The sequence below is a fragment of the Bombus flavifrons genome, chromosome 16 (genome assembly GCF_040668555.2).
Source record: "Bombus flavifrons isolate JBK064 chromosome 16, iyBomFlav1_principal, whole genome shotgun sequence".
Classification (NCBI taxonomy): domain Eukaryota; kingdom Metazoa; phylum Arthropoda; class Insecta; order Hymenoptera; family Apidae; genus Bombus; species Bombus flavifrons.
Genome location: NC_138457.1, coordinates 953,402 through 1,097,580, shown reverse-complemented (window position 1 = coordinate 1,097,580; position 144,179 = coordinate 953,402). Strand labels below are relative to the sequence as shown.

Here is a 144,179-nt window from a genome sequence, read left to right as displayed (position 1 = left end):
TCCTTCCCGTCTGAGATATTTCGACGTTTAAGCGCTCTTTTTACTCCATTTAACGTGCAGAATGTAATACACGCCAGTTTCAGCTTCGAAACAAGCGGAACAGCTCGCAAATCTCAATGATTTCGGCGATTTTGACGAAAACTAACCGTCATATCCATCCCGTTTGAGATATTTCGTCGTTTACGAGCTCTTTTTACTCCATCTAACGTGCACGATGTAATGCATGTCAGTATCAACGTCTGAACAAGCGGAACAGCTCGCAAATCTCGATGATTTCGTCGATTTTGACCAAAACTAAGTGTCATTTCCTACCCGTTTGAGATATTTCGACGTTTAAGCGCTCTTTTTACTCCATTTAACGTACAGAATGTAATACACGCCAGTTTCAGCTTCGAAACAAGCGGAACAGCTCGCAAATCTCGATGACTTCGTCGATTTTGACGAAAACTAACCGTCATTTCCTTCCCGTTTGAGATATATCGACGTTTAAGCGCTCTTTTTACTCCATTTATCGTGCAGAATGTAATACACGCCAGTTTCAGCTTCGAAACAAGCGGAACAGCTCGCAAATCTCAATGATTTCGGCGATTTTGACGAAAACTAACCGTCATTTCCTTCCCGTTTGAGATATTTCGACGTTTAAGCGCTCTTTTCACTCCATTTAACGTGGAGAATGTAATACACGCCAGTTTCAGCTTCGAAACAAGCGGAACAGCTCGCAAATCTCGATGATTTCGTCTATTTTGACGAAAACTAACCGTCATTTCCTTCCCGTTTGAGATATTTCGACGTTTAAGCGCTCTTTTCACTCCATTTAACGTGCAGAATGTAATGCACGCCAGTTTCAGCTTCGAAACAAGCGGAACAGCTCGCAAATCTCAATGATATCGGCGATTTTGACGAAAACTAACCGTCATATCCATCCCGTTTGAGATATTTCGACGTTTACGAGCTCTTTTTACTCCATCTAACGTGCACGATGTAATGCATGTCAGTATCAACGTCTGAACAAGCGGAACAGCTCGCAAATCTCGATGATTTCGTCGATTTTGACCAAAACTAAGTGTCATTTCCTACCCGTTTGAGATATTTCGACGTTTAAGCGCTCTTTTTACTCCATTTAACGTACAGAATGTAATACACGCCAGTTTCAGCTTCGAAACAAGCGGAACAGCTCGCAAATCTCAATGATTTCGGCGATTTTGACGAAAACTAACCGTCATTTCCTTCCCGTTTGAGATATTTCGACGTTTAAGCGCTCTTTTCACTCCATTTAACGTGGAGAATGTAATACACGCCAGTTTCAGCTTCGAAACAAGCGGAACAGCTCTCATATCTCGATGATTTCGTCGATTTTATGAAAACTAACCGTCATTTCCTTCCCGTTTGAGATATTTCGACGTTTAAGCGCTCTTTTTACACCATTTAACTTGCAGAATGTAATACACGCCAGTTTCAGCTTCGAAACAAGCGGAACAGCTCGCAAATCTCAATGATTTCGGCGATTTTGACGAAAACTAACCGTCATATCCATCCCGTTTGAGATATTTCGACGTTTACGAGCTCTTTTTACTCCATCTAACGTGCACGATGTAATGCATGTCAGTATCAACGTCTGAACAAGCGGAACAGCTCGCAAATCTCGATGATTTCGTCGATTTTGACCAAAACTAAGTGTCATTTCCTACCCGTTTGAGATATTTCGACGTTTAAGCGCTCTTATCACTCCATTTAACGTGCAGTATGTAATACACACCAGTTTCAGCTTCGAAACAAGCGGAACAGCTCGCAAATCTCGATGATTTCGTCGATTTTATGAAAACTAACCGTCATTTCCTTCCCGTTTGAGATATTTCGACGTTTAAGCGCTCTTTTTACTCCATTTAACTTGCAGAATGTAATACACGCCAGCTTCAGCTTCGAAACAAGCGGAACAGCTCGCAAACCTCGATGATTTCGTCGATTTTGACGAAAACTAACCGTCATTTCCTTCCCGTTTGAGATATTTCGACGTTTAAGCGCTCTTTTCACTCCATTTAACGTGCAGAATGTAATACACGCCAGTTTCAGCTTCGAAACAAGCGGAGCAGCTCGCAAATCTCAATGATTTCGTCGATTTTGACGAAAACGAACCGTCATTTCCTTCCCGTCTGAGATATTTCGACGTTTAAGCGCTCTTTTTACTCCATTTAACGTGCAGAATGTAATACACGCCAGTTTCAGCTTCGAAACAAGCGGAACAGCTCGCAAATCTCGATGATTTCGTCGATTTTGACGAAAACTAACCGTCATTTCCTTCCCGTTTGAGATATTTCGACGTTTAAGCGCTCTTTTCACTCCATTTAACGTGCAGAATGTAATACACGCCAGTTTCAGCTTCGAAACAAGCGGAGCAGCTCGCAAATCTCAATGATTTCGTCGATTTTGACGAAAACGAACCGTCATTTCCTTCCCGTCTGAGATATTTCGACGTTTAAGCGCTCTTTTTACTCCATTTAACGTGCAGAATGTAATACACGCCAGTTTCAGCTTCGAAACAAGCGGAACAGCTCGCAAATCTCAATGATTTCGGCGATTTTGACGAAAACTAACCGTCATATCCATCCCGTTTGAGATATTTCGTCGTTTACGAGCTCTTTTTACTCCATCTAACGTGCACGATGTAATGCATGTCAGTATCAACGTCTGAACAAGCGGAACAGCTCGCAAATCTCGATGATTTCGTCGATTTTGACCAAAACTAAGTGTCATTTCCTACCCGTTTGAGATATTTCGACGTTTAAGCGCTCTTTTTACTCCATTTAACGTACAGAATGTAATACACGCCAGTTTCAGCTTCGAAACAAGCGGAACAGCTCGCAAATCTCGATGACTTCGTCGATTTTGACGAAAACTAACCGTCATTTCCTTCCCGTTTGAGATATATCGACGTTTAAGCGCTCTTTTTACTCCATTTATCGTGCAGAATGTAATACACGCCAGTTTCAGCTTCGAAACAAGCGGAACAGCTCGCAAATCTCAATGATTTCGGCGATTTTGACGAAAACTAACCGTCATTTCCTTCCCGTTTGAGATATTTCGACGTTTAAGCGCTCTTTTCACTCCATTTAACGTGGAGAATGTAATACACGCCAGTTTCAGCTTCGAAACAAGCGGAACAGCTCGCAAATCTCGATGATTTCGTCTATTTTGACGAAAACTAACCGTCATTTCCTTCCCGTTTGAGATATTTCGACGTTTAAGCGCTCTTTTCACTCCATTTAACGTGCAGAATGTAATGCACGCCAGTTTCAGCTTCGAAACAAGCGGAACAGCTCGCAAATCTCAATGATATCGGCGATTTTGACGAAAACTAACCGTCATATCCATCCCGTTTGAGATATTTCGACGTTTACGAGCTCTTTTTACTCCATCTAACGTGCACGATGTAATGCATGTCAGTATCAACGTCTGAACAAGCGGAACAGCTCGCAAATCTCGATGACTTCGTCGATTTTGACGAAAACTAACCGTCATTTCCTTCCCGTTTGAGATATATCGACGTTTAAGCGCTCTTTTTACTCCATTTATCGTGCAGAATGTAATACACGCCAGTTTCAGCTTCGAAACAAGCGGAACAGCTCGCAAATCTCAATGATTTCGGCGATTTTGACGAAAACTAACCGTCATTTCCTTCCCGTTTGAGATATTTCGACGTTTAAGCGCTCTTTTCACTCCATTTAACGTGGAGAATGTAATACACGCCAGTTTCAGCTTCGAAACAAGCGGAACAGCTCTCATATCTCGATGATTTCGTCGATTTTATGAAAACTAACCGTCATTTCCTTCCCGTTTGAGATATTTCGACGTTTAAGCGCTCTTTTTACACCATTTAACTTGCAGAATGTAATACACGCCAGTTTCAGCTTCGAAACAAGCGGAACAGCTCGCAAATCTCAATGATTTCGGCGATTTTGACGAAAACTAACCGTCATATCCATCCCGTTTGAGATATTTCGACGTTTACGAGCTCTTTTTACTCCATCTAACGTGCACGATGTAATGCATGTCAGTATCAACGTCTGAACAAGCGGAACAGCTCGCAAATCTCGATGATTTCGTCGATTTTGACGAAAACTAACCGTCATTTCCTTCCCGTTTGAGATATTTCGACGTTTAAGCGCTCTTATCACTCCATTTAACGTGCAGTATGTAATACACACCAGTTTCAGCTTCGAAACAAGCGGAACAGCTCGCAAATCTCGATGATTTCGTCGATTTTATGAAAACTAACCGTCATTTCCTTCCCGTTTGAGATATTTCGACGTTTAAGCGCTCTTTTTACTCCATTTAACTTGCAGAATGTAATACACGCCAGCTTCAGCTTCGAAACAAGCGGAACAGCTCGCAAACCTCGATGATTTCGTCGATTTTGACGAAAACTAACCGTCATTTCCTTCCCGTTTGAGATATTTCGACGTTTAAGCGCTCTTTTCACTCCATTTAACGTGCAGAATGTAATACACGCCAGTTTCAGCTTCGAAACAAGCGGAGCAGCTCGCAAATCTCAATGATTTCGTCGATTTTGACGAAAACGAACCGTCATTTCCTTCCCGTCTGAGATATTTCGACGTTTAAGCGCTCTTTTTACTCCATTTAACGTGCAGAATGTAATACACGCCAGTTTCAGCTTCGAAACAAGCGGAACAGCTCGCAAATCTCAATGATTTCGGCGATTTTGACGAAAACTAACCGTCATATCCATCCCGTTTGAGATATTTCGTCGTTTACGAGCTCTTTTTACTCCATCTAACGTGCACGATGTAATGCATGTCAGTATCAACGTCTGAACAAGCGGAACAGCTCGCAAATCTCGATGATTTCGTCGATTTTGACCAAAACTAAGTGTCATTTCCTACCCGTTTGAGATATTTCGACGTTTAAGCGCTCTTTTTACTCCATTTAACGTACAGAATGTAATACACGCCAGTTTCAGCTTCGAAACAAGCGGAACAGCTCGCAAATCTCGATGACTTCGTCGATTTTGACGAAAACTAACCGTCATTTCCTTCCCGTTTGAGATATATCGACGTTTAAGCGCTCTTTTTACTCCATTTATCGTGCAGAATGTAATACACGCCAGTTTCAGCTTCGAAACAAGCGGAACAGCTCGCAAATCTCAATGATTTCGGCGATTTTGACGAAAACTAACCGTCATTTCCTTCCGTTTGAGATATTTCGACGTTTAAGCGCTCTTTTCACTCCATTTAACGTGGAGAATGTAATACACGCCAGTTTCAGCTTCGAAACAAGCGGAACAGCTCGCAAATCTCGATGATTTCGTCTATTTTGACGAAAACTAACCGTCATTTCCTTCCCGTTTGAGATATTTCGACGTTTAAGCGCTCTTTTCACTCCATTTAACGTGCAGAATGTAATGCACGCCAGTTTCAGCTTCGAAACAAGCGGAACAGCTCGCAAATCTCAATGATATCGGCGATTTTGACGAAAACTAACCGTCATATCCATCCCGTTTGAGATATTTCGACGTTTACGAGCTCTTTTTACTCCATCTAACGTGCACGATGTAATGCATGTCAGTATCAACGTCTGAACAAGCGGAACAGCTCGCAAATCTCGATGATTTCGTCGATTTTGACCAAAACTAAGTGTCATTTCCTACCCGTTTGAGATATTTCGACGTTTAAGCGCTCTTTTTACTCCATTTAACGTACAGAATGTAATACACGCCAGTTTCAGCTTCGAAACAAGCGGAACAGCTCGCAAATCTCGATGACTTCGTCGATTTTGACGAAAACTAACCGTCATTTCCTTCCCGTTTGAGATATATCGACGTTTAAGCGCTCTTTTTACTCCATTTATCGTGCAGAATGTAATACACGCCAGTTTCAGCTTCGAAACAAGCGGAACAGCTCGCAAATCTCAATGATTTCGGCGATTTTGACGAAAACTAACCGTCATTTCCTTCCCGTTTGAGATATTTCGACGTTTAAGCGCTCTTTTCACTCCATTTAACGTGGAGAATGTAATACACGCCAGTTTCAGCTTCGAAACAAGCGGAACAGCTCTCATATCTCGATGATTTCGTCGATTTTATGAAAACTAACCGTCATTTCCTTCCCGTTTGAGATATTTCGACGTTTAAGCGCTCTTTTTACACCATTTAACTTGCAGAATGTAATACACGCCAGTTTCAGCTTCGAAACAAGCGGAACAGCTCGCAAATCTCAATGATTTCGGCGATTTTGACGAAAACTAACCGTCATATCCATCCCGTTTGAGATATTTCGACGTTTACGAGCTCTTTTTACTCCATCTAACGTGCACGATGTAATGCATGTCAGTATCAACGTCTGAACAAGCGGAACAGCTCGCAAATCTCGATGATTTCGTCGATTTTGACCAAAACTAAGTGTCATTTCCTACCCGTTTGAGATATTTCGACGTTTAAGCGCTCTTTTTACTCCATTTAACGTACAGAATGTAATACACGCCAGTTTCAGCTTCGAAACAAGCGGAACAGCTCGCAAATCTCGATGACTTCGTCGATTTTGACGAAAACTAACCGTCATTTCCTTCCCGTTTGAGATATATCGACGTTTAAGCGCTCTTTTTACTCCATTTATCGTGCAGAATGTAATACACGCCAGTTTCAGCTTCGAAACAAGCGGAACAGCTCGCAAATCTCAATGATTTCGGCGATTTTGACGAAAACTAACCGTCATTTCCTTCCCGTTTGAGATATTTCGACGTTTAAGCGCTCTTTTCACTCCATTTAACGTGGAGAATGTAATACACGCCAGTTTCAGCTTCGAAACAAGCGGAACAGCTCTCATATCTCGATGATTTCGTCGATTTTATGAAAACTAACCGTCATTTCCTTCCCGTTTGAGATATTTCGACGTTTAAGCGCTCTTTTTACTCCATTTATCGTGCAGAATGTAATGCACGCCAGTTTCAGCTTCGAAACAAGCGGAACAGCTCGCAAATCTCGATGATTTCGTCGATTTTGACGAAAACTAACGGTCATTTCCTTCCCGTTTGAGATATTTCGACGTTTAAGCGCTCTTTTCACTCCATTTAACGTGCAGAATGTAATACACACAAGTTTCAGCTTCGAAACAAGCGGAACAGCTCGCAAATCTCGATGATTTCGTCGATTTTGACGAAAACTAACGGTCATTTCCTTCCCGTTTGAGATATTTCGACGTTTAAGCGCTCTTTTCACTCCATTTAACGTGCAGAATGTAATACACACAAGTTTCAGCTTCGAAACAAGCGGAACAGCTCGCAAATCTCGATGATTTCGTCGATTTTGACGAAAACTAACCGTCATTTCCTTCCCGTTTGAGATATTTCGACGTTTAAGCGCTCTTTTCACTCCATTTAACGTGCAGTATGTAATACACACCAGTTTCAGCTTCGAAACAAGCGGAACAGCTCGCAAATCTCGATGATTTCGTCGATTTTATGAAAACTAACCGTCATTTCCTTCCCGTTTGAGATATTTCGACGTTTAAGCGCTCTTTTTACTCCATTTAACTTGCAGAATGTAATACACGCCAGCTTCAGCTTCGAAACAAGCGGAACAGCTCGCAAATCTCGATGATTTCGTCTATTTTGACGAAAACTAACCGTCATTTCCTTCCCGTTTGAGATATTTCGACGTTTAAGCGCTCTTTTCACTCCATTTAACGTGCAGAATGTAATGCACGCCAGTTTCAGCTTCGAAACAAGCGGAACAGCTCGCAAATCTCAATGATATCGGCGATTTTGACGAAAACTAACCGTCATATCCATCCCGTTTGAGATATTTCGACGTTTACGAGCTCTTTTTACTCCATCTAACGTGCACGATGTAATGCATGTCAGTATCAACGTCTGAACAAGCGGAACAGCTCGCAAATCTCGATGATTTCGTCGATTTTGACCAAAACTAAGTGTCATTTCCTACCCGTTTGAGATATTTCGACGTTTAAGCGCTCTTTTTACTCCATTTAACGTACAGAATGTAATACACGCCAGTTTCAGCTTCGAAACAAGCGGAACAGCTCGCAAATCTCGATGACTTCGTCGATTTTGACGAAAACTAACCGTCATTTCCTTCCCGTTTGAGATATATCGACGTTTAAGCGCTCTTTTTACTCCATTTATCGTGCAGAATGTAATACACGCCAGTTTCAGCTTCGAAACAAGCGGAACAGCTCGCAAATCTCAATGATTTCGGCGATTTTGACGAAAACTAACCGTCATTTCCTTCCCGTTTGAGATATTTCGACGTTTAAGCGCTCTTTTCACTCCATTTAACGTGGAGAATGTAATACACGCCAGTTTCAGCTTCGAAACAAGCGGAACAGCTCTCATATCTCGATGATTTCGTCGATTTTATGAAAACTAACCGTCATTTCCTTCCCGTTTGAGATATTTCGACGTTTAAGCGCTCTTTTTACACCATTTAACTTGCAGAATGTAATACACGCCAGTTTCAGCTTCGAAACAAGCGGAACAGCTCGCAAATCTCAATGATTTCGGCGATTTTGACGAAAACTAACCGTCATATCCATCCCGTTTGAGATATTTCGTCGTTTACGAGCTCTTTTTACTCCATCTAACGTGCACGATGTAATGCATGTCAGTATCAACGTCTGAACAAGCGGAACAGCTCGCAAATCTCGATGATTTCGTCGATTTTGACCAAAACTAAGTGTCATTTCCTACCCGTTTGAGATATTTCGACGTTTAAGCGCTCTTTTTACTCCATTTAACGTACAGAATGTAATACACGCCAGTTTCAGCTTCGAAACAAGCGGAACAGCTCGCAAATCTCGATGACTTCGTCGATTTTGACGAAAACTAACCGTCATTTCCTTCCCGTTTGAGATATATCGACGTTTAAGCGCTCTTTTTACTCCATTTATCGTGCAGAATGTAATACACGCCAGTTTCAGCTTCGAAACAAGCGGAACAGCTCGCAAATCTCAATGATTTCGGCGATTTTGACGAAAACTAACCGTCATTTCCTTCCCGTTTGAGATATTTCGACGTTTAAGCGCTCTTTTCACTCCATTTAACGTGGAGAATGTAATACACGCCAGTTTCAGCTTCGAAACAAGCGGAACAGCTCGCAAATCTCGATGATTTCGTCTATTTTGACGAAAACTAACCGTCATTTCCTTCCCGTTTGAGATATTTCGACGTTTAAGCGCTCTTTTCACTCCATTTAACGTGCAGAATGTAATGCACGCCAGTTTCAGCTTCGAAACAAGCGGAACAGCTCGCAAATCTCAATGATATCGGCGATTTTGACGAAAACTAACCGTCATATCCATCCCGTTTGAGATATTTCGACGTTTACGAGCTCTTTTTACTCCATCTAACGTGCACGATGTAATGCATGTCAGTATCAACGTCTGAACAAGCGGAACAGCTCGCAAATCTCGATGATTTCGTCGATTTTGACCAAAACTAAGTGTCATTTCCTACCCGTTTGAGATATTTCGACGTTTAAGCGCTCTTTTTACTCCATTTAACGTACAGAATGTAATACACGCCAGTTTCAGCTTCGAAACAAGCGGAACAGCTCGCAAATCTCGATGACTTCGTCGATTTTGACGAAAACTAACCGTCATTTCCTTCCCGTTTGAGATATATCGACGTTTAAGCGCTCTTTTTACTCCATTTATCGTGCAGAATGTAATACACGCCAGTTTCAGCTTCGAAACAAGCGGAACAGCTCGCAAATCTCAATGATTTCGGCGATTTTGACGAAAACTAACCGTCATTTCCTTCCCGTTTGAGATATTTCGACGTTTAAGCGCTCTTTTCACTCCATTTAACGTGGAGAATGTAATACACGCCAGTTTCAGCTTCGAAACAAGCGGAACAGCTCTCATATCTCGATGATTTCGTCGATTTTATGAAAACTAACCGTCATTTCCTTCCCGTTTGAGATATTTCGACGTTTAAGCGCTCTTTTTACACCATTTAACTTGCAGAATGTAATACACGCCAGTTTCAGCTTCGAAACAAGCGGAACAGCTCGCAAATCTCAATGATTTCGGCGATTTTGACGAAAACTAACCGTCATATCCATCCCGTTTGAGATATTTCGACGTTTACGAGCTCTTTTTACTCCATCTAACGTGCACGATGTAATGCATGTCAGTATCAACGTCTGAACAAGCGGAACAGCTCGCAAATCTCGATGATTTCGTCGATTTTGACCAAAACTAAGTGTCATTTCCTACCCGTTTGAGATATTTCGACGTTTAAGCGCTCTTTTTACTCCATTTAACGTACAGAATGTAATACACGCCAGTTTCAGCTTCGAAACAAGCGGAACAGCTCGCAAATCTCGATGACTTCGTCGATTTTGACGAAAACTAACCGTCATTTCCTTCCCGTTTGAGATATATCGACGTTTAAGCGCTCTTTTTACTCCATTTATCGTGCAGAATGTAATACACGCCAGTTTCAGCTTCGAAACAAGCGGAACAGCTCGCAAATCTCAATGATTTCGGCGATTTTGACGAAAACTAACCGTCATTTCCTTCCCGTTTGAGATATTTCGACGTTTAAGCGCTCTTTTCACTCCATTTAACGTGGAGAATGTAATACACGCCAGTTTCAGCTTCGAAACAAGCGGAACAGCTCTCATATCTCGATGATTTCGTCGATTTTATGAAAACTAACCGTCATTTCCTTCCCGTTTGAGATATTTCGACGTTTAAGCGCTCTTTTTACACCATTTAACTTGCAGAATGTAATACACGCCAGTTTCAGCTTCGAAACAAGCGGAACAGCTCGCAAATCTCGATGATTTCGTCGATTTTGACGAAAACTAACCGTCATTTCCTTCCCGTTTGAGATATTTCGACGTTTAAGCGCTCTTTTCACTCCATTTAACGTGGAGAATGTAATACACGCCAGTTTCAGCTTCGAAACAAGCGGAACAGCTCGCATATCTCGATGATGTCGTCGATTTTGACGAAAACTAACCGTCATTTCCTTCCCGTATGAGATATTTCGACGTTCAAGCGCACTTTTTACTCCATTTAACGTGCAGAATGTAATACACGCCAGTTTCAGCTTCGAAACAAGCGGAACAGCTCGCAAATCTCGATGATTTCGACGATTTTGACGAAAACTAACCGTCATATCCATCCCGTTTGAGATATTTCGACGTTCAAGCGCTCTTTTTACTCCATTGAACGTGCAGAATGTAATGCATGTCAGTATCAACGTCTGAACAAGCGGAACAGCTCGCAAATCTCGATGATTTCGTCGATTTTGACCAAAACTAAGTGCCATTTCCTTCCCGTTTGAGATATTTCGACGTTTACGCGCTCTTTTTACTACATTTAGCGTGCAGAATGTAATACACACCAGTTTCAGCTTCGAAACAAGCGGAACAGCTCGCAAATCTCGATGATTTCGACGATTTTCACGAAAACGAACCGTCATTTCCTTCCCGTTTGAGATATTTCGACGTTTAAGCGCACTTTTTACTCCATTTAACGTGCCGAATGTAATACACGCCAGTTTCAGCTTCGAAACAAGCGGAACAGCCTGCAAATCTCGATGATATCGACGATTTTGACGAAAACTAACCGTCATTTCCTTCCCGTTTGAGATATTTCGACGTTTAAGCGCTCTTTTCACTCCATTTAACGTGCAGAATGTAATACACACCAGTTTCAGCTTCGAAACAAGCGGAACAGCTCGCAAATCTCGATGACTTCGTCGATTTTGACGAAAACTAACCGTCATTTCCTTCCCGTTTGAGATATATCGACGTTTAAGCGCTCTTTTTACTCCATTTATCGTGCAGAATGTAATACACGCCAGTTTCAGCTTCGAAACAAGCGGAACAGCTCGCAGATCTCGACGATTTCGTCGATTTTGACGAAAACTAACGGTCATTTCCTTCCCGTTTGAGATATTTCGACGTTTAAGCGCTCTTTTCACTCCATTTAACGTGCAGAATGTAATACACACAAGTTTCAGCTTCGAAACAAGCGGAACAGCTCGCAAATCTCGATGATTTCGTCGATTTTATGAAAACTAACCGTCATTTCCTTCCCGTTTGAGATATTTCGACGTTTACGGGCTCTTTTTACTCCATCTAACGTGCACGATGTAATGCATGTCAGTATCAAAGTCTGAACAAGTGGAACAGCTCGCAAATCTCGATGATTTCGTCGATTTTGACCAAAACTAAGTGTCATTTCCTACCCGTTTGAGATATTTCGACGTTTAAGCGCTCTTTTTACACCATTTAACGTACAGAATGTAATACACGCCAGTTTCAGCTTCGAAACAAGCGGAACAGCTCGCAAATCTCAATGATTTCGGCGATTTTGACGAAAACTAACCGTCATTTCCTTCCCGTTTGAGACATTTCGACGTTTAAGCGCTCTTTTCACTCCATTTAACGTGGAGAATGTAATACACGCCAGTTTCAGCTTCGAAACAAGCGGAACAGCTCTCATATCTCGATGATTTCGTCGATTTTATGAAAACTAACCGTCATTTCCTTCCCGTTTGAGATATTTCGACGTTTAAGCGCTCTTTTTACACCATTTAACTTGCAGAATGTAATACACGCCAGTTTCAGCTTCGAAACAAGCGGAACAGCTCGCAAATCTCGATGATTTCGTCGATTTTGACGAAAACTAACCGTCATTTCCTTCCCGTTTGAGATATTTCGACGTTTAAGCGCTCTTTTCACTCCATTTAACGTGCAGAATGTAATACACGCCAGTTTCAGCTTCGAAACAAGCGGAACAGCTCGCAAATCTCAATGATTTCGGCGATTTTGACGAAAACTAACCGTCATTTCCTTCCCGTTTGAGATATTTCTACGTTTAAGCGCTCTTTTCACTCCATTTAACGTGCAGAATGTAATACACACCAGTTTCAGCTTCGAAACAAGCGGAACAGCTCGCAAATCTCGATGATTTCGTCGATTTTGACGAAAACTAACCGTCATTTCCTTCCCGTTTGAGATATTTCGACGTTTAAGCGCTCTTTTCACTCCATTTAACGTGCAGAATGTAATACACGCCAGTTTCAGCTTCGAAACAAGCGGAACAGCTCGCAAATCTCAATGATTTCGGCGATTTTGACGAAAACTAACCGTCATTTCCTTCCCGTTTGAGATATTTCTACGTTTAAGCGCTCTTTTCACTCCATTTAACGTGCAGAATGTAATACACACCAGTTTCAGCTTCGAAACAAGCGGAACAGCTCGCAAATCTCGATGATTTCGTCGATTTTGACGAAAACTAACCGTCATTTCCTTCCCGTTTGAGATATTTCGACGTTTATGCGCTCTTTTCACTCCATTTAACGTGGAGAATGTAATACACGCCAGTTTCAGCTTCGAAACGAGCGGAACAGCTCGCATATCTCGATGATGTCGTCGATTTTGACGAAAACTAACCGTCATTTCCTTCCCGTATGAGATATATCGACGTTCAAGCGCTCTTTTTACTCCATTTAACGTGCAGAATGTAATACACGCCAGTTTCAGCTTCGAAACAAGCGGAACAGCTCGCAAATCTCGATGATTTCGTCGATTTTGACGAAATCTAACCGCCATTTCTTTCCCGTTTGAAATATTTCGACGTTTAAGCGCACTTTTTACTCCATTTAACGTGCAGAATGTAATACACGCCAGTTTCAGCTTCGAAACAAGCGGAACAGCTCGCAAATCTCGATGATTTCGTCGATTTTGACCAAAACTAAGTGTCATTTCCTTCCCGCTTGAGATATTTCGACGTTTAAGCGCTCTTTTCACTCCATTTAACGTACAGAATGTAATACACGCCAGTTTCAGCTTCGAAACAAGCGGAACAGCCTTCAAATCTCAATGATTTCGGCGACTTTGACGAAAACTAACCGTCATATCCATCCCGTTTGAGATATTTCGACGTTCAAGCACTCTTTTTACTCCATTGAACGTGCAGAATGTAATGCATGTCAGTATCAACGTCTGAACAAGCGGAACAGCTCGCAAATCTCGATGATTTCGTCGATTTTGACGAAAACTAACCGTCATTTCTTTCCCGTTTGAAATATTTCGACGTTTAAGCGCACTTTTTACTCCATTTAACGTGCAGAATGTAACACACGCCGGTTTCAGCTTCGCAACAAGCGGAACAGCTCGCAAATCTCGATGATTTCGTCGATTTTATGAAAACTAACCGTCATTTCCTTCCCGTTTGAGATATTTCGACGTTTAAGAGCTCTTTTCACTCCATTTAACGTGGAGAATGTAATACACGCCAGTTTCAGCTTCGAAACAAGCGGAACAGCTCGCATATCTCGATGATTTCGTCGATTTTGACGAAAACTAACCGTCATTTCCTTCCCGTATGAGATATTTCGACGTTCAAGCGCTCTTTTTACTCCATTTAACGTGCCGAATGTAATACACGCCAGTTTCAGCTTCGAAACAAGCGGAACAGCTCGCAAATCTCAATGATTTCGGCGATTTTGACGAAAACTAACCGTCATTTCCTTCCCGTTTGAGATATTTCGACGTTTAAGCGCTCTTTTCACTCCATTTAACGTGGAGAATGTAATACACGCCAGTTTCAGCTTCGAAACAAGCAGAACAGCTCGCATATCTCGATGATTTCGTCGATTTTGACGAAAACTAACCGTCATTTCCTTCCCGTATGAGATATTTCGACGTTCAAGCGCTCTTTTTACTCCATTTAACGTGCAGAATGTAATACACGCCAGTTTCAGCTTCGAAACAAGCGGAACAGCTCGCAAATCTCGATGATTTCGTCGATTTTGACGAAAACTAACCGTCATTTCTTTCCCGTTTGAAATATTTCGACGTTTAAGGGCACTTTTTACTCCATTTAACGTGCAGAATGTAATACACGCCGGTTTCAGCTTCGCAACAAGCGGAACAGCTCGCAAATCTCGATGATTTCGTCGATTTTATGAAAACTAACCGTCATTTCCTTCCCGTTTGAGATATTTCGACGTTTAAGCGCTCTTTTCACTCCATTTAACGTGGAGAATGTAATACACGCCAGTTTTAGCTTCGAAACAAGCGGAACAGCTGGCAAATCTCGATGATTTCGTCGTTTTTGACGAAAACTAACCGTCATTTCCTTCCCGTTTGAGATATTTCGTCGTTTAAGCGCTCTTTTCACTCCATTTAACGTGGAGAATGTAATACACGCCAGTTTCAGCTTCGAAACAAGCGGAACAGCTGCAAATCTCGATGATTTCGTCGTTTTTGACGAAAACTAACCGTCATTTCCTTCCCGTTTGAGATATTTCGACGTTTAAGCGCTCTTTTCACTCCATTTAACGTGCAGAATGTAATACACGCCAGTTTCAGCTTCGAAACAAGCGGAACAGCTGGCAAATCTCGATGATTTCGTCGTTTTTGACGAAAACTAACTGTCATTTCCTTCCCGTTAGAGATATTTCGACGTTTAAGCGCTCTTTTCACTCCATTTAATGTGCAGAATGTAATACACGCCAGTTTCAGCTTCGAAACAAGCGGAACAGCTCGCATATCTCGATGATTTCGTCGATTTTGACGAAAACTAACCGTCATTTCCTTCCCGTATGAGATATTTCGACGTTCAAGCGCCCTTTTTACTCCATTTAACGTACTGAATGTAATACACGCCAGTTTCAGCTTCGAAACAAGCGGAATAGCTCGCAAATCTCAATGATTTCGGCGATTTTGACGAAAACTAACCGTCATTTCCATCCCGTTTGAGATATTTCGACGTTTATGCGCTCTTTTCACTCCATTTAACGTGGAGAATGTAATACACGCCAGTTTCAGCTTCGAAACAAGCGGAACAGCTCGCAAATCTCGATGATTTCGTCGTTTTTGATGAAAACTAACCGTCATTTCCTTCCCGTTTGAGATATTTCGACGTTTAAGCGCTCTTTTCACTCCATTTAACGTGCGGAATGTAATACACGCCAGTTTCAGCTTCGAAACAAACGGAACAGCTCGCAAATCTGGATGATTTCGTCGATTTTGACGAAAACTAACCGTCATTTCCTTCCCGTTTGAGATATTTCGACGTTTAAGCGCTCTTTTCACTCCATTTAACGTGCAGAATGTAATACACGCCATTTTCAGCTTCGAAACAAGCGGAACAACTCGCAAATCTCGATGATTTCGTCGTTTTTGACGAAAACTAACCGTCATTTCCTTCCCGTTTGAGATAATTCGACGTTTAATCGCTCTTTTCACACCATTTAACGTGCAGAATGTAATACACGCCAGTTTCAGCTTCGAAACAAGCGGAACAGCTCGCAAATCTCGATGATTTCGTCGATTTTGACGAAAACTAACCGTCATTTCCTTCCCGTTTGAGATATTTCGACGTTTAAGCGCTCTTTTCACTCCATTTAACGTGCAGAATGTAGTACACGCCAGTTTCAGCTTCGAAAAAAGCGGAACAGCTCGCAAATCTCAATGATTTCGGCGATTTTGAAGAAAACTAACCGTCATTTCCTTCCCGTTTGAGATATTTCGACGTTTGAGCGCTCTTTTCACTCCATTTAACGTGCAGAATGTAATACACGCCAGTTTCAGCTTCGAAACAAGCGGAACAGCTCGCAAATCTCGATGATTTCGTCGATTTTGACGAAAACTAACCGTCATTTCCTTCCCGTTTGAGATATTTCGACGTTTAAGCGCTCTTTTCACTCCATTTAACGTGGAGAATGTAATACACGCCAGTTTCAGCTTCGAAACAAGCGGAACAGCTCGCAAATCTCGATGATTTCGGCGTTTTTGACGAAAACTAACCGTCATTTCCTTCCCGTTTGAGATATTTCGACGTTTAAGCGCTCTTTTCACTCCATTTAACGTGCAGAATGTAATACACGCCAGTTTCAGCTTCGAAACAAGCGGAACAGCTGGCAAATCTCGATGATTTCGTCGTTTTTGACGAAAACTAACTGTCATTTCCTTCCCGTTTGAGATATTTCGACGTTTAAGCGCTCTATTCACTCCATTTAACGTGGAGAATGTAATACACGCCAGTTTCAGCTTCGAAACAAGCGGAACAGCTCGCAAATCTCGATGATTTCGTCGATTTTGACGAAAACTAACCGTCATTTCCTTCCCGTTTGAGATATTTCGACGTTTAAGCGCTCTTTTCACTCCATTTAACGTGGAGAATGTAATACACGCCAGTTTCAGCTTCGAAACAAGCGGAACAGCTCGCAAATCTCGATGATTTCGGCGTTTTTGACGAAAACTAACCGTCATTTCCTTCCCGTTTGAGATATTTCGACGTTTAAGCGCTCTTTTCACTCCATTTAACGTGGAGAATGTAATACACGCCAGTTTCAGCTTCGAAACAAGCGGAACAGCTGGCAAATCTCGATGATTTCGTCGTTTTTGACGAAAACTAACTGTCATTTCCTTCCCGTTTGAGATATTACGACGTTTAATCGCTCTTTTCACACCATTTAACGTGCAGAATGTAATACACGCCAGTTTCAGCTTCGAAACAAGCGGAACAGCTGGCAAATCTCGATGATTTCGTCGTTTTTGACGAAAACTAACTGTCATTTCCTTCCCGTTTGAGATATTTCGACGTTTAAGCGCTCTATTCACTCCATTTAACGTGGAGAATGTAATACACGCCAGTTTCAGCTTCGAAACAAGCGGAACAGCTCGCAAATCTCGATGATTTCGTCGATTTTGACGAAAACTAACCGTCATTTCCTTCCCGTTTGAGATATTTCGACGTTTAAGCGCTCTTTTCACTCCATTTAACGTGGAGAATGTAATACACGCCAGTTTCAGCTTCGAAACAAGCGGAACAGCTCGCAAATCTCGATGATTTCGGCGTTTTTGACGAAAACTAACCGTCATTTCCTTCCCGTTTGAGATATTTCGACGTTTAAGCGCTCTTTTCACTCCATTTAACGTGCAGAATGTAATACACGCCAGTTTCAGCTTCGAAACAAGCGGAACAGCTGGCAAATCTCTATGATTTCGTCGTTTTTGACGAAAACTAACTGTCATTTCCTTCCCGTTTGAGATATTTCGACGTTTAAGCGCTCTTTTCACTCCATTTAATGTGCAGAATGTAATACACGCCAGTTTCAGCTTCGAAACAAGCGGAACAGCTCGCATATCTCGATGATTTCGTCGATTTTGACGAAAACTAACCGTCATTTCCTTCCCGTATGAGATATTTCGACGTTCAAGCGCTCTTTTTACTCCATTTAACGTGCAGAATGTAATACACGCCAGTTTCAGCTTCGAAACAAGCGGAATAGCTCGCAAATCTCAATGATTTCGGCGATTTTGACGAAAACTAACCGTCATTTCCTTCCCGTTTGAGATATTTCGACGTTTATGCGCTCTTTTCACTCCATTTAACGTGGAGAATGTAATACACGCCAGTTTCAGCTTCGAAACAAGCGGAACAGCTCGCAAATCTCGATGATTTCGTCGTTTTTGACGAAAATTAACCGTCATTTCCTTCCCGTTTGAGATATTTCGACGTTTAAGCGCTCTTTTCACTCCATTTAACGTGCAGAATGTAATACACGCCAGTTTCAGCTTCGAAACAAGCGGAACAGCTCGCAAATCTCAATGATTTCGGCGATTTTGACGAAAACTAACCGTCATTTCCTTCCCGTTTGAGATATTTCGACGTTTAAGCGCTCTTTTCACTCCATTTAACGTGCAGAATGTAATACACGCCAGTTTCAGCTTCGAAACAAGCGGAACAGCTCGCAAATCTCGATGATTTCGTCGATTTTGACGAAAACTAACCGTCATTTCCTTCCCGTTTGAGATATTTCGACGTTTAAGCGCTCTTTTCACTCCATTTAACGTGGAGAATGTAATACACGCCAGTTTCAGCTTCGAAACAAGCGGAACAGCTCGCAAATCTCGATGATTTCGGCGTTTTTGACGAAAACTAACCGTCATTTCCTTCCCGTTTGAGATATTTCGACGTTTAAGCGCTCTTTTCACTCCATTTAACGTGCAGAATGTAATACACGCCAGTTTCAGCTTCGAAACAAGCGGAACAGCTGGCAAATCTCGATGATTTCGTCGTTTTTGACGAAAACTAACTGTCATTTCCTTCCCGTTAGAGATATTTCGACGTTTAAGCGCTCTATTCACTCCATTTAACGTGGAGAATGTAATACACGCCAGTTTCAGCTTCGAAACAAGCGGAGCAGCTCGCAAATCTCGATGATTTCGTCGATTATGACGAAAACTAACCGCCATTTCTTTCCCGTTTGAAATATTTCGACGTTTAAGCGCACTTTTTACTCCATTTAACGTGCAGAATGTAATACACGCCAGTTTCAGCTTCGAAACAAGCGGAACAGCTCGCAAATCTCGATGATTTCGGCGTTTTTGACGAAAACTAACCGTCATTTCCTTCCCGTTTGAGATATTTCGACGTTTAAGCGCTCTTTTCACTCCATTTAACGTGGAGAATGTAATACACGCCAGTTTCAGCTTCGAAACAAGCGGAACAGCTGGCAAATCTCGATGATTTCGTCGTTTTTGACGAAAACTAACTGTCATTTCCTTCCCGTTTGAGATATTTCGACGTTTAAGCGCTCTTTTCACTCCATTTAACGTGGAGAATGTAATACACGCCAGTTTCAGCTTCGAAACAAGCGGAACAGCTGGCAAATCTCGATGATTTCGTCGTTTTTGACGAAAACTAACTGTCATTTCCTTCCCGTTTGAGATATTTCGACGTTTAAGCGCTCTATTCACTCCATTTAACGTGGAGAATGTAATACACGCCAGTTTCAGCTTCGAAACAAGCGGAACAGCTCGCAAATCTCGATGATTTCGGCGTTTTTGACGAAAACTAACCGTCATTTCCTTCCCGTTTGAGATATTTCGACGTTTAAGCGCTCTTTTCACTCCATTTAACGTGCAGAATGTAATACACGCCAGTTTCAGCTTCGAAACAAGCGGAACAGCTGGCAAATCTCGATGATTTCGTCGTTTTTGACGAAAACTAACTGTCATTTCCTTCCCGTTTGAGATATTTCGACGTTTAAGCGCTCTATTCACTCCATTTAACGTGCAGAATGTAATACACGCCAGTTTCAGCTTCGAAACAAGCGGAACAGCTCGCAAATCTCAATGATTTCGGCGATTTTGACGAAAACTAACCGTCATTTCCTTCCCGTTTGAGATATTTCGACGTTTAAGCGCTCTTTTCACTCCATTTAACGTGCAGAATGTAATACACGCCAGTTTCAGCTTCGAAACAAGCGGAACAGCTCGCAAATCTCGATGATTTCGTCGATTTTGACGAAAACTAACCGTCATTTCCTTCCCGTTTGAGATATTTCGACGTTTAAGCGCTCTTTTCACTCCATTTAACGTGGAGAATGTAATACACGCCAGTTTCAGCTTCGAAACAAGCGGAACAGCTCGCAAATCTCGATGATTTCGGCGTTTTTGACGAAAACTAACCGTCATTTCCTTCCCGTTTGAGATATTTCGACGTTTAAGCGCTCTTTTCACTCCATTTAACGTGCAGAATGTAATACACGCCAGTTTCAGCTTCGAAACAAGCGGAACAGCTGGCAAATCTCGATGATTTCGTCGTTTTTGACGAAAACTAACTGTCATTTCCTTCCCGTTAGAGATATTTCGACGTTTAAGCGCTCTTTTCACTCCATTTAACGTGCAGAATGTAATACACGCCAGTTTCAGCTTCGAAACAAGCGGAACAGCTGGCAAATCTCGATGATTTCGTCGTTTTTGACGAAAACTAACTGTCATTTCCTTCCCGTTAGAGATATTTCGACGTTTAAGCGCTCTATTCACTCCATTTAACGTGGAGAATGTAATACACGCCAGTTTCAGCTTCGAAACAAGCGGAGCAGCTCGCAAATCTCGATGATTTCGTCGATTATGACGAAAACTAACCGCCATTTCTTTCCCGTTTGAAATATTTCGACGTTTAAGCGCACTTTTTACTCCATTTAACGTGCAGAATGTAATACACGCCAGTTTCAGCTTCGAAACAAGCGGAACAGCTCGCAAATCTCGATGATTTCGGCGTTTTTGACGAAAACTAACCGTCATTTCCTTCCCGTTTGAGATATTTCGACGTTTAAGCGCTCTTTTCACTCCATTTAACGTGCAGAATGTAATACACGCCAGTTTCAGCTTCGAAACAAGCGGAACAGCTGGCAAATCTCGATGATTTCGTCGTTTTTGACGAAAACTAACTGTCATTTCCTTCCCGTTAGAGATATTTCGACGTTTAAGCGCTCTATTCACTCCATTTAACGTGGAGAATGTAATACACGCCAGTTTCAGCTTCGAAACAAGCGGAGCAGCTCGCAAATCTCGATGATTTCGTCGATTATGACGAAAACTAACCGCCATTTCTTTCCCGTTTGAAATATTTCGACGTTTAAGCGCACTTTTTACTCCATTTAACGTGCAGAATGTAATACACGCCAGTTTCAGCTTCGAAACAAGCGGAACAGCTCGCAAATCTCGATGATTTCGGCGTTTTTGACGAAAACTAACCGTCATTTCCTTCCCGTTTGAGATATTTCGACGTTTAAGCGCTCTTTTCACTCCATTTAACGTGGAGAATGTAATACACGCCAGTTTCAGCTTCGAAACAAGCGGAACAGCTGGCAAATCTCGATGATTTCGTCGTTTTTGACGAAAACTAACTGTCATTTCCTTCCCGTTTGAGATATTTCGACGTTTAAGCGCTCTTTTCACTCCATTTAACGTGGAGAATGTAATACACGCCAGTTTCAGCTTCGAAACAAGCGGAACAGCTGGCAAATCTCGATGATTTCGTCGTTTTTGACGAAAACTAACTGTCATTTCCTTCCCGTTTGAGATATTTCGACGTTTAAGCGCTCTATTCACTCCATTTAACGTGGAGAATGTAATACACGCCAGTTTCAGCTTCGAAACAAGCGGAACAGCTCGCAAATCTCGATGATTTCGGCGTTTTTGACGAAAACTAACCGTCATTTCCTTCCCGTTTGAGATATTTCGACGTTTAAGCGCTCTTTTCACTCCATTTAACGTGCAGAATGTAATACACGCCAGTTTCAGCTTCGAAACAAGCGGAACAGCTGGCAAATCTCGATGATTTCGTCGTTTTTGACGAAAACTAACTGTCATTTCCTTCCCGTTTGAGATATTTCGACGTTTAAGCGCTCTATTCACTCCATTTAACGTGCAGAATGTAATACACGCCAGTTTCAGCTTCGAAACAAGCGGAACAGCTCGCAAATCTCGATGATTTCGGCGTTTTTGACGAAAACTAACCGTCATTTCCTTCCCGTTTGAGATATTTCGACGTTTAAGCGCTCTTTTCACTCCATTTAACGTGGAGAATGTAATACACGCCGGTTTCAGCTTCGCAACAAGCGGAACAGCTGGCAAATCTCGATGATTTCGTCGTTTTTGACGAAAACTAACTGTCATTTCCTTCCCGTTTGAGATATTTCGACGTTTAAGCGCTCTATTCACTCCATTTAACGTGGAGAATGTAACACACGCCAGTTTCAGCTTCGAAACAAGCGGAACAGCTCGCAAATCTCGATGATTTCGGCGTTTTTGACGAAAACTAACCGTCATTTCCTTCCCGTTTGAGATATTTCGACGTTTAAGCGCTCTTTTCACTCCATTTAACGTGCAGAATGTAATACACGCCAGTTTCAGCTTCGAAACAAGCGGAACAGCTGGCAAATCTCGATGATTTCGTCGTTTTTGACGAAAACTAACTGTCATTTCCTTCCCGTTTGAGATATTTCGACGTTTAAGCGCTCTATTCACTCCATTTAACGTGGAGAATGTAATACACGCCAGTTTCAGCTTCGAAACAAGCGGAGCAGCTCGCAAATCTCGATGATTTCGTCGATTATGACGAAAACTAACCGCCATTTCTTTCCCGTTTGAAATATTTCGACGTTTAAGCGCACTTTTTACTCCATTTAACGTGCAGAATGTAATACACGCCAGTTTCAGCTTCGAAACAAGCGGAACAGCTCGCAAATCTCGATGATTTCGGCGTTTTTGACGAAAACTAACCGTCATTTCCTTCCCGTTTGAGATATTTCGACGTTTAAGCGCTCTTTTCACTCCATTTAACGTGGAGAATGTAATACACGCCAGTTTCAGCTTCGAAACAAGCGGAACAGCTGGCAAATCTCGATGATTTCGTCGTTTTTGACGAAAACTAACTGTCATTTCCTTCCCGTTTGAGATATTTCGACGTTTAAGCGCTCTTTTCACTCCATTTAAAGTGGAGAATGTAATACACGCCAGTTTCAGCTTCGAAACAAGCGGAACAGCTGGCAAATCTCGATGATTTCGTCGTTTTTGACGAAAACTAACTGTCATTTCCTTCCCGTTTGAGATATTTCGACGTTTAAGCGCTCTATTCACTCCATTTAACGTGGAGAATGTAATACACGCCAGTTTCAGCTTCGAAACAAGCGGAACAGCTCGCAAATCTCAATGATTTCGTCGATTTTGACGAAAACTAACCGTCATTTCCTTCCCGTTTGAGATATTTCGACGTTTAAGCGCTCTTTTCACTCCATTTAATGTGCAGAATGTAATACACGCCAGTTTCAGCTTCGAAACAAGCGGAACAGCTCGCATATCTCGATGATTTCGTCGATTTTGACGAAAACTAACCGTCATTTCCTTCCCGTATGAGATATTTCGACGTTCAAGCGCTCTTTTTACTCCATTTAACGTGCAGAATGTAATACACGCCAGTTTCAGCTTCGAAACAAGCGGAATAGCTCGCAAATCTCAATGATTTCGGCGATTTTGACGAAAACTAACCGTCATTTCCTTCCCGTTTGAGATATTTCGACGTTTATGCGCTCTTTTCACTCCATTTAACGTGGAGAATGTAATACACGCCAGTTTCAGCTTCGAAACAAGCGGAACAGCTCGCAAATCTCGATGATTTCGTCGTTTTTGACGAAAATTAACCGTCATTTCCTTCCCGTTTGAGATATTTCGACGTTTAAGCGCTCTTTTCACTCCATTTAACGTGCAGAATGTAATACACGCCAGTTTCAGCTTCGAAACAAGCGGAACAGCTCGCAAATCTCAATGATTTCGGCGATTTTGACGAAAACTAACCGTCATTTCCTTCCCGTTTGAGATATTTCGACGTTTAAGCGCTCTTTTCACTCCATTTAACGTGCAGAATGTAATACACGCCAGTTTCAGCTTCGAAACAATCGGAACAGCTCGCAAATCTGGATGATTTCGTCGATTTTGACGAAAACTAACCGTCATTTCCTTCCCGTTTGAGATATTTCGACGTTTAAGCGCTCTTTTCACTCCATTTAACGTGCAGAATGTAATACACGCCAGTTTCAGCTTCGAAACAAGCGGAACAGCTCGCAAATCTCGATGATTTCGTCGATTTTGTCGAAAACTAACCGTCATTTCCTTCCCGTTTGAGATATTTCGACGTTTAAGCGCTCTTTTCACTCCATTTAACGTGGAGAATGTAATACACGCCAGTTTCAGCTTCGAAACAAGCGGAACAGCTCGCAAATCTCGATGATTTCGGCGTTTTTGACGAAAACTAACCGTCATTTCCTTCCCGTTTGAGATATTTCGACGTTTAAGCGCTCTTTTCACTCCATTTAACGTGCAGAATGTAATACACGCCAGTTTCAGCTTCGAAACAAGCGGAACAGCTGGCAAATCTCGATGATTTCGTCGTTTTTGACGAAAACTAACTGTCATTTCCTTCCCGTTTGAGATATTTCGACGTTTAAGCGCTCTATTCACTCCATTTAACGTGGAGAATGTAATACACGCCAGTTTCAGCTTCGAAACAAGCGGAGCAGCTCGCAAATCTCGATGATTTCGTCGATTATGACGAAAACTAACCGCCATTTCTTTCCCGTTTGAAATATTTCGACGTTTAAGCGCACTTTTTACTCCATTTAACGTGCAGAATGTAATACACGCCAGTTTCAGCTTCGAAACAAGCGGAACAGCTCGCAAATCTCGATGATTTCGGCGTTTTTGACGAAAACTAACCGTCATTTCCTTCCCGTTTGAGATATTTCGACGTTTAAGCGCTCTTTTCACTCCATTTAACGTGGAGAATGTAATACACGCCAGTTTCAGCTTCGAAACAAGCGGAACAGCTGGCAAATCTCGATGATTTCGTCGTTTTTGACGAAAACTAACTGTCATTTCCTTCCCGTTTGAGATATTTCGACGTTTAAGCGCTCTTTTCACTCCATTTAACGTGGAGAATGTAATACACGCCAGTTTCAGCTTCGAAACAAGCGGAACAGCTGGCAAATCTCGATGATTTCGTCGTTTTTGACGAAAACTAACTATCATTTCCTTCCCGTTTGAGATATTTCGACGTTTAAGCGCTCTATTCACTCCATTTAACGTGGAGAATGTAATACACGCCAGTTTCAGCTTCGAAACAAGCGGAACAGCTCGCAAATCTCGATGATTTCGTCGATTTTGACGAAAACTAACCGTCATTTCCTTCCCGTTTGAGATATTTCGACGTTTAAGCGCTCTTTTCACTCCATTTAACGTGGAGAATGTAATACACGCCAGTTTCAGCTTCGAAACAAGCGGAACAGCTCGCAAATCTCGATGATTTCGGCGTTTTTGACGAAAACTAACCGTCATTTCCTTCCCGTTTGAGATATTTCGACGTTTAAGCGCTCTTTTCACTCCATTTAACGTGGAGAATGTAATACACGCCAGTTTCAGCTTCGAAACAAGCGGAACAGCTGGCAAATCTCGATGATTTCGTCGTTTTTGACGAAAACTAACTGTCATTTCCTTCCCGTTTGAGATATTTCGACGTTTAAGCGCTCTTTTCACTCCATTTAATGTGCAGAATGTAATACACGCCAGTTTCAGCTTCGAAACAAGCGGAACAGCTCGCATATCTCGATGATTTCGTCGATTTTGACGAAAACTAACCGTCATTTCCTTCCCGTATGAGATATTTCGACGTTCAAGCGCTCTTTTTACTCCATTTAACGTGCAGAATGTAATACACGCCAGTTTCAGCTTCGAAACAAGCGGAACAGCTCGCAAATCTCAATGATTTCGGCGATTTTGACGAAAACTAACCGTCATTTCCTTCCCGTATGAGATATTTCGACGTTCAAGCGCTCTTTTTACTCCATTTAACGTGCAGAATGTAATACACGCCAGTTTCAGCTTCGAAACAAGCGGAACAGCTCGCAAATCTCGATGATTTCGTCGATTTTGACGAAAACTAACCGTCATTTCCTTCCCGTTTGAGATATTTCGACGTTTAAGCGCTCTTTTCACTCCATTTAATGTGCAGAATGTAATACACGCCAGTTTCAGCGTCGAAACAAGCGGAACAGCTCGCAAATCTCGATGATTTCGTCGATTTTGACGAAAACTAACCGTCATTTCTTTCCCGTTTGAAATATTTCGACGTTTAAGCGCACTTTTTACTCCATTTAACGTGCAGAATGTAATACACGCCGGTTTCAGCTTCGCAACAAGCGGAACAGCTCGCAAATCTCGATGATTTCGTCGATTTTGACGAAAACTAACCGTCATTTCCTTCCCGTTTGAGATATTTCGACGTTTAAGCGCTCTTTTCACTCCATTTAACGTGGACAATGTAATACACGCCAGTTTCAGCTTCGAAACAAGCGGAACAGCTCGCAAATCTCAATGATTTCGTCGATTTTGACGAAAACTAACCGTCATTTCCTTCCCGTTTGAGATATTTCGACGTTTATGCGCTCTTTTTACTCCATTTAACGTGCAGAATGTAATACACGCCAGTTTCAGCTTCGAAACAAGCGGAATAGCTCGCAAATCTCAATGATTTCGGCGATTTTGACGAAAACTAACCGTCATTTCCTTCCCGTTTGAGATATTTCGACGTTTAAGCGCTCTTTTCACTCCATTTAACGTGCAGAATGTAATACACGCCAGTTTCAGCTTCGAAACAAGCGGAACAGCTCGCAAATCTCGATGATTTCGTCGATTTTGACGAAAACTAACCGTCATTTCCTTCCCGTTTGAGATATTTCGACGTTTAAGCGCTCTTTTCACTCCATTTAACGTGGAGAATGTAATACACGCCAGTTTCAGCTTCGAAACAAGCGGAACAGCTCGCAAATCTCAATGATTTCGGCGATTTTGACGAAAACTAACCGTCATTTCCTTCCCGTTTGAGATATTTCGACGTTTAAGCGCTCTTTTCACTCCATTTAACGTGCAGAATGTAATACACGCCAGTTTCAGCTTCGAAACAAGCGGAACAGCTCGCGAATCTCGATGATTTCGTCGTTTTTGACGAAAACTAACCGTCATTTCCTTCCCGTTTGAGATATTTCGACGTTTAATCGCTCATTTCACACCATTTAACGTGCAGAATGTAATACACGCCAGTTTCAGCTTCGAAACAAGCGGAACAGCTCGCAAATCTCGATGATTTCGTCGATTTTGACGAAAACTAACCGTCATTTCCTTCCCGTTTGAGATATTTCGACGTTTAAGCGCTCTTTTCACTCCATTTAACGTGCAGAATGTAGTACACGCCAGTTTCAGCTTCGAAAAAAGCGGAACAGCTCGCAAATCTCAATGATTTCGGCGATTTTGTAGAAAACTAACCGTCATTTCCTTCCCGTTTGAGATATTTCGACGTTTACGCGCTCTTTTCACTCCATTTAACGTGCAGAATGTAATACACGCCAGTTTCAGCTTCGAAACAAGCGGAACAGCTCGCAAATCTCGATGATTTCGTCGATTTTGACGAAAACTAACCGTCATTTCTTTCCCGTTTGAGATATTTCGACGTTTAAGCGCTCTTTTCACTCCATTTAACGTGGAGAATGTAATACACGCCAGTTTCAGCTTCGATACAAGCGGAGTAGCTCGCAAATCTCAATGATTTCGGCGATTTTGACGAAAACTAACCGTCATTTCCTTCCCGTTTGAGATATTTCGACGTTTATGCGCTCTTTTCACTCCATTTAACGTGGAGAATGTAATACACGCCAGTTTCAGCTTCGAAACAAGCGGAACAGCTCGCAAATCTCGATGATTTCGTCGTTTTTGATGAAAATTAACCGTCATTTCCTTCCCGTTTGAGATATTTCGACGTTTAAGCGCTCTTTTCACTCCATTTAACGTTCGGAATGTAATACACGCCAGTTTCAGCTTCGAAACAAGCGGAACAGCTCGCAAATCTCAATGATTTCGGCGATTTTGACGAAAACTAACCGTCATTTCCTTCCCGTTTGAGATATTTCGACGTTTAAGTGCTCTTTTCACTCCATTTAACGTGCAGAATGTAATACACGCCAGTTTCAGCTTCGAAACAAGCGGAACAGCTCGCAAATCTCGATGATTTCGTCGATTTTGACGAAAACTAACCGTCATTTCCTTCCCGTTTGAGATATTTCGACGTTTAAGCGCTCTATTCACTCCATTTAACGTGGAGAATGTAATACACGCCAGTTTCAGCTTCGAAACAAGCGGAGCAGCTCGCAAATCTCGATGATTTCGTCGATTATGACGAAAACTAACCGCCATTTCTTTCCCGTTTGAAATATTTCGACGTTTAAGCGCACTTTTTACTCCATTTAACGTGCAGAATGTAATACACGCCAGTTTCAGCTTCGAAACAAGCGGAACAGCTCGCAAATCTCGATGATTTCGGCGTTTTTGACGAAAACTAACCGTCATTTCCTTCCCGTTTGAGATATTTCGACGTTTAAGCGCTCTTTTCACTCCATTTAACGTGGAGAATGTAATACACGCCAGTTTCAGCTTCGAAACAAGCGGAACAGCTGGCAAATCTCGATGATTTCGTCGTTTTTGACGAAAACTAACTGTCATTTCCTTCCCGTTTGAGATATTTCGACGTTTAAGCGCTCTTTTCACTCCATTTAACGTGGAGAATGTAATACACGCCAGTTTCAGCTTCGAAACAAGCGGAACAGCTGGCAAATCTCGATGATTTCATCGTTTTTGACGAAAACTAACTATCATTTCCTTCCCGTTTGAGATATTTCGACGTTTAAGCGCTCTATTCACTCCATTTAACGTGGAGAATGTAATACACGCCAGTTTCAGCTTCGAAACAAGCGGAACAGCTCGCAAATCTCGATGATTTCGTCGATTTTGACGAAAACTAACCGTCATTTCCTTCCCGTTTGAGATATTTCGACGTTTAAGCGCTCTTTTCACTCCATTTAACGTGGAGAATGTAATACACGCCAGTTTCAGCTTCGAAACAAGCGGAACAGCTCGCAAATCTCGATGATTTCGGCGTTTTTGACGAAAACTAACCGTCATTTCCTTCCCGTTTGAGATATTTCGACGTTTAAGCGCTCTTTTCACTCCATTTAACGTGGAGAATGTAATACACGCCAGTTTCAGCTTCGAAACAAGCGGAACAGCTGGCAAATCTCGATGATTTCGTCGTTTTTGACGAAAACTAACTGTCATTTCCTTCCCGTTTGAGATATTTCGACGTTTAAGCGCTCTTTTCACTCCATTTAATGTGCAGAATGTAATACACGCCAGTTTCAGCTTCGAAACAAGCGGAACAGCTCGCATATCTCGATGATTTCGTCGATTTTGACGAAAACTAACCGTCATTTCCTTCCCGTATGAGATATTTCGACGTTCAAGCGCTCTTTTTACTCCATTTAACGTGCAGAATGTAATACACGCCAGTTTCAGCTTCGAAACAAGCGGAACAGCTCGCAAATCTCAATGATTTCGGCGATTTTGACGAAAACTAACCGTCATTTCCTTCCCGTTTGAGATATTTCGACGTTTAAGCGCTCTTTTCACTCCATTTAACGTGCAGAATGTAATACACGCCAGTTTCAGCTTCGAAACAATCGGAACAGCTCGCAAATCTGGATGATTTCGTCGATTTTGACGAAAACTAACCGTCATTTCCTTCCCGTTTGAGATATTTCGACGTTTAAGCGCTCTTTTCACTCCATTTAACGTGCAGAATGTAATACACGCCAGTTTCAGCTTCGAAACAAGCGGAACAGCTCGCGAATCTCGATGATTTCGTCGTTTTTGACGAAAACTAACCGTCATTTCCTTCCCGTTTGAGATATTTCGACGTTTAATCGCTCTTTTCACACCATTTAACGTGCAGAATGTAATACACGCCAGTTTCAGCTTCGAAACAAGCGGAACAGCTCGCATATCTCGATGATTTCGTCGATTTTGACGAAAACTAACCGTCATTTCCTTCCCGTATGAGATATTTCGACGTTCAAGCGCTCTTTTTACTCCATTTAACGTGCAGAATGTAATACACGCCAGTTTCAGCTTCGAAACAAGCGGAACAGCTCGCAAATCTCAATGATTTCGGCGATTTTGACGAAAACTAACCGTCATTTCCTTCCCGTTTGAGATATTTCGACGTTTAAGCGCTCTTTTCACTCCATTTAACGTGCAGAATGTAATACACGCCAGTTTCAGCTTCGAAACAATCGGAACAGCTCGCAAATCTGGATGATTTCGTCGATTTTGACGAAAACTAACCGTCATTTCCTTCCCGTTTGAGATATTTCGACGTTTAAGCGCTCTTTTCACTCCATTTAACGTGCAGAATGTAATACACGCCAGTTTCAGCTTCGAAACAAGCGGAACAGCTCGCGAATCTCGATGATTTCGTCGTTTTTGACGAAAACTAACCGTCATTTCCTTCCCGTTTGAGATATTTCGACGTTTAATCGCTCTTTTCACACCATTTAACGTGCAGAATGTAATACACGCCAGTTTCAGCTTCGAAACAAGCGGAACAGCTCGCAAATCTCGATGATTTCGTCGATTTTGACGAAAACTAACCGTCATTTCCTTCCCGTTTGAGATATTTCGACGTTTAAGCGCTCTTTTCACTCCATTTAATGTGCAGAATGTAATACACGCCAGTTTCAGCGTCGAAACAAGCGGAACAGCTCGCAAATCTCGATGATTTCGTCGATTTTGACGAAAACTAACCGTCATTTCTTTCCCGTTTGAAATATTTCGACGTTTAAGCGCACTTTTTACTCCATTTAACGTGCAGAATGTAATACACGCCGGTTTCAGCTTCGCAACAAGCGGAACAGCTCGCAAATCTCGATGATTTCGTCGATTTTGACGAAAACTAACCGTCATTTCCTTCCCGTTTGAGATATTTCGACGTTTAAGCGCTCTTTTCACTCCATTTAACGTGGACAATGTAATACACGCCAGTTTCAGCTTCGAAACAAGCGGAACAGCTCGCAAATTTCAATGATTTCGTCGATTTTGACGAAAACTAACCGTCATTTCCTTCCCGTTTGAGATATTTCGACGTTTATGCGCTCTTTTTACTCCATTTAACGTGCAGAATGTAATACACGCCAGTTTCAGCTTCGAAACAAGCGGAATAGCTCGCAAATCTCAATGATTTCGGCGATTTTGACGAAAACTAACCGTCATTTCCTTCCCGTTTGAGATATTTCGACGTTTATGCGCTCTTTTCACTCCATTTAACGTGGAGAATGTAATACACGCCAGTTTCAGCTTCGAAACAAGCGGAACAGCTCGCAAATCTCGATGATTTCGTCGTTTTTGACGAAAATTAACCTTCATTTCCTTCCCGTTTGAGATATTTCGACGTTTAAGCGCTCTTTTCACTCCATTTAACGTGCAGAATGTAATACACGCCAGTTTCAGCTTCGAAACAAGCGGAACAGCTCGCAAATCTCAATGATTTCGGCGATTTTGACGAAAACTAACCGTCATTTCCTTCCCGTTTGAGATATTTCGACGTTTAAGCGCTCTTTTCACTCCATTTAACGTGCAGAATGTAATACACGCCAGTTTCAGCTTCGAAACAAGCGGAACAGCTCGCGAATCTCGATGATTTCGTCGTTTTTGACGAAAACTAACCGTCATTTCCTTCCCGTTTGAGATATTTCGACGTTTAATCGCTCATTTCACACCATTTAACGTGCAGAATGTAATACACGCCAGTTTCAGCTTCGAAACAAGCGGAACAGCTCGCAAATCTCGATGATTTCGTCGATTTTGACGAAAACTAACCGTCATTTCCTTCCCGTTTGAGATATTTCGACGTTTAAGCGCTCTTTTCACTCCATTTAATGTGCAGAATGTAATACACGCCAGTTTCAGCGTCGAAACAAGCGGAACAGCTCGCAAATCTCGATGATTTCGTCGATTTTGACGAAAACTAACCGTCATTTCTTTCCCGTTTGAAATATTTCGACGTTTAAGCGCACTTTTTACTCCATTTAACGTGCAGAATGTAATACACGCCGGTTTCAGCTTCGCAACAAGCGGAACAGCTCGCAAATCTCGATGATTTCGTCGATTTTGACGAAAACTAACCGTCATTTCCTTCCCGTTTGAGATATTTCGACGTTTAAGCGCTCTTTTCACTCCATTTAACGTGGACAATGTAATACACGCCAGTTTCAGCTTCGAAACAAGCGGAACAGCTCGCAAATTTCAATGATTTCGTCGATTTTGACGAAAACTAACCGTCATTTCCTTCCCGTTTGAGATATTTCGACGTTTATGCGCTCTTTTTACTCCATTTAACGTGCAGAATGTAATACACGCCAGTTTCAGCTTCGAAACAAGCGGAATAGCTCGCAAATCTCAATGATTTCGGCGATTTTGACGAAAACTAACCGTCATTTCCTTCCCGTTTGAGATATTTCGACGTTTATGCGCTCTTTTCACTCCATTTAACGTGGAGAATGTAATACACGCCAGTTTCAGCTTCGAAACAAGCGGAACAGCTCGCAAATCTCGATGATTTCGTCGTTTTTGACGAAAATTAACCTTCATTTCCTTCCCGTTTGAGATATTTCGACGTTTAAGCGCTCTTTTCACTCCATTTAACGTGCAGAATGTAATACACGCCAGTTTCAGCTTCGAAACAAGCGGAACAGCTCGCAAATCTCAATGATTTCGGCGATTTTGACGAAAACTAACCGTCATTTCCTTCCCGTTTGAGATATTTCGACGTTTAAGCGCTCTTTTCACTCCATTTAACGTGCAGAATGTAATACACGCCAGTTTCAGCTTCGAAACAAGCGGAACAGCTCGCGAATCTCGATGATTTCGTCGTTTTTGACGAAAACTAACCGTCATTTCCTTCCCGTTTGAGATATTTCGACGTTTAATCGCTCATTTCACACCATTTAACGTGCAGAATGTAATACACGCCAGTTTCAGCTTCGAAACAAGCGGAACAGCTCGCAAATCTCGATGATTTCGTCGATTTTGACGAAAACTAACCGTCATTTCCTTCCCGTTTGAGATATTTCGACGTTTAAGCGCTCTTTTCACTCCATTTAACGTGCAGAATGTAGTACACGCCAGTTTCAGCTTCGAAAAAAGCGGAACAGCTCGCAAATCTCAATGATTTCGGCGATTTTGTAGAAAACTAACCGTCATTTCCTTCCCGTTTGAGATATTTCGACGTTTACGCGCTCTTTTCACTCCATTTAACGTGCAGAATGTAATACACGCCAGTTTCAGCTTCGAAACAAGCGGAACAGCTCGCAAATCTCGATGATTTCGTCGATTTTGACGAAAACTAACCGTCATTTCTTTCCCGTTTGAGATATTTCGACGTTTAAGCGCTCTTTTCACTCCATTTAACGTGGAGAATGTAATACACGCCAGTTTCAGCTTCGATACAAGCGGAGTAGCTCGCAAATCTCAATGATTTCGGCGATTTTGACGAAAACTAACCGTCATTTCCTTCCCGTTTGAGATATTTCGACGTTTATGCGCTCTTTTCACTCCATTTAACGTGGAGAATGTAATACACGCCAGTTTCAGCTTCGAAACAAGCGGAACAGCTCGCAAATCTCGATGATTTCGTCGTTTTTGATGAAAATTAACCGTCATTTCCTTCCCGTTTGAGATATTTCGACGTTTAAGCGCTCTTTTCACTCCATTTAACGTTCGGAATGTAATACACGCCAGTTTCAGCTTCGAAACAAGCGGAACAGCTCGCAAATCTCAATGATTTCGGCGATTTTGACGAAAACTAACCGTCATTTCCTTCCCGTTTGAGATATTTCGACGTTTAAGTGCTCTTTTCACTCCATTTAACGTGCAGAATGTAATACACGCCAGTTTCAGCTTCGAAACAAACGGAACAGCTCGCAAATCTGGATGATTTCGTCGATTTTGACGAAAACTAACCGTCATTTCCTTCCCGTTTGAGATATTTCGACGTTTAAGCGCTCTTTTCACTCCATTTAACTTGCAGAATGTAGTACACGCCAGTTTCAGCTTCGAAAAAAGCGGAACAGCTCGCAAATCTCAATGATTTCGGCGATTTTGAAGAAAACTAACCGTCATTTCCTTCCCGTTTGAGATATTTCGACGTTTAAGCGCTCTTTTCACTCCATTTAACGTGCAGAATGTAATACACGCCAGTTTCAGCTTCGAAACAAGCGGAACAGCTCGCAAATCTCGATGATTTCGTCGATTTTGACGAAAACTAACCGTCATTTCCTTCCCGTTTGAGATATTTCGACGTTTAAGCGCTCTTTTCACTCCATTTAACGTGGAGAATGTAATACACGCCAGTTTCAGCTTCGAAACAAGCGGAACAGCTGGCAAATCTCGATGATTTCGGCGATTTTGACGAAAACTAACCGTCATTTCCTTCCCGTTTGAGATATTTCGACGTTTATGCGCTCTTTTCACTCCATTTAACGTGGAGAATGTAATACACGCCAGTTTCAGCTTCGAAACAAGCGGAACAGCTCGCAAATCTCGATGATTTCGTCGTTTTTGACGAAAATTAACCGTCATTTCCTTCCCGTTTGAGATATTTCGACGTTTAAGCGCTCTTTTCACTCCATTTAACGTGCAGAATGTAATACACGCCAGTTTCAGCTTCGAAACAAGCGGAACAGCTCGCAAATCTCGATGATTTCGTCGATTTTGACGAAAACTAACCGTCATTTCCTTCCCGTTTGAGATATTTCGACGTTTATGCGCTCTTTTTACTCCATTTAACGTGCAGAATGTAATACACGCCAGTTTCAGCTTCGAAACAAGCGGAATAGCTCGCAAATCTCAATGATTTCGGCGTTTTTGACGAAAACTAACCGTCATTTCCTTCCCGTTTGAGATATTTCGACGTTTAAGCGCTCTTTTCACTCCATTTAACGTGCAGAATGTAATACACGCCAGTTTCAGCTTCGAAACAAGCGGAACAGCTCGCGAATCTCGATGATTTCGTCGTTTTTGACGAAAACTAACCGTCATTTCCTTCCCGTTTGAGATATTTCGACGTTTAATCGCTCTTTTCACACCATTTAACGTGCAGAATGTAATACACGCCAGTTTCAGCTTCGAAACAAGCGGAACAGCTCACAAATCTCGATGATTTCGTCGATTTTGACGAAAACTAACTGTCATTTCCTTCACGTTTGAGATGTTTCGACGTTTAAGCGCTCTTTTCACTCCATTTAATGTGCAGAATGTAATACACGCCAGTTTCAGCTTCGAAACAAGCGGAACAGCTCGCATATCTCGATGATTTCGTCGATTTTGAAGAAAACTAACCGTCATTTCCTTCCCGTATGAGATATTTCGACGTTCAAGCGCTCTTTTTACTCCATTTAACGTGCAGAATGTAATACACGCCAGTTTCAGCTTCGAAACAAGCGGAATAGCTCGCAAATCTCAATGATTTCGGCGATTTTGACGAAAACTAACCGTCATTTCCTTCCCGTTTGAGATATTTCGACGTTTAAGCGCTCTTTTCACTCCATTTAACGTGCAGAATGTAATACACGCCAGTTTCAGCTTCGAAACAAGCGGAACAGCTCGCAAATCTCAATGATTTCGGCGATTTTGACGAAAACTAACCGTCATTTCCTTCCCGTTTGAGATATTTCGACGTTTAAGCGCTCTTTTCACTCCATTTAACGTGCAGAATGTAATACACGCCAGTTTCAGCTTCGAAACAATCGGAACAGCTCGCAAATCTGGATGATTTCGTCGATTTTGACGAAAACTAACCGACATTTCCTTCCCGTTTGAGATATTTCGACGTTTAAGCGCTCTTTTCACTCCATTTAACGTGCAGAATGTAATACACGCCAGTTTCAGCTTCGAAACAAGCGGAATAGCTCGCAAATCTCAATGATTTCGGCGATTTTGACGAAAACTAACCGTCATTTCCTTCCCGTTTGAGATATTTCGACGTTTATGCGCTCTTTTCACTCCATTTAACGTGGTGAATGTAATACACGCCAGTTTCAGCTTCGAAACAAGCGGAACAGCTCGCAAATCTCGATGATTTCGTCGTTTTTGACGAAAATTAACCTTCATTTCCTTCCCGTTTGAGATATTTCGACGTTTAAGCGCTCTTTTCACTCCATTTAACGTGCAGAATGTAATACACGCCAGTTTCAGCTTCGAAACAAGCGGAACAGCTCGCAAATCTCAATGATTTCGGCGATTTTGACGAGAACTAACCGTCATTTCCTTCCCGTTTGAGATATTTCGACGTTTAAGCGCTCTTTTCACTCCATTTAACGTGGAGAATGTAATACACGCCAGTTTCAGCTTCGAAACAAGCGGAACAGCTCGCAAATCTCGATGATTTCGTCGTTTTTGATGAAAATTAACCGTCATTTCCTTCCCGTTTGAGATATTTCGACGTTTAAGCGCTCTTTTCACTCCATTTAACGTGCAGAATGTAATACACGCCAGTTTCAGCTTCGAAACAAGCGGAACAGCTCGCGAATCTCGATGATTTCGTCGTTTTTGACGAAAACTAACCGTCATTTCCTTCCCGTTTGAGATATTTCGACGTTTAATCGCTCTTTTCACACCATTTAACGTGCAGAATGTAATACACGCCAGTTTCAGCTTCGAAACAAGCGGAACAGCTCACAAATCTCGATGATTTCGTCGATTTTGACGAAAACTAACTGTCATTTCCTTCACGTTTGAGATGTTTCGACGTTTAAGCGCTCTTTTCACTCCATTTAATGTGCAGAATGTAATACACGCCAGTTTCAGCTTCGAAACAAGCGGAACAGCTCGCATATCTCGATGATTTCGTCGATTTTGAAGAAAACTAACCGTCATTTCCTTCCCGTATGAGATATTTCGACGTTCAAGCGCTCTTTTTACTCCATTTAACGTGCAGAATGTAATACACGCCAGTTTCAGCTTCGAAACAAGCGGAATAGCTCGCAAATCTCAATGATTTCGGCGATTTTGACGAAAACTAACCGTCATTTCCTTCCCGTTTGAGATATTTCGACGTTTAAGCGCTCTTTTCACTCCATTTAACGTGCAGAATGTAATACACGCCAGTTTCAGCTTCGAAACAAGCGGAACAGCTCGCAAATCTCAATGATTTCGGCGATTTTGACGAAAACTAACCGTCATTTCCTTCCCGTTTGAGATATTTCGACGTTTAAGCGCTCTTTTCACTCCATTTAACGTGCAGAATGTAATACACGCCAGTTTCAGCTTCGAAACAATCGGAACAGCTCGCAAATCTGGATGATTTCGTCGATTTTGACGAAAACTAACCGACATTTCCTTCCCGTTTGAGATATTTCGACGTTTAAGCGCTCTTTTCACTCCATTTAACGTGCAGAATGTAATACACGCCAGTTTCAGCTTCGAAACAAGCGGAATAGCTCGCAAATCTCAATGATTTCGGCGATTTTGACGAAAACTAACCGTCATTTCCTTCCCGTTTGAGATATTTCGACGTTTATGCGCTCTTTTCACTCCATTTAACGTGGTGAATGTAATACACGCCAGTTTCAGCTTCGAAACAAGCGGAACAGCTCGCAAATCTCGATGATTTCGTCGTTTTTGACGAAAATTAACCTTCATTTCCTTCCCGTTTGAGATATTTCGACGTTTAAGCGCTCTTTTCACTCCATTTAACGTGCAGAATGTAATACACGCCAGTTTCAGCTTCGAAACAAGCGGAACAGCTCGCAAATCTCAATGATTTCGGCGATTTTGACGAGAACTAACCGTCATTTCCTTCCCGTTTGAGATATTTCGACGTTTAAGCGCTCTTTTCACTCCATTTAACGTGGAGAATGTAATACACGCCAGTTTCAGCTTCGAAACAAGCGGAACAGCTCGCAAATCTCGATGATTTCGTCGTTTTTGATGAAAATTAACCGTCATTTCCTTCCCGTTTGAGATATTTCGACGTTTAAGCGCTCTTTTCACTCCATTTAACGTTCGGAATGTAATACACGCCAGTTTCAGCTTCGAAACAAGCGGAACAGCTCGCAAATCTCAATGATTTCGGCGATTTTGACGAAAACTAACCGTCATTTCCTTCCCGTTTGAGATATTTCGACGTTTAAGTGCTCTTTTCACTCCATTTAACGTGCAGAATGTAATACACGCCAGTTTCAGCTTCGAAACAAACGGAACAGCTCGCAAATCTGGATGATTTCGTCGATTTTGACGAAAACTAACCGTCATTTCCTTCCCGTTTGAGATATTTCGACGTTTAAGCGCTCTTTTCACTCCATTTAACTTGCAGAATGTAGTACACGCCAGTTTCAGCTTCGAAAAAAGCGGAACAGCTCGCAAATCTCAATGATTTCGGCGATTTTGAAGAAAACTAACCGTCATTTCCTTCCCGTTTGAGATATTTCGACGTTTAAGCGCTCTTTTCACTCCATTTAACGTGCAGAATGTAATACACGCCAGTTTCAGCTTCGAAACAAGCGGAACAGCTCGCAAATCTCGATGATTTCGTCGATTTTGACGAAAACTAACCGTCATTTCCTTCCCGTTTGAGATATTTCGACGTTTAAGCGCTCTTTTCACTCCATTTAACGTGGAGAATGTAATACACGCCAGTTTCAGCTTCGAAACAAGCGGAACAGCTGGCAAATCTCGATGATTTCGGCGATTTTGACGAAAACTAACCGTCATTTCCTTCCCGTTTGAGATATTTCGACGTTTATGCGCTCTTTTCACTCCATTTAACGTGGAGAATGTAATACACGCCAGTTTCAGCTTCGAAACAAGCGGAACAGCTCGCAAATCTCGATGATTTCGTCGTTTTTGACGAAAATTAACCGTCATTTCCTTCCCGTTTGAGATATTTCGACGTTTAAGCGCTCTTTTCACTCCATTTAACGTGCAGAATGTAATACACGCCAGTTTCAGCTTCGAAACAAGCGGAACAGCTCGCAAATCTCGATGATTTCGTCGATTTTGACGAAAACTAACCGTCATTTCCTTCCCGTTTGAGATATTTCGACGTTTATGCGCTCTTTTTACTCCATTTAACGTGCAGAATGTAATACACGCCAGTTTCAGCTTCGAAACAAGCGGAATAGCTCGCAAATCTCAATGATTTCGGCGTTTTTGACGAAAACTAACCGTCATTTCCTTCCCGTTTGAGATATTTCGACGTTTAAGCGCTCTTTTCACTCCATTTAACGTGCAGAATGTAATACACGCCAGTTTCAGCTTCGAAACAAGCGGAACAGCTCGCGAATCTCGATGATTTCGTCGTTTTTGACGAAAACTAACCGTCATTTCCTTCCCGTTTGAGATATTTCGACGTTTAATCGCTCTTTTCACACCATTTAACGTGCAGAATGTAATACACGCCAGTTTCAGCTTCGAAACAAGCGGAACAGCTCACAAATCTCGATGATTTCGTCGATTTTGACGAAAACTAACTGTCATTTCCTTCCCGTTTGAGATGTTTCGACGTTTAAGCGCTCTTTTCACTCCATTTAATGTGCAGAATGTAATACACGCCAGTTTCAGCTTCGAAACAAGCGGAACAGCTCGCATATCTCGATGATTTCGTCGATTTTGAAGAAAACTAACCGTCATTTCCTTCCCGTATGAGATATTTCGACGTTCAAGCGCTCTTTTTACTCCATTTAACGTGCAGAATGTAATACACGCCAGTTTCAGCTTCGAAACAAGCGGAATAGCTCGCAAATCTCAATGATTTCGGCGATTTTGACGAAAACTAACCGTCATTTCCTTCCCGTTTGAGATATTTCGACGTTTAAGCGCTCTTTTCACTCCATTTAACGTGCAGAATGTAATACACGCCAGTTTCAGCTTCGAAACAAGCGGAACAGCTCGCAAATCTCAATGATTTCGGCGATTTTGACGAAAACTAACCGTCATTTCCTTCCCGTTTGAGATATTTCGACGTTTAAGCGCTCTTTTCACTCCATTTAACGTGCAGAATGTAATACACGCCAGTTTCAGCTTCGAAACAATCGGAACAGCTCGCAAATCTGGATGATTTCGTCGATTTTGACGAAAACTAACCGACATTTCCTTCCCGTTTGAGATATTTCGACGTTTAAGCGCTCTTTTCACTCCATTTAACGTGCAGAATGTAATACACGCCAGTTTCAGCTTCGAAACAAGCGGAATAGCTCGCAAATCTCAATGATTTCGGCGATTTTGACGAAAACTAACCGTCATTTCCTTCCCGTTTGAGATATTTCGACGTTTATGCGCTCTTTTCACTCCATTTAACGTGGTGAATGTAATACACGCCAGTTTCAGCTTCGAAACAAGCGGAACAGCTCGCAAATCTCGATGATTTCGTCGTTTTTGACGAAAATTAACCTTCATTTCCTTCCCGTTTGAGATATTTCGACGTTTAAGCGCTCTTTTCACTCCATTTAACGTGCAGAATGTAATACACGCCAGTTTCAGCTTCGAAACAAGCGGAACAGCTCGCAAATCTCAATGATTTCGGCGATTTTGACGAGAACTAACCGTCATTTCCTTCCCGTTTGAGATATTTCGACGTTTAAGCGCTCTTTTCACTCCATTTAACGTGCAGAATGTAATACACGCCAGTTTCAGCTTCGAAACAAGCGGAACAGCTCGCGAATCTCGATGATTTCGTCGTTTTTGACGAAAACTAACCGTCATTTCCTTCCCGTTTGAGATATTTCGACGTTTAATCGCTCATTTCACACCATTTAACGTGCAGAATGTAATACACGCCAGTTTCAGCTTCGAAACAAGCGGAACAGCTCGCAAATCTCGATGATTTCGTCGATTTTGACGAAAACTAACCGTCATTTCCTTCCCGTTTGAGATATTTCGACGTTTAAGCGCTCTTTTCACTCCATTTAACGTGCAGAATGTAGTACACGCCAGTTTCAGCTTCGAAAAAAGCGGAACAGCTCGCAAATCTCAATGATTTCGTCGATTTTGACGAAAACTAACCGTCATTTCCTTCCCGTTTGAGATATTTCGACGTTTAAGCGCTCTTTTCACTCCATTTAACGTGCAGAATGTAATACACGCCAGTTTCAGCTTCGAAACAAGCGGAACAGCTCGCGAATCTCGATGATTTCGTCGTTTTTGACGAAAACTAACCGTCATTTCCTTCCCGTTTGAGATATTTCGACGTTTAATCGCTCTTTTCACACCATTTAACGTGCAGAATGTAATACACGCCAGTTTCAGCTTCGAAACAAGCGGAACAGCTCGCAAATCTCGATGATTTCGTCGATTTTGACGAAAACTAACCGTCATTTCCTTCCCGTTTGAGATATTTCGACGTTTAAGCGCTCTTTTCACTCCATTTAATGTGCAGAATGTAATACACGCCAGTTTCAGCTTCGAAACAAGCGGAACAGCTCGCAAATCTCGATGATTTCGTCGATTTTGACGAAAACTAACCGTCATTTCTTTCCCGTTTGAAATATTTCGACGTTTAAGCGCACTTTTTACTCCATTTAACGTGCAGAATGTAATACACGCCGGTTTCAGCTTCGCAACAAGCGGAACAGCTCGCAAATCTCGATGATTTCGTCGATTTTGACGAAAACTAACCGTCATTTCCTTCCCGTTTGAGATATTTCGACGTTTAAGCGCTCTTTTCACTCCATTTAACGTGCAGAATGTAATACACGCCAGTTTCAGCTTCGAAACAAGCGGAACAGCTCGCGAATCTCGATGATTTCGTCGTTTTTGACGAAAACTAACCGTCATTTCCTTCCCGTTTGAGATATTTCGACGTTTAATCGCTCTTTTCACACCATTTAACGTGCAGAATGTAATACACGCCAGTTTCAGCTTCGAAACAAGCGGAACAGCTCGCAAATCTCGATGATTTCGTCGATTTTGACGAAAACTAACCGTCATTTCCTTCCCGTTTGAGATATTTCGACGTTTAAGCGCTCTTTTCACTCCATTTAACGTGCAGAATGTAATACACGCCAGTTTCAGCTTCGAAACAAGCGGAACAGCTCGCAAATCTCAATGATTTCGGCGATTTTGACGAAAACTAACCGTCATTTCCTTCCCGTTTGAGATATTTCTACGTTTAAGCGCTCTTTTCACTCCATTTAACGTGCAGAATGTAATACACACCAGTTTCAGCTTCGAAACAAGCGGAACGGCTCGCAAATCTCGATGATTTTGTCGATTTTATGAAAACTAACCGTCATTTCCTTCCCGTTTGAGATATTTCGACGTTTAAGCGCTCTTTTCACTCCATGTAACGTGCAGAATGTAATACACGCCAGTTTCAGCTTCGAAACAAGCGGAACAGCTCTCAAATCTCGATGATTTCGTCGATTTTGACGAAAACTAACCGTCATTTCCTTCCCGTTTGAGATATTTCTACGTTTGAGCGCTCTTTTCACTCCATTTAACGTGGAGAATGTAATACAAGCCAGTTTCAGCTTCGAAACAAGCGGAACAGCTCGCAAATCTCGATGATTTCGTCGATTTTGACGAAAACTAACCGTCATTTCCTTCCCGTTTGAGATATTTCGACGTTTATGCGCTCTTTTCACTCCATTTAACGTGGAGAATGTAATACACGCCGGTTTCAGCTTCGCAACAAGCGGAACAGCTCGCAAATCTCGATGATTTCGTCGATTTTGACGAAAACTAACCGTCATTTCCTTCCCGTTTGAGATATTTCGACGTTTAAGCGCTCTTTTCACTCCATTTAACGTGCAGAATGTAATACACGCCAGTTTCAGCTTCGAAACAAGCGGAACAGCTCGCAAATCTCAATGATTTCGGCGATTTTGACGAAAACTAACCGTCATTTCCTTCCCGTTTGAGATATTTCTACGTTTAAGCGCTCTTTTCACTCCATTTAACGTGCAGAATATAATACACACCAATTTCAGCTTCGAAACAAGCGGAACAGCTCGCAAATCTCGATGATTTCGTCGATTTTGACGAAAACTAACCGTCATTTCCTTCCCGTTTGAGATATTTCGACGTTTAAGCGCTCTTTTCACTCCATTTAACGTGCAGAATGTAATACACGCCAGTTTCAGCTTCGAAACAAGCGGAACAGCTCGCAAATCTCAATGATTTCGGCGATTTTGACGAAAACTAACCGTCATTTCCTTCCCGTTTGAGATATTTCTACGTTTAAGCGCTCTTTTCACTCCATTTAACGTGCAGAATATAATACACACTGTTACGTTCCTGTTTGTTTGAATTGATTTTAAACCGTTGAATTCGCAAGATTTTTTTTTTTTTTTTTTTTTTTTTTTATTGTTTTAATTTTAATTAGTTTTTTTGTGTTTGTTTTAATTTATTTTGTTTTGTTTAATTTAATTTAATTTAATTTAGTTCGATTTAGTTGAGTTTCGTCAGGAGGGGAAAATTTACACGATATAATTATATTTAAGATATTGAATCAAGGTTTTCGATTAAAATCTATTTCTAAGTTGAAAGTTTATTGTTACGTACTCGTTTAAAGTCAATTCAAACTTTTGATTTTAATTTAATCTGAAGGGAAAGATTTAAATTTAATTGGCTGTATAAGAAATATTTCTCACACGGTAGTTGCTGCCACCAGAAACAGTCTGAGGACTGTTTCGAATAGAAAAATTTCCTTGTACTTATTTTCGAAATAATCTATTGATAAATTAATTACTTATGGATAGCGTTGACTAGTGTTAGGCTACTGATAAAATAATTTCCACGTTTTTCGGCTAACCTGCTATGTGCAGGGATACTCGCACGGGAGAGGATTAAAGTTGGATAAAAATAAGTATTCGATTTGTTCGCACGGAATTTATCTAAACTTCAGTATAGAACTATTTAAAATTATATATATATATATATATATATATGTGTATGTATATATCTATATGCAGGAATTGTTTGAGAGTTCGGTTCAATTTCGTTGTATAGAATTTATTTAAATTTGAATATGGAATTATTCAAGTTGTTATATATATGTATATATATATATATATATATATATATAGCGTTTTAGGGACGGTAAAACAAGAGTGTTCGCGTTAATGGATTGGTTAAGATTTCGAATTTTCTTCGTTTGATGCAAATTTTATCTTTACGTTTCCTTCTCCTCCTCTCTTAATTTCGCCAATGAATCTATCATTGAACTGGACCTTAGTTCATTTGTTAGAGTGATTTTTTTTTTTTTTTTTTTTTTTTTTTTTTTTTTTTTACCGTTTCGATCTTCTTGCCTTCCGAATTGAGTGTTTACGAGAAAGTGATTTCAATGATCCTCTCTGTGTGGGGTTCGTGTGATTTCGCAAACCTTGCCCAAAGATGGGCAGTATTTTGCCAGCAGTGGGAGGAGGAATGCGAAGATCAATAGATGGTTCGATAGTCGAAACACCGTTATCCACAACCCAACACAGCGAATGATCCTTTGGTTAAGATTCAGAAGGGAATTATTCTATTTTATAATTGTATACAACGATGGCAAGAATGAAGATATCGGTCAATTAGATCTAATTTGATAGTCTTCTCTGCGTAAAACTCGTGTGATTTCGCAAGCCTTGCCCAAAGACGGGCAATGTTTTGCCAACAGTGGGAGGAGGAATGCGAAGATCAATGAGTGTTTCAGTAATTGAAGACACCGTTTTCACAAGCCTACGCAGCGAATGACCCTTCGTTTATTCTCAAAATTGAAACGAAATTGAATGTATTAATTGATGATAAGTAAATCGGATTCGGTTCCTGGATGTGGCGAAGTTACTAGAGAAGAAGAAAATTTTATAAAAATTGAGACTCTTACCTTGTTCCGTCAGGGGCCATCGGCTCGTAATAGTCGTCGGTGAAATTTTTTTTTATTTGGTTTAGTTATTCGACTCAGGTATAATTATTATTAGAACTGTAGTTTATTTATTTTTGATTAGAAATACACTCTAAATAAGCTTGCGGCTTATTTATTCGGATAAACGTCGCGGGTATAAATATATTTATTTATGAGGATGTTTTTTTTTTTTTTTAAATCTCGCCAATGAAATGAACACTTAGAAAGATTTCTAACTTAATTTGTGACTTAAACTGAGCAATTAATAAGAGACCGTCGAGGTGCAATGCGCGAATGACGACAATATATTGACAACAAAATAACAAGCCGAAACGTAACGTACAATTAGCGACAAAATAATGGACTGAAACGTAACGTATAATTCGCGACAGAATAATGGACGATGTTCTGTGTTGCTGCGTTTATTTATAATAACATCCCCCACAGGGTGGCGGTCAACTGGTGGTTCGCTTCCGTGGGAATCGGGATGCTGCAGTTTGGGGTTCCCGAACTCGTACGTGAGAGAATGCAAATTCTGTAATCGTTGATGTCTCCTTTGCTTCGTTATCTTGTCTTTTAACTTCCAGATTCCCATCGCGGGTACGTGAGAAAATGCAAAAATCTGTATTTCGACTTAGTTCCCATCGGTTCTATTTTCTGCTGAGGTAGCGTCTAGGAGGCTCGGAGCTTTCCATGCTGGTCTAGTCTTTTCTCGAGAATTTTTATGTTAATACAGTGGGAATAATTTTTGTTCTTCGGCGCGTGGAAGGGCCGGTGGCTAGAGTCTCATTATTATATCGACACTTGCTCCGGCAACACGCGCGATCCGCCACTCTCCTGCAATAAGGATTTCTTCTGATTTATCTTCCGTGAGTTTGGTTTTGAAGAATATTTCCATGTTATGGTTGCTTCCGGGATTTAATTTGATTTTCGATTTTTGCTGTTTTCGTGGTTTTGATCTCTTTTCCTATTTTCGTTGTTTCAGCGCAAGAGAAAGTGGGATTCCGAAGAACCGTGTGTGATTCCGAACGATTTATTCAGCGCATGACGCGTTGGCAGTTCCATCCTGAAGCTTCTTGATTTCGATTTTGCCGCTTTGGATATACCCCGTTCATATGTTAGTTATACATATATATATATATATATTTATTTATTTATACATTTTAAATATATTTGTTTAGTTTTATATTTTCTTTTTACTCCATTATATATATATATATATATATTTTTTATACAAAGTAATTTTCGCATAATAAAATTGTTAACAATGTGTTTTATGATTCATTTCTCGCGGCTGATTTCCACCAATCCCCGGCCTTCCTGTCCCGTGTCTTTATTTATTGCTACCTCGGCTCGACGTTCCATTTTGTATTAAATATTTATTTTCGCTGTTCTTTCCTTTTCCTTTTCTTTTCTTTTTTTTTTTTATCGAAAGTATAATTTTATTATTATTATTTTTTGTAACACGTACGAATCAGTCCACGCATGTTCCAAAATGGCCGCCCGCGAATGTCCCTCGCATACAGTGACTTCTATTGATCTCGGATCTATTTATCGATTATGTGTAAATCTTGTTTCGGCGTTTTGACGTATAGTTGAATTGAGAAATATTGTATTTTGTATTTATCTAATGTGTATAATTATTGCGTGTGTTCCGACATGCGCGTATAAATCTAACATGGCTGCTCGCAAATGTCATCAGTGAGGTTACAGTGGCGGGTTTTTAGTTTTATCGAACTGATTTTTCTGTGTGTCGCTCGTTTTCCCTTATTCTACCGCAATTAGACTATATATTTATTGTTATTATTATTGTTAAAATGACAATAGTATTGTTCATGTGAATATATATATATATATATATATTTATATTGTGTGTCATTTTAATGTGACTAATGTTTTGTAATTTTTTTCGATATTGTTATTTATTGTGCTAAGTAGTTTATTTTATAGTGTTCAATATAATATAATATAAAACACACACAAACGTATATATATATATATATATATATATATATATATATATATATATATATATGCATATACATGTTTCTTGTAGTGGTGTAGTTTCATACGAAGTGAAATGTTAATTGTTTATTTTGTGTTTACTAGATTGTTAATTTTGATTTAGTAGAATAGAACACGCATACACACACGCGCATATAAGTATATATGTATATATTTCTGATAGTGTGACTTTCTTATATAAATTCTTTAATTGTGTATTTGAGGTTATATGTCAATTATTTGTTTTCATATATACATATATGTTTTGTAATGTGACAACGTAGTATTGAGAGTTTTATTTCTATCGTTTACCAGATTATTATGTGTTTGATATGGTTTACATATTTATGCTGTACGCAATTCTCCCAGTCGAGGCGGTGTTAATTATTTTTAATCGCTTGATTTGCTAACAAGTAGTTAGTTAGTTTCAATAGTGCTATGTGTATGTTCTATATCTTTTATATTCATTTAGATTATTAATAGCTTGGTTTAAAATCTAGATTTTATATATATATATATATAGACATGCATGTTTCGTAGTATAGTTTTCATATGTAATTCTTTACTAGAATGATCACGAGTTTTGATTATGTATTTTAGTGACTAATGTTTTGTAATTTTTTCGATAGTGTTATTTATTGTGCTAAGTAGTTTATTTTATAGTGTTCAATAATATAAAACACACACAAACGTATATATATATATATATATATATGCATATACATGTTTCTTGTAGTGGTGTAGTTTCATACGAAGTGAAATGTTAATTGTTTATTTTATGTTTACTAGATTGTTAATTTTGATTTAGTAGAATAGAACACGCATACACACATATAAGTATATATGTATATATTTCTGATAGTGTGACTTTTCATATAAATTCTTTAATTGTGTATTTGAGGTTATATGTCAATTATTTGTTTTTATATATACATATATGTTTTGTAATGTGACAACGTAGTATTGAGAGTTTTATTTCTATCGTTTACCAGATTATTATGTGTTTGATATGGTTATTTATGCTGTACGCAATTCTCCCAGTCGAGGCGGTGTTAATTATTTTTGAACGTTTTAGCCTGTCGATAGGTTGTTACTTAGTCCCTAGTGTTGCGTTGTGTGTTCTATTTCTTTTATATTCATTTAGATTATTAGTAGTAGTTTGGTTTAGAGTGTAGATTATATATTTATATATTTATATATATAGACATGCATGTTACGTAATGTAGTTCTCATTTATAATTATTTTACCCGAATGTTGGCTAGTTTTAAGTATGTATCTTAAATTAATAATTTTAATTTAATAATGTAGAGTGCGCACACATATATATATATTTCTGACGATGTAACCTCTATTTCTTTAATAATGCAATATTGTATGTTTTATGTATTCGTTAGACTATAAGTTCATTGATTTTATATACTCATATATTTATAGTTTGGTAATGTTGGATTTGTATTATTAGTATAGTATTGGAAGTATTGTTTCTAATATTTTCTGGGTTATTACATGTTTGGCATATATGTTTATATTTATATGTAACTCTCCAAGTTGTTGCTGCGTTGATTGAATAAAATATATTTATATACACATATATTCCTGGTGTTTCAATTATTTCCTTTTGTAGTTATTCTTATTTCTTGATTTACTCGTTTGGTTCGCGACTCGTTTAATTCATTAATTAATTTTATTTACTGATTTAAATTCTATCTTTTGTATTTTACATATTCCGTCTTCGTTGATTGATTGTAGTATATCTTCTTGTTGCTCCTTTTCCTTTATTTTGCAAATTTGTCATATATAATCCTTCTTATTCTTGGTTTATTTGATTGGTTCGTATCTAGTCCAGTTTATTAATTGATTTTATTTACTTTATTTTATACTGATAGTTGGATTTATTTGTCGCCCTCATTTGTTAATTTTTTATTTTGTTTTGTAGTAGCGTGTGTTCCTTGGTGTATACAAATTTTTCTCGCGCTGATTTGCGTATAGTAATTTTGTATCTTCGTTACGGCACGTGCGGAGCGCGGGACGTGACACCCCCGCCCTTGGAGTTCAAATTTCCGGAGGAAATTTGACTGAGGGCGTCTCTGAATTCGCTCAAGGCGGATACAGATGCCGTTGGTTGTTCTCCAGTTTTAGTCAGTGCGAATGTTACTTCCCGTGTTGTTAGTGTGTAAACTGGTTGCACTGGTTCCCCGTTGGTCCTTTTCTCCTGGATCTTTGTGGCGATTCTCTCATACAATACGTCGTATTGATCAAATTTGCATGGTGATTGTGGTTGCCAATAAGTGTGTCCGTCCTTTGCGTCTAAACAGTTTCCTTCGCCTTACTGTGGCTTGTACAACGACCTTTTCCCAGCTCCCGTATGGGTCTACATATTGTGTTCCCTGGCAGCTGCCGCCGTCTGATAACTTGCCGGCGTCCTGGTGCATCCTTGCACATTGTTGGGCAGTTGTTTCATGGAGGTATTCGGCGAATCCATTATGCACTGCCGACGTGTGGGAGTGCATGCCACAGTAATATATAATTCGAGTTATTTGCACCTTGCATTGCCTCACACTGGTAAATTCGAATTCTGAGAGTTGCAGTAGTTGAATATAAATATCTTGGGTTTCTGTCGTTGTAGGTTGTATGCTGCAGTCCCCGATGGAGTTTAAAGAGATGGTGGTAACGTTGAGGTGATTGTCATTGCAGTCGTATCCAACCAGGCCACATGTTATTTTGATGAGGGTAAGTACGATGACCAGGTGATTCATCTTGCTATTAGCAATTTATTAAATTGTTTCTTACTCTTGAGTTTATTAGAAATAAGAATAACCTTTTAATATATATATATGTGTATAGAAAAGGAAATTATATTTATACATTTTCTCTTCTCCCTTTCCTCCATTTTCTTTCTTTTTTTCTTTATTACAACTTTGTTTTATTTTAGGTTTGATGTATATGCTATCAGTGAAGATAATTTTATGAAGGCTACTTGAGTTATAATTATATACATATATGCATACGTTTTGGTGAGTAATATAAATGGGATTTATTTTATCGTTATAAATATATATAAGTATATATTATCAATAGGTATAAATGTCATAAATGTAGCTTGTTTTCATATATATATATATATGTGTGTATAAATATGACAGTTTATTTTATAAGTCACTTGCATTGTCAATGGAAGTGAGTGTTACAAATATCATCTACTTTAAAACATGCGTGTATATATATTGGTAAACATGAATGAAAATTATATGTATAGTTATTAATGTTGTTTGTTTACAGGTAGATAGTATAAGTATACAAGTACGTTATATTTCGATGGTGCGGAGTATCATTCCTTGAACTAAAAATTCTCTTTCAAGGTGAGTCAGATCATTGTAGACCATCATGCATTGGAGGCATGATATAGCGGGTTGTAGGTTCGCCAGGCTTACATCGCACATGCTGCAGTATGATATTTGTATACTTGCAGGTACTCCGCATAGGAAATGAGTGGGCGGCTCTTCACATAGGTCCTGCTCGTCTGGATCTAGGTTGTCGAAACAATCTTGACAAAGATAGCCGCTATAAAAATGGTAAACGGAGCATATCAACCGAGCACAGAGGCAGGACTCAACCTCCTTCGTCACCTCCAGATTGAATGCGAGCTCGGGTCCGTCTGGGTTTTCTATGTCAGAATTGATGAGTTCGCCACTCGTTCTGTACATACATACAAAAACAATTAATATATTTTCTTTCCTTTTTTTTTTTTTTATATATTTCGTTCGGACCTGTTCCTTTATATGAATATTGTATCCCTGTATATAATATAATATATATGTGATATGTTATGATTATGTTAGTTATTATTTATTATTTCTTTTTTTTTTCTTTTTACCCTTCTCTCACTCTCCTCTTTTTATTAGTACCTAACATAGCTATCATGATCCTATATTACATTGTATTGGTTATTATTCGTGTTGAGGTGTGTGTGTGTGGGGTGTGCGCGACGGATTTTTTCCAACATGGTCGCTCGCGTGTATCTCTGGTATGGTGTTGTTTTAATGTCAACAGTAATGTATTATTGAAATAACTGGTTATGATTTTATTTAGTAGTGCTTTGTAATATTGTTTTGTGTTTCATGGTATTGTGTGTGTAAATACCGCGTGTTACTTTAATGCAATAACATGGGTTATATTGTTATCGAATTTCAATGGTCATTGTTTTGGTTATACGTGACTTGCGTTTATATAAGTCTCGTTTAATTTAGTTAGTATTTTGTGTATTGTGTTACCAGTCGCTTTCATGTACTATAACTTTATTCTTTGGTACTAAGTTCAGTCATGACTTGTTAATATTTAGTTAGTCTATCGTGATTAGTTTCTAACCTATTTCTGTGTTTATTAACCTTTCTTATTTCCCTATTAATTTTATTATTGCTTATGTTTGCTATTGTTATTATTTTATGTTTGATATGAATTAGTTCCTTTATTAGTGATTAAGTCTTATTTGTTAGATTAACATTGTTTGTAAAAAAAAAATTTTCCTTTTTAGATTTTTGTTGCTGCGTTGCTTACCTGGATCATTCTCACAACATCATCAGATTCTTCGGTATTACCTTGGATACTTACTATGGTTGCCTTCAATCATCCTATGTCTGCGATCATAAAGGTACTGTTTAATTTATTAATTCAATATGTGTATGATATATTGTGTGAGCGTCCGCTATTGTGTATTACAAAATATGCTTCTACATGTTAGATATAATAGTTAATACAATATACTATCTTTTTCTCCGGTTCAATCTATTACTAGCTTCCAATTAATCTATCTTAATTATCCTCCTAACCACTTTCTATACTTATCAACTATTTTATTTCTTCTTACTAATTTGTGAAATTCATGCTTGTGCACTTCTTTGTATGGTGTTTGATTGTTCATGAGGTAAGTTGCACCTTCACTGTTTTAAATATTCGTTGAACTATCACGTTTCATATTCAAACAATAATTGGAGCACTTGTAGTAATCCTTCTCCCCCCTTTTTTTTTTTTCAGGTTACCTGTTATCTGTGTTATTCGACGTACAGTGTCACGCTTTCACAGTCTTGCTAGGACGTTTAGTAGTGTTGTATCTTGCATCAAGGCGATCGAAGTTAATCCATTTATTTACTTTCAGCTGGCTGTCGTACGTGGTGTTCCGCAAACAGGGATCCATGACCTATTTTGCACGTAAACCTTTTGTATAGCGATTACTTGTTCGCAAGGTAATTTTCACTTCCACTCTTTTAATTATTCATGGAATTAACACGTTTTATACACATAATAATCTTCCTTTTTCTTTTAGGTTTCCTCTATCTGTATTATTCAACGAACAAAGTCACACTTGCTTTGTTTTAACCACAATATAATTATGACATTTAGTAACCTTGTATTTTGCACTGAAACAATTGAAACTAATTTATTCACTTATTTTAGGTAGCTGTCATACATTACGTTCCACAAACAAGGATTCACAACCTATATTTGCACGTACACCTTCTTGCATGTTGATTACTTGTTCACAAGGTAACTTTCACTTTCACTATTTTAATTATTCATTGAATTAACACATTTTATATTCAAGCAATAATCGGAGCACACTTAATAATTTTCTTTTTCCTTTTTAGGTTTCCACTATCTGTATTATTCGACGAACAGTGTCACTCTTCCTTCTGACTTGATCACAATATTGTTATAACATTTAGTAATATTATATTTTGCATTGAAACAATTGAAGTTAATTCATTCATTTATTTCAGCTGGCTGTCGTACATTGTATTCCGCAAACCGGGATCCATAACCTATATTTGCACATACACTTTCTTGTATGATGATTACTTGTTCACAAGGTGAATTTCACTTTCACTATTTTAATTATTCATTGAATTAACACATTTTATATTCAAACAATAATCGGAACACATTTAATAATTTTCTTTTTCCTTTTTAGGTTTCCACTATCTGTATTATTCGACGAACAGTGTCACACTTCCTTTTCTTCATTTTAGTTTTTATTCTGCGCCAACACGCAAGTTTACTGACACCGATCCAATTATCCAATTGCTTGCCAATAGCATTTAAAATACAAATTTTTGAAAATGCCGTAGCTATATTAACCCAAATATATTTTAGATATAGTATAGTGTGATACCATCTATATTTTCCAAGAGGAATCATAAGATTAGCACTCATGTTATCTACGTCAAATGCTAGATGTAACAACCAATGCAGTATTTTTAATCCAATTATAATCCAATGGCTAGCGTACTTATTCGAATTTTTATATATATCCTTGACTGGTGATTCCCTATTTTCTCCCTTTTTATTTCCTTGAACACGTTGAACTTGCGTTTTTTCGGCTTGAAAATGTTTAGAATCCTTTTCCTTAGTTATCCATTCTTCTTTATTTACTTTATTCGCAACACGTTGATTTTTCTCTAGCTTTTCAGGATGAATAGTTTCACTGGAAGTGCTTATTATAATTAAATTATTATTTATTTGTACGGAACGTTTAGGAATATTTTCGGTAGATTTAGAATTATTCTTTGAATTTTTATTACAAACCTTTCTGCTTATAGATTCTGTTTCGGATATAGGGATAGGTATACTTTTATTCTCTGTAGTCTGATCTTCCTTGCAATTTAATGGCTTGGCTTTGAGTCCGATTAAATTATTTTTTGATGGTTTTATAAAAATTTTTGAGTGAGATACACTCGCTATCTCCTTTTCTATTATGTTTGAAACATTCACGAAATTCGTGGAGCCTTGCTTTTGTATCTTTGCCAAGTCGAACGTGGAGAGGCGTTTCGCACTTCCCAGCGGGTCCAATATCTCCGTGGTATTAGGCAGTGGATAATCGTTGCCTATCGTTTCGTCGTTCAGTTTTCTAGTTTCCGATTCTTCTGCAAGTTCTTTGGCATTAGTATTGTTTATCTTGTTTGGGAGTTCGGAAAATTTCTCACTGATGATCCTGTCTGTGGTGTCGTGCGTCCTGTTACTATTTAAAGTGACGTTATCCCTTATCACAGCAACGGAATGGTGTTTGCGTTGAAAAGTTGATTGATTCAAATGATCGTCATCCCTCTTTTGACTTAGATTTCTGTCGAGGTATTTACTTATGCATTTTTCTTCCCAGATTATTGCTCTTACTCCTTTCCTGGCATCTTCCTCTATTCCCGGATTGTTTAGATATTTCCGCGACGGCGGTACAAATCTCCAATCCCTGTGGTTGTTTCCGATGTAATTACTATTGTATGGGGAATGAGCGTTGTTTCGGTTATAATTATTCGGAGGTGTCGGACGCTGGTATCGTATTATATCGTTCACTTGTTTTAATTCTCGTGTTGCTTTCACTGCTTGGCGGTTATTCCTGATATTGTTGTTAGCGTTCGGAGGACGTACGTTATTGCGTCTGTAATAGTTTGAGGGAGTCGGTCGTGTGGGTCGCGTTCTATCGGTTATTTGTTTCAATTCGTTTGTTGCATGGACGGCCTGACGATATGCGTCTTCTAAAGTGTGGTATCCTGCTAGCTTTACTCGCATATATACCTCGTTCGGAAGTCCTTTAACAAAAGCTTCTCTTACCTCCCAATCTATAGTTTCTTGGATATCGGGGGAAATGATTCCGTAGTCGCCCTTTTCTCCGTCCATTATTGCCAATCTAAGGTTTCTAACTCGGTCCATATAATCTAATATGTGTTCCCCGGGTCGTTGAAATATCGTTCCTAATTCCCCTCTATATTCATTAAGAGATTTCCTTGGGCCGAATAGGTCCTTTAATTTATTTCCAAAATCGTTTAGGCTCTTTAATTCCGTATCTTCGATGGCGAGGAACGCGTGTCCGCGGAGTTTATTGGTTAATAATTTTACTAATTGTGGTTCTTGGTACCTAGGAATCATATTTCGCGCGCGCTCGCAAGCTCTTAAAAATTGAAATACCGATGGTCGATAGCCGTCGAACACTGGCACCGATACGATCGCGTCTTTTACTTTAATTGATTGGGTAAATCCACTCGGCTGGGCCGTCACTTGTTGTGTCGTAGGCGACGATGCGGGTGTATTAGATTCTTGCTTTGCTTTGAGTTCATACACGCCGTTTTGTAGTTCAACGAGTTTTGTATTCATGTCGCGAAAATTCGCATCCCATGCTTTAAGTTTTTCCGATAACGTCAAGATTAAGTCTTCGTCTAATGATTCTAGCCCGGTCGCCATTATTTCTTAGGTATATAATTTATTGATAAATGTAACAACTTTAATCCTCTGTGGAGCGTATCCCACCGCTGCCACCAAAAATATAACGCTCTAATGTTACGTTCCTGTTTGTTTGAATTGATTTTAAACCGTTGAATTCGCAAGATTTTTTTTTTTTTTTTTTTTTTTTTTTATTGTTTTAATTTTAATTAGTTTTTTTGTGTTTGTTTTAATTTATTTTGTTTTGTTTAATTTAATTTAATTTAATTTAGTTCGATTTAGTTGAGTTTCGTCAGGAGGGGAAAATTTACACGATATAATTATATTTAAGATATTGAATCAAGGTTTTCGATTAAAATCTATTTCTAAGTTGAAAGTTTATTGTTACGTACTCGTTTAAAGTCAATTCAAACTTTTGATTTTAATTTAATCTGAAGGGAAAGATTTAAATTTAATTGGCTGTATAAGAAATATTTCTCACACGGTAGTTGCTGCCACCAGAAACAGTCTGAGGACTGTTTCGAATAGAAAAATTTCCTTGTACTTATTTTCGAAATAATCTATTGATAAATTAATTACTTATGGATAGCGTTGACTAGTGTTAGGCTACTGATAAAATAATTTCCACGTTTTTCGGCTAACCTGCTATGTGCAGGGATACTCGCACGGGAGAGGATTAAAGTTGGATAAAAATAAGTATTCGATTTGTTCGCACGGAATTTATCTAAACTTCAGTATAGAACTATTTAAAATTATATATATATATATATATATATGTGTATGTATATATCTATATGCAGGAATTGTTTGAGAGTTCGGTTCAATTTCGTTGTATAGAATTTATTTAAATTTGAATATGGAATTATTCAAGTTGTTATATATATGTATATATATATATATATATATATATATAGCGTTTTAGGGACGGTAAAACAAGAGTGTTCGCGTTAATGGATTGGTTAAGATTTCGAATTTTCTTCGTTTGATGCAAATTTTATCTTTACGTTTCCTTCTCCTCCTCTCTTAATTTCGCCAATGAATCTATCATTGAACTGGACCTTAGTTCATTTGTTAGAGTGATTTTTTTTTTTTTTTTTTTTTTTTTTTTTTTTTTTTTACCGTTTCGATCTTCTTGCCTTCCGAATTGAGTGTTTACGAGAAAGTGATTTCAATGATCCTCTCTGTGTGGGGTTCGTGTGATTTCGCAAACCTTGCCCAAAGATGGGCAGTATTTTGCCAGCAGTGGGAGGAGGAATGCGAAGATCAATAGATGGTTCGATAGTCGAAACACCGTTATCCACAACCCAACACAGCGAATGATCCTTTGGTTAAGATTCAGAAGGGAATTATTCTATTTTATAATTGTATACAACGATGGCAAGAATGAAGATATCGGTCAATTAGATCTAATTTGATAGTCTTCTCTGCGTAAAACTCGTGTGATTTCGCAAGCCTTGCCCAAAGACGGGCAATGTTTTGCCAACAGTGGGAGGAGGAATGCGAAGATCAATGAGTGTTTCAGTAATTGAAGACACCGTTTTCACAAGCCTACGCAGCGAATGACCCTTCGTTTATTCTCAAAATTGAAACGAAATTGAATGTATTAATTGATGATAAGTAAATCGGATTCGGTTCCTGGATGTGGCGAAGTTACTAGAGAAGAAGAAAATTTTATAAAAATTGAGACTCTTACCTTGTTCCGTCAGGGGCCATCGGCTCGTAATAGTCGTCGGTGAAATTTTTTTTTATTTGGTTTAGTTATTCGACTCAGGTATAATTATTATTAGAACTGTAGTTTATTTATTTTTGATTAGAAATACACTCTAAATAAGCTTGCGGCTTATTTATTCGGATAAACGTCGCGGGTATAAATATATTTATTTATGAGGATGTTTTTTTTTTTTTTTAAATCTCGCCAATGAAATGAACACTTAGAAAGATTTCTAACTTAATTTGTGACTTAAACTGAGCAATTAATAAGAGACCGTCGAGGTGCAATGCGCGAATGACGACAATATATTGACAACAAAATAACAAGCCGAAACGTAACGTACAATTAGCGACAAAATAATGGACTGAAACGTAACGTATAATTCGCGACAGAATAATGGACGATGTTCTGTGTTGCTGCGTTTATTTATAATAACATCCCCCACAGGGTGGCGGTCAACTGGTGGTTCGCTTCCGTGGGAATCGGGATGCTGCAGTTTGGGGTTCCCGAACTCGTACGTGAGAGAATGCAAATTCTGTAATCGTTGATGTCTCCTTTGCTTCGTTATCTTGTCTTTTAACTTCCAGATTCCCATCGCGGGTACGTGAGAAAATGCAAAAATCTGTATTTCGACTTAGTTCCCATCGGTTCTATTTTCTGCTGAGGTAGCGTCTAGGAGGCTCGGAGCTTTCCATGCTGGTCTAGTCTTTTCTCGAGAATTTTTATGTTAATACAGTGGGAATAATTTTTGTTCTTCGGCGCGTGGAAGGGCCGGTGGCTAGAGTCTCATTATTATATCGACACTTGCTCCGGCAACACGCGCGATCCGCCACTCTCCTGCAATAAGGATTTCTTCTGATTTATCTTCCGTGAGTTTGGTTTTGAAGAATATTTCCATGTTATGGTTGCTTCCGGGATTTAATTTGATTTTCGATTTTTGCTGTTTTCGTGGTTTTGATCTCTTTTCCTATTTTCGTTGTTTCAGCGCAAGAGAAAGTGGGATTCCGAAGAACCGTGTGTGATTCCGAACGATTTATTCAGCGCATGACGCGTTGGCAGTTCCATCCTGAAGCTTCTTGATTTCGATTTTGCCGCTTTGGATATACCCCGTTCATATGTTAGTTATACATATATATATATATATATTTATTTATTTATACATTTTAAATATATTTGTTTAGTTTTATATTTTCTTTTTACTCCATTATATATATATATATATATATTTTTTATACAAAGTAATTTTCGCATAATAAAATTGTTAACAATGTGTTTTATGATTCATTTCTCGCGGCTGATTTCCACCAATCCCCGGCCTTCCTGTCCCGTGTCTTTATTTATTGCTACCTCGGCTCGACGTTCCATTTTGTATTAAATATTTATTTTCGCTGTTCTTTCCTTTTCCTTTTCTTTTCTTTTTTTTTTTTATCGAAAGTATAATTTTATTATTATTATTTTTTGTAACACGTACGAATCAGTCCACGCATGTTCCAAAATGGCCGCCCGCGAATGTCCCTCGCATACAGTGACTTCTATTGATCTCGGATCTATTTATCGATTATGTGTAAATCTTGTTTCGGCGTTTTGACGTATAGTTGAATTGAGAAATATTGTATTTTGTATTTATCTAATGTGTATAATTATTGCGTGTGTTCCGACATGCGCGTATAAATCTAACATGGCTGCTCGCAAATGTCATCAGTGAGGTTACAGTGGCGGGTTTTTAGTTTTATCGAACTGATTTTTCTGTGTGTCGCTCGTTTTCCCTTATTCTACCGCAATTAGACTATATATTTATTGTTATTATTATTGTTAAAATGACAATAGTATTGTTCATGTGAATATATATATATATATATATATTTATATTGTGTGTCATTTTAATGTGACTAATGTTTTGTAATTTTTTTCGATATTGTTATTTATTGTGCTAAGTAGTTTATTTTATAGTGTTCAATATAATATAATATAAAACACACACAAACGTATATATATATATATATATATATATATATATATATATATATATATATGCATATACATGTTTCTTGTAGTGGTGTAGTTTCATACGAAGTGAAATGTTAATTGTTTATTTTGTGTTTACTAGATTGTTAATTTTGATTTAGTAGAATAGAACACGCATACACACACGCGCATATAAGTATATATGTATATATTTCTGATAGTGTGACTTTCTTATATAAATTCTTTAATTGTGTATTTGAGGTTATATGTCAATTATTTGTTTTCATATATACATATATGTTTTGTAATGTGACAACGTAGTATTGAGAGTTTTATTTCTATCGTTTACCAGATTATTATGTGTTTGATATGGTTTACATATTTATGCTGTACGCAATTCTCCCAGTCGAGGCGGTGTTAATTATTTTTAATCGCTTGATTTGCTAACAAGTAGTTAGTTAGTTTCAATAGTGCTATGTGTATGTTCTATATCTTTTATATTCATTTAGATTATTAATAGCTTGGTTTAAAATCTAGATTTTATATATATATATATATAGACATGCATGTTTCGTAGTATAGTTTTCATATGTAATTCTTTACTAGAATGATCACGAGTTTTGATTATGTATTTTAGTGACTAATGTTTTGTAATTTTTTCGATAGTGTTATTTATTGTGCTAAGTAGTTTATTTTATAGTGTTCAATAATATAAAACACACACAAACGTATATATATATATATATATATATGCATATACATGTTTCTTGTAGTGGTGTAGTTTCATACGAAGTGAAATGTTAATTGTTTATTTTATGTTTACTAGATTGTTAATTTTGATTTAGTAGAATAGAACACGCATACACACATATAAGTATATATGTATATATTTCTGATAGTGTGACTTTTCATATAAATTCTTTAATTGTGTATTTGAGGTTATATGTCAATTATTTGTTTTTATATATACATATATGTTTTGTAATGTGACAACGTAGTATTGAGAGTTTTATTTCTATCGTTTACCAGATTATTATGTGTTTGATATGGTTATTTATGCTGTACGCAATTCTCCCAGTCGAGGCGGTGTTAATTATTTTTGAACGTTTTAGCCTGTCGATAGGTTGTTACTTAGTCCCTAGTGTTGCGTTGTGTGTTCTATTTCTTTTATATTCATTTAGATTATTAGTAGTAGTTTGGTTTAGAGTGTAGATTATATATTTATATATTTATATATATAGACATGCATGTTACGTAATGTAGTTCTCATTTATAATTATTTTACCCGAATGTTGGCTAGTTTTAAGTATGTATCTTAAATTAATAATTTTAATTTAATAATGTAGAGTGCGCACACATATATATATATTTCTGACGATGTAACCTCTATTTCTTTAATAATGCAATATTGTATGTTTTATGTATTCGTTAGACTATAAGTTCATTGATTTTATATACTCATATATTTATAGTTTGGTAATGTTGGATTTGTATTATTAGTATAGTATTGGAAGTATTGTTTCTAATATTTTCTGGGTTATTACATGTTTGGCATATATGTTTATATTTATATGTAACTCTCCAAGTTGTTGCTGCGTTGATTGAATAAAATATATTTATATACACATATATTCCTGGTGTTTCAATTATTTCCTTTTGTAGTTATTCTTATTTCTTGATTTACTCGTTTGGTTCGCGACTCGTTTAATTCATTAATTAATTTTATTTACTGATTTAAATTCTATCTTTTGTATTTTACATATTCCGTCTTCGTTGATTGATTGTAGTATATCTTCTTGTTGCTCCTTTTCCTTTATTTTGCAAATTTGTCATATATAATCCTTCTTATTCTTGGTTTATTTGATTGGTTCGTATCTAGTCCAGTTTATTAATTGATTTTATTTACTTTATTTTATACTGATAGTTGGATTTATTTGTCGCCCTCATTTGTTAATTTTTTATTTTGTTTTGTAGTAGCGTGTGTTCCTTGGTGTATACAAATTTTTCTCGCGCTGATTTGCGTATAGTAATTTTGTATCTTCGTTACGGCACGTGCGGAGCGCGGGACGTGACAACACCAATTTCAGCTTCGAAACAAGCGGAACAGCTCGCAAATCTCGATGATTTCGTCGATTTTGACGAAAACTAACCGTCATTTCCTTCCCGTTTGAGATATTTCGACGTTTATGCGCTCTTTTCACTCCATTTAACGTGGAGAATGTAATACACGCCAGTTTCAGCTTCGAAACAAGCGGAACAGCTCGCAAATCTCGATGATTTCGTCGTTTTTGATGAAAATTAACCGTCATTTCCTTCCCGTTTGAGATATTTCGACGTTTAAGCGCTCTTTTCACTCCATTTAACGTTCGGAATGTAATACACGCCAGTTTCAGCTTCGAAACAAGCGGAACAGCTCGCAAATCTCAATGATTTCGGCGATTTTGACGAAAACTAACCGTCATTTCCTTCCCGTTTGAGATATTTCGACGTTTAAGTGCTCTTTTCACTCCATTTTACGTGCAGAATGTAATACACGCCAGTTTCAGCTTCGAAACAAACGGAACAGCTCGCAAATCTGGATGATTTCGTCGATTTTGACGAAAACTAACCGTCATTTCCTTCCCGTTTGAGATATTTCGACGTTTAAGCGCTCTTTTCACTCCATTTAACTTGCAGAATGTAGTACACGCCAGTTTCAGCTTCGAAAAAAGCGGAACAGCTCGCAAATCTCAATGATTTCGTCGATTTTGACGAAAACTAACCGTCATTTCCTTCCCGTTTGAGATATTTCGACGTTTAAGCGCTCTTTTCACTGCATTTAACGTGGAGAATGTAATACACGCCAGTTTCAGCTTCGAAACAAGCGGAACAGCTCGCAAATCTCGATGATTTCGGCGTTTTTGACGAAAACTAACTGTCATTTCCTTCCCGTTTGAGATATTTCGACGTTTAAGCGCTCTTTTCACTCCATTTAACGTGGAGAATGTAATACACGCCAGTTTCAGCTTCGAAACAAGCGGAATAGCTCGCAAATCTCAATGATTTCGGCGATTTTGACGAAAACTAACCGTCATTTCCTTCCCGTTTGAGATATTTCGACGTTTATGCGCTCTTTTCACTCCATTTAACGTGGAGAATGTAATACACGCCAGTTTCAGCTTCGAAACAAGCGGAACAGCTCGCAAATCTCGATGATTTCGTCGTTTTTGACGAAAACTAACCGTCATCTCCTTCCCGTTTGAGATATTTCGACGTTTAAGCGCTCTTTTCACTCCATTTAACGTGCAGAATGTAATACACGCCAGTTTCAGCTTCGAAACAAGCGGAACAGCTCGCAAATCTCAATGATTTCGGCGATTTTGACGAAAACTAACCGTCATTTCCTTCCCGTTTGAGATATTTCGATGTTTAAGCGCTCTTTTCACTCCATTTAACGTGCAGAATGTAATACACGCCAGTTTCAGCTTCGAAACAAACGGAACAGCTCGCAAATCTGGATGATTTCGTCGATTTTGACGAAAACTAACCGTCATTTCCTTCCCGTTTGAGATATTTCGACGTTTAAGCGCTCTTTTCACTCCATCTAACGTGCAGAATGTAATACACGCCAGTTTCAGCTTCGAAAAAAGCGGAACAGCTCGCAAATCTCAATGATTTCGGCGATTTTGAAGAAAACTAACCGTCATTTCCTTCCCGTTTGAGATATTTCGACGTTTAAGCGCTCTTTTCACTCCATTTAACGTGCAGAATGTAATACACGCCAGTTTCAGCTTCGAAACAAGCGGAACAGCTCGCAAATCTCGATGATTTCGTCGATTTTGACGAACACTAACCGTCATTTCTTTCCCGTTTGAAATATTTCGACGTTTAAGCGCAGTTTTTACTCCATTTAACGTGCAGAATGTAATACACGCCGGTTTCAGCTTCGCAACAAGCGGAACAGCTCGCAAATCTCGATGATTTCGTCGATTTTGACGAAAACTAACCGTCATTTCCTTCCCGTTTGAGATATTTCGACGTTTAAGCGCTCTTTTCACTCCATTTAACGTGCAGAATGTAATACACGCCAGTTTCAGCTTCGAAACAAGCGGAACAGCTCGCAAATCTCAATGATTTCGGCGATTTTGACGAAAACTAACCGTCATTTCCTTCCCGTTTGAGATATTTCTACGTTTAAGCGCTCTTTTCACTCCATTTAACGTGCAGAATGTAATACACACCAGTTTCAGCTTCGAACCAAGCGGAACGGCTCGCAAATCTCGATGATTTTGTCGATTTTATGAAAACTAACCGTCATTTCCTTCCCGTTTGAGATATTTCGACGTTTAAGCGCTCTTTTCACTCCATGTAACGTGCAGAATGTAATACACGCCAGTTTCAGCTTCGAAACAAGCGGAACAGCTCTCAAATCTCGATGATTTCGTCGATTTTGACGAAAACTAACCGTCATTTCCTTCCCGTTTGAGATATTTCTACGTTTAAGCGCTCTTTTCACTCCATTTAACGTGGAGAATGTAATACAAGCCAGTTTCAGCTTCGAAACAAGCGGAACAGCTCGCAAATCTCGATGATTTCGTCGATTTTGACGAAAACTAACCGTCATTTCCTTCCCGTTTGAGATATTTCGACGTTTATGCGCTCTTTTCACTCCATTTAACGTGGAGAATGTAATACACGCCGGTTTCAGCTTCGCAACAAGCGGAACAGCTCGCAAATCTCGATGATTTCGTCGATTTTGACGAAAACTAACCGTCATTTCCTTCCCGTTTGAGATATTTCGACGTTTAAGCGCTCTTTTCACTCCATTTAACGTGCAGAATGTAATACACGCCAGTTTCAGCTTCGAAACAAGCGGAACAGCTCGCAAATCTCAATGATTTCGGCGATTTTGACGAAAACTAACCGTCATTTCCTTCCCGTTTGAGATATTTCTACGTTTAAGCGCTCTTTTCACTCCATTTAACGTGCAGAATATAATACACACCAATTTCAGCTTCGAAACAAGCGGAACAGCTCGCAAATCTCGATGATTTCGTCGATTTTGACGAAAACTAACCGTCATTTCCTTCCCGTTTGAGATATTTCGACGTTTAAGCGCTCTTTTCACTCCATTTAACGTGCAGAATGTAATACACGCCAGTTTCAGCTTCGAAACAAGCGGAACAGCTCGCAAATCTCAATGATTTCGGCGATTTTGACGAAAACTAACCGTCATTTCCTTCCCGTTTGAGATATTTCTACGTTTAAGCGCTCTTTTCACTCCATTTAACGTGCAGAATATAATACACTCCAATTTCAGCTTCGAAACAAGCGGAACAGCTCGCAAATCTCGATGATTTCGTCGATTTTGACGAAAACTAACCGTCATTTCCTTCCCGTTTGAGATATTTCGACGTTTATGCGCTCTTTTCACTCCATTTAACGTGGAGAATGTAATACACGCCAGTTTCAGCTTCGAAACAAGCGGAACAGCTCGCAAATCTCGATGATTTCGTCGTTTTTGACGAAAACCAACCGTCATTTCCTTCCCGTTTGAGATATTTCGACGTTTAAGCGCTCTTTTCACTCCATTTAACGTGCAGAATGTAATACACGCCAGGTTCAGCTTCGAAACAAACGGAACAGCTCGCAAATCTGGATGATTTCGTCGATTTTGACGAAAACTAACCGTCATTTCCTTCCCGTTTGAGATATTTCGACGTTTAAGCGCTCTTTTCACTCCATTTAACGTGGAGAATGTAATACAAGCCAGTTTCAGCTTCGAAACAAGCGGAACAGTTCGCAAATCTCGATGATTTCGTCGATTATGACAAAAACTAACCGTCATTTCCTTCCCGTTTGAGATATTTCGACGTTTAAGCGCTCTTTTTACTCCATTTAACGTGCAGAATGTAATACACGCCAGTTTCAGCTTCGAAACAAGCGGAACGGCTCGCAAATCTCGATGATTTTGTCGATTTTATGAAAACTAACCGTCATTTCCTTCCCGTTTGAGATATTTCGACGTTTAAGCGCTCTTTTCACTCCATTTAACGTGAGGAATGTAATACACGCCAGTTTCAGCTTCGAAACAAGCGGAACAGCTCGCAAATCTCGATGATTTCGTCGTTTTTCACGAAAACTAACCGTCATTTCCTTCCCGTTTGAGATATTTCGACGTTTAAGCGCTCTTTTCACTCCATTTAACGTGAGGAATGTAATACACGCCAGTTTCAGCTTCGAAACAAGCGGAACAGCTCGCAAATCTCGATGATTTCGTCGATTTTGACGAAAACTAACCGTCATTTCCTTCCCGTTTGAGATATTTCGACGTTTAAGCGCTCTTTTCACTCCATTTAACGTGCAGAATGTAATACACGCCAGTTTCAGCTTCGAAACAAGCGGAACAGCTCGCAAATCTCAATGATTTCGGCGATTTTGACGAAAACTAACCGTCATTTCCTTCCCGTTTGAGATATTTCGACGTTTAAGCGCTCTTTTCACTCCATTTAACGTGAGGAATGTAATACACGCCAGTTTCAGCTTCGAAACAAGCGGAACAGCTCGCAAATCTCAATGATTTCGGCGATTTTGACGAAAACTAACCGTCATTTCCTTCCCGTTTGAGATATTTCGACGTTTAAGTGCTCTTTTCACTCCATTTAACGTGCAGAATGTAATACACGCCAGTTTCAGCTTCGAAACAAACGGAACAGCTCGCAAATCTGGATGATTTCGTCGATTTTGACGAAAACTAACCGTCATTTCCTTCCCGTTTGAGATATTTCGACGTTTAAGCGCTCTTTTCACTCCATTTAACTTGCAGAATGTAGTACACGCCAGTTTCAGCTTCGAAAAAAGCGGAACAGCTCGCAAATCTCAATGATTTCGTCGATTTTGACGAAAACTAACCGTCATTTCCTTCCCGTTTGAGATATTTCGACGTTTAAGCGCTCTTTTCACTGCATTTAACGTGGAGAATGTAATACACGCCAGTTTCAGCTTCGAAACAAGCGGAACAGCTCGCAAATCTCGATGATTTCGGCGTTTTTGACGAAAACTAACTGTCATTTCCTTCCCGTTTGAGATATTTCGACGTTTAAGCGCTCTTTTCACTCCATTTAACGTGGAGAATGTAATACACGCCAGTTTCAGCTTCGAAACAAGCGGAATAGCTCGCAAATCTCAATGATTTCGGCGATTTTGACGAAAACTAACCGTCATTTCCTTCCCGTTTGAGATATTTCGACGTTTATGCGCTCTTTTCACTCCATTTAACGTGGAGAATGTAATACACGCCAGTTTCAGCTTCGAAACAAGCGGAACAGCTCGCAAATCTCGATGATTTCGTCGTTTTTGACGAAAACTAACCGTCATCTCCTTCCCGTTTGAGATATTTCGACGTTTAAGCGCTCTTTTCACTCCATTTAACGTGCAGAATGTAATACACGCCAGTTTCAGCTTCGAAACAAGCGGAACAGCTCGCAAATCTCAATGATTTCGGCGATTTTGACGAAAACTAACCGTCATTTCCTTCCCGTTTGAGATATTTCGATGTTTAAGCGCTCTTTTCACTCCATTTAACGTGCAGAATGTAATACACGCCAGTTTCAGCTTCGAAACAAACGGAACAGCTCGCAAATCTGGATGATTTCGTCGATTTTGACGAAAACTAACCGTCATTTCCTTCCCGTTTGAGATATTTCGACGTTTAAGCGCTCTTTTCACTCCATCTAACGTGCAGAATGTAATACACGCCAGTTTCAGCTTCGAAAAAAGCGGAACAGCTCGCAAATCTCAATGATTTCGGCGATTTTGAAGAAAACTAACCGTCATTTCCTTCCCGTTTGAGATATTTCGACGTTTAAGCGCTCTTTTCACTCCATTTAACGTGCAGAATGTAATACACGCCAGTTTCAGCTTCGAAACAAGCGGAACAGCTCGCAAATCTCGATGATTTCGTCGATTTTGACGAACACTAACCGTCATTTCTTTCCCGTTTGAAATATTTCGACGTTTAAGCGCAGTTTTTACTCCATTTAACGTGCAGAATGTAATACACGCCGGTTTCAGCTTCGCAACAAGCGGAACAGCTCGCAAATCTCGATGATTTCGTCGATTTTGACGAAAACTAACCGTCATTTCCTTCCCGTTTGAGATATTTCGACGTTTAAGCGCTCTTTTCACTCCATTTAACGTGCAGAATGTAATACACGCCAGTTTCAGCTTCGAAACAAGCGGAACAGCTCGCAAATCTCAATGATTTCGGCGATTTTGACGAAAACTAACCGTCATTTCCTTCCCGTTTGAGATATTTCTACGTTTAAGCGCTCTTTTCACTCCATTTAACGTGCAGAATGTAATACACACCAGTTTCAGCTTCGAAACAAGCGGAACGGCTCGCAAATCTCGATGATTTTGTCGATTTTATGAAAACTAACCGTCATTTCCTTCCCGTTTGAGATATTTCGACGTTTAAGCGCTCTTTTCACTCCATGTAACGTGCAGAATGTAATACACGCCAGTTTCAGCTTCGAAACAAGCGGAACAGCTCTCAAATCTCGATGATTTCGTCGATTTTGACGAAAACTAACCGTCATTTCCTTCCCGTTTGAGATATTTCTACGTTTAAGCGCTCTTTTCACTCCATTTAACGTGGAGAATGTAATACAAGCCAGTTTCAGCTTCGAAACAAGCGGAACAGCTCGCAAATCTCGATGATTTCGTCGATTTTGACGAAAACTAACCGTCATTTCCTTCCCGTTTGAGATATTTCGACGTTTATGCGCTCTTTTCACTCCATTTAACGTGGAGAATGTAATACACGCCGGTTTCAGCTTCGCAACAAGCGGAACAGCTCGCAAATCTCGATGATTTCGTCGATTTTGACGAAAACTAACCGTCATTTCCTTCCCGTTTGAGATATTTCGACGTTTAAGCGCTCTTTTCACTCCATTTAACGTGCAGAATGTAATACACGCCAGTTTCAGCTTCGAAACAAGCGGAACAGCTCGCAAATCTCAATGATTTCGGCGATTTTGACGAAAACTAACCGTCATTTCCTTCCCGTTTGAGATATTTCTACGTTTAAGCGCTCTTTTCACTCCATTTAACGTGCAGAATATAATACACACCAATTTCAGCTTCGAAACAAGCGGAACAGCTCGCAAATCTCGATGATTTCGTCGATTTTGACGAAAACTAACCGTCATTTCCTTCCCGTTTGAGATATTTCGACGTTTAAGCGCTCTTTTCACTCCATTTAACGTGCAGAATGTAATACACGCCAGTTTCAGCTTCGAAACAAGCGGAACAGCTCGCAAATCTCAATGATTTCGGCGATTTTGACGAAAACTAACCGTCATTTCCTTCCCGTTTGAGATATTTCTACGTTTAAGCGCTCTTTTCACTCCATTTAACGTGCAGAATATAATACACACCAATTTCAGCTTCGAAACAAGCGGAACAGCTCGCAAATCTCGATGATTTCGTCGATTTTGACGAAAACTAACCGTCATTTCCTTCCCGTTTGAGATATTTCTACGTTTAAGCGCTCTTTTCACTCCATTTAACGTGGAGAATGTAATACAAGCCAGTTTCAGCTTCGAAACAAGCGGAACAGCTCGCAAATCTCGATGATTTCGTCGATTTTGACGAAAACTAACCGTCATTTCCTTCCCGTTTGAGATATTTCGACGTTTATGCGCTCTTTTCACTCCATTTAACGTGGAGAATGTAATACACGCCGGTTTCAGCTTCGCAACAAGCGGAACAGCTCGCAAATCTCGATGATTTCGTCGATTTTGACGAAAACTAACCGTCATTTCCTTCCCGTTTGAGATATTTCGACGTTTAAGCGCTCTTTTCACTCCATTTAACGTGCAGAATGTAATACACGCCAGTTTCAGCTTCGAAACAAGCGGAACAGCTCGCAAATCTCAATGATTTCGGCGATTTTGACGAAAACTAACCGTCATTTCCTTCCCGTTTGAGATATTTCTACGTTTAAGCGCTCTTTTCACTCCATTTAACGTGCAGAATATAATACACACCAATTTCAGCTTCGAAACAAGCGGAACAGCTCGCAAATCTCGATGATTTCGTCGATTTTGACGAAAACTAACCGTCATTTCCTTCCCGTTTGAGATATTTCGACGTTTAAGCGCTCTTTTCACTCCATTTAACGTGCAGAATGTAATACACGCCAGTTTCAGCTTCGAAACAAGCGGAACAGCTCGCAAATCTCAATGATTTCGGCGATTTTGACGAAAACTAACCGTCATTTCCTTCCCGTTTGAGATATTTCTACGTTTAAGCGCTCTTTTCACTCCATTTAACGTGCAGAATATAATACACACCAATTTCAGCTTCGAAACAAGCGGAACAGCTCGCAAATCTCGATGATTTCGTCGATTTTGACGAAAACTAACCGTCATTTCCTTCCCGTTTGAGATATTTCGACGTTTATGCGCTCTTTTCACTCCATTTAACGTGGAGAATGTAATACACGCCAGTTTCAGCTTCGAAACAAGCGGAACAGCTCGCAAATCTCGATGATTTCGTCGTTTTTGACGAAAACCAACCGTCATTTCCTTCCCGTTTGAGATATTTCGACGTTTAAGCGCTCTTTTCACTCCATTTAACGTGCAGAATGTAATACACGCCAGGTTCAGCTTCGAAACAAACGGAACAGCTCGCAAATCTGGATGATTTCGTCGATTTTGACGAAAACTAACCGTCATTTCCTTCCCGTTTGAGATATTTCGACGTTTAAGCGCTCTTTTCACTCCATTTAACGTGGAGAATGTAATACAAGCCAGTTTCAGCTTCGAAACAAGCGGAACAGTTCGCAAATCTCGATGATTTCGTCGATTATGACAAAAACTAACCGTCATTTCCTTCCCGTTTGAGATATTTCGACGTTTAAGCGCTCTTTTTACTCCATTTAACGTGCAGAATGTAATACACGCCAGTTTCAGCTTCGAAACAAGCGGAACGGCTCGCAAATCTCGATGATTTTGTCGATTTTATGAAAACTAACCGTCATTTCCTTCCCGTTTGAGATATTTCGACGTTTAAGCGCTCTTTTCACTCCATTTAACGTGAGGAATGTAATACACGCCAGTTTCAGCTTCGAAACAAGCGGAACAGCTCGCAAATCTCGATGATTTCGTCGTTTTTCACGAAAACTAACCGTCATTTCCTTCCCGTTTGAGATATTTCGACGTTTAAGCGCTCTTTTCACTCCATTTAACGTGAGGAATGTAATACACGCCAGTTTCAGCTTCGAAACAAGCGGAACAGCTCGCAAATCTCGATGATTTCGTCGATTTTGACGAAAACTAACCGTCATTTCCTTCCCGTTTGAGATATTTCGACGTTTAAGCGCTCTTTTCACTCCATTTAACGTGCAGAATGTAATACACGCCAGTTTCAGCTTCGAAACAAGCGGAACAGCTCGCAAATCTCAATGATTTCGGCGATTTTGACGAAAACTAACCGTCATTTCCTTCCCGTTTGAGATATTTCTACGTTTAAGCGCTCTTTTCACTCCATTTAACGTGCAGAATGTAATACACACCAATTTCAGCTTCGAAACAAGCGGAACAGCTCGCAAATCTCGATGATTTCGTCGATTTTGACGAAAACTAACCGTCATTTCCTTCCCGTTTGAGATATTTCGACGTTTATGCGCTCTTTTCACTCCATTTAACGTGGAGAATGTGATACACGCCAGTTTCAGCTTCGAAACAAGCGGAACAGCTCGCAAATCTCGATGATTTCGTCGTTTTTGACGAAAACCAACCGTCATTTCCTTCCCGTTTGAGATATTTCGACGTTTAAGCGCTCTTTTCACTTCATTTAACGTGCAGAATGTAATACACGCCAGTTTCAGCTTCGAAACAAGCGGAACAGCTCGCAAATCTCAATGATTTCGGCGATTTTGACGAAAACTAACCGTCATTTCCTTCCCGTTTGAGATATTTCGACGTTTAAGCGCTCTTTTCACTCCATTTAACGTGCAGAATGTAATACACGCCAGGTTCAGCTTCGAAACAAACGGAACAGCTCGCAAATCTGGATGATTTCGTCGATTTTGACGAAAACTAACCGTCATTTCCTTCCCGTTTGAAATATTTCGACGTTTAAGCGCTCTTTTCACTCCATTTAACGTGGAGAATGTAATACAAGCCAGTTTCAGCTTCGAAACAAGCGGAACATCTCGCAAATCTCGATGATTTCGTCGATTTTGACGAAAACTAACCGTCATTTCCTTCCCGTTTGAGATATTTCGACGTTTAAGCGCTCTTTTCACTCCATTTAACGTGCAGAATGTAATACACGCCAGTTTCAGCTTCGAAACAAGCGGAACAGCTCGCAAATCTCGATGATTTCGTCGATTTTGACGAAAACTAACCGTCATTTCCTTCCCGTTTGAGATATTTCGACGTTCAAGCGCTCTTTTCACTCCATTTAACGTGCAGAATGTAATACATGCCAGTTTCAGCTTCGAAACAAGCGGAACAGCTCGCAAATCTCGATGATTTCGTCGATTTTGACGAAAACTAACAGTCATTTCCTACCCGTTTGAGATATTTCGACGTTTAAGCGCTCTTTTTACTCCATTTAACGTGCAGAATGTAATGCACTCCATTTTCAACGTCTAAACATGCGGAACAGCTCGCAAATCTCGATGATTTCGTCGATTTTGACCAAAACTAACTGTCATTTCCTTCCCGTTTGAGATATTTCGGCGTTTAAGGGCTCTTTTAACTCCATTTAACGTACAGAATATAATACACGCCAGTGTCAACGTCTAAACAAGCGGAACAGCTCGCAAATCTCGATGATTTCGTCGATTATGACAAAAACTAACCGTCATTTCCTTCCCGTTTGAGATATTTCGACGTTTAAGCGCTCTTTTTACTCCATTTAACGTGCAGAATGTAATACACGCCAGTTTCAGCTTCGAAACAAGCGGAACGGCTCGCAAATCTCGATGATTTTGTCGATTTTATGAAAACTAACCGTCATTTCCTTCCCGTTTGAGATATTTCGACGTTTAAGCGCTCTTTTCACTCCATTTAACGTGAGGAATGTAATACACGCCAGTTTCAGCTTCGAAACAAGCGGAACAGCTCGCAAATCTCGATGATTTCGTCGTTTTTGACGAAAACTAACCGTCATTTCCTTCCCGTTTGAGATATTTCGACGTTTAAGCGCTCTTTTCACTCCATTTAACGTGAGGAATGTAATACACGCCAGTTTCAGCTTCGAAACAAGCGGAACAGCTCGCAAATCTCGATGATTTCGTCGATTTTGACGAAAACTAACCGTCATTTCCTTCCCGTTTGAGATATTTCGACGTTTAAGCGCTCTTTTCACTTCATTTAACGTGCAGAATGTAATACACGCCAGTTTCAGCTTCGAAACAAGCGGAACAGCTCGCAAATCTCAATGATTTCGGCGATTTTGACGAAAACTAACCGTCATTTCCTTCCCGTTTGAGATATTTCGACGTTTAAGCGCTCTTTTCACTCCATTTAACGTGCAGAATGTAATACACGCCAGGTTCAGCTTCGAAACAAACGGAACAGCTCGCAAATCTGGATGATTTCGTCGATTTTGACGAAAACTAACCGTCATTTCCTTCCCGTTTGAGATATTTCGACGTTTAAGCGCTCTTTTCACTCCATTTAACGTGGAGAATGTAATACAAGCCAGTTTCAGCTTCGAAACAAGCGGAACATCTCGCAAATCTCGATGATTTCGTCGATTTTGACGAAAACTAACCGTCATTTCCTTCCCGTTTGAGATATTTCGACGTTTAAGCGCTCTTTTCACTCCATTTAACGTGCAGAATGTAATACACGCCAGTTTCAGCTTCGAAACAAGCGGAACAGCTCGCGAATCTCGATGATTTCGTCGTTTTTGACGAAAACTAACCGTCATTTCCTTCCCGTTTGAGATATTTCGACGTTTAATCGCTCATTTCACACCATTTAACGTGCAGAATGTAATACACGCCAGTTTCAGCTTCGAAACAAGCGGAACAGCTCGCAAATCTCGATGATTTCGTCGATTTTGACGAAAACTAACCGTCATTTCCTTCCCGTTTGAGATATTTCGACGTTTAAGCGCTCTTTTCACTCCATTTAACGTGCAGAATGTAGTACACGCCAGTTTCAGCTTCGAAAAAAGCGGAACAGCTCGCAAATCTCAATGATTTCGTCGATTTTGACGAAAACTAACCGTCATTTCCTTCCCGTTTGAGATATTTCGACGTTTAAGCGCTCTTTTCACTCCATTTAACGTGCAGAATGTAATACACGCCAGTTTCAGCTTCGAAACAAGCGGAACAGCTCGCGAATCTCGATGATTTCGTCGTTTTTGACGAAAACTAACCGTCATTTCCTTCCCGTTTGAGATATTTCGACGTTTAATCGCTCTTTTCACACCATTTAACGTGCAGAATGTAATACACGCCAGTTTCAGCTTCGAAACAAGCGGAACAGCTCGCAAATCTCGATGATTTCGTCGATTTTGACGAAAACTAACCGTCATTTCCTTCCCGTTTGAGATATTTCGACGTTTAAGCGCTCTTTTCACTCCATTTAATGTGCAGAATGTAATACACGCCAGTTTCAGCTTCGAAACAAGCGGAACAGCTCGCAAATCTCGATGATTTCGTCGATTTTGACGAAAACTAACCGTCATTTCTTTCCCGTTTGAAATATTTCGACGTTTAAGCGCACTTTTTACTCCATTTAACGTGCAGAATGTAATACACGCCGGTTTCAGCTTCGCAACAAGCGGAACAGCTCGCAAATCTCGATGATTTCGTCGATTTTGACGAAAACTAACCGTCATTTCCTTCCCGTTTGAGATATTTCGACGTTTAAGCGCTCTTTTCACTCCATTTAACGTGCAGAATGTAATACACGCCAGTTTCAGCTTCGAAACAAGCGGAACAGCTCGCAAATCTCAATGATTTCGGCGATTTTGACGAAAACTAACCGTCATTTCCTTCCCGTTTGAGATATTTCTACGTTTAAGCGCTCCTTTCACTCCATTTAACGTGCAGAATGTAATACACGCCAGTTTCAGCTTCGAAACAAGCGGAACAGCTCGCAAATCTCGATGATTTCGTCGATTTTGACGAAAACTAACCGTCATTTCCTTCCCGTTTGAGATATTTCGACGTTTAAGCGCTCTTTTCACTCCACTTAACGTGCAGAATGTAATACACGCCAGTTTCAGCTTCGAAACAAGCGGGACAGCTCGCAAATCTGGATGATTTCGTCGATTTTGACGAAAACTAACCGTCATTTCCTTCCCGTTTGAGATATTTCGACGTTTAAGCGCTCTTTTCACTCCATTTAACGTGGAGAATGTAATACACACCAATTTCAGCTTCGAAACAAGCGGAACAGCTCGCAAATCTCGATGATTTCGTCGATTTTGACGAAAACTAACCGTCATTTCCTTCCCGTTTGAGATATTTCGACGTTTATGCGCTCTTTTCACTCCATTTAACGTGGAGAATGTAATACACGCCAGTTTCAGCTTCGAAACAAGCGGAACAGCTCGCAAATCTCGATGATTTCGTCGTTTTTGACGAAAACTAACCGTCATTTCCTTCCCGTTTGAGATATTTCGACGTTTAAGCGCTCTTTTCACTTCATTTAACGTGCAGAATGTAATACACGCCAGTTTCAGCTTCGAAACAAGCGGAACAGCTCGCAAATCTCAATGATTTCGGCGATTTTGACGAAAACTAACCGTCATTTCCTTCCCGTTTGAGATATTTCGACGTTTAAGCGCTCTTTTCACTCCATTTAACGTGCAGAATGTAATACACGCCAGGTTCAGCTTCGAAACAAACGGAACAGCTCGCAAATCTGGATGATTTCGTCGATTTTGACGAAAACTAACCGTCATTTCCTTCCCGTTTGAGATATTTCGACGTTTAAGCGCTCTTTTCACTCCATTTAACGTGGAGAATGTAATACAAGCCAGTTTCAGCTTCGAAACAAGCGGAACATCTCGCAAATCTCAATGATTTCGGCGATTTTGACGAAAACTAACCGTCATTTCCTTCCCGTTTGAGATATTTCGACGTTTATGCGCTCTTTTCACTCCATTTAACGTGGAGAATGTAATACACGCCAGTTTCAGCTTCGAAACAAGCGGAACAGCTCGCAAATCTCGATGATTTCGTCGTTTTTGACGAAAACTAACCGTCATTTCCTTCCCGTTTGAGATATTTCGACGTTTAAGCGCTCTTTTCACTCCATTTAACGTGGAGAATGTAATACAAGCCAGTTTCAGCTTCGAAACAAGCGGAACAGCTCGCAAATCTCGATGATTTCGTCGATTTTGACGAAAACTAACCGTCATTTCTTTCCCGTTTGAAATATTTCGACGTTTATGCGCTCTTTTCACTCCATTTAACGTGCAGAATGTTATACACACCAGTTTCAGCTTCGAAACAAGCGGAACAGCTCGCAAATCTCGATGATTTCGTCGATTTTGACGAAAACTAACCGTCATTTCCTCCCCGTTTGAGATATTTCGACGTTTAAGCGCTCTTTTTACTCCATTTAACGTGCAGAATGTAATACATGCCAGTTTCAGCTTCGAAACAAGCGGAACGGCTCGCAAATCTCGATGATTTTGTCGATTTTATGAAAACTAACCGTCATTTCCTTCCCGTTTGAGATATTTCGACGTTTAAGCGCTCTTTTCACTCCATTTAACGTGAGGAATGTAATACACGCCAGTTTCAGCTTCGAAACAAGCGGAACAGCTCGCAAATCTCGATGATTTCGTCGATTTTGACGAAAACTAACCGTCATTTCTTTCCCGTTTGAAATATTTCGACGTTTAAGCGCACTTTTTACTCCATTTAACGTGCAGAATGTAATACACGCCGGTTTCAGCTTCGCAACAAGCGGAACAGCTCGCAAATCTCGATGATTTCGTCGATTTTGACGAAAACTAACCGTCATTTCCTTCCCGTTTGAGATATTTCGACGTTTATGCGCTCTTTTCACTCCATTTAACGTGGAGAATGTAATACACGCCAGTTTCAGCTTCGAAACAAGCGGAACAGCTCGCAAATCTCGATGATTTCGTCGTTTTTGACGAAAACTAACCGTCATTTCCTTCCCGTTTGAGATATTTCGACGTTTAAGCGCTCTTTTCACTTCATTTAACGTGCAGAATGTAATACACGCCAGTTTCAGCTTCGAAACAAGCGGAACAGCACGCAAATCTCAATGATTTCGGCGATTTTGACGAAAACTAACCGTCATTTCCTTCCCGTTTGAGATATTTCGACGTTTAAGCGCTCTTTTCACTCCATTTAACGTGCAGAATGTAATACACGCCAGGTTCAGCTTCGAAACAAACGGAACAGCTCGCAAATCTGGATGATTTCGTCGATTTTGACGAAAACTAACCGTCATTTCCTTCCCGTTTGAGATATTTCGACGTTTAAGCGCTCTTTTCACTCCATTTAACGTGGAGAATGTAATACAAGCCAGTTTCAGCTTCGAAACAAGCGGAACAGCTCGCAAATCTCGATGATTTCGTCGATTTTGACGAAAACTAACCGTCATTTCCTTCCCGTTTGAGATATTTCTACGTTTAAGCGCTCTTTTCACACCATTTAACGTGCAGAATATAATACACACCAATTTCAGCTTCGAAACAAGCGGAACAGCTCGCAAATCTCGATGATTTCGTCGATTTTGACGAAAACTAACCGTCATTTCCTTCCCGTTTGAGATATTTCGACGTTTATGCGCTCTTTTCACTCCATTTAACGTGGAGAATGTAATACACGCCGGTTTCAGCTTCGCAACAAGCGGAACAGCTCGCAAATCTCGATGATTTCGTCGATTTTGACGAAAACTAACCGTCATTTCTTTCCCGTTTGAAATATTTCGACGTTTATGCGCTCTTTTCACTCCATTTAACGTGCAGAATGTTATACACACCAGTTTCAGCTTCGAAACAAGGGGAACAGCTCGCAAATCTCGATGATTTCGTCGATTTTGACGAAAACTAACCGTCATTTCCTCCCCGTTTGAGATATTTCGACGTTTAAGCGCTCTTTTTACTCCATTTAACGTGCAGAATGTAATACACGCCAGTTTCAGCTTCGAAACAAGCGGAACGGCTCGCAAATCTCGATGATTTTGTCGATTTTATGAAAACTAACCGTCATTTCCTTCCCGTTTGAGATATTTCGACGTTTAAGCGCTCTTTTCACTCCATTTAACGTGAGGAATGTAATACACGCCAGTTTCAGCTTCGAAACAAGCGGAACAGCTCGCAAATCTCGATGATTTCGTCGATTTTGACGAAAACTAACCGTCATTTCTTTCCCGTTTGAAATATTTCGACGTTTAAGCGCACTTTTTACTCCATTTAACGTGCAGAATGTAATACACGCCAGTTTCAGCTTCGAAACAAGCGGAACAGCTCGCAAATCTCGATGATTTCGTCGATTTTGACGAAAACTAACCGTCATTTCCTTCCCGTTTGAGATATTTCGACGTTTAAGCGCTCTTTTCACTCCATTTAACGTGCAGAATGTAGTACACGCCAGTTTCAGCTTCGAAAAAAGCGGAACAGCTCGCAAATCTCAATGATTTCGTCGATTTTGACGAAAACTAACCGTCATTTCCTTCCCGTTTGAGATATTTCGACGTTTAAGCGCTCTTTTCACTCCATTTAACGTGCAGAATGTAATACACGCCAGTTTCAGCTTCGAAACAAGCGGAACAGCTCGCGAATCTCGATGATTTCGTCGTTTTTGACGAAAACTAACCGTCATTTCCTTCCCGTTTGAGATATTTCGACGTTTAATCGCTCTTTTCACACCATTTAACGTGCAGAATGTAATACACGCCAGTTTCAGCTTCGAAACAAGCGGAACAGCTCGCAAATCTCGATGATTTCGTCGATTTTGACGAAAACTAACCGTCATTTCCTTCCCGTTTGAGATATTTCGACGTTTAAGCGCTCTTTTCACTCCATTTAATGTGCAGAATGTAATACACGCCAGTTTCAGCTTCGAAACAAGCGGAACAGCTCGCAAATCTCGATGATTTCGTCGATTTTGACGAAAACTAACCGTCATTTCTTTCCCGTTTGAAATATTTCGACGTTTAAGCGCACTTTTTACTCCATTTAACGTGCAGAATGTAATACACGCCGGTTTCAGCTTCGCAACAAGCGGAACAGCTCGCAAATCTCGATGATTTCGTCGATTTTGACGAAAACTAACCGTCATTTCCTTCCCGTTTGAGATATTTCGACGTTTAAGCGCTCTTTTCACTCCATTTAACGTGCAGAATGTAATACACGCCAGTTTCAGCTTCGAAACAAGCGGAACAGCTCGCAAATCTCAATGATTTCGGCGATTTTGACGAAAACTAACCGTCATTTCCTTCCCGTTTGAGATATTTCTACGTTTAAGCGCTCCTTTCACTCCATTTAACGTGCAGAATGTAATACACGCCAGTTTCAGCTTCGAAACAAGCGGAACAGCTCGCAAATCTCGATGATTTCGTCGATTTTGACGAAAACTAACCGTCATTTCCTTCCCGTTTGAGATATTTCGACGTTTAAGCGCTCTTTTCACTCCACTTAACGTGCAGAATGTAATACACGCCAGTTTCAGCTTCGAAACAAGCGGGACAGCTCGCAAATCTGGATGATTTCGTCGATTTTGACGAAAACTAACCGTCATTTCCTTCCCGTTTGAGATATTTCGACGTTTAAGCGCTCTTTTCACTCCATTTAACGTGGAGAATGTAATACACACCAATTTCAGCTTCGAAACAAGCGGAACAGCTCGCAAATCTCGATGATTTCGTCGATTTTGACGAAAACTAACCGTCATTTCCTTCCCGTTTGAGATATTTCGACGTTTATGCGCTCTTTTCACTCCATTTAACGTGGAGAATGTAATACACGCCAGTTTCAGCTTCGAAACAAGCGGAACAGCTCGCAAATCTCGATGATTTCGTCGATTTTGACGAAAACTAACCGTCATTTCCTTCCCGTTTGAGATATTTCGACGTTTAAGCGCTCTTTTCACTTCATTTAACGTGCAGAATGTAATACACGCCAGTTTCAGCTTCGAAACAAGCGGAACAGCTCGCAAATCTCAATGATTTCGGCGATTTTGACGAAAACTAACCGTCATTTCCTTCCCGTTTGAGATATTTCGACGTTTAAGCGCTCTTTTCACTCCATTTAACGTGCAGAATGTAATACACGCCAGGTTCAGCTTCGAAACAAACGGAACAGCTCGCAAATCTGGATGATTTCGTCGATTTTGACGAAAACTAACCGTCATTTCCTTCCCGTTTGAGATATTTCGACGTTTAAGCGCTCTTTTCACTCCATTTAACGTGGAGAATGTAATACAAGCCAGTTTCAGCTTCGAAACAAGCGGAACATCTCGCAAATCTCAATGATTTCGGCGATTTTGACGAAAACTAACCGTCATTTCCTTCCCGTTTGAGATATTTCGACGTTTATGCGCTCTTTTCACTCCATTTAACGTGGAGAATGTAATACACGCCAGTTTCAGCTTCGAAACAAGCGGAACAGCTCGCAAATCTCGATGATTTCGTCGTTTTTGACGAAAACTAACCGTCATTTCCTTCCCGTTTGAGATATTTCGACGTTTAAGCGCTCTTTTCACTCCATTTAACGTGGAGAATGTAATACAAGCCAGTTTCAGCTTCGAAACAAGCGGAACAGCTCGCAAATCTCGATGATTTCGTCGATTTTGACGAAAACTAACCGTCATTTCTTTCCCGTTTGAAATATTTCGACGTTTATGCGCTCTTTTCACTCCATTTAACGTGCAGAATGTTATACACACCAGTTTCAGCTTCGAAACAAGCGGAACAGCTCGCAAATCTCGATGATTTCGTCGATTTTGACGAAAACTAACCGTCATTTCCTCCCCGTTTGAGATATTTCGACGTTTAAGCGCTCTTTTTACTCCATTTAACGTGCAGAATGTAATACATGCCAGTTTCAGCTTCGAAACAAGCGGAACGGCTCGCAAATCTCGATGATTTTGTCGATTTTATGAAAACTAACCGTCATTTCCTTCCCGTTTGAGATATTTCGACGTTTAAGCGCTCTTTTCACTCCATTTAACGTGAGGAATGTAATACACGCCAGTTTCAGCTTCGAAACAAGCGGAACAGCTCGCAAATCTCGATGATTTCGTCGATTTTGACGAAAACTAACCGTCATTTCTTTCCCGTTTGAAATATTTCGACGTTTAAGCGCACTTTTTACTCCATTTAACGTGCAGAATGTAATACACGCCGGTTTCAGCTTCGCAACAAGCGGAACAGCTCGCAAATCTCGATGATTTCGTCGATTTTGACGAAAACTAACCGTCATTTCCTTCCCGTTTGAGATATTTCGACGTTTATGCGCTCTTTTCACTCCATTTAACGTGGAGAATGTAATACACGCCAGTTTCAGCTTCGAAACAAGCGGAACAGCTCGCAAATCTCGATGATTTCGTCGTTTTTGACGAAAACTAACCGTCATTTCCTTCCCGTTTGAGATATTTCGACGTTTAAGCGCTCTTTTCACTTCATTTAACGTGCAGAATGTAATACACGCCAGTTTCAGCTTCGAAACAAGCGGAACAGCACGCAAATCTCAATGATTTCGGCGATTTTGACGAAAACTAACCGTCATTTCCTTCCCGTTTGAGATATTTCGACGTTTAAGCGCTCTTTTCACTCCATTTAACGTGAGGAATGTAATACACGCCAGTTTCAGCTTCGAAACAAGCGGAACAGCTCGCAAATCTCGATGATTTCGTCGATTTTGACGAAAACTAACCGTCATTTCCTTCCCGTTTGAGATATTTCGACGTTTAAGCGCTCTTTTCACTTCATTTAACGTGCAGAATGTAATACACGCCAGTTTCAGCTTCGAAACAAGCGGAACAGCTCGCAAATCTCAATGATTTCGGCGATTTTGACGAAAACTAACCGTCATTTCCTTCCCGTTTGAGATATTTCGACGTTTAAGCGCTCTTTTCACTCCATTTAACGTGCAGAATGTAATACACGCCAGGTTCAGCTTCGAAACAAACGGAACAGCTCGCAAATCTGGATGATTTCGTCGATTTTGACGAAAACTAACCGTCATTTCCTTCCCGTTTGAGATATTTCGACGTTTAAGCGCTCTTTTCACTCCATTTAACGTGGAGAATGTAATACAAGCCAGTTTCAGCTTCGAAACAAGCGGAACATCTCGCAAATCTCGATGATTTCGTCGATTTTGACGAAAACTAACCGTCATTTCCTTCCCGTTTGAGATATTTCGACGTTTAAGCGCTCTTTTCACTCCATTTAACGTGCAGAATGTAATACACGCCAGTTTCAGCTTCGAAACAAGCGGAACAGCTCGCGAATCTCGATGATTTCGTCGTTTTTGACGAAAACTAACCGTCATTTCCTTCCCGTTTGAGATATTTCGACGTTTAATCGCTCATTTCACACCATTTAACGTGCAGAATGTAATACACGCCAGTTTCAGCTTCGAAACAAGCGGAACAGCTCGCAAATCTCGATGATTTCGTCGATTTTGACGAAAACTAACCGTCATTTCCTTCCCGTTTGAGATATTTCGACGTTTAAGCGCTCTTTTCACTCCATTTAACGTGCAGAATGTAGTACACGCCAGTTTCAGCTTCGAAAAAAGCGGAACAGCTCGCAAATCTCAATGATTTCGTCGATTTTGACGAAAACTAACCGTCATTTCCTTCCCGTTTGAGATATTTCGACGTTTAAGCGCTCTTTTCACTCCATTTAACGTGCAGAATGTAATACACGCCAGTTTCAGCTTCGAAACAAGCGGAACAGCTCGCGAATCTCGATGATTTCGTCGTTTTTGACGAAAACTAACCGTCATTTCCTTCCCGTTTGAGATATTTCGACGTTTAATCGCTCTTTTCACACCATTTAACGTGCAGAATGTAATACACGCCAGTTTCAGCTTCGAAACAAGCGGAACAGCTCGCAAATCTCGATGATTTCGTCGATTTTGACGAAAACTAACCGTCATTTCCTTCCCGTTTGAGATATTTCGACGTTTAAGCGCTCTTTTCACTCCATTTAATGTGCAGAATGTAATACACGCCAGTTTCAGCTTCGAAACAAGCGGAACAGCTCGCAAATCTCGATGATTTCGTCGATTTTGACGAAAACTAACCGTCATTTCTTTCCCGTTTGAAATATTTCGACGTTTAAGCGCACTTTTTACTCCATTTAACGTGCAGAATGTAATACACGCCGGTTTCAGCTTCGCAACAAGCGGAACAGCTCGCAAATCTCGATGATTTCGTCGATTTTGACGAAAACTAACCGTCATTTCCTTCCCGTTTGAGATATTTCGACGTTTAAGCGCTCTTTTCACTCCATTTAACGTGCAGAATGTAATACACGCCAGTTTCAGCTTCGAAACAAGCGGAACAGCTCGCAAATCTCAATGATTTCGGCGATTTTGACGAAAACTAACCGTCATTTCCTTCCCGTTTGAGATATTTCTACGTTTAAGCGCTCCTTTCACTCCATTTAACGTGCAGAATGTAATACACGCCAGTTTCAGCTTCGAAACAAGCGGAACAGCTCGCAAATCTCGATGATTTCGTCGATTTTGACGAAAACTAACCGTCATTTCCTTCCCGTTTGAGATATTTCGACGTTTAAGCGCTCTTTTCACTCCACTTAACGTGCAGAATGTAATACACGCCAGTTTCAGCTTCGAAACAAGCGGGACAGCTCGCAAATCTGGATGATTTCGTCGATTTTGACGAAAACTAACCGTCATTTCCTTCCCGTTTGAGATATTTCGACGTTTAAGCGCTCTTTTCACTCCATTTAACGTGGAGAATGTAATACACACCAATTTCAGCTTCGAAACAAGCGGAACAGCTCGCAAATCTCGATGATTTCGTCGATTTTGACGAAAACTAACCGTCATTTCCTTCCCGTTTGAGATATTTCGACGTTTATGCGCTCTTTTCACTCCATTTAACGTGGAGAATGTAATACACGCCAGTTTCAGCTTCGAAACAAGCGGAACAGCTCGCAAATCTCGATGATTTCGTCGTTTTTGACGAAAACTAACCGTCATTTCCTTCCCGTTTGAGATATTTCGACGTTTAAGCGCTCTTTTCACTTCATTTAACGTGCAGAATGTAATACACGCCAGTTTCAGCTTCGAAACAAGCGGAACAGCTCGCAAATCTCAATGATTTCGGCGATTTTGACGAAAACTAACCGTCATTTCCTTCCCGTTTGAGATATTTCGACGTTTAAGCGCTCTTTTCACTCCATTTAACGTGCAGAATGTAATACACGCCAGGTTCAGCTTCGAAACAAACGGAACAGCTCGCAAATCTGGATGATTTCGTCGATTTTGACGAAAACTAACCGTCATTTCCTTCCCGTTTGAGATATTTCGACGTTTAAGCGCTCTTTTCACTCCATTTAACGTGGAGAATGTAATACAAGCCAGTTTCAGCTTCGAAACAAGCGGAACATCTCGCAAATCTCAATGATTTCGGCGATTTTGACGAAAACTAACCGTCATTTCCTTCCCGTTTGAGATATTTCGACGTTTATGCGCTCTTTTCACTCCATTTAACGTGGAGAATGTAATACACGCCAGTTTCAGCTTCGAAACAAGCGGAACAGCTCGCAAATCTCGATGATTTCGTCGTTTTTGACGAAAACTAACCGTCATTTCCTTCCCGTTTGAGATATTTCGACGTTTAAGCGCTCTTTTCACTCCATTTAACGTGGAGAATGTAATACAAGCCAGTTTCAGCTTCGAAACAAGCGGAACAGCTCGCAAATCTCGATGATTTCGTCGATTTTGACGAAAACTAACCGTCATTTCTTTCCCGTTTGAAATATTTCGACGTTTATGCGCTCTTTTCACTCCATTTAACGTGCAGAATGTTATACACACCAGTTTCAGCTTCGAAACAAGCGGAACAGCTCGCAAATCTCGATGATTTCGTCGATTTTGACGAAAACTAACCGTCATTTCCTCCCCGTTTGAGATATTTCGACGTTTAAGCGCTCTTTTTACTCCATTTAACGTGCAGAATGTAATACATGCCAGTTTCAGCTTCGAAACAAGCGGAACGGCTCGCAAATCTCGATGATTTTGTCGATTTTATGAAAACTAACCGTCATTTCCTTCCCGTTTGAGATATTTCGACGTTTAAGCGCTCTTTTCACTCCATTTAACGTGAGGAATGTAATACACGCCAGTTTCAGCTTCGAAACAAGCGGAACAGCTCGCAAATCTCGATGATTTCGTCGATTTTGACGAAAACTAACCGTCATTTCTTTCCCGTTTGAAATATTTCGACGTTTAAGCGCACTTTTTACTCCATTTAACGTGCAGAATGTAATACACGCCGGTTTCAGCTTCGCAACAAGCGGAACAGCTCGCAAATCTCGATGATTTCGTCGATTTTGACGAAAACTAACCGTCATTTCCTTCCCGTTTGAGATATTTCGACGTTTATGCGCTCTTTTCACTCCATTTAACGTGGAGAATGTAATACACGCCAGTTTCAGCTTCGAAACAAGCGGAACAGCTCGCAAATCTCGATGATTTCGTCGTTTTTGACGAAAACTAACCGTCATTTCCTTCCCGTTTGAGATATTTCGACGTTTAAGCGCTCTTTTCACTTCATTTAACGTGCAGAATGTAATACACGCCAGTTTCAGCTTCGAAACAAGCGGAACAGCACGCAAATCTCAATGATTTCGGCGATTTTGACGAAAACTAACCGTCATTTCCTTCCCGTTTGAGATATTTCGACGTTTAAGCGCTCTTTTCACTCCATTTAACGTGCAGAATGTAATACACGCCAGGTTCAGCTTCGAAACAAACGGAACAGCTCGCAAATCTGGATGATTTCGTCGATTTTGACGAAAACTAACCGTCATTTCCTTCCCGTTTGAGATATTTCGACGTTTAAGCGCTCTTTTCACTCCATTTAACGTGGAGAATGTAATACAAGCCAGTTTCAGCTTCGAAACAAGCGGAACAGCTCGCAAATCTCGATGATTTCGTCGATTTTGACGAAAACTAACCGTCATTTCCTTCCCGTTTGAGATATTTCTACGTTTAAGCGCTCTTTTCACACCATTTAACGTGCAGAATATAATACACACCAATTTCAGCTTCGAAACAAGCGGAACAGCTCGCAAATCTCGATGATTTCGTCGATTTTGACGAAAACTAACCGTCATTTCCTTCCCGTTTGAGATATTTCGACGTTTATGCGCTCTTTTCACTCCATTTAACGTGGAGAATGTAATACACGCCGGTTTCAGCTTCGCAACAAGCGGAACAGCTCGCAAATCTCGATGATTTCGTCGATTTTGACGAAAACTAACCGTCATTTCTTTCCCGTTTGAAATATTTCGACGTTTATGCGCTCTTTTCACTCCATTTAACGTGCAGAATGTTATACACACCAGTTTCAGCTTCGAAACAAGGGGAACAGCTCGCAAATCTCGATGATTTCGTCGATTTTGACGAAAACTAACCGTCATTTCCTCCCCGTTTGAGATATTTCGACGTTTAAGCGCTCTTTTTACTCCATTTAACGTGCAGAATGTAATACACGCCAGTTTCAGCTTCGAAACAAGCGGAACGGCTCGCAAATCTCGATGATTTTGTCGATTTTATGAAAACTAACCGTCATTTCCTTCCCGTTTGAGATATTTCGACGTTTAAGCGCTCTTTTCACTCCATTTAACGTGAGGAATGTAATACACGCCAGTTTCAGCTTCGAAACAAGCGGAACAGCTCGCAAATCTCGATGATTTCGTCGATTTTGACGAAAACTAACCGTCATTTCTTTCCCGTTTGAAATATTTCGACGTTTAAGCGCACTTTTTACTCCATTTAACGTGCAGAATGTAATACACGCCGGTTTCAGCTTCGCAACAAGCGGAACAGCTCGCAAATCTCGATGATTTCGTCGATTTTGACGAAAACTAACCGTCATTTCCTTCCCGTTTGAGATATTTCGACGTTTATGCGCTCTTTTCACTCCATTTAACGTGGAGCATGTAATACACGCCAGTTTCAGCTTCGAAACAAGCGGAACAGCTCGCAAATCTCGATGATTTCGTCGTTTTTGACGAAAACTAACCGTCATTTCCTTCCCGTTTGAGATATTTCGACGTTTAAGCGCTCTTTTCACTTCATTTAACGTGCAGAATGTAATACACGCCAGTTTCAGCTTCAAAACAAGCGGAACAGCTCGCAAATCTCAATGATTTCGGCGATTTTGACGAAAACTAACCGTCATTTCCTTCCCGTTTGAGATATTTCGACGTTTAAGCGCTCTTTTCACTCCATTTAACGTGCAGAATGTAATACACGCCAGGTTCAGCTTCGAAACAAACGGAACAGCTCGCAAATCTGGATGATTTCGTCGATTTTGACGAAAACTAACCGTCATTTCCTTCCCGTTTGAGATATTTCGACGTTTAAGCGCTCTTTTCACTCCATTTAACGTGGAGAATGTAATACAAGCCAGTTTCAGCTTCGAAACAAGCGGAACAGCTCGCAAATCTCGATGATTTCGTCGATTTTGACGAAAACTAACCGTCATTTCCTTCCCGTTTGAGATATTTCGACGTTTAAGCGCTCTTTTCACTCCATTTAACGTGCAGAATGTAATACACGCCAGTTTCAGCTTCGAAACAAGCGGAAAAGCTCGCAAATCTCAATGATTTCGGCGATTTTGACGAAAACTAACCGTCATTTCCTTCCCGTTTGAGATATTTCTACGTTTAAGCGCTCTTTTCACACCATTTAACGTGCAGAATATAATACACACCAATTTCAGCTTCGAAACAAGCGGAACAGCTCGCAAATCTCGATGATTTCGTCGATTTTGACGAAAACTAACCGTCATTTCCTTCCCGTTTGAGATATTTCGACGTTTATGCGCTCTTTTCACTCCATTTAACGTGGAGAATGTAATACACGCCGGTTTCAGCTTCGCAACAAGCGGAACAGCTCGCAAATCTCGATGATCTCGTCGATTTTGACGAAAACTAACCGTCATTTCCTTCCCGTTTGAGATATTTCGACGTTTATGCGCTCTTTTCACTCCATTTAACGTGGAGAATGTAATACACGCCAGTTGCAGCTTCGAAACAAGCGGAACAGCTCGCAAATCTCGATGATTTCGTCGTTTTTGACGAAAACTAACCGTCATTTCCTTCCCGTTTGAGATATTTCGACGTTTAAGAGCTCTTTTCACTTCATTTAACGTGCAGAATGTAATACACGCCAGTTTCAGCTTCGAAAAAAGCGGAACAGCTCGCAAATCTCAAAGATTTCAGCGATTTTGACGAAAACTAACCGTCATTTCCTTCCCGTTTGAGATATTTCGACGTTTAAGCGCTCTTTTCACTCCATTTAACGTGCAGAATGTAATACACGCCAGGTTCAGCTTCGAAACAAACGGAACAGCTCGCAAATCTGGATGATTTCGTCGATTTTGACGAAAACTAACCGTCATTTCCTTCCCGTTTGAGATATTTCGACGTTTAAGCGCTCTTTTCACTCCATTTAACGTGGAGAATGTAATACAAGCCAGTTTCAGCTTCGAAACAAGCGGAACAGCTCGCAAATCTCGATGATTTCGTCGATTTTGACGAAAACTAACCGTCATTTCCTTCCCGTTTGAGATATTTCGACGTTTAAGCGCTCTTTTCACTCCATTTAACGTGCAGAATGTAATACACGCCAGTTTCAGCTTCGAAACAAGCGGAACAGCTCGCAAATCTCAATGATTTCGGCGATTTTGACGAAAACTAACCGTCATTTCCTTCCCGTTTGAGATATTTCTACGTTTAAGCGCTCTTTTCACTCCATTTAACGTGCAGAATATAATACACACCAATTTCAGCTTCGAAACAAGCGGAACAGCTCGCAAATCTCGATGATTTCGTCGATTTTGACGAAAACTAACCGTCATTTCCTTCCCGTTTGAGATATTTCGACGTTTATGCGCTCTTTTCACTCCATTTAACGTGGAGAATGTAATACACGCCAGTTTCAGCTTCGAAACAAGCGGAACAGCTCGCAAATCTCGATGATTTCGTCGTTTTTGACGAAAACCAACCGTCATTTCCTTCCCGTTTGAGATATTTCGACGTTTAAGCGCTCTTTTCACTCCATTTAACGTGCAGAATGTAATACACGCCAGGTTCAGCTTCGAAACAAACGGAACAGCTCGCAAATCTGGATGATTTCGTCGATTTTGACGAAAACTAACCGTCATTTCCTTCCCGTTTGAGATATTTCGACGTTTAAGCGCTCTTTTCACTCCATTTAACGTGGAGAATGTAATACAAGCCAGTTTCAGCTTCGAAACAAGCGGAACATCTCGCAAATCTCGATGATTTCGTCGATTTTGACGAAAACTAACCGTCATTTCCTTCCCGTTTGAGATATTTCGACGTTTAAGCGCTCTTTTCACTCCATTTAACGTGCAGAATGTAATACACGCCAGTTTCAGCTTCGAAACAAGCGGAACAGCTCGCAAATCTCAATGATTTCGGCGATTTTGACGAAAACTAACCGTCATTTCCTTTCCGTTTGAGATATTTCTACGTTTAAGCGCTCTTTTCACTCCATTTAACGTGCAGAATGTAATACACACCAATTTCAGCTTCGAAACAAGCGGAACAGCTCGCAAATCTCGATGATTTCGTCGTTTTTGACGAAAACTAACCGTCATTTCCTGCCCGTTTGAGATATTTCGACGTTTAAGCGCTCTTTTTACTCCACTGAACGTGCAGAATGTAATACACGCCAGTTTCAGCTTCGAAACAAGCGGAACAGCTCGCAAATCTCGATGATTTCGTCGTTTTTGACGAAAACTAACCGTCATTTCCTTCCCGTTTGAGATATTTCGACGTTTAAGCGCTCTTTTCACTCCATTTAACGTGAGGAATGTAATACACGCCAGTTTCAGCTTCGAAACAAGCGGGACAGCTCGCAAATCTCGATGATTTCGTCGATTTTGACGAAAACTAACCGTCATTTCCTTCCCGTTTGAGATATTTCGACGTTTAAGCGCTCTTTTCACTCCATTTAACGTGCAGAATGTAATACACGCCAGTTTCAGCTTCGAAACAAGCGGAACAGCTCTCAAATCTCAATGATTTCGGCGATTTTGACGAAAACTAACCGTCATTTCCTTCCCGTTTGAGATATTTCTACGTTTAAGCGCTCTTTTCACTCCATTTAACGTGCAGAATGTAATACACACCAATTTCAGCTTCGAAACAAGCGGAACAGCTCGCAAATCTCGATGATTTCGTCGATTTTGACGAAAACTAACCGTCATTTCCTTCCCGTTTGAGATATTTCGACGTTTATGCGCTCTTTTCACTCCATTTAACGTGGAGAATGTAATACACGCCAGTTTCAGCTTCGAAACAAGCGGAACAGCTCGCAAATCTCGATGATTTCGTCGTTTTTGACGAAAACCAACCGTCATTTCCTTCCCGTTTGAGATATTTCGACGTTTAAGCGCTCTTTTCACTTCATTTAACGTGCAGAATGTAATACACGCCAGTTTCAGCTTCGAAACAAGCGGAACAGCTCGCAAATCTCAATGATTTCGGCGATTTTGAAGAAAACTAACCGTCATTTCCTTCCCGTTTGAGATATTTCGACGTTTAAGCGCTCTTTTCACTCCATTTAACGTGCAGAATGTAATACACGCCAGGTTCAGCTTCGAAACAAACGGAACAGCTCGCAAATCTGGATGATTTCGTCGATTTTGACGAAAACTAACCGTCATTTCCTTCCCGTTTGAGATATTTCGACGTTTAAGCGCTCTTTTCACTCCATTTAACGTGGAGAATGTAATACAAGCCAGTTTCAGCTTCGAAACAAGCGGAACATCTCGCAAATCTCGATGATTTCGTCGATTTTGACGAAAACTAACCGTCATTTCCTTCCCGTTTGAGATATTTCGACGTTTAAGCGCTCTTTTCACTCCATTTAACGTGCAGAATGTAATACACGCCAGTTTCAGCTTCGAAACAAGCGGAACAGCTCGCAAATCTCGATGATTTCGTCGATTTTGACGAAAACTAACCGTCATTTCCTTCCCGTTTGAGATATTTCGACGTTTTAGCGCTCTTTTTACTCCATTTAACGTGCAGAATGCAATGCACAACCGTTTAACCGTCGAAACAAGCGGAACAGCTCGCAAATCTCGATGATTTCGGCGATTTTGACGAAAACTAACCGTCATTTCCTTCCCGTTTGAGATATTTCTACGTTTAAGCGCTCCTTTCACTCCATTTAACGTGCAGAATGTAATACACGCCAGTTTCAGCTTCGAAACAAGCGGAACAGCTCGCAAATCTCGATGATTTCGTCGATTTTGACGAAAACTAACCGTCATTTCCTTCCCGTTTGAGATATTTCGACGTTTAAGCGCTCTTTTCACTCCATTTAACGTGAGGAATGTAATACACGCCAGTTTCAGCTTCGAAACAAGCGGAACAGCTCGCAAATCTCGATGATTTCGTCGTTTTTGACGAAAACTAACCGTCATTTCCTTCCCGTTTGAGATATTTCGACGTTTAAGCGCTCTTTTCACTTCATTTAACGTGCAGAATGTAATACACGCCAGTTTCAGCTTCGAAACAAGCGGAACAGCTCGCAAATCTCAATGATTTCGGCGATTTTGACGAAAACTAACCGTCATTTCCTTCCCGTTTGAGATATTTCTACGTTTAAGCGCTCCTTTCACTCCATTTAACGTGCAGAATGTAATACACACCAGTTTCAGCTTCGAAACAAGCGGAACAGCTCGCAAATCTCGATGATTTCGTCGATTTTGACGAAAACTAAACGTCATTTCCTTCCCGTTTGAGATATTTCGACGTTTAAGCGCTCTTTTTACTCCATTTAACGTGCAGAATGTAATACACGCCAGTTTCAGCTTCGAAACAAGCGGAACGGCTCGCAAATCTCGATGATTTTGTCGATTTTATGAAAACTAACCGTCATTTCCTTCCCGTTTGAGATATTTCGACGTTTAAGCGCTCTTTTCACTCCATTTAACGTGAGGAATGTAATACACGCCAGTTTCAGCTTCGAAACAAGCGGAACAGCTCGCAAATCTCGATGATTTCGTCGTTTTTGACGAAAACTAACCGTCATTTCCTTCCCGTTTGAGATATTTCGACGTTTAAGCGCTCTTTTCACTTCATTTAACGTGCAGAATGTAATACACGCCAGTTTCAGCTTCGAAACAAGCGGAACAGCTCGCAAATCTCAATGATTTCGGCGATTTTGACGAAAACTAACCGTCATTTCCTTCCCGTTTGAGATATTTCTACGTTTAAGCGCTCCTTTCACTCCATTTAACGTGCAGAATGTAATACACGCCAGTTTCAGCTTCGAAACAAGCGGAACAGCTCGCAAATCTCGATGATTTCGTCGTTTTTGACGAAAACCAACCGTCATTTCCTTCCCGTTTGAGATATTTCGACGTTTAAGCGCTCTTTTTACTCCTTTTAACGTGCAGAATGTAACGCACGCCAGTTTCAGCTTCGAAACAAGCGGAACAGCTCGCAAATCTCGATGATTTCGTCGATTTTGACGAAAACTAACCGTCATTTCTTTCCCGTTTGAAATATTTCGACGTTTAAGCGCTCTTTTCACTCCATTTCACGTGCAGAATGTAATACACACCAGTTTCAGCTTCGAAACAAGCGGAACAGCTCGCAAATCTCGATGATTTCGTCGTTTTTGACGAAAACTAACCGTCATTTCCTTCCCGTTTGAGATATTTCGACGTTTAAGCGCTCTTTTCACTTCATTTAACGTGCAGAATGTAATACACGCCAGTTTCAGCTTCGAAACAAGCGGAACAGCTCGCAAATCTCAATGATTTCGGCGATTTTGACGAAAACTAACCGTCATTTCCTTCCCGTTTGAGATATTTCTACGTTTAAGCGCTCCTTTCACTCCATTTAACGTGCAGAATGTAATACACACCAGTTTCAGCTTCGAAACAAGCGGAACAGCTCGCAAATCTCGATGATTTCGTCGATTTTGACGAAAACTAAACGTCATTTCCTTCCCGTTTGAGATATTTCGACGTTTAAGCGCTCTTTTTACTCCATTTAACGTGCAGAATGTAATACACGCCAGTTTCAGCTTCGAAACAAGCGGAACGGCTCGCAAATCTCGATGATTTTGTCGATTTTATGAAAACTAACCGTCATTTCCTTCCCGTTTGAGATATTTCGACGTTTAAGCGCTCTTTTCACTCCATTTAACGTGAGGAATGTAATACACGCCAGTTTCAGCTTCGAAACAAGCGGAACAGCTCGCAAATCTCGATGATTTCGTCGTTTTTGACGAAAACTAACCGTCATTTCCTTCCCGTTTGAGATATTTCGACGTTTAAGCGCTCTTTTCACTTCATTTAACGTGCAGAATGTAATACACGCCAGTTTCAGCTTCGAAACAAGCGGAACAGCTCGCAAATCTCAATGATTTCGGCGATTTTGACGAAAACTAACCGTCATTTCCTTCCCGTTTGAGATATTTCTACGTTTAAGCGCTCCTTTCACTCCATTTAACGTGCAGAATGTAATACACGCCAGTTTCAGCTTCGAAACAAGCGGAACAGCTCGCAAATCTCGATGATTTCGTCGTTTTTGACGAAAACCAACCGTCATTTCCTTCCCGTTTGAGATATTTCGACGTTTAAGCGCTCTTTTTACTCCTTTTAACGTGCAGAATGTAACGCACGCCAGTTTCAGCTTCGAAACAAGCGGAACAGCTCGCAAATCTCGATGATTTCGTCGATTTTGACGAAAACTAACCGTCATTTCTTTCCCGTTTGAAATATTTCGACGTTTAAGCGCTCTTTTCACTCCATTTCACGTGCAGAATGTAATACACACCAGTTTCAGCTTCGAAACAAGCGGAACAGCTCGCAAATCTCGATGATTTCGTCGATTTTGACGAAAACTAAACGTCATTTCCTTCCCGTTTGAGATATTTCGACGTTTAAGCGCTCTTTTTACTCCATTTAACGTGCAGAATGTAATACACGCCAGTTTCAGCTTCGAAACAAGCGGAACGGCTCGCAAATCTCGATGATTTTGTCGATTTTATGAAAACTAACCGACATTTCCTTCCCGTTTGAGATATTTCGACGTTTAAGCGCTCTTTTCACTCCATTTAACGTGCAGAATGTAATACACGCCAGTTTCAGCTTCGAAACAAGCGGAACAGCTCTCAAATCTCGATGATTTCGTCGATTTTGTCGAAAACTAACCGTCATTTCCTTCCCGTTTGAGATAGTTCTACGTCTAAGCGCTCTTTTCACTCCATTTAACGTGCAGAATGTAATGCACATCAGTTTCAGCTTCGAAACAAGCGGAACAGCTCGCAAATCTCGATGATTTCGTCGTTTTTGATGAAAACTAACTGTCATTTCCTTCCCGTTTGAGATATTTCGACGTTTAAGCGCTCTTTTTACTCCATTTATCGTGCAGAATGTAGTACACGCCAGTTTCAGCTTCGAAACAAGCGGAACAGCTCGCAAATCTCAATGATTTCGCCGATTTTGACGAAAACTAACCGTCATTTCCATCCCGTTTGAGATATTTCTACGTTTAAGCGCTCTTTTCACTCCATTTAACGTGCAGAATGTAATACACATCAGTTTCAGCTTCGAAACAAGCGGAACAGCTCGCAAATCTCGATGATTTCGTCGTTTTTGATGAAAACTAACTGTCATTTCCTTCCCGTTTGAGATATTTCGACGTTTAAGCGCCCTTTTTACTCCATTTAAAGTGCAGAATGTAATACACGCCAGTTTCAGCTTCGAAACAAGCGGAACGGCTCGCAAATCTCGATGATTTCTTCTATTATGACAAAAACTAACGGTCATTTCCTTCCCGTTTGAGATATTTCGACGTTTAAGCGCTCTTTTTACTCCATTTAACGTGCAGAATGTAATACACGCCAGTTTCAGCTTCGAAACAAGCGGAACGGCTCGCAAATCTCGATGATTTTGTCGATTTTATGAAAACTAACCGTCATTTCCTTCCCGTTTGAGATATTTCGACGTTTAAGCGCTCTTTTCACTCCATTTAACGTGCAGAATGTAATACACGCCAGTTTCAGCTTCGAAACAAGCGGAACAGCTCTCAAATCTCGATGATTTCGTCGATTTTGACGAAAACTAATAGTCATTTCCTTCCCGTTTGAGATAATTCTACGTTTAAGCGCTCTTTTCACTCCATTTAACGTGCAGAATGTAATACACGCCAGTTTCAGCTTCGAAACAAGCGGAACAGCCCTCAAATCTCGATGATTTCGTCGATTTTGACGAAAACTAACCGTCATTTCCTTCCCGTTTGAGATATTTCTACGTTTAAGCGCTCTTTTCACTCCATTTAACGTGCAGAATGTAATACACACCAGTTTCAGCTTCGAAACAAGCGGAACAGCTCGCAAATCTCGATGATTTCGTCGATTTTGACGAAAACTAACCGTCATTTCCTTCCCGTTTGAGATATTTCGACGTTTAAGCGCTCGTTTTACTCCATTTAACGTGCAGAATGTAATACACGCCAGTTTCAGCTTCGAAACAAGCGGAACAGCTCTCAAATCTCGATGATTTCGTCGATTTTGACGAAAACTAATAGTCATTTCCTTCCCGTTTGAGATAATTCTACGTTTAAGCGCTCTTTTCACTCCATTTAACGTGCAGAATGTAATACACACCAGTTTCAGCTTCGAAACAAGCGGAACAGCTCGCAAATCTCGATGATTTCGTCGTTTTTGACGAAAACTAACCGTCATTTCCTTCCCGTTTGAGATATTTCGACGTTTAAGCGCTCGTTTTACTCCATTTAACGTGCAGAATGTAATACACGCCAGTTTCAGCTTCGAAACAAGCGGAACAGCTCGCAAATCTCAATGATTTCGGCGATTTTATGAAAACTAACCGTCATTTCCTTCCCGTTTGAGATATTTCGACGTTTAAGCGCTCTTTTCACTCCATTTAGCGTGCAGAATGTAATACACACCAGTTTCAGCTTCGAAACAAGCGGAACAGTTCGCAAATCTCGATGATTTTGTCGATTTTATGAAAACTAACCGTCATTTCCTTCCCGTTTGAGATATTTCGACGTTTAAGCGCTCTTTTCACTCCATTTAACGTGAGGAATGTAATACACGCCAGTTTCAGCTTCGAAACAAGCGGAACAGCTCGCAAATCTCGATGATTTCGTCGTTTTTGACGAAAACTAACCGTCATTTCCTTCCCGTTTGAGATATTTCGACGTTTAAGCGCTCTTTTCACTTCATTTAACGTGCAGAATGTAATACACGCCAGTTTCAGCTTCGAAACAAGCGGAACAGCTCGCAAATCTCGATGATTTCGTCGATTTTGACGAAAACTAACCGTCATTTCTTTCCCGTTTGAAATATTTCGACGTTTAAGCGCTCTTTTCACTCCATTTCACGTGCAGAATGTAATACACACCAGTTTCAGCTTCGAAACAAGCGGAACAGCTCGCAAATCTCGATGATTTCGTCGATTTTGACGAAAACTAAACGTCATTTCCTTCCCGTTTGAGATATTTCGACGTTTAAGCGCTCTTTTTACTCCATTTAACGTGCAGAATGTAATACACGCCAGTTTCAGCTTCGAAACAAGCGGAACGGCTCGCAAATCTCGATGATTTTGTCGATTTTATGAAAACTAACCGACATTTCCTTCCCGTTTGAGATATTTCGACGTTTAAGCGCTCTTTTCACTCCATTTAACGTGCAGAATGTAATACACGCCAGTTTCAGCTTCGAAACAAGCGGAACAGCTCTCAAATCTCGATGATTTCGTCGATTTTGTCGAAAACTAACCGTCATTTCCTTCCCGTTTGAGATAGTTCTACGTCTAAGCGCTCTTTTCACTCCATTTAACGTGCAGAATGTAATGCACATCAGTTTCAGCTTCGAAACAAGCGGAACAGCTCGCAAATCTCGATGATTTCGTCGTTTTTGATGAAAACTAACTGTCATTTCCTTCCCGTTTGAGATATTTCGACGTTTAAGCGCTCTTTTTACTCCATTTATCGTGCAGAATGTAGTACACGCCAGTTTCAGCTTCGAAACAAGCGGAACAGCTCGCAAATCTCAATGATTTCGCCGATTTTGACGAAAACTAACCGTCATTTCCATCCCGTTTGAGATATTTCTACGTTTAAGCGCTCTTTTCACTCCATTTAACGTGCAGAATGTAATACACATCAGTTTCAGCTTCGAAACAAGCGGAACAGCTCGCAAATCTCGATGATTTCGTCGTTTTTGATGAAAACTAACTGTCATTTCCTTCCCGTTTGAGATATTTCGACGTTTAAGCGCCCTTTTTACTCCATTTAAAGTGCAGAATGTAATACACGCCAGTTTCAGCTTCGAAACAAGCGGAACGGCTCGCAAATCTCGATGATTTCTTCTATTATGACAAAAACTAACGGTCATTTCCTTCCCGTTTGAGATATTTCGACGTTTAAGCGCTCTTTTTACTCCATTTAACGTGCAGAATGTAATACACGCCAGTTTCAGCTTCGAAACAAGCGGAACGGCTCGCAAATCTCGATGATTTTGTCGATTTTATGAAAACTAACCGTCATTTCCTTCCCGTTTGAGATATTTCGACGTTTAAGCGCTCTTTTCACTCCATTTAACGTGCAGAATGTAATACACGCCAGTTTCAGCTTCGAAACAAGCGGAACAGCTCTCAAATCTCGATGATTTCGTCGATTTTGACGAAAACTAATAGTCATTTCCTTCCCGTTTGAGATAATTCTACGTTTAAGCGCTCTTTTCACTCCATTTAACGTGCAGAATGTAATACACGCCAGTTTCAGCTTCGAAACAAGCGGAACAGCCCTCAAATCTCGATGATTTCGTCGATTTTGACGAAAACTAACCGTCATTTCCTTCCCGTTTGAGATATTTCTACGTTTAAGCGCTCTTTTCACTCCATTTAACGTGCAGAATGTAATACACACCAGTTTCAGCTTCGAAACAAGCGGAACAGCTCGCAAATCTCGATGATTTCGTCGATTTTGACGAAAACTAACCGTCATTTCCTTCCCGTTTGAGATATTTCGACGTTTAAGCGCTCGTTTTACTCCATTTAACGTGCAGAATGTAATACACGCCAGTTTCAGCTTCGAAACAAGCGGAACAGCTCTCAAATCTCGATGATTTCGTCGATTTTGACGAAAACTAATAGTCATTTCCTTCCCGTTTGAGATAATTCTACGTTTAAGCGCTCTTTTCACTCCATTTAACGTGCAGAATGTAATACACACCAGTTTCAGCTTCGAAACAAGCGGAACAGCTCGCAAATCTCGATGATTTCGTCGTTTTTGACGAAAACTAACCGTCATTTCCTTCCCGTTTGAGATATTTCGACGTTTAAGCGCTCGTTTTACTCCATTTAACGTGCAGAATGTAATACACGCCAGTTTCAGCTTCGAAACAAGCGGAACAGCTCGCAAATCTCAATGATTTCGGCGATTTTATGAAAACTAACCGTCATTTCCTTCCCGTTTGAGATATTTCGACGTTTAAGCGCTCTTTTCACTCCATTTAGCGTGCAGAATGTAATACACACCAGTTTCAGCTTCGAAACAAGCGGAACAGTTCGCAAATCTCGATGATTTCGTCGATTTTGACGAAAACTAACCGTCATATCCCTTCCGTTTGAGTTATTTCGACGACTAAGCGCTCTTTTTACTCCATTTAACGTGCAGAATGCAAAACACGCCAGTTTCAGCTTCGAAACAAGCGGAACTGCTCGCAAATATCGACGATTTCGTCGATTTTGACCAAAACTAACCGTCATTTCCGTCCCGTTTGAGATATTTCGACGTTTAAGCGCTCTTTTTACTCCATTTAACGTGCAGAATGTAATGCACGCCAGTTTCAGCTTCGAAACAAGCGGAACAGCTCGCAGATCTCGATGATTTCGTCGTTTTTGACGAAAACTAACCGTCATTTCCTTCCCGTTTGAGATATTTCGACGTTTAAGCGCTCTTTTTACTCCATTTAACGTGCAGAATGTAATACACGCCAGTTTCAGCTTCGAAACAAGCGGAACAGTTCGCAAATCTCGATGATTTCGTCGATTATGACAAAAACTAACGGTCATTTCCTTCCCGTTTGAGATATTTCGACGTTTAAGCGCTCTTTTTACTCCATTTAACGTGCAGAATGTAACGCACGCCAGTTTCAGCTTCGAAACAAGCGGAACAGCTCGCAAATCTCGATGATTTCGTCGATTTTGACGAAAACTAACCGTCATTTCCTTCCCGTTTGAGATATTTCGACGTTTAAGCGCCCTTTTCACTCCATTTAACGTGCAGAATGTAATACACGTCAGTTTCAGCTTCGAAACAAGCGGAACGGCTCGCAAATCTCGATGATTTCGTCGATTTTGACGAAAACTAACCGTCATTTCCTTCCCGTTTGAGATATTTCTACGTTTAAGCGCTCTTTTCACTCCATTTAACGTGCAGAATGTAATACACACCAGCTTCAGCTTCGAAACAAGCGGAACAGCTCGCAAATCTCGATGATTTTGTCGATTTTATGAAAACTAACCGTCATTTCCTTCCCGTTTGAGATATTTCGACGTTTAAGCGCTCTTTTCACTCCATTCAACGTGCAGAATGTAATACACGCCAGTTTCAGCTTCGAAACAAGCGGAACAGCTCTCAAATCTCGATGATTTCGTCGATTTTGACGAAAACTAACCGTCATTTCCTTCCCGTTTGAGATAATTCTACGTTTAAGCGCTCTTTTCACTCCATTTAACGTGCAGAATGTAATACACATCAGTTTCAGCTTCGAAACAAGCGGAACAGCTCGCAAATCTCGATGATTTCGTCGTTTTTGATGAAAACTAACTGTCATTTCCTTCCCGTTTGAGATATTTCGACGTTTAAGCGCCCTTTTTACTCCATTTAAAGTGCAGAATGTAATACACGCCAGTTTCAGCTTCGAAACAAGCGGAACGGCTCGCAAATCTCGATGATTTTGTCGATTTTATGAAAACTAACCGTCATTTCCTTCCCGTTTAAGATATTTCGACGTTTAAGCGCTCTTTTCACTCCATTTAACGTGCAGAATGTAATACACACCAGTTTCAGCTTCGAAACAAGCGGAACAGCTCGCAAATCTCGATGATTTCGTCGTTTTTGACGAAAACTAACCGTCATTTCCTTCCCGTTTGAGATATTTCGACGTTTAAGCGCTCTTTTTACTCCATTTAACGTGCAGAATGTAACGCACGCCAGTTTCAGCTTCGAAACAAGCGGAACAGCTCGCAAATCTCGATGATTTCGTCGATTTTGACGAAAACTAACCGTCATTTCCTTCCCGTTTGAGATATTTCGACGTTTAAGCGCCCTTTTCACTCCATTTAACGTGCAGAATGTAATACACGTCAGTTTCAGCTTCGAAACAAGCGGAACGGCTCGCAAATCTCGATGATTTCGTCGATTTTGACGAAAACTAACCGTCATTTCCTTCCCGTTTGAGATATTTCTACGTTTAAGCGCTCTTTTCACTCCATTTAACGTGCAGAATGTAATACACACCAGCTTCAGCTTCGAAACAAGCGGAACAGCTCGCAAATCTCGATGATTTTGTCGATTTTATGAAAACTAACCGTCATTTCCTTCCCGTTTGAGATATTTCGACGTTTAAGCGCTCTTTTCACTCCATTCAACGTGCAGAATGTAATACACGCCAGTTTCAGCTTCGAAACAAGCGGAACAGCTCTCAAATCTCGATGATTTCGTCGATTTTGACGAAAACTAACCGTCATTTCCTTCCCGTTTGAGATAATTCTACGTTTAAGCGCTCTTTTCACTCCATTTAACGTGCAGAATGTAATACACATCAGTTTCAGCTTCGAAACAAGCGGAACAGCTCGCAAATCTCGATGATTTCGTCGTTTTTGATGAAAACTAACTGTCATTTCCTTCCCGTTTGAGATATTTCGACGTTTAAGCGCCCTTTTTACTCCATTTAAAGTGCAGAATGTAATACACGCCAGTTTCAGCTTCGAAACAAGCGGAACGGCTCGCAAATCTCGATGATTTTGTCGATTTTATGAAAACTAACCGTCATTTCCTTCCCGTTTAAGATATTTCGACGTTTAAGCGCTCTTTTCACTCCATTTAACGTGCAGAATGTAATACACACCAGTTTCAGCTTCGAAACAAGCGGAACAGCTCGCAAATCTCGATGATTTCGTCGATTTTGACGAAAACTAACCGTCATTTCCTTCCCGTTTGAGATATTTCGACGTTTAAGCGCTCTTTTCACTCCATTTAACGTGCAGAATGTAATACACACCAGTTTCAGCTTCGAAACAAGCGGAACAGCTCGCAAATCTCGATGATTTTGTCGTTTTTGACGAAAACTAACCGTCATTTCCTTCCCGTTTGAGATATTTCGACGTTTAAGCGCACCTTTTACTCCATTTAACGTGCAGAATGTAATACACGCCAGTTTCAGCTTCGAAACAAGCGGAACAGATCGCAAATCTCGATGATTTCGTCGATTTTATGAAAACTAACCGTCATTTCCTTCCCGTTTGAGATATTTCGACGTTTAAGCGCTCTTTTCACTCCATTTAGCGTGCAGAATGTAATACACACCAGTTTCAGCTTCGAAACAAGCGGAACAGTTCGCAAATCTCGATGATTTCGTCGATTTTGACGAAAACTAACCGTCATATCCCTTCCGTTTGAGTTATTTCGACGACTAAGCGCTCTTTTTACTCCATTTAACGTGCAGAATGCAAAACACGCCAGTTTCAGCTTCGAAACAAGCGGAAGTGCTCGCAAATATCGACGATTTCGTCGATTTTGACCAAAACTAACCGTCATTTCCTTCCCGTTTGAGATATTTCGACGTTTAAGCGCTCTTTTTACTCCATTTAACGTGCAGAATGTAACGCACGCCTGTTTCAGCTTCGAAACAAGCGGAACAGCTCGCAAATCTCGATGATTTCGTCGATTTTGACGAAAACTAACCGTCATTTCCTTCCCGTTTGAGATATTTCGACGTTTAAGCGCCCTTTTCACTCCATTTAACGTGCAGAATGTAATACACGTCAGTTTCAGCTTCGAAACAAGCGGAACGGCTCGCAAATCTCGATGATTTCGTCGATTTTGACGAAAACTAACCGTCATTTCCTTCCCGTTTGAGATATTTCTACGTTTAAGCGCTCTTTTCACTCCATTTAACGTGCAGAATGTAATACACATCAGTTTCAGCTTCGAAACAAGCGGAACAGCTCGCACATCTCGATGATTTCGTCGTTTTTGACGAAAACTAACCGTCATTTCCTTCCCGTTTGAGATATTTCGACGTTTAAGCGCTCTTTTCACTCCATTTAACGTGCAGAATGTAATACACACCAGTTTCAGCTTCGAAACAAGCGGAACAGCTCGCAAATCTCGATGATTTCGTCGTTTTTGACGAAAACTAACCGTCATTTCCTTCCCGTTTGAGATATTTCGACGTTTAAGAGCTCGTTTTACTCCATTTAACGTGCAGAATGTAATACACGCCAGTTTCAGCTTCGAAACAAGCGGAACAGCTCTCAAATCTCGATGATTTCGTCGATTTTGACGAAAACTAACCGTCATTTCCTTCCCGTTTGAGATAATTCTACGTTTAAGCGCCCTTTTCACTCCATTTAACGTGCAGAATGTAATACACATCAGTTTCAGCTTCGAAACAAGCGGAACAGCTCGCAAATCTCGATGATTTCGTCGATTTTGACGAAAACTAACCGTCATTTCCTTCCCGTTTGAGATAATTCTACGTTTAAGCGCCCTTTTCACTCCATTTAACGTGCAGAATGTAATACACATCAGTTTCAGCTTCGAAACAAGCGGAACAGCTCGCAAATCTCGATGATTTCGTCGTTTTTGACGAAAACTAACTGTCATTTCCTTCCCGTTTGAGATATTTCGACGTTTAAGCGCTCTTTTCACTCCATTTAACGTGCAGAATGTAATACACATCAGTTTCAGCTTCGAAACAAGCGGAACAGCCCTCAAATCTCGATGATTTCGTCGTTTTTGACGAAAACTAACCGTCATTTCCTTCCCGTTTGAGATATTTCGACGTTTGAGCGCTCTTTTTACTCCATTTAACGTGCAGAATGTAATACATGCCAGTTTCAGCTTCGCAACAAGCGGAACAGCTCGCAAATCTCGATGATTTCGTCGATTTTATGAAAACTAACCGTCATTTCCTTCCCGTTTGAGATATTTCGACGTTTAAGCGCTCTTTTCACTCCATTTAGCGTGCAGAAAGTAATACACACCAGTTTCAGCTTCGAAACAAGCGGAACTGCTCGCAAATATCGACGATTTCGTCGATTTTGACCAAAACTAACCGTCATTTCCGTCCCGTTTGAGATATTTCGACGTTTAAGCGCTCTTTTTACTCCATTTAACGTGCAGAATGTAATGCACGCCAGTTTCAGCTTCGAAACAAGCGGAACAGCTCGCAAATCTCGATGATTTCGTCGTTTTTGACGAAAACTAACCGTCATTTCCTTCCCGTTTGAGATATTTCGACGTTTAAGCGCTCTTTTTACTCCATTTAACGTGCAGAATGTAACGCACGCCAGTTTCAGCTTCGAAACAAGCGGAACAGCTCGCAAATCTCGATGATTTCGTCGATTTTGACGAAAACTAACCGTCATTTCCTACCCGTTTGAGATATTTCGACGTTTAAGCGCCCTTTTCACTCCATTTAACGTGCAGAATGTAATACACGTCAGTTTCAGCTTCGAAACAAGCGGAACGGCTCGCAAATCTCGATGATTTCGTCGATTTTGACGAAAACTAACCGTCATTTCCTTCCCGTTTGAGATATTTCTACGTTTAAGCGCTCTTTTCACTCCATTTAACGTGCAGAATGTAATACACGTCAGTTTCAGCTTCGAAACAAGCGGAACGGCTCGCAAATCTCGACGATTTTGTCGATTTTATGAAAACTAACCGTCATTTCCTTCCCGTTTGAGATATTTCGACGTTTAAGCGCCCTTTTCACTCCATTTAACGTGCAGAATGTAATACACGTCAGTTTCAGCTTCGAAACAAGCGGAACGGCTCGCAAATCTCGATGATTTCGTCGATTTTGACGAAAACTAACCGTCATTTCCTTCCCGTTTGAGATATTTCGACGTTTAAGCGCTCTTTTTACTCCATTTAACGTGCAGAATGTAACGCACGCCAGTTTCAGCTTCGAAACAAGCGGAACAGCTCGCAAATCTCGATGATTTCGTCGATTATGACAAAAACTAACCGTCATTTCCTTCCCGTTTGAGATATTTCGACGTTTAAGAGCTCGTTTTACTCCATTTAACGTGCAGAATGTAATACACGCCAGTTTCAGCTTCGAAACAAGCGGAACAGCTCTCAAATCTCGATGATTTCGTCGATTTTGACGAAAACTAACCGTCATTTCCTTCCCGTTTGAGATAATTCTACGTTTAAGCGCCCTTTTCACTCCATTTAACGTGCAGAATGTAATACACATCAGTTTCAGCTTCGAAACAAGCGGAACAGCTCGCAAATCTCGATGATTTCGTCGTTTTTGACGAAAACTAACTGTCATTTCCTTCCCGTTTGAGATATTTCGACGTTTAAGCGCTCGTTTTACGCCATTTAACGTGCAGAATGTAATACACGCCAGTTTCAGCTTCGAAACAAGCGGAACGGCTCGCAAATCTCGATGATTTCGTCGATTTTGACGAAAACTAACCGTCATTTTCTTCCCGTTTGAGATATTTCTACGATTAAGCGCTCTTTTCACTCCATTTAACGTGCAGAATGTAATACACGTCAGTTTCAGCTTCGAAACAAGCGGAACGGCTCGCAAATCTCGACGATTTTGTCGATTTTATGAAAACTAACCGTCATTTCCTTCCCGTTTGAGATATTTCGACGTTTAAGCGCCCTTTTCACTCCATTTAACGTGCAGAATGTAATACACGCCAGTTTCAGCTTCGAAACAAGCGGAACAGCCCTCAAATCTCGATGATTTCGTCGATTTTGACGAAAACTAACCGTCATTTCCTTCCCGTTTGAGATATTTCTACGTTTAAGCGCTCTTTTCACTCCATTTAACGTGCAGAATGTAATACACATCAGTTTCAGCTTCGAAACAAGCGGAACAGCTCGCACATCTCGATGATTTCGTCGTTTTTGACGAAAACTAACCGTCATTTCCTTCCCGTTTGAGATATTTCGACGTTTAAGCGCTCTTTTCACTCCATTTAACGTGCAGAATGTAATACACACCAGTTTCAGCTTCGAAACAAGCGGAACAGCTCGCAAATCTCGATGATTTCGTCGTTTTTGACGAAAACTAACCGTCATTTCCTTCCCGTTTGAGATATTTCGACGTTTAAGCGCTCGTTTTACTCCATTTAACGTGCAGAATGTAATACACGCCAGTTTCAGCTTCGAAACAAGCGGAACAGCTCGCAAATCTCAATGATTTCGGCGATTTTGACGAAAACTAACCGTCATTTCCATCCCGTTTGAGATATTTCTACGTTTAAGCGCTCTTTTCACTCCATTTAACGTGCAGAATGTAATACACACCAGTTTCAGCTTCGAAACAAGCGGAACAGCTTGCAAATCTCGATGATTTCGTCGATTTTGACGAAAACTAACCGTCATTTCCTTCCCGTTTGAGATATTTCGACGTTTAAGCGCTCTTTTTACTCCATTTAACGTGCAGAATGTAATACACGCCAGTTTCAGCTTCGAAACAAGCGGAACGGCTCGCAAATCTCGATGATTTTGTCGATTTTATGAAAACTAACCGTCATTTCCTTCCCGTTTGAGATATTTCGACGTTTAAGCGCTCTTTTCACTCCATTTAACGTGCAGAACGTAATACACGCCAGTTTCAGCTTCGAAACAAGCGGAACAGCTCTCAAATCTCGATGATTTCGTCGATTTTGACGAAAACTAACCGTCATTTCCTTCCCGTTTGAGATAATTCTACGTTTAAGCGCTCTTTTCACTCCATTTAACGTGCAGAATGTAATACACATCAGTTTCAGCTTCGAAACAAGCGGAACAGCTCGCAAATCTCGATGATTTCGTCGTTTTTGATGAAAACTAACTGTCATTTCCTTCCCGTTTGAGATATTTCGACGTTTAAGCGCTCTTTTTACTCCATTTATCGTGCAGAATGTAATACACGCCAGTTTCAGCTTCGAAACAAGCGGAACAGCTCGCAAATCTCAATGATTTCGGCGATTTTGACAAAAACTAACCGTCATTTCCTTCCCGTTTGAGATATTTCGACGTATAAGCGCCCTTTTTACTCCATTTAAAGTGCAGAATGTAATACACGCCAGTTTCAGCTTCGAAACAAGCGGAACAGCTCTCAAATCTCGATGATTTCGTCGATTTTGACGAAAACTAACCGTCATTTCCTTCCCGTTTGAGATAATTCTACGTTTAAGCGCTCTTTTCACTCCATTTAACGTGCAGAATGTAATACACATCAGTTTCAGCTTCGAAACAAGCGGACAGCTCGCAAATCTCGATGATTTCGTCGTTTTTGATGAAAACTAACTGTCATTTCCTTCCCGTTTGAGATATTTTGACGTTTAAGCGCTCTTTTTACTCCATTTATCGTGCAGAATGTAATACACGCCAGTTTCAGCTTCGAAACAAGCGGAACAGCTCGCAAATCTCAATGATTTCGGCGATTTTGACGAAAACTAACCGTCATTTCCATCCCGTTTGAGATATTTCTACGTTTAAGAGCTCTTTTCACTCCATTTAACGTGCAGAATGTAATACACACCAGCTTCAGCTTCGAAACAAGCGGAACAGCTCGCAAATCTCGATGATTTCGTCGAATTTGACGAAAACTAACAGTCATTTCCTTCCCGTTTGAGATATTTCGACGTTTAAGCGCTCTTTTCACTCCATTTAACGTGCAGAATGTAATACACACCAGCTTCAGCTTCGAAACAAGCGGAACAGCTCGCAAATCTCGATGATTTTGTCGATTTTATGAAAACTAACCGTCATTTCCTTCCCGTTTGAGATATTTCGACGTTTAAGCGCTCTTTTCACTCCATTCAACGTGCAGAATGTAATACACGCCAGTTTCAGCTTCGAAACAAGCGGAACAGCTCTCAAATCTCGATGATTTCGTCGATTTTGACGAAAACTAACCGTCATTTCCTTCCCGTTTGAGATAATTCTACGTTTAAGCGCTCTTTTCACTCCATTTAACGTGCAGAATGTAATACACATCAGTTTCAGCTTCGAAACAAGCGGAACAGCTCGCAAATCTCGATGATTTCGTCGTTTTTGATGAAAACTAACTGTCATTTCCTTCCCGTTTGAAATATTTCGACGTTTAAGCGCCCTTTTTACTCCATTTAAAGTGCAGAATGTAATACACGCCAGTTTCAGCTTCGAAACAAGCGGAACGGCTCGCAAATCTCGATGATTTTGTCGATTTTATGAAAACTAACCGTCATTTCCTTCCCGTTTAAGATATTTCGACGTTTAAGCGCTCTTTTCACTCCATTTAACGTGCAGAATGTAATACACACCAGTTTCAGCTTCGAAACAAGCGGAACAGCTCGCAAATCTCGATGATTTCGTCGTTTTTGACGAAAACTAACCGTCATTTCCTTCCCGTTTGAGATATTTCGACGTTTAAGCGCTCTTTTTACTCCATTTAACGTGCAGAATGTAACGCACGCCAGTTTCAGCTTCGAAACAAGCGGAACAGCTCGCAAATCTCGATGATTTCGTCGATTTTGACGAAAACTAACCGTCATTTCCTTCCCGTTTGAGATATTTCGACGTTTAAGCGCCCTTTTCACTCCATTTAACGTGCAGAATGTAATACACGTCAGTTTCAGCTTCGAAACAAGCGGAACGGCTCGCAAATCTCGATGATTTCGTCGATTTTGACGAAAACTAACCGTCATTTCCTTCCCGTTTGAGATATTTCTACGTTTAAGCGCTCTTTTCACTCCATTTAACGTGCAGAATGTAATACACACCAGCTTCAGCTTCGAAACAAGCGGAACAGCTCGCAAATCTCGATGATTTTGTCGATTTTATGAAAACTAACCGTCATTTCCTTCCCGTTTGAGATATTTCGACGTTTAAGCGCTCTTTTCACTCCATTCAACGTGCAGAATGTAATACACGCCAGTTTCAGCTTCGAAACAAGCGGAACAGCTCTCAAATCTCGATGATTTCGTCGATTTTGACGAAAACTAACCGTCATTTCCTTCCCGTTTGAGATAATTCTACGTTTAAGCGCTCTTTTCACTCCATTTAACGTGCAGAATGTAATACACATCAGTTTCAGCTTCGAAACAAGCGGAACAGCTCGCAAATCTCGATGATTTCGTCGTTTTTGATGAAAACTAACTGTCATTTCCTTCCCGTTTGAGATATTTCGACGTTTAAGCGCCCTTTTTACTCCATTTAAAGTGCAGAATGTAATACACGCCAGTTTCAGCTTCGAAACAAGCGGAACGGCTCGCAAATCTCGATGATTTTGTCGATTTTATGAAAACTAACCGTCATTTCCTTCCCGTTTAAGATATTTCGACGTTTAAGCGCTCTTTACACTCCATTCAACGTGCAGAATGTAATACACGCCAGTTTCAGCTTCGAAACAAGCGGAACAGTTCGCAAATCTCGATGATTTCGTCGATTATGACAAAAACTAACGGTCATTTCCATCCCGTTTGAGATATTTCGACGTTTAAGCGCTCTTTTTACTCCATTTAACGTGCAGAATGTAGCGCACGCCAGTTTCAGCTTCGAAACAAGCGGAACAGTTCGCAAATCTCGATGATTTCGTCGATTATGACAAAAACTAACGGTCATTTCCTTCCCGTTTGAGATATTTCGACGTTTAAGCGCTCTTTTTACTCCATTTAACGTGCAGAATGTAACGCACGCCAGTTTCAGCTTCGAAACAAGCGGAACAGCTCGCACATCTCGATGATTTCGTCGTTTTTGACGAAAACTAACCGTCATTTCCTTCCCGTTTGAGATATTTCGACGTTTAAGCGCTCTTATCACTCCATTTAACGTGCAGAATGTAATACACACCAGTTTCAGCTTCGAAACAAGCGGAACAGCTCGCAAATCTCGATGATTTCGTCGTTTTTGACGAAAACTAACCGTCATTTCCTTCCCGTTTGAGATATTTCGACGTTTAAGAGCTCGTTTTACTCCATTTAACGTGCAGAATGTAATACACGCCAGTTTCAGCTTCGAAACAAGCGGAACAGCTCTCAAATCTCGATGATTTCGTCGATTTTGACGAAAACTAACCGTCATTTCCTTCCCGTTTGAGATAATTCTACGTTTAAGCGCTCTTTTCACTCCATTTAACGTGCAGAATGTAATACACATCAGTTTCAGCTTCGAAACAAGCGGAACAGCTCGCAAATCTCGATGATTTCGTCGTTTTTGATGATAACTAACTGTCATTTCCTTCCCGTTTGAGATATTTCGACGTTTAAGCGCTCTTTTCACTCCATTTAACGTGCAGAATGTAATACACACCAGTTTCAGCTTCGAAACAAGCGGAACAGCTCTCAAATCTCGATGATTTCGTCGATTTTGACGAAAACTAACCGTCATTTCCTTCCCGTTTGAGATAATTCTACGTTTAAGCGCTCTTTTCACTCCATTTAACGTGCAGAATGTAATACACATCAGTTTCAGCTTCGAAACAAGCGGAACAGCTCGCAAATCTCGATGATTTCGTCGTTTTTGATGAAAACTAACTGTCATTTCCTTCCCGTTTGAGATATTTCGACGTTTAAGCGCTCTTTTTACTCCATTTATCGTGCAGAATGTAATACACGCCAGTTTCAGCTTCGAAACAAGCGGAACAGCTCGCAAATCTCAATGATTTCGGCGATTTTGACAAAAACTAACCGTCATTTCCTTCCCGTTTGAGATATTTCGACGTTTAAGCGCTCTTTTCACTCCATTTAACGTGCAGAATGTAATACACATCAGTTTCAGCTTCGAAACAAGCGGAACAGCTCGCAAATCTCGATGATTTCGTCGTTTTTGATGAAAACTAACTGTCATTTCCTTCCCGTTTGAAATATTTCGACGTTTAAGCGCCCTTTTTACTCCATTTAAAGTGCAGAATGTAATACACGCCAGTTTCAGCTTCGAAACAAGCGGAACGGCTCGCAAATCTCGATGATTTTGTCGATTTTATGAAAACTAACCGTCATTTCCTTCCCGTTTAAGATATTTCGACGTTTAAGCGCTCTTTTCACTCCATTTAACGTGCAGAATGTAATACACACCAGTTTCAGCTTCGAAACAAGCGGAACAGCTCGCAAATCTCGATGATTTCGTCGTTTTTGACGAAAACTAACCGTCATTTCCTTCCCGTTTGAGATATTTCGACGTTTAAGCGCTCTTTTTACTCCATTTAACGTGCAGAATGTAACGCACGCCAGTTTCAGCTTCGAAACAAGCGGAACAGCTCGCAAATCTCGATGATTTCGTCGATTTTGACGAAAACTAACCGTCATTTCCTTCCCGTTTGAGATATTTCGACGTTTAAGCGCCCTTTTCACTCCATTTAACGTGCAGAATGTAATACACGTCAGTTTCAGCTTCGAAACAAGCGGAACGGCTCGCAAATCTCGATGATTTCGTCGATTTTGACGAAAACTAACCGTCATTTCCTTCCCGTTTGAGATATTTCTACGTTTAAGCGCTCTTTTCACTCCATTTAACGTGCAGAATGTAATACACACCAGCTTCAGCTTCGAAACAAGCGGAACAGCTCGCAAATCTCGATGATTTTGTCGATTTTATGAAAACTAACCGTCATTTCCTTCCCGTTTGAGATATTTCGACGTTTAAGCGCTCTTTTCACTCCATTCAACGTGCAGAATGTAATACACGCCAGTTTCAGCTTCGAAACAAGCGGAACAGCTCTCAAATCTCGATGATTTCGTCGATTTTGACGAAAACTAACCGTCATTTCCTTCCCGTTTGAGATAATTCTACGTTTAAGCGCTCTTTTCACTCCATTTAACGTGCAGAATGTAATACACATCAGTTTCAGCTTCGAAACAAGCGGAACAGCTCGCAAATCTCGATGATTTCGTCGTTTTTGATGAAAACTAACTGTCATTTCCTTCCCGTTTGAGATATTTCGACGTTTAAGCGCCCTTTTTACTCCATTTAAAGTGCAGAATGTAATACACGCCAGTTTCAGCTTCGAAACAAGCGGAACGGCTCGCAAATCTCGATGATTTTGTCGATTTTATGAAAACTAACCGTCATTTCCTTCCCGTTTAAGATATTTCGACGTTTAAGCGCTCTTTACACTCCATTCAACGTGCAGAATGTAATACACGCCAGTTTCAGCTTCGAAACAAGCGGAACAGTTCGCAAATCTCGATGATTTCGTCGATTATGACAAAAACTAACGGTCATTTCCATCCCGTTTGAGATATTTCGACGTTTAAGCGCTCTTTTTACTCCATTTAACGTGCAGAATGTAGCGCACGCCAGTTTCAGCTTCGAAACAAGCGGAACAGCTCGCAAATCTCGATGATTTCGTCGATTTTGACGAAAACTAACCGTCATTTCCTTCCCGTTTGAGATATTTCGACGTTTAAGCGCTCTTTTCACTCCATTTAACGTGCAGAATGTAATACACGCCAGTTTCAGCTTCGAAACAAGCGGAACAGTTCGCAAATCTCGATGATTTCGTCGATTATGACGAAAACTAACGGTCATTTCCTTCCCGTTTGAGATATTTCGACGTTTAAGCGCTCTTTTTACTCCATTTAACGTGCAGAATGAAACGCACGCCAGTTTCAGCTTCGAAACAAGCGGAACAGCTCGCACATCTCGATGATTTCGTCGTTTTTGACGAAAACTAACCGTCATTTCCTTCCCGTTTGAGATATTTCGACGTTTAAGCGCTCTTTTCACTCCATTTAACGTGCAGAATGTAATACACACCAGTTTCAGCTTCGAAACAAGCGGAACAGCTCGCAAATCTCGATGATTTCGTCGTTTTTGACGAAAACTAACCGTCATTTCCTTCCCGTTTGAGATATTTCGACGTTTAAGAGCTCGTTTTACTCCATTTAACGTGCAGAATGTAATACACGCCAGTTTCAGCTTCGAAACAAGCGGAACAGCTCTCAAATCTCGATGATTTCGTCGATTTTGACGAAAACTAACCGTCATTTCCTTCCCGTTTGAGATAATTCTACGTTTAAGCGCTCTTTTCACTCCATTTAACGTGCAGAATGTAATACACATCAGTTTCAGCTTCGAAACAAGCGGAACAGCTCGCAAATCTCGATGATTTCGTCGTTTTTGATGATAACTAACTGTCATTTCCTTCCCGTTTGAGATATTTCGACGTTTAAGCGCTCTTTTCACTCCATTTAACGTGCAGAATGTAATACACACCAGTTTCAGCTTCGAAACAAGCGGCACAGCTCGCAAATCTCGATGATTTCGTCGATTTTGACGAAAACTAACCGTCATTTCCTTCCCGTTTGAGATATTTCGACGTTTAAGCGCTCTTTTTACTCCATTTAACGTGCAGAATGTAATACACGTCAGTTTCAGCTTCGAAACAAGCGGAACGGCTCGCAAGTCTCGACGATTTTGTCGATTTTAAGAAAACTAACCGTCATTTCCTTCCCGTTTGAGATATTTCGACGTTTAAGCGCCCTTTTCACTCCATTTAACGTGCAGAATGTAATACACGCCAGTTTCAGCTTCGAAACAAGCGGAACAGCCCTCAAATCTCGATGATTTCGTCGATTTTGACGAAAACTAACCGTCATTTCCTTCCCGTTTGAGATATTTCTACGTTTAAGCGCTCTTTTCACTCCATTTAACGTGCAGAATGTAATACACATCAGTTTCAGCTTCGAAACAAGCGGAACAGCTCGCACATCTCGATGATTTCGTCGTTTTTGACGAAAACTAACCGTCATTTCCTTCCCGTTTGAGATATTTCGACGTTTAAGCGCTCTTTTCACTCCATTTAACGTGCAGAATGTAATACACACCAGTTTCAGCTTCGAAACAAGCGGAACAGCTCGCAAATCTCGATGATTTCGTCGTTTTTGACGAAAACTAACCGTCATTTCCTTCCCGTTTGAGATATTTCGACGTTTAAGCGCTCGTTTTACTCCATTTAACGTGCAGAATGTAATACACGCCAGTTTCAGCTTCGAAACAAGCGGAACAGCTCGCAAATCTCAATGATTTCGGCGATTTTGACGAAAACTAACCGTCATTTCCATCCCGTTTGAGATATTTCTACGTTTAAGCGCTCTTTTCACTCCATTTAACGTGCAGAATGTAATACACACCAGTTTCAGCTTCGAAACAAGCGGAACAGCTTGCAAATCTCGATGATTTCGTCGATTTTGACGAAAACTAACCGTCATTTCCTTCCCGTTTGAGATATATCGACGTTTAAGCGCTCTTTTTACTCCATTTAACGTGCAGAATGTAATACACGCCAGTTCCAGCTTCGAAACAAGCGGAACGGCTCGCAAATCTCGATGATTTTGTCGATTTTATGAAAACTAACCGTCATTTCCTTCCCGTTTGAGATATTTCGACGTTTAAGCGCTCTTTTCACTCCATTTAACGTGCAGAATGTAATACACGCCAGTTTCAGCTTCGAAACAAGCGGAACAGCTCTCAAATCTCGATGATTTCGTCGATTTTGACGAAAACTAACCGTCATTTCCTTCCCGTTTGTGATAATTCTACGTTTAAGCGCTCTTTTCACTCCATTTAACGTGCAGAATGTAATACACATCAGTTTCAGCTTCGAAACAAGCGGAACAGCTCGCACATCTCGATGATTTCGTCGTTTTTGACGAAAACTAACCGTCATTTCCTTCCCGTTTGAGATATTTCGACGTTTAAGCGCTCTTTTCACTCCATTTAACGTGCAGAATGTAATACACACCAGTTTCAGCTTCGAAACAAGCGGAACAGCTCGCAAATCTCGATGATTTCGTCGTTTTTGACGAAAACTAACCGTCATTTCCTTCCCGTTTGAGATATTTCGACGTTTAAGCGCTCGTTTTACTCCATTTAACGTGCAGAATGTAATACACTCCAGCTTCAGCTTCGAAACAAGCGGAACAGCTCGCAAATCTCAATGATTTCGGCGATTTTGACGAAAACTAACCGTCATTTCCATCCCGTTTGAGATATTTCTACGTTTAAGCGCTCTTTTCACTCCATTTAACGTGCAGAATGTAATACACACCAGTTTCAGCTTCGAAACAAGCGGAACAGCTTGCAAATCTCGATGATTTCGTCGATTTTGACGAAAACTAACCGTCATTTCCTTCCCGTTTGAGATATTTCGACGTTTAAGCGCTCTTTTTACTCCATTTAACGTGCAGAATGTAATACACGCCAGTTCCAGCTTCGAAACAAGCGGAACGGCTCGCAAATCTCGATGATTTTGTCGATTTTATGAAAACTAACCGTCATTTCCTTCCCGTTTGAGATATTTCGACGTTTAAGCGCTCTTTTCACTCCATTTAACGTGCAGAATGTAATACACGCCAGTTTCAGCTTCGAAACAAGCGGAACAGCTCTCAAATCTCGATGATTTCGTCGATTTTGACGAAAACTAACAGTCATTTCCTTCCCGTTTGAGATAATTCTACGTTTAAGCGCTCTTTTCACTCCATTTAACGTGCAGAATGTAATACACATCAGTTTCAGCTTCGAAACAAGCGGACAGCTCGCAAATCTCGATGATTTCGTCGTTTTTGATGAAAACTAACTGTCATTTCCTTCCCGTTTGAGATATTTCGACGTTTAAGCGCTCTTTTTACTCCATTTATCGTGCAGAATGTAATACACGCCAGTTTCAGCTTCGAAACAAGCGGAACAGCTCGCAAATCTCGATGATTTCGTCGATTATGACAAAAACTAACGGTCATTTCCTTCCCGTTTGAGATATTTCGACGTTTAAGCGCTCTTTTTACTCCATTTAACGTGCAGAATGTAACGCACGCCAGTTTCAGCTTCGAAACAAGCGGAACAGCTCGCAAATCTCGATGATTTCGTCGATTTTGACGAAAACTAACCGTCATTTCCTTCCCGTTTGAGATATTTCGACGTTTAAGCGCCCTTTTCACTCCATTTAACGTGCAGAATGTAATACACGTCAGTTTCAGCTTCGAAACAAGCGGAACGGCTCGCAAATCTCGATGATTTCGTCGATTTTGACGAAAACTAACCGTCATTTCCTTCCCGTTTGAGATATTTCTACGTTTAAGCGCTCTTTTCACTCCATTTAACGTGCAGAATGTAATACACATCAGTTTCAGCTTCGAAACAAGCGGAACAGCTCGCACATCTCGATGATTTCGTCGTTTTTGACGAAAACTAACCGTCATTTCCTTCCCGTTTGAGATATTTCGACGTTTAAGCGCTCTTTTCACTCCATTTAACGTGCAGAATGTAATACACACCAGTTTCAGCTTCGAAACAAGCGGAACAGCTCGCAAATCTCGATGATTTCGTCGTTTTTGACGAAAACTAACCGTCATTTCCTTCCCGTTTGAGATATTTCGACGTTTAAGAGCTCGTTTTACTCCATTTAACGTGCAGAATGTAATACACGCCAGTTTCAGCTTCGAAACAAGCGGAACAGCTCTCAAATCTCGATGATTTCGTCGATTTTGACGAAAACTAACCGTCATTTCCTTCCCGTTTGAGATAATTCTACGTTTAAGCGCTCTTTTCACTCCATTTAACGTGCAGAATGTAATACACATCAGTTTCAGCTTCGAAACAAGCGGAACAGCTCGCAAATCTCGATGATTTCGTCGTTTTTGATGAAAACTAACTGTCATTTCCTTCCCGTTTGAGATATTTCGACGTTTAAGCGCTCTTTTCACTCCATTTAACGTGCAGAATGTAATACACACCAGTTTCAGCTTCGAAACAAGCGGAACGGCTCGCAAATCTCGATGATTTCGTCGATTTTGACGAAAACTAACCGTCATTTCCTTCCCGTTTGAGATATTTCTACGTTTAAGCGCTCTTTTCACTCCATTTAACGTGCAGAATGTAATACACATCAGTTTCAGCTTCGAAACAAGCGGAACAGCTCGCACATCTCGATGATTTCGTCGTTTTTGACGAAAACTAACCGTCATTTCCTTCCCGTTTGAGATATTTCGACGTTTAAGCGCTCTTTTCACTCCATTTAACGTGCAGAATGTAATACACACCAGTTTCAGCTTCGAAACAAGCGGAACAGCTCGCAAATCTCGATGATTTCGTCGTTTTTGACGAAAACTAACCGTCATTTCCTTCCCGTTTGAGATATTTCGACGTTTAAGAGCTCGTTTTACTCCATTTAACGTGCAGAATGTAATACACGCCAGTTTCAGCTTCGAAACAAGCGGAACAGCTCTCAAATCTCGATGATTTCGTCGATTTTGACGAAAACTAACCGTCATTTCCTTCCCGTTTGAGATAATTCTACGTTTAAGCGCTCTTTTCACTCCATTTAACGTGCAGAATGTAATACACATCAGTTTCAGCTTCGAAACAAGCGGAACAGCTCGCAAATCTCGATGATTTCGTCGTTTTTGACGAAAACTAACCGTCATTTCCTTCCCGTTTGAGATATTTCGACGTTTAAGAGCTCGTTTTACTCCATTTAACGTGCAGAATGTAATACACGCCAGTTTCAGCTTCGAAACAAGCGGAACAGCTCTCAAATCTCGATGATTTCGTCGATTTTGACGAAAACTAACCGTCATTTCCTTCCCGTTTGAGATAATTCTACGTTTAAGCGCTCTTTTCACTCCATTTAACGTGCAGAATGTAATACACATCAGTTTCAGCTTCGAAACAAGCGGAACAGCTCGCAAATCTCGATGATTTCGTCGTTTTTGATGAAAACTAACTGTCATTTCCTTCCCGTTTGAGATATTTCGACGTTTAAGCGCTCTTTTCACTCCATTTAACGTGCAGAATGTAATACACACCAGTTTCAGCTTCGAAACAAGCGGCACAGCTCGCAAATCTCGATGATTTCGTCGATTTTGACGAAAACTAACCGTCATTTCCTTCCCGTTTGAGATATTTCGACGTTTAAGCGCTCTTTTTACTCCATTTAACGTGCAGAATGTAATACACGTCAGTTTCAGCTTCGAAACAAGCGGAACGGCTCGCAAATCTCGACGATTTGGTCGATTTTATGAAAACTAACCGTCATTTCCTTCCCGTTTGAGATATTTCGACGTTTAAGCGCCCTTTTCACTCCATTTAACGTGCAGAATGTAATACACGCCAGTTTCAGCTTCGAAACAAGCGGAACAGCCCTCAAATCTCGATGATTTCGTCGATTTTGACGAAAACTAACCGTCATTTCCTTCCCGTTTGAGATATTTCTACGTTTAAGCGCTCTTTTCACTCCATTTAACGTGCAGAATGTAATACACATCAGTTTCAGCTTCGAAACAAGCGGAACAGCTCGCACATCTCGATGATTTCGTCGTTTTTGACGAAAACTAACCGTCATTTCCTTCCCGTTTGAGATATTTCGACGTTTAAGCGCTCTTTTCACTCCATTTAACGTGCAGAATGTAATACACACCAGTTTCAGCTTCGAAACAAGCGGAACAGCTCGCAAATCTCGATGATTTCGTCGTTTTTGACGAAAACTAACCGTCATTTCCTTCCCGTTTGAGATATTTCGACGTTTAAGCGCTCGTTTTACTCCATTTAACGTGCAGAATGTAATATACGCCAGTTTCAGCTTCGAAACAAGCGGAACGGCTCGCAAATCTCGATGATTTTGTCGATTTTATGAAAACTAACCGTCATTTCCTTCCCGTTTGAGATATTTCGACGTTTAAGCGCTCTTTTCACTCCATTTAACGTGCAGAATGTAATACACGCCAGTTTCAGCTTCGAAACAAGCGGAACAGCTCTCAAATCTCGATGATTTCGTCGATTTTGACGAAAACTAACCGTCATTTCCTTCCCGTTTGAGATAATTCTACGTTTAAGCGCTCTTTTCACTCCATTTAACGTGCAGAATGTAATACACATCAGTTTCAGCTTCGAAACAAGCGGAACAGCTCGCAAATCTCGATGATTTCGTCGTTTTTGATGAAAACTAACTGTCATTTCCTTCCCGTTTGAGATATTTCGACGTTTAAGCGCTCTTTTTACTCCATTTATCGTGCAGAATGTAATACACGCCAGTTTCAGCTTCGAAACAAGCGGAACAGCTCGCAAATCTCAATGATTTCGGCGATTTTGACGAAAACTAACCGTCATTTCCATCCCGTTTGAGATATTTCTACGTTTAAGCGCTCTTTTCACTCCATTTAACGTGCAGAATGTAATACACACCAGTTTCAGCTTCGAAACAAGCGGAACAGCTCGCAAATCTCGATGATTTCGGCGATTTTGACGAAAACTAACCGTCATTTCCTTCCCGTTTGAGATATTTCTACGTTTAAGCGCTCTTTTCACTCCATTTAACGTGCAGAATGTAATACACGCCAGTTTCAGCTTCGAAACAAGCGGAACAGCTCGCAAATCTCAATGATTTCGGCGATTTTGACGAAAACTAACCGTCATTTCCTTCCCGTTTGAGATATTTCTACGTTTAAGCGCTCTTTTCACTCCATTTAACGTGCAGAATGTAATACACACCAGTTTCAGCTTCGAAACAAGCGGAACAGCTCGCAAATCTCGATGATTTCGTCGATTTTGACGAAAACTAACCGTCATTTCCTTCCCGTTTGAGATATTTCGACGTTTAAGCGCCCTTTTTACTCCATTTAAAGTGCAGAATGTAATACACGCCAGTTTCAGCTTCGAAACAAGCGGAACGGCTCGTAAATCTCGATGATTTTGTCGATTTTATGAAAACTAACCGTCATTTCCTTCCCGTTTGAGATATTTCGACGTTTAAGCGCTCTTTTCACTCCATTTAACGTGCAGAATGTAATACACGCCAGTTTCAGCTTCGAAACAAGCGGAACAGCTCTCAAATCTCGATGATTTCGTCGATTTTGACGAAAACTAACCGTCATTTCCTTCCCGTTTGAGATAATTCTACGTTTAAGCGCTCTTTTCACTCCATTTAACGTGCAGAATGTAATACACATCAGTTTCAGCTTCGAAACAAGCGGACAGCTCGCAAATCTCGATGATTTCGTCGTTTTTGATGAAAACTAACTGTCATTTCCTTCCCGTTTGAGATATTTCGACGTTTAAGCGCTCTTTTTACTCCATTTATCGTGCAGAATGTAATACACGCCAGTTTCAGCTTCGAAACAAGCGGAACAGCTCGCAAATCTCAATGATTTCGGCGATTTTGACGAAAACTAACCGTCATTTCCATCCCGTTTGAGATATTTCTACGTTTAAGAGCTCTTTTCACTCCATTTAACGTGCAGAATGTAATACACACCAGTTTCATCTTCGAAACAAGCGGAACAGCTCGCAAATCTCGATGATTTCGTCGAATTTGACGAAAACTAACAGTCATTTCCTTCCCGTTTGAGATATTTCGACGTTTAAGCGCCCTTTTTACTCCATTTAAAGTGCAGAATGTAATACACGCCAGTTTCAGCTTCGAAACAAGCGGAACGGCTCGCAAATCTCGATGATTTTGTCGATTTTATGAAAACTAACCGACATTTCCTTCCCGTTTGAGATAATTCGACGTTTAAGCGCTCTTTTCACTCCATTTAACGTGCAGAATGTAATACACGCCAGTTTCAGCTTCGAAACAAGCGGAACAGCTCGCAAATCTCGATGATTTCGTCGATTTTGAAGACAACTAACCGTCATTTCCTTCCCGTTTGAGATATTTCGACGTTTAAGCGCTCTTTTCACTCCATTTAACGTGCAGAATGTAATACACGCCAGTTTCAGCTTCGAAACAAGCGGAACAGCTCGCAAATCTCAATGATTTCGGCGATTTTGACGTAAACTAACCGCCATTTCCTTCCCGTTTGAGATATTTCGACGTTTAAGCGCTCTTTTTACTCCATTTAACGTGCAGAATGTAATGCAAGCCAGTTTCAGCTTCGAAACAAGCGGAACAGCTCGCAAATCTCGATGATTTCGTCGATTTTGACGAAAACTAACCGTCATTTCCTTCCCGTTTGAGATATTTCTACGTTTAAGCGCTCTTTTCACTCCATTTAACGTGCAGAATGTAATACACATCAGTTTCAGCTTCGAAACAAGCGGAACAGCTCGCACATCTCGATGATTTCGTCGTTTTTGACGAAAACTAACCGTCATTTCCTTCCCGTTTGAGATATTTCGACGTTTAAGCGCTCTTTTCACTCCATTTAACGTGCAGAATGTAATACACACCAGTTTCAGCTTCGAAACAAGCGGAACAGCTCGCAAATCTCGATGATTTCGTCGTTTTTGACGAAAACTAACCGTCATTTCCTTCCCGTTTGAGATATTTCGACGTTTAAGCGCTCTTTTTACTCCATTTAACGTGCAGAATGTAATACACGCCAGTTTCAGCTTCGAAACAAGCGGAACAGTTCGCAAATCTCGATGATTTCGGCGATTTTGACGTAAACTAACCGTCATTTCCTTCCCGTTTGAGATATTTCGACGTTTAAGCGCTCTTTTTACTCCATTTAACGTGCAGAATGTAATGCATGCCAGTTTCAGCTTCGAAACAAGCGGAACAGCTCGCAAATCTCGATGATTTCGTCGATTTTGAAGAAAACTAACCGTCATTTCTTTCCCGTTTGAAATATTTCGACGTTTAAGCGCACTTTTTACTCCATTTAACGTGCAGAATGTAATACACGCCGGTTTCAGCTTCGCAACAAGCGGAACAGCTCGCAAATCTCTATGATTTCGTCGATTTTATGAAAACTAACCGTCATTTCCTTATCGTTTGATATATTTCGACGTTTAAGCGCTCTTTTCACTCCATTTAACGTGCAGAAAGAAATACACGCCAGTTTCAGCTTCGAAACAAGCGGAACAGCTCGCAAATCTCGATGATTTCGTCGATTTTGACGAAAACTAACCGTCATTTCCTTCCCGTTTGAGATATTTCGACGTTTAAGCGCTCTTTTCACTCCATTTAACGTGCAGAATGTAATACACGCCAGTTTCAGCTTCGAAACAAGCGGAACAGCTCGCAAATCTCAATGATTTCGGCGATTTTGACGTAAACTAACCGTCATTTCCTTCCCGTTTGAGATATTTCGACGTTTAAGCGCTCTTTTTACTCCATTTAACGTGCAGAATGTAATGCACGCCAGTTTCAGCTTCGAAACAAGCGGAACAGCTCGCAAATCTCGATGATTTCGTCGATTTTGACGAAAACTAACCGTCATTTCCTTCCCGTTTGAGATATTTCGACGTTTAAGCGCTCTTTTTACTCCATTTAACGTGCAGAATGTAATGCACGCCAGTTTCAGCTTCGAAACAAGCGGAACAGCTCGCAAATCTCGATGATTTCGTCGATTTTGAAGAAAACTAACCGTCATTTCTTTCCCGTTTGAAATATTTCGACGTTTAAGCGCACTTTTTACTCCATTTAACGTGCAGAATGTAATACACGCCGGTTTCAGCTTCGCAACAAGCGGAACAGCTCGCAAATCTCGATGATTTCGTCGATTTTATGAAAACTAACCGTCATGTCCTTCCCGTTTGAGATATTTCGACGTTTAAGCGCTCTTTTCACTCCATTTAACGTGCAGAAAGTAATACACACCAGTTTCAGCTTCGAAACAAGCGGAACTGCTCGCAAATCTCGACGATTTCGTCGATTTTGACCAAAACTAACCGTCATTTCCTTCCCGTTTGAGATATTTCGACGTTTAAGCGCTCTTTTCACTCCATTTAACGTGCAGAATGTAATACACGCCAGTTTCAGCTTCGAAACAAGCGGAACAGCTCTCAAATCTCGATGATTTCGTCGATTTTGACGAAAACTAACCGTCATTTCCTTCCCGTTTGAGATAATTCTACGTTTAAGCGCTCTTTTCACTCCATTTAACGTGCAGAATGTAATACACATCAGTTTCAACTTCGAAACAAGCGGAACAGCTCGCAAATCTCGATGATTTCGTCGTTTTTGATGAAAACTAACTGTCATTTCCTTCCCGTTTGAGATATTTCGACGTTTAAGCGCTCTTTTTACTCCATTTATCGTGCAGAATGTAATACACGCCAGTTTCAGCTTCGAAACAAGCGGAACGGCTCGCAAATCTCGATGATTTTGTCGATTTTATGAAAACTAACCGTCATTTCCTTCCCGTTTGAGATATTTCGACGTTTAAGCGCTCTTTTCACTCCATTTAACGTGCAGAATGTAATACACATCAGTTTCAGCTTCGAAACAAGCGGACAGCTCGCAAATCTCGATGATTTCGTCGTTTTTGATGAAAACTAACTGTCATTTCCTTCCCGTTTGAGATATTTCGACGTTTAAGCGCTCTTTTTACTCCATTTATCGTGCAGAATGTAATACACGCCAGTTTCAGCTTCGAAACAAGCGGAACAGCTCGCAAATGTCAATGATTTCGGTGATTTTGACGAAAACTAACCGTCATTTCCATCCCGTTTGAGATATTTCTACGTTTAAGAGCTCTTTTCACTCCATTTAACGTGCAGAATGTAATACACACCAGTTTCAGCTTCGAAACAAGCGGAACAGCTCGCAAATCTCGATGATTTCGTCGAATTTGACGAAAACTAACAGTCATTTCCTTCCCGTTTGAGATATTTCGACGTTTAAGCGCCCTTTTTACTCCATTTAAAGTGCAGAATGTAATACACGCCAGTTTCAGCTTCGAAACAAGCGGAACGGCTCGCAAATCTCGATGATTTTGTCGATTTTATGAAAACTAACCGACATTTCCTTCCCGTTTGAGATAATTCGACGTTTAAGCGCTCTTTTCACTCCATTTAACGTGCAGAATGTAATACACGCCAGTTTCAGCTTCGAAACAAGCGGAACAGCTCGCAAATCTCGATGATTTCGTCGATTTTGACTACAACTAACCGTCATTTCCTTCCCGTTTGAGATATTTCGACGTTTAAGCGCTCTTTTCACTCCATTTAACGTGCAGAATGTAATACACGCCAGTTTCAGCTTCGAAACAAGCGGAACAGCTCGCAAATCTCAATGATTTCGGCGATTTTGACGTAAACTAACCGCCATTTCCTTCCCGTTTGAGATATTTCGACGTTTAAGCGCTCTTTTTACTCCATTTAACGTGCAGAATGTAATGCAAGCCAGTTTCAGCTTCGAAACAAGCGGAACAGCTCGCAAATCTCGATGATTTCGTCGATTTTGACGAAAACTAACCGTCATTTCCTTCCCGTTTGAGATATTTCTACGTTTAAGCGCTCTTTTCACTCCATTTAACGTGCAGAATGTAATACACATCAGTTTCAGCTTCGAAACAAGCGGACAGCTCGCAAATCTCGATGATTTCGTCGTTTTTGATGAAAACTAACTGTCATTTCCTTCCCGTTTGAGATATTTCGACGTTTAAGCGCTCTTTTTACTCCATTTATCGTGCAGAATGTAATACACGCCAGTTTCAGCTTCGAAACAAGCGGAACAGCTCGCAAATGTCAATGATTTCGGTGATTTTGACGAAAACTAACCGTCATTTCCATCCCGTTTGAGATATTTCTACGTTTAAGAGCTCTTTTCACTCCATTTAACGTGCAGAATGTAATACACACCAGTTTCAGCTTCGAAACAAGCGGAACAGCTCGCAAATCTCGATGATTTCGTCGAATTTGACGAAAACTAACAGTCATTTCCTTCCCGTTTGAGATATTTCGACGTTTAAGCGCCCTTTTTACTCCATTTAAAGTGCAGAATGTAATACACGCCAGTTTCAGCTTCGAAACAAGCGGAACGGCTCGCAAATCTCGATGATTTTGTCGATTTTATGAAAACTAACCGACATTTCCTTCCCGTTTGAGATAATTCGACGTTTAAGCGCTCTTTTCACTCCATTTAACGTGCAGAATGTAATACACGCCAGTTTCAGCTTCGAAACAAGCGGAACAGCTCGCAAATCTCGATGATTTCGTCGATTTTGACTACAACTAACCGTCATTTCCTTCCCGTTTGAGATATTTCGACGTTTAAGCGCTCTTTTCACTCCATTTAACGTGCAGAATGTAATACACGCCAGTTTCAGCTTCGAAACAAGCGGAACAGCTCGCAAATCTCAATGATTTCGGCGATTTTGACGTAAACTAACCGCCATTTCCTTCCCGTTTGAGATATTTCGACGTTTAAGCGCTCTTTTTACTCCATTTAACGTGCAGAATGTAATGCAAGCCAGTTTCAGCTTCGAAACAAGCGGAACAGCTCGCAAATCTCGATGATTTCGTCGATTTTGACGAAAACTAACCGTCATTTCCTTCCCGTTTGAGATATTTCTACGTTTAAGCGCTCTTTTCACTCCATTTAACGTGCAGAATGTAATACACATCAGTTTCAGCTTCGAAACAAGCGGAACAGCTCGCACATCTCGATGATTTCGTCGTTTTTGACGAAAACTAACCGTCATTTCCTTCCCGTTTGAGATATTTCGACGTTTAAGCGCTCTTTTCACTCCATTTAACGTGCAGAATGTAATACACACCAGTTTCAGCTTCGAAACAAGCGGAACAGCTCGCAAATCTCGATGATTTCGTCGTTTTTGACGAAAACTAACCGTCATTTCCTTCCCGTTTGAGATATTTCGACGTTTAAGCGCTCTTTTTACTCCATTTAACGTGCAGAATGTAATACACGCCAGTTTCAGCTTCGAAACAAGCGGAACAGTTCGCAAATCTCGATGATTTCGGCGATTTTGACGTAAACTAACCGTCATTTCCTTCCCGTTTGAGATATTTCGACGTTTAAGCGCTCTTTTTACTCCATTTAACGTGCAGAATGTAATGCATGCCAGTTTCAGCTTCGAAACAAGCGGAACAGCTCGCAAATCTCGATGATTTCGTCGATTTTGAAGAAAACTAACCGTCATTTCTTTCCCGTTTGAAATATTTCGACGTTTAAGCGCACTTTTTACTCCATTTAACGTGCAGAATGTAATACACGCCGGTTTCAGCTTCGCAACAAGCGGAACAGCTCGCAAATCTCTATGATTTCGTCGATTTTATGAAAACTAACCGTCATTTCCTTCCCGTTTGAGATATTTCGACGTTTAAGCGCTCTTTTCACTCCATTTAACGTGCAGAAAGAAATACACGCCAGTTTCAGCTTCGAAACAAGCGGAACAGCTCGCAAATCTCGATGATTTCGTCGATTTTGACGAAAACTAACCGTCATTTCCTTCCCGTTTGAGATATTTCGACGTTTAAGCGCTCTTTTCACTCCATTTAACGTGCAGAATGTAATACACGCCAGTTTCAGCTTCGAAACAAGCGGAACAGCTCGCAAATCTCAATGATTTCGGCGATTTTGACGTAAACTAACCGTCATTTCCTTCCCGTTTGAGATATTTCGACGTTTAAGCGCTCTTTTTACTCCATTTAACGTGCAGAATGTAATGCACGCCAGTTTCAGCTTCGAAACAAGCGGAACAGCTCGCAAATCTCGATGATTTCGTCGATTTTGACGAAAACTAACCGTCATTTCCTTCCCGTTTGAGATATTTCGACGTTTAAGCGCTCTTTTTACTCCATTTAACGTGCAGAATGTAATGCACGCCAGTTTCAGCTTCGAAACAAGCGGAACAGCTCGCAAATCTCGATGATTTCGTCGATTTTGAAGAAAACTAACCGTCATTTCTTTCCCGTTTGAGATATTTCGACGTTTAAGCGCTCTTTTTACTCCATTTAACGTGCAGAATGTAATGCACGCCAGTTTCAGCTTCGAAACAAGCGGAACAGCTCGCAAATCTCGATGATTTCGTCGATTTTGACGAAAACTAACCGTCATGTCCTTCCCGTTTGAGATATTTCGACGTTTAAGCGCTCTTTTCACTCCATTTAACGTGCAGAAAGTAATACACACCAGTTTCAGCTTCGAAACAAGCGGAACTGCTCGCAAATCTCGACGATTTCGTCGATTTTGACCAAAACTAACCGTCATTTCGTTCCCGTTTGAGATATTTCGACGTTTAAGCGCTCTTTTTACTCCATTTAACGTGCAGAATGTAATACACACCAGTTTGAGCTTCGAAACAAGCGGAACAGTTCGCAAATCTCGATGATTTTGTCGATTTTGACGAAAACTAACCGTCATTTCCTTCCCGTTTGAGATATTTCGACGTTTAAGCGCTCTTTTTACTCCATTTAACGTGCAGAATGCAAAACACGCCAGTTTCAGCTTCGAAACAAGCGGAGCAGCTCGCAAATCTCGATGATTTCGTCGATTTTGACGAAAACTAACCGTCATATCCCTCCCGTTTGAGATATTTCGACGTTTAAGCGCTCTTTTTACTCCATTTAACGTGCAGAATACAATACACGCCAGTGTCAATGTCTAAACAAGCGGAACAGCTCGCAAATCTCGATGATTTCGTCGATTTTGGCGAAAACTAACCGTCATTGCCTTCCCGTTTGAGATATTTCGACGTTTAAGCTCTCTTTTAACTCCATTTAACGTACAGAATATAATACACGCCAGCTTCAACGTCCAAACAAGCGGAACAGCTCGCAAATCTCGATGATTTCGTCGATTTTGACGAAAACTAACAGTCATTTCCTTCCCGTTTGAGATATTTCGACGTTTAAGCGCTCTTTTTACTCCATTTAACGTGCAGAATGTAATGCACTCCATTTTCAACGTCTAAACATGCGGAACAGCTCGCAAATCTCGATGATTTCGTCGATTTTGACTAAAACTAACTGTCATTTCCTTCCCGTTTGAGATATTTCGGCGTTTAAGGGCTCTTTTAACTCCATTTAACGTACAGAATATAATACACGCCAGTGTCAACGTCTAAACAAGCGGAACAGCTCGCAAATCTCGATGATTTCGTCGATTTTGACGAAAACTAACCGTCATATCCCTCCCGTTTGAGTTATTTCGACGATTAAGCGCTCTTTTTACACCATTTAACGTGCAGAATGTAATACACACCAGTTTCAGCTTCGAAACAAGCGGAACAGCTCGCAAATCTCGATGATTTCGTCGATTTTGACGAAAACTAACCGTCATTTCCTTCCCGTTTGAGATATTTCGACGTTCAAGCGCTCTTTTCACTCCATTTAACGTGCAGAATGTAATACATGCCAGTTTCAGCTTCGAAACAAGCGGAACAGCTCGCAAATCTCGATGATTTCGTCGATTTTGACGAAAACTAACAGTCATTTCCTTCCCGTTTGAGATATTTCGACGTTTAAGCGCTCTTTTTACTCCATTTAACGTGCAGAATGTAATGCACTCCATTTTCAACGTCTAAACATGCGGAACAGCTCGCAAATCTCGATGATTTCGTCGATTTTGACCAAAACTAACTGTCATTTCCTTCCCGTTTGAGATATTTCGGCGTTTAAGGGCTCTTTTAACTCCATTTAACGTACAGAATATAATACACGCCAGTGTCAACGTCTAAACAAGCGGAACAGCTCGCAAATCTCGATGATTTCGTCGATTTTGACGAAAACTAACCGTCATATCCCTCCCGTTTGAGTTATTTCGACGATTAAGCGCTCTTTTTACACCATTTAACGTGCAGAATGTAATACACACCAGTTTCAGCTTCGAAACAAGCGGAACAGCTCGCAAATCTCGATGATTTCGTCGATTTTGACGAAAACTAACCGTCATTTCCTTCCCGTTTGAGATATTTCGACGTTCAAGCGCTCTTTTCACTCCATTTAACGTGCAGAATGTAATACATGCCAGTTTCAGCTTCGAAACAAGCGGAACAGCTCGCAAATCTCAATGATTTCGGCGATTTTGACGTAAACTAACCGTCATTTCTTTCCCGTTTGAAATATTTCGACGTTTAAGCGCTCTTTTCACTCCATTTAACGTGGAGAATGTAATACACGCCAGTTTCAGCTTCGAAACATGCGGAACAGTTCGCAAATCTCGATGATTTCGTCGAATTTGACGAAAACTAACCGTCATTTCCTACCCGTTTGAGATATTTCGATGTTTAAGCGCTCTTTTCACTCCATTTAACGTGGAGAATGTAATACACGCCAGTTTCAGCTTCGAAACAAGCGGAACAGCTCGCAAATCTCAATGATTTCGTCGATTTTGACGAAAACTAACCGTCATTTCCTTCCCGTTTGAGATATTTCGACGTTTAAGCGCTCTTTTCACTCCATTTAACGTGCAGAATGTAATACACGCCAGTTTCAGCTTCGAAACAAGCGGAACAGCTCGCAAATCTCAATGATTTCGGCGATTTTGACGTAAACTAACCGTCATTTCCTTCCAGTTTGAGATATTTCGACGTTTAAGCGCTCTTTTTACTCCATTTAACGTGCAGAATGTAATGCACGCCAGTTTCAGCTTCGAAACAAGCGGAACAGCTCGCAAATCTCGATGATTTCGTCGATTTTGACGAAAACTAACCGTCATTTCCTTCCCGTTTGAGATATTTCGACGTTTAAGCGCTCTTTTCACTCCATTTAACGTGCAGAATGTAATGCACGCCAGTTTCAGCTTCGAAACAAGCGGAACAGCTCGCAAATCTCAATGATTTCGGCGATTTTGACGTAAACTAACCGTCATTTCCTTCCCGTTTGAGATATTTCGACGTTTAAGCGCTCTTTTCACTCCATTTAACATGCAGAATGTAATACACGCCAGTTTCAGCTTCGAAACAAGCGGAACAGCTCGCAAATCTCGATGATTTCGTCGATTTTGAAGAAAACTAACCGTCATTTCCTTCCCGTTTGAGATATTTCGACGTTTAAGCGCTCTTTTCACTCCATTTAACGTGCAGAATGTAATACACGCCAGTTTCAGCTTCGAAACAAGCAGAACAGCTCGCAAATCTCAATGATTTCGGCGATTTTAACGTAAACTAACCGTCATTTCCTTCCCGTTTGAGATATTTCGACGTTTAAGCGCTCTTTTTACTCCATTTAACGTGCAGAATGTAATGCACGCCAGTTTCAGCTTCGAAACAAGCGGAACAGCTCGCAAATCTCGATGATTTCGTCGATTTTGACGAAAACTAACCGTCATTACTTTCCCGTTTGAAATATTTCGACGTTTAAGCGCACTTTTTACTCCATTTAACGTGCAGAATGTAATACACACCAGTTTCAGCTTCGAAACAAGCGGAACAGTTCGCAAATCTCAATGATTTCGTCGATTTTGACGAAAACTAACCGTCATATCCTTCCCGTTTGAGATATTTCGACGTTTAAGAGCTCTCTTCACTCCATTTAACGTGCAGAATGTAATACACGCCAGTTTCAGCTTCGAAACAAGCGGAACAGCTCGCAAATCTCGATGATTTCGTCGATTTTGACGAAAACTAACCGTCATTTCTTTCCCGTTTGAAATATTTCGACGTTTAAGCGCACTTTTTACTCCATTTAACGTGCAGAATGTAATACACACCAGTTTCAGCTTCGAAACAAGCGGAACAGTTCGCAAATCTCAATGATTTCGTCGATTTTGACGAAAACTAACCGTCATATCCTTCCCGTTTGAGATATTTCGACGTTTAAGAGCTCTCTTCACTCCATTTAACGTGCAGAATGTAATACACGCCAGTTTCAGCTTCGAAACAAGCGGAACAGCTCGCAAATCTCGATGATTTCGTCGATTTTGACGAAAACTAACCGTCATTTCCTTCCCGTTTGAGATATTTCGACGTTTAAGCGCACTTTTCACTCCATTTAACGTGCAGAATGTAATACACGCCAGTTTCAGCTTCGAAACAAGCGGAACAGCTCGCAAATCTCAATGATTTCGGCGATTTTGACGTAAACTAACCGTCATTTCCTTCCCGTTTGAGATATTTCGACGTTTAAGCGCTCTTTTTACTCCATTTAACGTGCAGAATGTAATGCACGCCAGTTTCAGCTTCGAAGCAAGCGGAACAGCTCGCAAATCTCGATGATTTCGTCGATTTTGACGAAAACTAACCGTCATTTCATTCCCGTTTGAGATATTTCGACGTTTAAGCGCTCTTTTCACTCCATTTAACGTGCAGAATGTAATACACGCCAGTTTCAGCTTCGAAACAAGCGGAACAGCTCGCAAATCTCAATGATTTCGGCGATTTTGACGTAAACTAACCGTCATTTCCTTCCCGTTTGAGATATTTCGACGTTTAAGCGCTCTTTTCACTCCATTTAACGTGCAGAATGTAATACACGCCAGTTTCAGCTTCGAAACAAGCGGAACAGCTCGCAAATCTCGATGATTTCGTCCATTTTGAAGAAAACTAACCGTCATTTCCTTCCCGTTTGAGATATTTCGACGTTTAAGCGCTCTTTTCACTCCATTTAACGTGCAGAATGTAATACACGCCAGTTTCAGCTTCGAAACAAGCGGAACAGCTCGCAAATCTCAATGATTTCGGCGATTTTGACGTAAACTAACCGTCATTTCCTTCACGTTTGAGATATTTCGACGTTTAAGCGCTCTTTTTACTCCATTTAACGTGCAGAATGTAATGCACGCCAGTTTCAGCTTCGAAACAAGCGGAACAGCTCGCAAATCTCGATGATTTCGTCGATTTTGACGAAAACTAACCGTCATTTCCTTCCCGTTTGAAATATTTCGACGTGTAAGCGCTCTTTTTACTCCATTTAACGTGCAGAATGCAAAACACGCCAGTTTCAGCTTCGAAACAAGCGGAACAGCTCGCAAATCTCGATGATTTCGTCGATTTTGACGAAAGCTAACCGTCATTTCTTTCCCGTTTGAGATATTTCGACGTTTAAGCGCTCTTTTTACTCCATTTGACGTGCAGAATGTAACACACGTCAGTTTCAGCTTCGAAACAAGCGGAGCAGCTCGCAAATCTCGATGATTTCGTCGACTTTGACCAAAACTAACCGTTATATCCCTCCCGTTTCAGATATTTCGACGTTTAAGCGCTCTTTTTACTCCATTTAACGTGCAGAATATAATACACGCCAGTGTCAATGTCTAAACAAGCGGAACAGCTCGCAAATCTCGATGATTTCGTCGATTTTGACGAAAACTAACCGTCATTTCCTTCCCGTTTGAGATATTTCGACGTTTAAGCTCTCTTTTAACTCCATTTAACGTACAGAATATAATACACGCCAGTTTCAACGTCCAAACAAGCGGAACAGCTCGCAAATCTCGATGATTTCGTCGATTTTGACGAAAACTAACAGTCATTTCCTTCCCGTTTGAGATATTTCGACGTTTAAGAGCTCTTTTTACTCCATTTAACGTGCAGAATGTAATGCACTCCACTTTCAACGTCTAAACATGCGGAACAGCTCGCAAATCTCGATGATTTCGTCGATTTTGACCAAAACTAACTGTCATTTCCTTCCCGTTTGAGATATCTCGGCGTTTAAGGGCTCTTTTAACTCCATTTAACGTACAGAATATAATACAGGCCAGTGTCAACGTCTAAACAAGCGGAACAGCTCGCAAATCTCGATGATTTCGTCGATTTTGACGAAAACTAACCGTCATTTCCTTCCCGTTTGAGATATTTCGACGTTTAAGCGCTCTTTTTACTCCATTTAACGTGCAGAATGTAATGCACTCCATTTTCAACGTCTAAACATGCGGAACAGCTCGCAAATCTCGATGATTTCGTCGATTTTGACCAAAACTAACTGTCATTTCCTTCCCGTTTCAGTTATTTCGACGATTAAGCGCTCTTTTTACACCATTTAACGTGCAGAATGTAATACACACCAGTTTCAGCTTCGAAACAAGCGGAACAGCACGCAAATCTCGATGATTTCGTCGATTTTGACGAAAACTAACCGTCATTTCCTTCCCGTTTGAGATATTTCGACGTTTAAGCGCTCTTTTTACTCCATTTAACGTGCAGAATGTAATACACGCCAGTGTCAACGTCTAAACAATCGGAACAGCTCGCAAATCTCGATGATTTCGTCGATTTTGACCAAAACTAACTGTCATTTCCTTCCCGTTTGAGATATCTCGGCGTTTAAGGGCTCTTTTAACTCCATTTAACGTACAGAATATAATACACGCCAGTGTCAACGTCTAAACAAGCGGAACAGCTCGCAAATCTCGATGATTTCGTCGATTTTGAGGAAAACTAACCGTCATTTCCTTCCCGTTTGAGATATTTCGACGTATAAGCGCTCCTTTTACTCCATTTAACGTGCAGAATGTAATGCACTCCATTTTCAACGTCTAAACATGCGGAACAGCTCGCAAATCTCGATGATTTCGTCGATTTTGACCAAAACTAACTGTCATTTCCTTCCCGTTTGAGATATTTCGACGTTTAAGCGCTCTTTTTACTCCATTTAACGTGCAGAATGTAATGCACTCCATTTTCAACGTCTAAACATGCGGAACAGCTCGCAAATCTCGATGGTTTCGTCGATTTTGACCAAAACTAACTGTCATTTCCTTCCCGTTTGAGTTATTTCGACGATTAAGCGCTCTTTTTACACCATTTAACGTGCAGAATGTAATACACACCAGTTTCAGCTTCGAAAGAAGCGGAACAGCACGCAAATCTCGATGATTTCGTCGATTTTGACGAAAACTAACCGTCATTTCCTTCCCGTTTGAGATATTTCGACGTTTAAGCGCTCTTTTTACTCCATTTAACGTGCAGAATGTAATACACGCCAGTGTCAACGTCTAAACAATCGGAACAGCTCGCAAATCTCGATGATTTCGTCGATTTTGACCAAAACTAACTGTCATTTCCTTCCCGTTTGAGATATCTCGGCGTTTAAGGGCTCTTTTAACTCCATTTAACGTACAGAATATAATACACGCCAGTGTCAACGTCTAAACAAGCGGAACAGCTCGCAAATCTCGATGATTTCGTCGATTTTGACGAAAACTAACCGTCATTTCCTTCCCGTTTGAGATATTTCGACGTTTAAGCGCTCTTTTTACTCCATTTAACGTGCAGAATGTAATGCACTCCATTTTCAACGTCTAAACATGCGGAACAGCTCGCAAATCTCGATGATTTCGTCGATTTTGACCAAAACTAACTGTCATTTCCTTCCCGTTTGAGATATTTCGACGTTTAAGCGCTCATTTTACACCATTTGACGTGCAGAATGTAATACACACCAGTTTCAGCTTCGAAACAAGCGGAACAGTACGCAAATCTCGATGATTTCGTCGATTTTGACGAAAACTAACCGTCATTTCCTTCCCGTTTGAGATATATCGACGTATAAGCGCTCTTTTTACTCCATTTAACGTGCAGAATGCAATGCACAACCGTTTAACCGTCTAAACAATCGGAACAGCTCGCAAATCTCGATGATTTCGTCGATTTTGACCAAAACTAACTGTCATTTCCTTCCTGTTTGAGATATTTTGGCGTTTAAGGGCTCTTTTTACTCCATTTAACGTGCAGAATGTAATGCACGCCAGTGATTGGAATTAGGAAATATTATATTGAATTGAGCTATACTAAACTTGGTATAAGGAAATAAGGTTATGCTACACAAAAGTGACTGGTGACACAATACACAACGCACACATCGAATTAACCAAATTAAACGAAACTTATATAAATGCAAACCTGCCATCATCACCTGGTCATCATCCAGTGAAACGAAGGGGTGTCACCAGTGTTACTAAGTGTCATAAATGTAATGGCACAGGAATAATTTTTATTGGCGGTAAACAGAACAGTCAAAATCAGGCAGAGAAGCTGTTTCTTTGCAACGTATGTGATGGAACATTCTCCAGATATTCGTCACTTTGGTCCCATAAGAGACTTCATTCTGGAGACAAACCTTTCAAGTGCGAAGTTTGTGGCTTAGCTTTTGCAAATGCTGCTTATCTAAAAAATCATGGACGAGTGCATACTGGTGAAAAACCGTTTAAATGTAGTGTTTGTGGTATGCAGTTTTCGCAAAGTCCTCATTTAAAGAATCATGAGAGAATTCATTCTGGTGAACGTCCTTATCAGTGTGAAGTGTGTGAAAAAACATTCGCCAGACATTCGACCCTTTGGAATCACAGAAGAATTCATACCGGTGAAAAACCTTATAGATGTAATATATGCGGTTCGGCCTTTAATCAAGCTACACATCTGAAAAATCACGCGAAGGTTCACACTGGTGAAAAGCCTAATAGATGTGATATATGTGAGATCGGATTTTCCGATCGCTTCGCATTAAAGCGTCATCGTGCAATTCATGAAAAGTACGGTCAAACTGCCCGAAATCAGAATGCGAATAATCCAAGTAACGCACAGCAAGCGAACGCGTGTAATGGCTACCGTAGAGTTTGTTGACGGTGCTCGGTCTGCTTGTTCGCGCATCGGCCTATCCTGAGCCACGGTACGCGGCGACGTGGCCCAACCTGACGGGAATAAAATCAAAGAGAGCTTTAACGCTGAGGTACCGCTAATTTTATGCAACCGTGAAACCCGCGCTTCGTATACCAGTCGCCGCAACCGCCACCGCGCTTGGACGATATGATCTGCGCGGGTCAACGCTGCTCATTGACAAGCGTGTAACTCAAAACTGATTTCGTGGCATCCACAACAGGCGAAATCTTACCGGCGTTGTGCCCAGTGTTAATTTTAACGGGATCTAACGTATTAAAAAGGTGTATCAAAGCACTAAATCGATCGCCATTGATTTTTCCGTCGCGACCACGGCCCTACCGACACGAGGAATTTGTTTCTCGGATGTTGTATAGGACGAAACATATAAATTAGTTATTAAGGTATCACGATCACCAGGAATAATAGTGACCAGCTGCGCGGCATTCCGCGCCGCAGTCATGGCAACTAGAAGATCATCCGTTTGGCACCCAGACATGTAACCCGCGGCGCCCGTGTAGACTATCACATGGTCAAAGGCAACACATCAATGGCCCTAGAATCAAATGGCTTCAACGTGGTGTGGTTGAACACAACCCGTCCTGATCAAATACAACAGAGCCAACCAATCGAACAGCCAGTGAAGTGTTCCATGTTTACTCAAACTGAACAAACCAATAGTTTTACTCAGACGGAGCAGAGTAATTCGAGCTACGGCGATCAGAGACAGCAACAAGCAGCTATGTTTGACCCACAACAAATACAGCAGCAGCAAGCTGCTCAAGGTCAACAATCGCACCACAAGAACTCCACCCAGACGTACGCCAAACATGGCAATATTCAGCACCATCATCATTGGCCACAAGCGGGATATACACCCAAAAGGACCTGGATACACTTCGAGACCACGTCATGTTCCCGGCAGAAAAAACAGCAGTCTTAAACACATTGGCCAGAGGGGCGACAGGAAAATCAATCGTCCCTGGAATGGTAAACATCTTGGGAGTCATGGACGAAAACACACTAACGACAATAGCAAAGAATACCGCATCGAAATTATGGTCTGGTTTCATGGAATTTGGAACGATCAGTGCAGCAATATTTGGAATAATTGTAATATTTAAACTAATCAAGACAATAGTAGACATAACTATACACGGATACCAGTTAAGCGAGACTTACGGATGTGGAATCGCCCTACTAGGAGCAATATGCGGGTCAGTCACACACCTGCTATTATACCTCAAAAGAGGACGAAATGTCGACGATCCAGTGACACAACCTCAAGGAATATCAATAACACCAACAGTCACCCAACAACCAACAGCATCTACGTCCGCCTTGAGCGAACTCAGAGACACCATCAGTCAAATTTCTTCCGGAAATTTGAACTCCAAGGGCGGGGGTATCACGTCCCGCGCTCCGCACGTGCCGTAACGAAGATACAAAACTACTATACGCAAATCAGCGCGAGTAAAATTTGAATACACCAAGGAACACACGCTACTACAAAACAAAATAAAAGATTAACGAATAAGGGCGACTAGTAGACTAACAAATAGGGATGAATATATACGAAACACAAAATATGTAGAATAGAATCAACCAATAAATAAATATATGCACATAACATTAAATAAGTCTACCAATAACCGACACGCTATTTGAAAACCTATGGTTCAATAAATCAACCAATAAATAAAATATATGTATATAATATTACATAAACCTACCAATAACCTATGAATTTGACAACTTGGCAAAGGATAAACCACGATTCGAAAACCTAACCAATAACTATCAGTATAAAATAAAGTAAATAAAATCAATTAATAAACTGGACTAGATACGAACCGATCAAATAAATCAAGAATAAGAAGGATTATATATGACAAATTTGCAAAATAAAGGAAAGGAGCAACAGGAAGATATACTACAATCAATCAACGAAGACGGAATATGTAAAATACAAAAGAAAGAATTTAAATCAGTAAATAAAAATTAATTAATGAATTAAACGAGTCGCGAACCAAACGAGTAAACCAGGAAATAAGAATAACTACAAAAGGAAAATAATTGAAACACCAGGAATATATGTGTATATAAATATATTTTATTCAATCAACGCAGCAACAACTTGGAGAGTTACATATAAATATAAACATATATGCCAAACATGTAATAACCCAGAAACTATTAGAAACAATACTTCCAATACTATACTAATAATACAAATCCAACATTACCAAACTATAAATATATGAGTATATAAAATCAAAGAACTTATAGTCTAACGAATACATAAAACATACAATATTGCATTATTAAAGAAATAGAGGTTACATCGTCAGAAATATATATGTCGGAGATGAAAGGACATCGGAGTCCTCCCTTTGGAACCCCGGGAAAATCCCTTAACACCGTAGTCTAGATTCTATCATAGGCGTAATTAAACAATTGTCGTCTTTCGATCCGATTGTATTTGTTCAAGATTTGTGATAATGAGCTTGGGCTCGAGGCGATAGCCAGTCGCCGAACGCAGCCGCGGTCAAGGGATGAACGTTTTGCCTAACAAAGGTATGAAGTAATTCTATAGCTCTCCTTAAAAGAAATATCTCTGGCGACACATGACAGTAAACATTCCAACGGTCTCTGTCCCGTGGCCACACGCAGTTCCTATTCTTCGAGAAAGATGATTGCCAGATGTCGATGTCTCTCCACAGTACGTGATCAGCTAGCCCGAGGGCCGTTATAAACACTAATATCTAGTTACCTAAAGTCCTTCGAACAGATAAACAGTCTTTGTCCCAACTACGGGAAGATAGGGGAGATCTATTTCTTTCAACGAACGGCGCCTCCCACTAGCAACTTTCCCTCGAGGGCGGCTAGCATCTTTTTCTAACCACCGATATGGAGATTGACCAATTAGCAGCAACGCCAATTTCCCTCACCTTCTAAACGAAGGCTATCCTCGACGAATCCAAGAATCTCGTGTCCTTAGACACACCCCATCATAGTTTTCCTCTGCAGCATAATCGCGAAGGAAAGTCATTCTCTGGTGAGGTCGTATTAGCGAGTTACGTAACGTCTGCACGCTCGGTGGATATTCCACGTTTTAACAAAGAGTCCGACTTAGATTTTGTGAGCATGTTCATCCACCATCCCGTCGACCGCGGATTCGTTATTGAGCCTAGGATCATTGTCATTAGTTTCTCGAGTATCTAATTACCACGGTTCCTTGTCCAATCCTATAATAATCGTATCTGCACTAGTCAATGTCTTCTCTATTGCTTATCGACAATGCGTAAACCAAACGACGATTCGTTTCACGCCCCTAATCCTAATTGCAATGTAAACCCGACATATATATATGTGTGCGCACTCTACATTATTAAATTAAAATTATTAATTTAAGATACATACCTAAAACTAGCCAACATTCGGGTAAAATAATTATAAAATGAGAACTACATTACGTAACATGCATGTCTATATATATAAATATATAAATATATAATCTACACTCTAAACCAAACTACTACTAATAATCTAAATGAATATAAAAGAAATAGAACACACGACGCAACACTAGGAACTAAGTAACAACCTATCGACAGGCTAAAACGTTCAAAATAATTGACACCGCAACGACTTCAAGAATTGGGTACAGAGATTCCACTGTCAAACACAAATATGTGGAAAACATATTAAACACACGATAATCTAGAAATAAAACTTTAATACTATGTTGTCACAATACAAGATATATATGTATATATGAAATCAAAACATAACCTCAAACACGTAACATTATATTACTAAAGAATCTAAATGAAAATCACACTATTAGAAATATATACATATATACGTGTACGTGTGTGTGTTCTATCTTATTAAATGAAGTTAATATAAAATAAATAATTAACATTTCACTTCGTATGAAACTACACCAATAGAAGAAACATGTATATGCATATATATGTCGGAGAGAAAAGAACACCGGAGCCTCTGGAATGCTGGATAATCCCGTAACATTGTAACCTAGAGCCTACTATTGCTGTAATTAAACAATTGTAGTTATTCAACCTAATTGTAATTGTCCGAGATTTGTGATAGTGAGCTTGGGCTCGAGGCGACAGTCGGTCGCCAACGTGCCCGCGGTCAAGGGATGAACGCTTTGCCTAACAAAGGTGTGAAGTAATTCTATAGCTCTCCTTAAAAGAAATATCTCTGGCGACACGCGACAGTAAACATTCCAACGGTCTCTGTCCCGTGGCCACACGCAGTCCCTATTCTTCGAGTAAGATGATTGCCAGATGTCGATGTGTCTCCACAGTACGTGATCAGCTAGCCCGAGGGCCGTTATAAACACTAAGATCTAGTTACCTAAAGTCCTTCAAACAGATAAACAGTCTTTGTCCCAACTACGGGAAGATAGGGGAGATCTATTTCTTTCAACGAACGGCGTCTCCCACTAGCAACTTTCCTTCGAGGGCGGCTGGCATCTTTTCTAACCACCGATATGGAGATTGACCAATTAGCAGCAACGCCAATTTCCCTCACCTTCTGAACGAAGGCTATCCTCGACGAATCAGATGATCTCGTGTCCTTAGACACACCCCATCATAGTTTTCCTCTGTGGCATCATCGGGACGGGAAAGGCATTCTTTCACGCGATCTCATCGACTAAAGGAGTAACGTCTTTACGAATTATTATTGTTCAGACTTAGACCTCGCGAGCACGTTCGTTCATCATCCCATTGACCGCGGATTCGTTATCGAACCCGAGACCATTGTTACTAGTATCGCGGGTGCCTAATCACCATAGTCGATTGTTAAACTTGTATCATCCGTGCCTGTGCTAATAAACTGTGTCTTTATTATATCGCAACGATGGCTAATTTCAATGAAGACTCACCAAACACCCACAATCCTAACCGCAACGCCACTCCGACATATATATATGTCGGGTTTACATTGTAATTAGGATTAGGGGCGTGAAACGAATCGTCGTTTGGTTTACGCATTGTCGATAAGCAATAGAGAAGACATTGACTAGTGCAGATACGATTATTATAGGATTGGACAAGGAACCGTGGTAATTAGATACTCGAGAAACTAATGACAATGATCCTAGGCTCAATAATGAATCCGCGGTCGACGGGATGGTGGATGAACATGCTCACAAAATCTAAGTCGGACTCTTTGTTAAAACGTGGAATATCCACCGAGCGTGCAGACGTTACGTAACTCGCTAATACGACCTCACCAGAGAATGACTTTCCTTCGCGATTATGCTGCAGAGGAAAACTATGATGGGGTGTGTCTAAGGACACGAGATTCTTGGATTCGTCGAGGATAGCCTTCGTTTAGAAGGTGAGGGAAATTGGCGTTGCTGCTAATTGGTCAATCTCCATATCGGTGGTTAGAAAAAGATGCTAGCCGCCCTCGAGGGAAAGTTGCTAGTGGGAGACGCCGTTCGTTGAAAGAAATAGATCTCCCCTATCTTCCCGTAGTTGGGACAAAGACTGTTTATCTGTTCGAAGGACTTTAGGTAACTAGATATTAGTGTTTATAACGGCCCTCGGGCTAGCTGATCACGTACTGTGGAGAGACATCGACATCTGGCAATCATCTTTCTCGAAGAATAGGAACTGCGTGTGGCCACGGGACAGAGACCGTTGGAATGTTTACTGTCATGTGTCGCCAGAGATATTTCTTTTAAGGAGAGCTATAGAATTACTTCATACCTTTGTTAGGCAAAACGTTCATCCCTTGACCGCGGGCACGTTGGCGACCGACTGTCGCCTCGAGCCCAAGCTCACTATCACAAATCTCGGACAATTACAATTAGGTTGAATAACTACAATTGTTTAATTACAGCTATAGTAGGCTCTAGGTTACAATGTTGCGGGATTATCCAGCATTCCAGAGGCTCCGGTGTTCTTTCCTCTCCGACATATATATGTATAAAAAAAAGGAAATTATATTTATATATTTTCTCTTCTCCCTTTCCTCCTTTTTCTTTCTCCCTTTTTTTTATTACAACTTTGTTTTATTTTAGGTTTGATGTATATGCTATCAGTGAAAATAATTTTATGAAGGCTACTTGAGTTATAATTATATACATATATGCATACGTTTTGGTGAGTAATATAAATGGGATTTATTTTATCGTTATAAATATATATAAGTATATATTATCAATAGGTATAAATGTCACAAATGTAGCTTGTTTTCGTATATATATATATATGTGTGTATAAATATGCCAGTTTATTTTATGAGTCACTTGCATTGTCAATGGAAGTGAGTGTTGCAATTATCACCTACTTTAAAACATGCGTGTATATATATTGGTAAACATGAATGAAAATTATATGTATAGTTATTAATGTTGTTTGTTTACAGGTGGATAGTATAAGTATACAAGTACGTTATATTTCGATGGTGCGGAGTATCATTCTTTGAACTAAAAATTCTCTTTCAAGGTGAGTCACATTATTGTAGACCATCATGCATTGGAGGCATGATATAGCGGGTTGTAGGTTCGCTAGGTTTATATCGCACATGCTGCAGTATAATATTTGTATACTTGCAGGTACTCCGCATAGGAAATGAGTGGGCGGCTCTTCACATAGGTCCTGCTCGTCTTGATCTAGGTTGTCGAAACAATCTTGACAAAGATAGCCGCTATAAAAATGGTAAACGGAGCGTATCAACCGAGCACAGAGGCAGGATTCAACCTCCTCCGTCACCTCCAGATCGAATGCGAGCTTGGGTCCGTCTGGGTTTTCTATGTCGGAATTGATGAGTTCGCCACTCGTTCTGTACATACATACAAAAACAATTAATATATTTTCTCCTTTTTTTTTTATATATATTTCGTTCGGACCTGTTCCTTTATATGAATATTGTATCCCTGTATATAATATAATATATATGTGATATGTTATGATTATGTTAGTTATTATTTATTATTTCTTTTTTTTTTCTTTTTACCCTTCTCTCACTCTCCTCTTTTTTTTTTTTATTAGTACCTAACATAGCTATCATGATCCTATATTACATTGCATTGGTTATTATTCGTGAGGAGGTGTGTGTGTGTGGGGTGTGCGCGACGGATTTTTTCCAACATGGTCGCTCGCGTGTATCTCTGGTATGGTGTTGTTTTAATGTCAACAGTAATGTATTATTGAAATAACTGGTTATGATTTTATTTAGTAGTGTTTTGTAATATTGTTTTGTGTTTCATGGTATTGTGTGTGTAAATACCGCGTGTTACTTTAATGTAATAACATGGGTTATATTGTTATCGAATTTCAATGGTCATTGTTTTGGTTATACGTGACTTGCGTTTATATAAGTCTCGTTAAATTTAGTTAGTATTTTGTGTATTGTGTTACCAGTCGCTTTCATGTAGCATAACTTTATTCCTTGGTACTAAGTTCAGTCATGACTTGTTAATATTTAGTTAGTCTATCTTGATTAGTTTCTAACCTATTTCTGTGTTTATTAACCTTTCTTATTTCCCTATTAATTTTATTATTGCTTATGTTTGCTATTGTTATTATTTTATGTATGATATGAATTAGTTCCTTTATTAGTGATTAAGTTTTATTTATTAGATTAACATTGTTTGTAAAAAAAATTTTCTTTTAGATTTTTGATGCTGCGTTGCTTACCTGGATCATTCCCACAACATCATCAGATTCTTCGGTATACCTTGTATACTTACTATGGTTGCCTTCAATCATCCTATGTCTGTGATCATAAAGGTACTGTTTAATTTATTAATTCAATATGTGTATGATATATTGTGTGAGCGACCGCTATTGTGTATTACAAAATATGCTTCTACATGTTAGATATAATAGTTAATACAATATACTATCTTTTTACTCCGGTTATATCTATTACTAGCTTCCAATTAATCTATCTTAATTATCTTCCTAACCACTTTCTATACTTATCAGCTATTTTATTTCTTCTTACTAATCTGTGAAATTCATGCCTGTACACTTCCTTGTATGGTGTTTGATTGTTTATGAGGTAAGTTGCACCTTCACTGTTTTAAATATTCGTTGAACTATCACGTTTCATATTCAAACAATAATTGGAGCACTTGTAGTAATCTTTCCCTTTTTTCTTCAGGTTACCTGCTATCTGTGTTATTCGACGAACAGTGTCACGCTTTCACAGTCTTGCTATGACGTTTAGTAGTGTTGTATCTTGCACCAAGGCGATTGAAGTTAATCCATTTATTTACTTTCAGCTGGCTGTCATACATGGTGTTCTGCAAACAGGGATCCATGACCTATTTTGCACGTAAACCTTCTTGCATGTTGATTACTTGTTCACAAGGTAAATTTCACTTTCACTATTTTAATTATTTGTTGAATTAACACATTTTATATTCAAACAATAATCGAAGCACACTTAATAATTTTCCTTTTTCCTTTTAGGTTTTCGCTATCTGTATTACTCGAAGAACAGCACTACAACGCACACACTACTATGTTGCCCACTGAAATCACTTTAGTTATTGGTTATTTCGATTATGCGCTAGTTTTAACTTGTTTAAGTGCACTATTCGCGGAATCCCTTTTACTTCAATCTTGACGTTTTGGTTTTGCAAGATTTCTAGCACTTTATGTGGTCCAGTATATTGATCGGAGAATTTTCCTTTACTAGGTTCTTTTAATAGATATATTGAATCCCCTACTTTAAAATTTTGAGGGTTGATTCGTCGGTCGTAATATTCTTTTGATTTTAGTTTAGATTTTCTCAAATTATCCCTTGCCATTCGTTGTACCGTGTTAATTTTATCGAACAGATCTCCGAGGTATTCTGCGTATGTTGGTTCCATGTTCTCTTCGATTATTACTTCACCAGTAGACTCTCTAGCTAAATGTCCAAAGACTAATTCGTGCGGAGAGAATTTCGTTCCTTCGTGTACAGAAGTATTATAGGAAAACATAGCTAATTCCACCCATTCGTCCCAGTTTTTGGAATTTTCAATGTATAGCTTGAGATATTCGATCAGTACGTGGTGGGATCTTTCGATTGAACCGTTACTTTGTGGATGATATGCCGTCGTGGTATATTGTTTGATGCGGAATCTCTTTGCTACTTTCTTCATTAGCGAGGATGTGAAGTTTGTTCCTTGATCAGTGAGAATAGCTCTCGGCGACCCGAAACGACAAATAAATTGCTTTACGAATGCATCCGCTACCTCGGCTGAAGAGACTCCTCCTATTGGAATCCCGATAGAGTATTTCGTTAATAAATCTTGGATAGTTAATATATATTCATTTCCCCTTTGAGTTTTTGGCAATGGACCTACAATATCCATACTAATCTTGTCGAACGCTTTACCTGGTGTGTCTGTAAGTACCATCGGTTGTTTTGCTTTTATTCTTGTGAGTTTCTTCAATTGACATTCCTTACATGTGTTTACGTAATCTTGAATTTCCTTTTTCATGTTTTCCCAATAGTAATATTGTCGTATTCTTTGATAAGTTTTTGTTATTCCTTTGTGTCCTGCTACACTTGATTCATGTTTTTCTCGTATTATGTTGTTCCGTGCTTCCACAGGCGGGGTAATTACTTCCCCAGTGCAAATGGTGATGGTTAGGGTTTTTTCCATAAATATTTCCTTCAATTTTCTGATTGTATATCGCCAGGGTATTTCCTCCAAGTTTCCTTTGCTAATGCTAAAGGAAGTAAACTGTTTTTCATTTACTACATCTAGTAGAGATCGTAGTGAGTTTAATAAATTTTCTGGTGCTATTGGAATATTTCTATTTTCCTTTATTGGTAGAGATACGATGTATTTCCCGGAATCGTAGTTCAATCTTGCTTTTTCCAACATTAAATCTTCATAACGAGGCAATTTTCCTGTCTCCTTCATTTCTAAGGCTCCTTTATCTATCGGGTTGCCATGTACATCTATGAATATTATTTTATGGTCATTTACTCTTGTAATTGAATCTCGGGTTTCTGAAATTTTTAGTTCCGCAATTATTGTAGGTCTCTGGTCCTTTTCTCGTTGTGGAATTAATTCCGGAATTACAGTAGAGAGCTCTTCTTCGCTTGTCGTATCTGTGTCTTCTTTTCCTCGCTTGGTTATTCCTCTATCTGTACTTACATCGACTTCTGCTAGTGCCTGATCAAAATATTTTATTGGGGTTTCTTCTATTGTACGATGTTTTCGGGTGAAAACCTTTCCTTGATTTTTAAAATCGCTGGCTTGAGGCCAGGCGCGTGGTTTAGCTTCGAATATGGGAGAATCTTCGGTTAACGTATCCAATTTGAATCTTTTTGAGACATGCGTATCCCTTTCTCGTTGTTGAGTTAGTTCTGGAATTTCGGCGGAATACTCCTCTTTGCTTGTTGCATCCATGCCCCTTTTCCCTCGATCAGTTATTTCTCTATTTACATCGAGCTCAGCTAGTGCTTCGTCAAAATATTTTACGGGCGTTTCTTCCAATGCAA

At 40.4% G+C, this 144,179-nt stretch overlaps 1 long non-coding RNA gene across 1 annotated transcript; it reads left to right on the top strand.

Annotated features, from left to right (window-relative positions):
* The first annotated feature begins 52,528 nt into the window (after positions 1-52,528).
* On the top strand, positions 52,529-142,574 carry LOC138188108 (uncharacterized). Its single transcript, XR_011175359.1, has 3 exons — positions 52,529-52,653; positions 52,755-52,976; positions 141,958-142,574. It is a non-coding gene; the product is annotated as an uncharacterized LOC138188108 (long non-coding RNA).
* The last annotated feature ends 1,605 nt before the right edge of the window (positions 142,575-144,179 follow it).